General features: G+C 36.4%; 3 protein-coding genes across 6 annotated transcripts in view; 2 read left to right on the forward strand and 1 right to left on the reverse strand.

The window, feature by feature from the left end:
- Positions 1–8,558: 8,558 nt before the first annotated feature.
- On the forward strand, positions 8,559–93,193 carry LOC144363273 (uncharacterized). Of its 4 annotated transcripts, none has more exons than XM_085495979.1 (13): positions 8,559–8,707; positions 9,511–9,616; positions 48,925–49,464; positions 63,209–63,423; positions 76,595–76,738; positions 83,262–83,388; positions 85,045–85,129; positions 85,903–86,110; positions 86,242–86,370; positions 87,188–87,340; positions 88,381–88,536; positions 89,314–89,406; positions 90,197–93,193. In XM_085495979.1, exons 3-13 carry the CDS (start codon positions 48,936–48,938, stop codon positions 90,344–90,346), a joined length of 1,989 nt encoding a protein of 662 aa, XP_085352105.1. In that variant the 5' UTR covers positions 8,559–8,707; positions 9,511–9,616; positions 48,925–48,935; the 3' UTR covers positions 90,347–93,193. The 4 variants fall into 4 exon arrangements, with proteins under 4 accessions (XP_085352105.1, XP_085352106.1, XP_085352107.1 ...); XM_085495980.1 differs by lacking the exon at positions 8,559–8,707 and adding an exon at positions 8,812–8,855; XM_085495981.1 differs by lacking the exon at positions 8,559–8,707 and adding an exon at positions 8,820–8,910.
- On the reverse strand, positions 65,371–70,481 carry LOC146729076 (uncharacterized). Its single transcript, XM_085495977.1, has 10 exons — positions 69,743–70,481; positions 69,487–69,576; positions 69,203–69,311; positions 68,779–69,001; positions 68,098–68,620; positions 67,816–68,002; positions 67,207–67,464; positions 66,940–67,111; positions 66,188–66,336; positions 65,371–66,034 (listed from the first exon to the last, which is right to left on the reverse strand). Exons 1-10 carry the CDS (start codon positions 70,151–70,153, stop codon positions 65,856–65,858), a joined length of 2,301 nt encoding a protein of 766 aa, XP_085352103.1. The 5' UTR covers positions 70,154–70,481; the 3' UTR covers positions 65,371–65,855.
- A 49,916-nt stretch (positions 93,194–143,109) lies between the features above and the next one.
- Positions 143,110–144,179, forward strand: part of LOC146729077 (uncharacterized) — a 6,337-nt gene continuing 5,267 nt past the window's right edge. Inside the window, exons 1-2 of the mRNA XM_085495699.1 lie at positions 143,110–143,189; positions 143,963–144,170. Coding sequence (XP_085351825.1) covers positions 143,155–143,189; positions 143,963–144,170 — 243 coding nt within the window. The 5' untranslated portion in view covers positions 143,110–143,154. The remainder of the gene's footprint in view (positions 143,190–143,962; positions 144,171–144,179) is intronic.

Raw genomic sequence — 144,179 nt, forward strand, 5'->3', positions numbered from 1 at the left:
ACTTGTACATGTGATTTCATTAGAAAAGCGCATTGGATTTTGGGTAAATCAATGTTTATCAACACAAATGTCGCAAATGCGCGGCGCGGCGACTATATCGGTACAACACACGTTTTGTGTCACAAATCATAAAACTTGAATAAAATAACAGGAATTAGAATTTTTTTTTTGGACCAAGACATTAAAATATATTGTTGTTATTATGTAAACATTAAATTTAGGCAAAATTGTGTTGGGTGTCATGAGACTGAATTTGCAGGCCGGCTGAAATATGCTTATGAAACTAGTATATTGAAATTGTGAGGCATATATTGTGACACGCTCTATCGATGTTTGGTCACATGTTGTCAAGTATGTCTTCGGAAGTCTAAAACATGATAAAAATCAGTGTTTTCAATGTACAAAACGAGACTGTACAATTCTACTAAAGTGGCCAATCCACAAACGATTTCGAAAGGAGATGTAACCGAACGGGTGTTGAGCATTTACCTAAATCAAATCAAATCTTCTCTTTTTACAATTTGCACCATGATATTATAAAAAAAATAGATAAAGATGTTCAAGATGATACAATATCTTGGTTATAAATTATTAAAGTTTAAAGGGTTTAATTATTATTGATTTCACAGCTTAGTGTATTTGTTCTATAGAAGTCGGTGCATTCCAAATACATACGGCAATGAAAAGTGCATGATCACCTATTTCCAAATTTTCTTTAATGGCACATATCTTGTTTTTGCTAATGCACATCTTCTTGTGTATTATAAAAATACACATTATTACCCCTACGCCGAGAGACATTAAGATATGCGCAACGTTGAATTCAACGCATCACAGATTGTGGCGAATTGTATATATTAGCAACATCGTTCAGGGGTAGATTGCCAATAATCGTTTTATTCATTAATTCACGTAAAACTGTAATAAATCAGAACTACAACACAAAATAAACTCACTCTATTCCGGGGTCAGACTAAAATAACTTCGGAAAACTTGCATCGAATATACACAACGAAAACTACGTATACTTTCGCTTTGAAAGCCAGGATCCGGAGATATCGCCTCAAGAGGGCGCTATCACAACATCAATAAATTAGAACGTTCGATCGTTCTTCCTGGTTCTCAAGTAGTTGTTACACAGATAATCAAAAGAATTTGCGACTTCGTACTGGTACAGAGTCCTGAAACACAGCGACGAATCGACAGAGAACACAATGCCGCAAAAATCGCGCCAACCTCAAACCGTCACTGCATCAACGTAGTAATCAGTCCAACTTCCGAAAACTCATTCAGTTGAAATACGCTCAAGTGGGTGAGCTTTTGTGACACTTACAACGCATGCGCAGTTGACTTTCAACGACATATAGCAAGAACAAGAGGGGAATCTCAGAAAGGCTATGCTGACTGAAATACGCTTACTAACAAAAATATTTTCGAGCTGAACGAATCAGCCCGATTCCCGCATTCTACACTTGACTCACAGCAAACCACCCGCCCAATGTTTGTACTGTAAAGGCAGCTATTCACCAAATGATTGTACTGAACACAGTTTCGGGTGAAAAATCAAGACTCAAAATCACCAAACGAGAAGGCTATGTTTTTGAAAAATGTTGGCAAAGTCACGATACTTTGATCCTAAACATTGTTAATATACAATATTCACAATCAGATACTATTCTAAACAAATTTAAAATAAATAAATAGCGACACGCATCTACAACACGAGAATGGACACTTTGTCGCTGAACTATCGGTGAAAGAGTAACCATGACACCATTACCCACTAACTATGATTCTACGATAAAGACTTCCCGTTTTCGACATTGTGAAATTCTTTCGTTTTTTGGGAGAAAAAAAACCCTGAAAAAAATGATTTTGACAAGATAATTCAGAAATTTATATTGAGAATAATTCATAATGAAATGTATTTCCTAATTACCGATTAAACAAGAATATTACAGAAAAAAAAATAATTTGCTATTTTCTCTATATTTTTGGCTTTTATTTGTCTTGAATTATGACTGAAAAAAGCCGAATGAAATTACAAACTGTGCAGTATGTCCAACAACTCATGTATGAACAATAACTTTTAATAAATTTGATTTTACTTGGTAAATATACTGTACTTTTCTGCATAAAAACGAAAGAATTCCACATTATCGACAACGGAAAGTCGTTATCGCAGTGTTGAAAACTGGAGCGCGAGTTTTCATGAGATTAGTGCTAAGAATATGATGTATCAGGTCATGAAATAAAACACTGGATAATCACCATTACGAACAGTAATGCTGTTGGAAGAACAGAGTAATAGACATTGGATGCATACGGTGCATACGGGTGAAAGGGGAGACCCTGAGAAATATGGTTCTGTCCCGTGTAATCGTCCTAGGTGTAATACTTGTCCTTTTATTACAGACTCTAATCGTATATTTGGTCCCAAGGGAGATGTTGAGGTCAAATATCCGTTCAGTTGTATCACTATGAATGTTGTATATTGCATTTCATGTATTAAATGCGGGAAACTTTACATTGGTTCTACAGTTCGTCGACTGGGTGATCGGTTTGCTGAGCATCTACGGCAAACCAGACAGAAAAATCGTTATTATCCGGTTTCACTTCATTTTAATTCTAGTGGACATAATATTACAGATATGTCTATTTCTGGTGTATGTGTTGTCAATGGCAACGAAAATCAGCTCAGGCGTGTCGAGGAGGAAACTATATTCCGCCTTGGAACTAAAGAACCCCATGGTATTAACAAACAGTTCAACCCATTTGTTGAGCTCACTACCTAAGGCGCATTATTTGTTCTATTGTGGAATTTTTTGTGATTCTACTTATAGTTTATGCGCGTTCTTACGTTCCTATGTCCTACCTGTACGTTATTACACTTTCTTCTATGCTATCAATAAAGAGCCATTGCTCGAAACGTCTAGCTATTTTTAATAGTTATTTAGGACTACGATTACCAAATATTATCTTCTATATATCATATTTATCAGTCCGAGCAGCGTTTATTTATTTATAAACTACTATTAAGAGTAATAGACAACTACGCAATTGACAATAGAACAAAAATTAATCACGTTCCCAAATCTGCTACTCTTTCCGCTAACAACCTTTAGAAGAACAAGTGGACTTTTGGGCTGAATACTATAAATTTCCAAATATTAACCCTGGAAGATTTGGCATTTGGCTGTTTTACACATTTTTAAACCCGTTTTAAGCGTAAATTGAAATAATAATCAAATCATTTCACACACATTATTGTTCAATGGGTGTTTAAATGCAGTACTTGCATTTTTATGGATTAACGAATAGATTAACGAAATAATTTGTATTCCATGGTATACAATTTATTATATTTCATTATATTTGTAAACCCTTTAGTATGAAAATGACTATTTTCGTTAATTCTAATCCATAATTGTAATCCGTTCATTGAGTTTTGATCAACAACCTATAAGACTCGTTGCAATTAAGACATGCATACTAGATCATCACTTTAAATTATAATTTTCGCTCGAGATTCTAAAAAAACACAAAAAGAATATAACGCGGGAAATTACAACATCACTTCCGCATTTACGGTAGAAGACTAGTCATAATTTTTGACAAAATTTGCTCATAAATCACATGACAATGTTTATTAGTTTATTATATACAATCACGAAGCTAATTTCTCATTGTACAATGTAATAGCATTATTTTGTGTGTGACAGTTAAGCTTTTTAAGAAACGTTTCTTAATATTTCTTGAAAATTGCTCTTTTTAGAACAATTCCATAGAACACATAGAACCCAGAGTTTTTAAATAATTAAGAACAACAATAAGTATTCCATCATTAACATTATATGATTTTTTCAACCAAGTATGTCAGTAGGCTAGATTTGAGATATATTGCATAATATAGGAACCTATGTAAAAGTGTTATAATAGTGTCAAAATGGCGATTTCCCACTAAAATACAACCATTAATTTCTCCAAAAAAAAAAGGCTGGTGACCCCCAACTTTGTTGAGGTCAATATCCTTATATTGCCTTGGAGTACAGTTTATTGCAAAATGAATAAATTATGTGTATTTTAATTTACAAGTAGGCTTTAAATAAAAACATACCATCGCGCCGTTGGTGGCGATACTCGAATCGTGCCCAATAGCGGTTTACCCACAACTCTGTGCGAATCCCCCTTGATTCTGGCTGCTGGCCATTTTCGATCATGAAATTGTCGGATATCACCAGAAAACTCGCGATTTGTGCAGTTTTGAATAAAACCAAGTTAGCGATTATGAACAATGGTTATTAACATAACATCTGACCCCCTCTGCACTTTTTGTTTCGCATTTTAAGGTAAGAAATCGACATTTGAAAACGACAGGGTGTCGATTTACTAGGTGCCGTGTTTCACAACTTGTTTATTTATATACGTATAGCGGATGATTTTTTTTTGAAAATTAGTATTTATTGATTTTCAGCCCCCAAGTGACTGTGATTGTATGGTACCAAACAAAAAAATCACATATACAACCACCTTTCGCAATTACAAGCCAGCTTCTGGAAGAGGTCGCCAGCCGAATAATTAACCGCATTACGAGAACGCCAGCAACACATTTCAAACGGTAACATGTGGTTTTAGTTAACAGTGACCATGACATTCGAATGAAATGGCCAACGGCAAAGGTGATTATTGATACGGCAAAAGCGGTTTGGCGAGATCTGCAAATCGGGGAAGTCAAACCAACCAATCAACAAAATTTACCCCCTTGAGGTGAATGACATTTGTGGGTGGTAATCTTTCTCAAGGTAAGCCTACAACATATGCCGATACGGATTCCTTCCCTCGTGGGAGTGAAAACCACCTCAAACTAGTTGCTTGAATGAGTGCGAAACCTACAAGACAGAAGTCATAAAACCAACGCAATTGGACAAAGATCTAAAATTTAATAACTCTTGGGATACGGTGTTTTATTCGGGACAATCTGAAATACCTGTGAATATATTTATGATTTCACGATGGACTTGTTATCGATATTGTTCATGTTTGAACTGTACATGCACAATTTGAACAACACAAAAACGAATGCTTGCAACAAGATTGTCGCTTTATCACTAAAAATTGTCATGGAAACCAGAACCCGGAGGGGGGCCAGATACATAGCTGGGTAGGGAAGTGCCCCTGAGTGCTCAAAAGTGTGACCATTTTTATACCTGGATAGTGGCAAAATCTATACCAATAATTTATACCAAAGTACCTCTTCTGTCATCACTGTTCATTCCAAATAAAACAGTTACCTTATTTGCTCTATTGAAAGAGCATCTCCAATAGAAGCACATGTAAGCCAACAGTTGGATTGTATATTGATTTATTAAAATATGTATTTTGACCATGGAAACACCCTGTCACTTGCATAAGAACATATTATTAACACAATGTTGATGCTATTTAGGTTGTTAAATGGGAAACAACAATTCGCTTTCTATCTTGACCAGAAATAATATACCAAATCGGAAAAATATTACCGATATTTATACCTATTTTGACAACAAATATGACCGATACTTATACCTAAAATCCAAAAACGAGGCCCATTTCAGGGGCACGTCCCATTTAGGCAAGTTTTATGTATTGCCCCCCCCCCCGGAACAAAACATGATCCACTCACCATGAACTATAATGTTTATAATAATAGAACAAGACACATGGTTCGCCGTCTTCCCAGTAACATTGTTACGGTTCAACTAAATAATGGTTTTATCGAACGCGTTAATAACTTATCGCACCATCCTGTCAAACGTGGCAGTAAGACAACACCCATTCGTGTCGTTTACGACTGTAGTTGCAGCCCAGCTCTCAATGACTGCCTCGATACCGGACCCCCTTGCTTAAAAGGCAGTGGTCGTCGCGCTGCGTCCTGTTCGATGTGGGACTCATAGCGACATACACAACGCGTGTAATATACATTGTTTGTCTGCATGAAATTCGAACACTCGCTGCGTGACGACCACCGTCCATTAGTCACTTTACCGAAATACTACTGAGATTTAGCGCCAATCATGTTGCATTAACGGACGACATAGAGAAAGCCTTTCTCCAAATCCGCCTCAAGCATAAAGATCGCAAATACACGAACTTTTGTGGCTATCCAATATAAATGATCTTGAAAGTGTCGAGCCCGTTTATTCGCAATGCTACAATGAAAACACTGACACCCTGATATACCCGCAGCAAACAATCTCAAAGACAAAATTTACGTCGATGATGTCATCAATGGATGCGATAAGCCACCACAAGTTGAACTCAACTACAAAGACGCGAATCAGCTGATGGCTACACGTGGTTTCAAACTGCGGTCATGGAGTTCTCCACAAACAAGAAATACGCGACTTGGCTGCATCAGACAACAAAGTGAAATCTACCACACAAGTCGTGTAATGGGAATCTTGTGTGAGATTCCGAAAATGATGTTATTAAATACAGAGAAATTGGCGATCTGTCTACCGGATCATTACGAAGAGGGACATTGTGAGTTACACTTCGAGTTTATTCGACCCCTAATAGCAGGATTACTTTCACCGGTCCATGTGCACGCCAAAATCCTGATCTAAAATCTATAGAAATTAAATCAGCATTTGGACGAACCCATATATGGTACTCCCCAAGTAGATGAAAGACTCTTCAAGGTTCGTGCCATCCAGTATAACAGGGTTGACACTGGTTTTATTTATTCTCATGATCTTCGTTTTCACTTTGTGTCCTACTTGTAGAGAGGTAGTAGTCTATTTTCTTGCCTCTGACAGTGCGTATGGGAAAGCTACATGTTCAAGGTCGTCTAGATCAGTAATATGCTATAATTATTTTATTATTTGCCTTTAAGGAAACATTTGTTGAAATATAAACAGTGACTTTGTTACTATCAGAACTGTGTTCATTTGATATTCATATTATATCAAGGCGAGTTGACAGTGATATAAAGTGTAATCGATAATTTCACTAACTGCATTCCGTGTGTTTTGTCCGACATATTCTTGTACACAAATAGAATTTCGAATATGATCTCAGTTCTAAAGAAACTCCAAGCAAACGGCCATTATAGACGCGAGTCTGTTTAATGTAAATACAACTTACTTGGTTGTCATCGAGTGGATGCGAGAAAGCATGTGAGCAGTATCGTGATCTATACGGGCAGAGGCCAATCATTGAATGGAGTATGCATTTGAATTGTACAACCGCGAATAACCTGGTCTATGTAGTAGCTGCATCTTTATTGGCGTATATTTAGTAATGCAATGATATTTATTTTCATTTCATTTTATACCCTTCTGAACTTTCGACTTCCGAGCTTCTGAAAAGTAAACTCTGGCAAATGATGACCATTTTTGTCAGAAAAATATAAAATCACAAAAATTGAACATGTCATCGACTGTTTCTCAGAAATGCCCTTGCTGATGTTAAGCGTTATAAAATGACTTAAATTTGGTACAAAGTCGATACATGGTAGATTGAATGAGTTCGTCGGTGATTTTTGGATTTCGGTAAAACTTAGCTAACTGGCGGCCATTTGAAAATTAAAAACATGTCATTGACTGTTTCTGATTACCAACAGAAAACAATAAAACAAAAATTGAGGTGATTAACATTTTATTGTTATGCAAATCGTATTCAACACTGATATTTCCTTGAAGAAAAGTTTTAAACTAATGATTGAGGTCAAATATAGTTCAAACCAATTGCTAGCATATATATAACAAAGATATATTGGCCATGTGGCATTGACATCATTATAATATTACATTAAATGAACACATAGTATCAAAGCAGATAATATCTGAAATTACTTGCTTTTACTTTAGCACAATTTCAGAGTGCGCAATTAGATGTGAAACCGAATATTGACTGCGATATTGTTATTTATTAACAATGTGGCTGGATGATAATTTTGAATACCATGAATAGTTTTAGAACTACAGTGAGATAACATATGGTGAGTTTTTTCATAATTTTACAGGAAGACGCCAAATCGTGTAAGAGATCCTACATTCAAAATGACATTGATTTGTGATCAGCGTAACTTCAATATTAGTTGTCAACATTTTGACACTGTAGCATCATGGTGGGTCTGGGTAAAAATAAAATAAAAATCCATATTCAAAATATTTGTTTAGACGAAGCAGGTGAGAAGCAGTGAAGCTAAGCAGCAGAATATGATAGAAACAAGAATATAGTGTCTTATAATCACCATATCATACGTTATTATTGTTGTAACTACTTTAGAATTTTGTTTCTCGTTTTTTGCCCGGCTTTCTTTGTTTTAGGTTTCGGGATAGAAATGACTTCTCATAAGGCCAAAAAACAACAACTTATGTTGCCCTCAAGTCGGAAAATTGAAAATTTGGGTCAGTCGGTCGGATTTTTTTTGTAAACTCGTGAAAACTAAGGGTATCGTAAATAGCCGAGGTATATGAGATATTTCATATTTTTTGGTCGATCGCTGAGGGCGACAAAACAATTTGTTTTGGTCTAATCTCTAGAAGAGCACCTGAAACGCAAAGGCTCATGGTTAGACGCTTGTTTGTGAACAATGACACGCTATGGCCGTCTGACGCATGCGCAGGTGACGACTCCCCCGCTTGAGGATATTCTACAAAATACTGAAAACATAATATCTCGACATTTATCGACGAATTTAAATGTATAGAGATTTGAAAAGGTAAGAATAATGTGTAGGATCAGATTTTTCAATGTATTAATCTGACTTCTAAATTATGCTAATTGTAAACAGTCGAGCCAATTATATATTCCCATTTTTTTCTTAAAGCGTGGTCCGACTCGTAATGGTGGAAATTGCGCGTCTTTAGGTAACTTGAGCTAACTAATCGCAGACGTACGTTTCATACGGATTAAAACAGAGCTGTAAGCAGGAATTTTCATATGACGGTATTTTTGTCTAAATTCCTTCAGGAAATGTGTTTTTATTCCTGTTTTTTTCTGGGCGGTCGACGTGCAAGTAACAAGGGATGTTATTTTTGTTTATGATTGCGTTTTTCAATTTGTTGTTGATTTGTCAGTTATTTGCATTGGCCGAGTACCAGTGTTCGATTTTTGACAGCCCATGCCGGCGTTTTCAGGATGTAGAATCCAAATTGTTGTTTTTTTTTGGTTGTTTTTGTTGCTGTTGTTGTTGTTTAATTTTACTTTAACTTTTAAGCAGTAAAATTGTACACTTCGTGCAATGTAATGAGTCATTTTAGTCTGCTCTGCGTACGTGTCTTTGTAAATAAATGGTTCACCAGACCATATCCGACACGAACCTTACTTTATGTAAGGGTGTATTGTACTTTGTTCGAGTGGTGGCGAATATATAGTATCTGATGGCATTTCTTGCTTCTGTGCCGTTCCAAACAAGGCGTTCCCTCCTACCCTCATTTGAATTGGCATTTCGTACAGTGTGCAAGAACTGATTCATGTAAACAGAACAGCTACTCACTGATAAATTTCACTTTTCTTCATTAGTATACAAAGACGATCGTAAGACGATACTACTAGAAGGCAAAGGTACTGATAAACAAGCATCCCTGACACTGTTAATACAACTTGACAGTGACAAGTGAGTGTGCAGGTAAGAGCGTGAACGTCACTTGCACGCATTCGTGACTGGCGACGACTACTGGTATACAAGAGTATTGTCAATACAATTCTTACTGACACATTTTGCGGAATGTGGGCTCCTGGTCTGTGATTTTCACTATAAAGTGGTGCCTCGTATACCCATATATAAATAGTACAAGTGACTTCGTGGGAGGTGGGGGGGGATAAGCTTTGCATATTTTATTAGGTGTATATTTTCGATTGCCACCCTCAGTTCGGCGACAACAATTCATGTGAATCGATGTCGTAATCAACAGTCAAGCCAGCTTGAATTGAAATGCTTATCGGAATTGAAGTCCCGTAATATAAATATAAGGGGAGTGACAGTGCAATGAACAAGAAGGCATGTAGCTTCACCTGACTTCCATCATCTACAGGGGGGGCACAGGGGGAGGTAGCTGGTACAGGTTACAGGAAATAAAAAAAAGGCATTTTACGTTTTTACAGGAAATAAAATGAAAGTTCAGTTTACAGTAAAAAATAGATTTTTACACTTTACAGATAAAGCGAATTCCTAATTACATTTTACATTTTTATAATATTTGATAATTTGTATTTAAGAATCAAAATAGAAAATGCGTACGAATTACGACATTCAATGAGGAAAATGCTTTATACGCTTACAAATAATCTTTGTACAAATTTGGGACAAATATCTGATTACATTTTACACCTTGTCCATATCTACGAAAATAAAAATAATAGAGTACAGCTTACGAGAATACCCCTTGCCGACCCTCTGGACACCTACGTCCGTCCAAATCTGTACTAGACTGGCCCAGCCGTAGAAATTTTATAAGTCTTTCCTAAATCTTGGTCCGATGCCAAATTACCAAGCAACTGATTAGCATATTTATTACCTCAAAACATGGCGACATAGCAGGCGTGACAGAACAGACGAGTCGTGGAAATTTAAAGAGCTCCACCATAGTTAGTCGCGATTGATGAAATGCATTCTTTCGTAGTGAAATACACCTTTGGAACCAATGACACTGTAAACTGAATGAATTTAACAATTATTTGCCTAACAGGGCTTCATTCATTTGAAGACGCGGCACCACGCATGCGCGAGATTTGTGTCTCATATAAACAAAGATGGCGATTTCGACTCTTGAGCGCTCCAACGAGTACAAACTATAGGAGCTTTAATTAGATAGTTTTTTGATGATTGAAAGGTGTCGAAGGAGTCGCCGGCAGTAATTAGTGCAAGTGGAGCCCAGGGAAAAACTTGTATTGGATTGTAGAAAAATCAATGTTTTTTTTTTTTTTTTTTTTTTTTTAAAAATAAAATTTTATTTTCTAATAATGTTCACATAACAGTAAAAACGTCACAGACACGACATACAAAACATTACAAAAAAATTTAGTACAGGGGATGATCATTTCAACAACGATGCCAACGCACCCCATTTTAAAACGTACTTTGTTTCGTTCAAGACATTTTTTTCAATAGATTTCTTTTCTTTGACAATCTTTATAAAATAATCAAAAGAAGGCGTTACATTTGTAAAGCGGCAGATATATAAAACATATTTACCTATTAAAATAAGATGGTTTAATAGTATACATTTTTGGGGAAATCCAAAGAGAATACGTTCACAACTTAGAACTATATCATCACTTCCTGGTATAGCCCCCCCCCCCCCCAATAGTTTTGAAATAATTTCCAAAACGAAATTGTGGTTGTACATTCCCAGAAGAGATGTTCAATTGTTTCTTTTTGTTTACAATATTTACAACAATTGTCCAATCGGATTTTATTTTGGAAAAGATAATTGTTGGTTGCCAAAATTCGATGCAATATTTTGAACTGAAAAATGCGCAGTTTTTCTTCCATTGTGGTAACGTACGCCAATTTCCAGATACATCTCCAATCAATTGTATCACTCACATATACAGTTGCTTCATATTTAGACATGGATGTAGGCGTTTCAAAACGTTTTTTCAACTATTAACTTATAAAAATCTCTTGTTTTACCACCAACAACTGTATCATTTATTTTTTTAGTTAAATTCGCATTGATATTTCCAGCAACTAATTTGGACTTCCAATAAACTGGAATTGCGTGCAGAATACCATTAAAAGTTACAAAATCTGTCTTAATTGTGTTTTTCTCTATAAATTGTTCATATGACATAAAAGTACCATCTGTATTTAATAAATGTTGTATGCACTTTACCCCATTATTTAGCCAGTGTAAATAACACACTGTTTTTCCACCAATTAAAATGTATCTATTATTCCACAGTATTTCTGATTTGACCTCATTTGAATTAATGGGTGGGCCATGACAGAATAGTTCATACCAAAAACTTAAAATGTCAGAATAAAAAGCTGGTAAAGAAAAATGCATTTTGTCAGGATCATAATTACAGTTCAATAACAATTTCAAGCCCCCATATCTACTAAAATAGCTCCTTGGAATAACTCCCCATGATGCATTTGTTTCCATTATCCTTATAGCCCAAGCTAATTTGAATGCTTTGTTTAACAACTCCAAATCAGTCATGCGCAAACCACCATAATCAATATCCCCAATTAAAGTGTTGTTTTTATATGGTGTCTTTTCCCGTTCCACAGAAAATCAAATAACCTAGCCCGGGCTTCGGACACATATTTTGGCGGAATAGAAATGGAGTTCATTACAAAGAGCAGATTAGTAGCCCCAAAAACCTTTGCAAGTGTAACTCTCCCACCAATAGTCAAGTCACGTGACTTCCATATGCCAAGTTTTATATTTATTTTTTCAATTTTTTGGTGGAAGTTAAGCTCTAAATTTTTCTTAACATCGTGACCTATATAAATTCCCAAGTAACGGATTGGTTTTTGGGTGGGGGCTATTACATCTATCTTTTGCCAATTATGTTTAAGTTTACCCAACACAAGTAGTTCTGTTTTACCCATATTGATTTCTAGACCAGAAAAATTATGAAACTGTTTTAGAATGGATAGAGCAGTACGAACATAATTTTGGTTTCTCATGCAAAGGGTTGTATCATCTGCAAAGCCAGATATTTTTTGTTCATGCTCATATGGCAACATAATACCATCTATTTGGTCACATGATCGAATGACAATAACCAACAACTCTATGGCAATTACAAAGAGAGCTGTGGACAACGGACAGCCCTGTCGGATGCCCCGATATAACTTGAACCAACCTGATGAATGCCCATTATTAAGTACACAGCTTTCAATGTTGTTATAAAATACAGAAACTCATTTCTTAAAAGAATCACCCAAATTGAACAAGTCAAGAGCTTTATGTAAGAAATCCCATTCTAGGGTATCAAAAGCTTTTGTAAAGTCAACAAACAAAAGTGCTCCCGGTTGACCACTATTTTCACAGTAATCAATAATATCTGTAATAAGTCTGATATTGTCAACAATTTTTTCTACCTGGTATAAAAGCAGACTGGTTTTCATGAATAATGGATGGTAAAATATTTTCAAGCCGTTTAGCCATGCATCTACTTGCAATTTTGTAATCTGCAATGAGCAGCGATACTGGTCTCCAATTATGCAAATCAGTCAATGCTTTATCAGGTTTTGGCAATAAAGTTATAACTGCTTGTTTTTGTGTGGTAGATATGACACCATGATTGAAACTGTAATTTAGTGAGGCCACCAATGCATCCCCAATTTTTTCCCAGAAAAATAAATAAAATTCAGGGGGTAGCCCGTCACTGCCAGGTGATTTATTTTTTGGGGATTTGTTTAAGGCAGAAAATACTTCCTCTTTAGTCAGAATACCTTCACATTTGTTTATTTTTTGTGGGTCAACATGTGGGATATTATTATTATTAAAGAACCCATATTTATCATTTGAATTCAAATTTACAGAGGTCGATGCATACAACGCAGTATAATAATTTCTGATTTGCATAAGAATGTCCCGTTCACCAGTAATTTCGTTATGATCGACCATCAATTTGGTTATAGTTTTCTTTTTAAAATTACGTTTTTCTAAGTTCAAAAAATATTTGGTAGATTTTTCACCCTCCTGATACCATTGTATGCGTGAACGGATAGCAGAGCCCTGAATCTTGTAATCAATAATGCTATCAAGTTCTTTTTTTAAAGCTTCATACTGCATCAAAACATCCTTATCCAAATTGTCATCGATTTCTTCTTCTAAATTATACAACTCTTTTTCCAATTCAATTTCTCTATCCCTTCTTTTTTTTGCTTGTCGCTTTGAGAATTCAACAGTAGCCTGACGAATCTTGTACTTCGAGAATTCAAAACGAGTTTGGTGGTCAAGGTATAAAGTATCACGCAGAATATCGTCAATGGTTTTATTAATACTTTCCGTATAAGTATTGTCCTCTAACAGGCTACAGTTGAATTTCCAAAAACCAGGGCCTCTACGGGAACCACCTCCAACAGAAATCGAAATCACAATTGCATCATGGTCTGATTTTGTACAAGGACGAATATCACAAAGTTTTACCTGATTATTCAGATGTTTAGAAATCAAAAAGTAACCCAAACGCGTTGCAGCATTTCCCCTTCTCCATGTAAACCTATATGTATTAGGATTGAGTTCTCTATAAATATCAATAAGATTATAACATTTCATAAAAGATAACATTTCCTTTCTGAAAGTTGATCTTGGATCAATATTTTCACCTCGTTTATCCATTACTGGATTTATTGGTATATTAAAATCACCTCCCATAATCAATATACTGTAAGGAAAATTACAATTAATTGATGTCTTAACAACTTTTAAAAAACGAATCTGTTCTTCTTCTCTATTCGGGACATATATATTTGCAATCACTGCCTTAAAGCTATCAATATCTATTTCCAGAAAAATAAATCTACCAGATGCATCTTTGACAATTTTAGAGTGTTTTATATTTGTATTTTTGTGTAATAAAATTGCTGTCCCACAGCTTGCCCGAGTTCCATGCGAAAAGAAAATGTCCCCTCCCCAGTCAACCTTCCATTTGTGTTCATCCTCTGAACTACTGTGGATTTCTTGCAGTAAAATTATATCAGCTTTCTGCCTCCTACAAAAATGAAAAATAGCCTTACGCTTCTGTGCATCTCTTAATCCCCTTACATTTAAACTAATAACATTTAATGAATACATGTACTACAAACACAAAACGTATAAAACACGCAAAATCAATGTTTATCAACACAAATGTCGCATGTGCGCGGCGCGACGACAACCGCCCTTTAAGTTATAAAAGCGCTCCGTCAAAATAGGGCGCACAGAGATAAGTGCATTGGTTTATTTATAACGAGTAAAAAGTACATTGGCATGTGAGACATGCGTATTTCGCTTGGTGTGCAGTGACCTAAAGAACGTGCCAGTCAGTGTGCCCTCGAAGCCGTGCCACTGACACACCAAGATAGACCGACTTTTCCGGAAGTCGAAGATACGGCGTTTTGCATGCGCGCGCATGCCGTTTCAGGGTGCAACCAATCGTCACAAAAATAAAATTCCATTCTATTGACTATCAACTAACTAACGTGTTAGTATTCTCCGCTATGACAAGGCAGTACCATTTTTGCACCCCACTCTCGCTACTTCCGGAAAATTCTATTTACTGTGCCGCAAATAGACGTGCTTATTCATTTCGAATCATTGTGTGAAAAAAAAACAAGAAAATCAGGAGCAACAACATTTTGTTTGTGCTCCAAGTCACTTATACAGTCACAAACAATTATATATTTTTCTTGAAGACCGACCTGTCTATCTGTCGACAAGCTGACACAACTTAATTTTGGGGATTCTATTTTGACTTCGGATTGCTACAGTTCTGAAAGATGGCACACTGTCAATAACTAACATAACTAATCTGGATGGAGTGCAATGTTTAGACTGAATGGTATCTGGGAATCATGATATCTGGCACCGGCTAAATCCTTTTAAAATCGTTACACAGGATTACAGATTTTGCATAAAAGTAATTTCAGGGGTATGCTGTCTCGTGTATTTTATTCTTTAAATCAAACAAAAATACTGATATTACCAAAGTTTTAGAAATTCGGCCCTTTTTTATTTGGTTTAAAACATGGCCGGAACCTACTGCGAATGTTTAATAGCACAGAATTTAGTTATAGGCAAACGTAAGCTTTATCGTGTGGGGGATAGGACTCATAGACCATCTTCAGTTTGAACTCAGAGACACCTAGAGAGGACATTAATGGGAGATTTTTTTTTTTTTTTTTTTTTTTTTAATGTTATCACTGTTGTCTCTCCTGACTTTTTTCGTAAGTGCAAGTGCTGACACATAGTGCATTTTGCCACAGAAGTCATATTCATGTTTGGTACTACATGACAGGGCTGTGTGGCCATCTCTTTATCAAATGGCAATTTGAATGCGCTATCCTGGCGTCAACCGGGCTCGGTCGAACACAAACACCTGCGGACCCCAAAATCGCATTCGTTAGTGAATGACTCTTGGCCAGTGGAATTTATTGGCCTTCTCATTGAGTCTGTGGCACACTCATCCAGGGTAGGGGTCGACCCTTTTGATGTTCAGCCTAAGGTAGAATTTGAAATTGGTTCTACCGATCATGAGTCTGATGCGACAACCACTATGCTACAAGTGACCGGTCTTGTGAGACTGTTTGTACGACTTCATATCATGTGGAGGTAAAAACGGATGATCGCCCAGTTTCGAGTGGGTTTGGGAAAATAAACCAAAGTGTCAATTTACGTAATTTCGCCGCCCAAATAATATATGATTGAACCCTAACCTATCATGTATTGTAGAATACTTTATTTTAGCTATAATTAATTTTCGCTTAAAGGACTTTTTGGGTGTTTTGTATGGAATTTATTTTCACTGATTTTTGATGAGTTGAATGTAAAATATAGGGAAAAAGGGATATTCACTGGATTTTATTTTCACTGAATCATTCCGAAAATTAATTCCAAGCGAACATAAAGTATTCTACAGGGTATTACATCAAATGAAAGATATTTTGCAGTGGAATTCAAATTTTGTTAGTACTCAAAATAGAAATTATGTCATTTATTTACGGTGTGCCCAACCTTGTAGTGTTATATAGCGAACACAAATCTGATTATATTATCAAAATATGAATAGTAACAGTCTGCAGTCCTCGCACTGCATCCTGATCGACGTGGAACACATAGCGACGTATGCGACGTGTAATATACATTGTTTGTTCACGTAAAAGGTGCGCCGCGTGACGACTTTGTAGCGTTTTAATATATGCCAACATCATATGTACATATCGTGTTACTGGGCGCCACAATTTTCAATACTATTAACCCAATAGTGTATAAATTTAGGATATGTATTTGCGGTCCTATGGGCAATGCTTTTTGACAGTTGACAGTATTGGTGTTATTGTTCGTTATCAAAATATGCATATTGAAAAACTAAATGTTGACTTTTTTTTTCTTTGACCTTTGGCCCCATGAAATCCGAGAATACACCTAAAATATTTGTATAACACATGCATACTTATATATCTGCCCAAACACTTAATTACAATTTTTAAATGTGTTTTATTAAGATCACAGATTTTATAAATTTACAAATCAGAATGAATACAAAACACGATAATTGGCTTAAACATTCGATCTCATCAAATGTTTTAGAATTTGACAATGAGGTCACCAATGATGAAACGCTGAAAAAGTTTTACATGGTTTTAAAAAACAAAAGTTGGGTTCGAGGCAGATTTTGAGAATAGGGTCATGGGTCCCCTTTGACATCACGATTATTGTGCAGAATAGTTGGCAACATTCCCTGAATGCCTTTAAAAGTTAGATGGTTTAGGGAGATGGTTTTAAGTCGGATAAAGTCCTCCCTTTTAGTTAGGACCTTATATTCTAGTACTTGGGTTTCATCTTATATCCAAATTTTCGAAGACACACCTAAATCAATTTGTGCAGAACAGATTCAATAAAACTCTAATTTTCGGTATTTTACGGGGTATATGCATTCTGTCATATAAGGAAATGCGAATTCCAAATATGGAATGATGATGATTTGTAGAAAACATGTCACTGACCTTTGTAAGCATTCCCACTTTATATGATCTGTAAAAAACCTATCACTGACCTTTGTAAGCATTCCCACTTTGTATGATCTGTAGAAAAATGTCACTGACCTTTGTAAGCATTCCCACTTTGTATGATCTGTAGAAAACATGTCACTGACCTTTGTAAGCATTCCCACTTTGTATGATCTGTAGAAAACCTATCACTGACCTTTGTAAGCATTCCCACTTTGTATGATCTGTAGAAAAATGTCACTGACCTTTGTAAGCATTCACACTTTGTATGATCTGTAGAAAACCTATCACTGACCTTTGTAAGCATTCCCACTTTGTATGATCTGTAGAAAAATGTCACTGACCTTTGTAAGCATTCCCAATTAGTATGATTTGTAGAAAACATGTCACTGACCTTTGTAAGCATTCCCTATTAGTATGTTCTGTAGAAAACCTATCACTGACCTTTGTAAGCATTCCCAATTTGTATGATCTGTAGAAAACATGTCACTGGACCCTGTAAGCATTCCCACTTAGTATGATCTGTAGAAAACATGTCACTGGACCCTGTGAACATTCCCACTTTGTATGATCTGTAGAAAACATGTCACTGACCTCTGTAAGCATTCCCGCTTTGTATGATCTGTAGAAAACCTATTCCTGACCTTTTCAAGCATTTCCACTTTGTATGATCTGTAGAAAACATGTCACTGGACCCTGTGAACATTCCTACTTTGTATGATCTGTAGAAAACATATCCCTGACCTTTGTAAGCATTCCCAATTTGTATGATCTGTAGAAAACATGTCACTGACCTTTGTAAGCATTACCAATTAGTATGATCTGTAGAAAACCTATCCCTGACCTTTGTAAGCATTCCCAATTTGTATGATCTGTAGAAAACCTATCCCTGACCTTTGTAAGCATTCCCAATTTGTATGATCTGTAGAAAACCTATCACTGACCTTTGTAAGCATTCCCAATTAGTATGTTCTGTAGAAAACCTATCCCTGACCTTTGTAAGCATTCCCAATTTGTATGATCTGTAGAAAACATGTCACTGGACCCTGTAAGCATTCCCACTTAGTATGATCTGTAGAAAACATGTCACTGGACCCTGTGAACATTCCCACTTTGTATGATCTGTGGAAAACATATCCCTGACCTTTGTAAGCATTCCCAATTTGTATGATCTGTAGAAAACGTGTCACTGACCTTTGTAAGCATTACCAATTAGTATGATCTGTAGAAAACCTATCCCTGACCTCTGTAAGCATTCCCGCTTTGTATGATCTGTAGAAAACCTATTCCTGACCTTTTCAAGCATTTCCACTTTGTATGATCTGTAGAAAACATGTCACTGGACCCTGTGAACATTCCCACTTTGTATGATCTGTAGAAAACATATCCCTGACCTTTGTAAGCATTCCCAATTTGTATGATCTGTAGAAAACGTGTCACTGACCTTTGTAAGCATTACCAATTAGTATGATCTGTAGAAAACCTATCCCTGACCTTTGTAAGCATTCCCAATTTGTATGATCTGTAGAAAACCTATCCCTGACCTTTGTAAGCATTCCCAATTTGTATGATCTGTAGAAAACCTATCACTGACCTTTGTAAGCATTCCCAATTAGTATGTTCTGTAGAAAGCCTATCCCTGACCTTTGTAAGCATTCCCAATTTGTATGATCTGTAGAAAACATGTCACTGGACCCTGTAAGCATTCCCACTTAGTATGATCTGTAGAAAACATGTCACTGGACCCTGTGAACATTCCCACTTTGTATGATCTGTAGAAAACCTATCCCTGACCTTTGTAAGCATTCCCACTTTGTATGATCTGTAGAAAACCTATCCCTGACCTTTGTAAGCATTCCCACTTTGTATAATCTGTAGAAAACCTATCACTGACCTTTGTAAGCATTTCCACTTTGTATGATCTGTAGAAAACATGTCACTGGACCCTGTAAACATTCCCACTTAGTATGATCTGTAGAAAACATGTCACTGACCTCTGTAAGCATTCCCGCTTTGTATGATCTGTAGAAAACCTATTCCTGACCTTTTCAAGCATTTCCACTTTGTATGATCTGTAGAAAACATGTCACTGGACCCTGTAAACATTCCCACTTTGTATGATCTGTAGAAAACATATCCCTGACCTTTGTAAGCATTCCCAATTTGTATGATCTGTAGAAAACATGTCACTGACCTTTGTAAGCATTACCAATTAGTATGATCTGTAGAAAACCTATCCCTGACCTTTGTAAGCATTCCCAATTTGTATGATCTGTAGAAAACCTATCCCTGACCTTTGTAAGCATTCCCAATTTGTATGATCTGTAGAAAACCTATCCCTGACCTTTGTAAGCATTCCCAATTTGTATGATCTGTAGAAAACCTATCACTGACCTTTGTAAGCATTCCCAATTAGTATGATCTGTAGAAAACATATCCCTGACCTTTGTAAGCATTCCCAATTTGTATGATCTGTAGAAAACATGTCACTGGACCCTGTGAACATTCCCACTTTGTATGATCTGTAGAAAACCTATCCCTGACCTTTGTAAGCATTCCCACTTTGTATGATCTGTAGAAAACCTATCCCTGACCTTTGTAAGCATTCACACTTTGTATGATCTGTATTTAACCTATCACTGACCTTTGTAAGCATTCACACTTTGTATAATCTGTAGAAAACATGTCACTGGACCCTGTAAACATTCCCACTTAGTATGATTTGTAGAAAACATGTCACTGGACCCTGTAAGCATTCGCACTTTGTATGATCTACAGGAAACATATCACTGATTCCTATAGGCTCCATAAGCCTTTGGATGTTGTGCAGTTCATGAGAAATCTTAGCTTAGAAATTTTATGGCCAAACGATGTGTCTTTATTTTATGGAACTCTTTAATCACGTGGTCAATTTTACTAATGAAGCACTTGCAAGGAACAAATTGTGAAAATATTTTTTTTTCTGTTTTGGAATAAACATTTGTATGACAATTCTTGGTTACAAATACCCCAGGAAAGTGTTCTAGGTTCTTTGTGAAATTAGGTGTTCGTATTTAAGGGATTTTACCACACAAAAATGCCGAATTCGGCCGAATTTTGTTATCGGTTGGCTTAATATTTTTGTGAAAGATTGGTATTTTTGTTCTGAGTTGTAGGGATCTGAAAAACACGTTTCACAACTTGTCTCTTATTTAGTTTTATGCCGCATTCATGATGGCGGCCCCCACATAGTAAATATCGCATTTATTTTATTATCACGTGTGCGCCAGCTGACTGTGCTTACATGCCATACCATCACAAACCCCGCATAAACCATATCTACCGACGTAGTTTTGACCGGTTTTCATCTTTCTCAGACGACAGCTTGTCTGCCCTCCTAGCGTCTGCTTCCCTCAAAGTTCGAAGGGCGTATTAGTCAACTTATTTTGCGGTTGTTGTAGTGAAGTCACACATCGTGGGAAGTTGCGGTGCTGGAAATTGGCTCTTCGTCTCTTTTGAAGAGATTCAGGTTTTTGTTCGGTGACCTGTTTTGGGTCAAGCGTCTAACTTAAGATAAGTGAGTATCGATCACGTATCAACTTTTGTGTTATCAAAGTATGACAACTGCCTTAGACCACTGTCCGGTTAACTTAATTCAAACACGCATTCTAATATATTGCTTATTCACGGCCCTCATCTCAACCACAGTCATGTGTCTCAACAAAAGATCTCGGCGGTGGTTATTAGTTGGGATTAATTAAACGAGTATTTCTTATACTCCAAAGATCAGTAACGTTTTTACGCCAATCGTCATAAACAAACTATTAAATTAGAATAAAAAGCCCAAATAATCTTACTTTAAAACAAAAGATCAATGATTACCAAAACAATAGATTTGTAGTGTCAAACAAAGTAAGAGTATTTTAACATTTTCCGATCTACTAAATTCAAGTACAAGTTTATGACATATGATAATATACGAATAAACACGAAACAAGGTTAAAGTTAAAACGATAAGAAGATTGCTGTATTGTCAATGACACTGCTTGTCTCAAACACGATGTCCCACTTGTTGATAACTCGTCTGGTTTTTGTTCCTTGAACACAAGCGTATTTATTTCGGTTCACTTCAAACACATTCCGAGTCGAATTTATACTGTAACAAAGACGGTTTGTGGGTCGCATTTCCGGATAGAGTGGTTTGGCTGATCTAAGTTGTTTTATTAACCCGATCTTTTTTTCCAGGCGCCACAACTGTGTTGTAATTTTACATTTGTTTATTGCAACAAATAATTGTGTTGACTTTTTGAAGCATTTATTTCGAGATTTGTATGAGAGAAAGCTCGACTGCACAGCTTGTAAAAGGAACACGCCTCTCAAAATATATATACATATATTTATATGCCTAAAAGTGTCGATCGGCAATTAGCATAAATCCAAGATGGCCGTCAATGCGCTACTGAGTATATCATTCTGGTCAACCCCCCACTAAATTAATAGAATTATTGATAGCATAAATTACTACTATAGTAAAGAACAGTAACAATTTCAACACAGCTTTTGTTATGGTTAGATAGCTTTTTCTTGCATTCATGGTTTCTTTTGAGAATTACTTTATTAGAATTAACTTATTCAAGCACGTGGACAGTAAAGTACAAGTAATTTGTATCTAATTTGTAATACGTCCCAGAGCGGAAATGCAGTAAGATAGGGGGTTATGCTCGGTGTGTACCATGTGATGCTGTAGTAAGCCAGCATAGTGAAATGACAGCAATGCTAGCAGACACTAAGCACCGAGTAGATATATATGTTAATAAATAAATGTTAGGTTATAATTAAATAATATATACAGGTCGCACAATGAATTTTAAAAAAAAGTGTTGCTTATAAATGGTTAAGATTTAGTGACTGGCTAATTTGAAAGTGTTACTTGAAAATTAGTTCAAATATTTGTTTCTAGTGAGTGCAAAATCCAATGGCTTATCGAATAATTTGGAATTAGGACAACTCCAAATTATTCAACTAAAATGATTGAGGGAAATTTTTGAAGACATGGAGACACTCTGAAATCATATTAATTTGTTATATTCACCAACAACTAATGGTGACATAAATGCAAATTATTGAACTAAAACTATTGAGGGACACTTATGAAAACATGGGAACACTTTTGAAGTCATATTAATTTGTTATATTCACAAACAAATAATGGTGACATAAATGCAAATTATTAAATTAAAACTATTAAGGGACACGTTTGAAGACATGGGGACACGTTTGAAGTCATGTTAATTTGTTATATTCATGAACAACTAATGGTGACATAAATGCAAATTATTAAATTAAAACTATTAAGGGACACTTTTGAAGACATGAGGACACTTTTGAAGTCATATTAATTTGTTATATTCATGAACAACTAATGGTGACATAAATGCAAATTATTAAATTAAAACTATTAAGGGACACTTTTGAAGACATGGGAACACTTTTGAAGTCATGTTAATGTTGTTCTATTTAAGAACAACTAATGGCGACATAGATGCAAATTACATATGTATTAAATTAAAACTATTAAGGGACACTTTTGAAGACATGACGACACTTTTGAAGTCATATTAATTTGTTATATTCACAAACAAATAATGGTGACATAAATGCAAATTATTGAACTAAAACTATTGAGGGACACTTATGAAAACATGGGAACACTTTTGAAGTCATATTAATTTGTTATATTCACAAACAAATAATGGTGACATAAATGCAAATTATTGAACTAAAACTATTGAGGGACACTTATGAAAACATGGGAACACTTTTGAAGTCATATTAATTTGTTATATTCACAAACAAATAATGGTGACATAAATGCAAATTATTAAATTAAAACTATTAAGGGACACGTTTGAAGACATGGGGACACGTTTGAAGTCATGTTAATTTGTTATATTCATGAACAACTAATGGTGACATAAATGCAAATTATTAAATTAAAACTATTAAGGGACACTTTTGAAGACATGGGGACACTTTTGAAGTCATGTTAATTTTGTTCTATTTAAGAACAACTAATGGCGACATAGATGCAAATTACATTTGTATTAAATTAAAACTATTAAGGGACACTTTTGAAGACATGGGAACACTTTTGAAGACATGTTAATTTGTTATATTCATGAACAACTAATGGTGACATAAATGCAAATTATTAAAATAAAACTATTAAGGGACACTTGATGACATGGGGACACTTTTGAAGTCATGTTAATTTTGTTCTATTTAAGAACAACTATTGGCGACATAGATGCAAATTATTAAATTAAAACTATTAAGGAACACTTTTGAAGACATGGGGACACTTTTGAAGTCATGCTAATTTTGTTCTATTTAAGAACAACTAATGGCGACATAGATGCAAATTATTAAATTAAAACTATTAAGGGACACTTTTGAAGACATGGGGACACTTTTGAAGTCATGTTAATTTTGTTCTATTTAAGAACAACTATTGGCGACATAGATGCAAATTATTAAATTAAAACTATTAAGGAACACTTTTGAAGACATGGGGACACTTTTGAAGTCATGCTAATTTTGTTCTATTTAAGAACAACTAATGGCGACATAGATGCAAATTATTAAATTAAAACTATTAAGGGACACTTTTGAAGACATGGGGACACTTTTGAAGTCATATTAATTTGTTATATTCATGAACAATTAATGGTGACATCAATGCAAATTATTAAATTAAAACAAATTATTAAATTATTAAATTAAAACTTTTGAAGACATGGGGACACTTTTGAAGACATGTTAATTTGTTATATTCATGAACAGCTAATGGTGACATAAATGCAAATTATTAAAATAAAACTATTAAGGGACACTTGATGACATGGGGACACTTTTGAAATCATGTTAATTTTGTTCTATTTAAGAACAACTAATGGCGACATAGATGCAAATTATTAAATTAAAACTATTAAGGGACACTTTTGATGACATGAGGACACTTTTGAAGTCATATTAATTTGTTATATTCATGAACAACTAATGGTGACATAAATGCAAATTATTAAATTAAAACTATTAAGGAACACGTTTGAAGACATGGGGACACGTTTGAAGTCATGTTAATTTTGTTCTATTTAAGAACAACTAATTGCGACATAGATGCAAATTATTAAATTAAAACTATTAAGGGACACTTTTGAAGACATGAGGACACTTTTGAAGTCATGTTAATTTGTTATATTCATGAACAACTAATGGTGACATAAATGCAAATTATTAAATTAAAACTATTAAGGGACACTTTTGAAGACACAAGGACACTTTTGAAGTCATATTAATTTGTTCTATTTAAGAACAACTAATGGCGACATAGATGCAAATTACATTTGTATTAAATTAAAACTATTAAGGGACACTTTTGAAGACATGGGGACACTTTTGAAGTCATATTAATTTGTTATATTCATGAACAACTAATGGTGACATAAATGCAAATTATTAAAATAAAACTATTAAGGGACACTTGATGACATGGGGACACTTTTGAAGTCATGTTAATTTTGTTCTATTTAAGAACAACTAATGGCGACATAGATGTAAATTATTAAATTAAAACTATTAAGGGACACTTTTGAAGACATGGGGCCACTTTTGAAGTCATTAATTTGTTCATTAATAACTCATGGTGACACAAATGCAAATTATTAAATTAAAACTATTAAGGGACACTTTTGAAGACATGATGACCCTTTTGAAGTCATATTAATGTGTCATATTCATGAACAACTAATGGTGACATCAACGCAAATTAATAAATTAAAACTATTAAGGAACACTTTAAATGACATGAGGACACTTTTGAAGTCATATTAATTTGTTCATTAATAATTAATGGTGACAAAAATGCAAATTATTAAATTAAAACTATTAAGGGACACTTTTGAAGACGCAGAGACACTTTTGAAGTCATATTAATTTTGTTCTATTTAAGAACAACTAATGGTGACATAAATGCAAATTATTAAATTAAAACTATTAAGGGACACTTTTGAAGACATGAGGACACTTTTGCAGTCATATTAATTTGTTATATTCATGAACAACTAATGGTGACATAAAAGCAAATTATTAAATTAAAACTATTAAGGGACACTTTTGAAGACATGAGGACACTTTTGAAGTCATATTAATTTGTTATATTCATGAACAACTAATGGTGACATAAAAGCAAATTATTAAATTAAAACTATTAAGGGACACTTTTGAAGACATGGGGACACGTTGGAAGTCATGTTAATTTTGTTCTATTTAAGAACAACTAATTGCGACATAGATGCAAATTATTAAATTAAAACTATTAAGGGACACTTTTGAAGACATGGGGACACTTTTGAAGTCATATTAATTTGTTCATTAATAACTAATGGTGACACAAATGCAAATTATTAAATTAAAACTATTAAGGTTCACTTTTGAAGACATGATGACACTTTTGAAGTCATATTAATTTGTTATATTCATGAACAACTAATGGTGACATAAAAGCAAATTATTAAATTAAAACTATTAATGGACACTTTTGAAGACATGGGGACACTTTTGAAGTTATATTAATTTGTTATATTCATGAACAACTAATGGTGACATAAATGCAAATTATTAAATTAAAACTATTAAGGGACACGTTTGAAGACATGGGGACACTTTTGAAGTTATATTAATTTGTTATATTCATGAACAACTAATGGTGACATAAATGCAAATTATTAAATTAAAACTATTAAGGGACACTTTTGAAGACATGGGGACACTTTTGAAGTCATGTTAATTTGTTATATTCATGAACAACTAATGGTGACATAAATGCAAATTATTAAATTAAAACTATTAATGGACACTTTTGAAGACATGGGGACACTTTTGAAGTTATATTAATTTGTTATATTCATGAACAACTAATGGTGACATAAATGCAAATTATTAAATTAAAACTATTAAGGGACGCTTTTGAAGACACGAGGACACTTTTGAAGTCATATTAATTTGTTCATTAACAACTACTGGTGACACAAATGCAAATTATTAAATTAAAACTATTAAGGGACACTTTTGAAGATATGGAGACACTTTTGAAGTCATGTTAATTTTGTTCTATTTAAGAACAACTAATGGTGACATAAAAGCAAATTATTAAATTAAAACTATTAAGGGACACTTTTGAAGACATGGGGACACTTTTGAAGTCATATTAATTTGTTATATTCATGAACAACTAATGGTGACACAAATGCAAATTATTAAATCAAAACTATTAAGGGACACTTTTGAAGACATGGGGACACTTTTGAAGTCATGTTAATTTTGTTCTATTTTTGTTCTATGTAACAAACAGTAGCACAAATTGCAAATGAAATATTAAATACATTTCACCCCAAATGTGAACATTTACAAGAGTATGCAATGACAAAAACAATTTTACACTGGGAGACGTGATAAGAAATGTTCATTGACAAGTTTTCAATCAGCCTGCAAAATGATACATTGATGCTTGGATATATATATAATAAGTTAATAATCTAGCATTGGATAAATTACACATATTATACAAAATTACATACCCTTTCCTCATTCTCTTCAGCAAAATATTTTTTTTTCTCCAGTTGAGGAGTTGTTCTGAACCCTGAAACAAAAGAATAGCCTTTTCAAATGTATTTATACACATATTGGGAAGAAGGCATTGAAAAAAAGATCTCTTCTAGATCTTAATAGATCTTGCTGTCCTACATACAATTTTCTTCCCAAAGTTTTTTGTAATTTCCACACAAGACACTTTCCAATCATTCATGCATACATGCCCCATTGTAGTAACAGGCAGAATAATTTTACTACTCATATTTCATAACAATTGTCACATATTCTTACTGGTATTTGTATGCAGTCACTGCCATAACCATACAAAATTAAGGGTTTCCTTTTACAATATGTTGCAGTGTACTTTTTTTTATGAAGTCTTTGTGCCTCATTAGGTGGTTTTTGCAATTTGTATGTAATTTGTAGAAGGATTTAGCAAAGAAATTGTTTCCCATATTTGTTTTCAGTTTGTATGTATTCCTATGGAGAAAATGAAATTCCAAATAAGTGGAAACATGTGTTTTACCTAAAAGGCATTAATTCAAAATGAAATCGGTTTTCATTCAGTATGCAATGGAATGCTTCTGACCATATTCTGAATTACAAATATTTCAACCTTTTTAAATATATATACTGTACTTGTATCAAAAGTGCATCTTTAATAGTAGAGCATATTGAGCCTAAAACTGTACATTTTCTGTATGATATGTACTCATAACTTTCATTCAATCTTTCAGTTATTCATTATTCAACACAGCACTAATGTAAGGACAAACAACTTCAACAGAACACTTCATTGTCACTGATTTAGTCCCAATCCAGGCTTAATAGACTGACATGCCATTATAAATAATAGATTTTGAGTATTCAACATGGTGAAAATATGGCAACATGTGACCTCATTAATTATGAAACAGATGCCTGAAAGCTTGGGCCAACTGATACTACTTGTGGTTTTAATTATTCATATTAAGAGATTTGAAATTGATTTCAATGGAAATTTATGCTGAAATACTTACAACTGCTTTGCATGGTTGTGTTGTGCAATAGTGTTTCTTCATGGTGTTCTTTCTACAGCAAACTCTGTTCATTTGGTAAGAACACGTTTATTTACTTTCTTTAAACATGACTTTGAACACTGGCAAGAGAAACTAGAAAGCAAAAGAAGGAGATGGTAGTTTAGCAAAATTACGCCTTTTAAAGCAAAGACTATATGTTGAAAAAAATTCATAAATTGAATTTTGCAATGAATATCTACGTGATTGGAAGCAATCACTTTTACATGATTTAAATTCATTTCAAGAAACTTTAAAGGCATTGATAATTAGAACTGATGCAGGGCAATCTGATTAGGGGGGGGGGGTTATATGCTATCTTACTGGTTTACATTTTCGGTATGTATGTGTGCACAGTAACTGGTTGGCTATAACAAAGTATTCGCACTTGAAGATAAAAACATAGTTGAACTCTGGTGACCTTGCCCTTTATTGTATAATATTCCTTTATTATAGTTTGTTTCAATATGAATATGCAATGTCATAATTAGTTTTGAATTGAAACAAGCTTTAGGATTGAAACAGCAGTGGGAAAGCAGTCTACCGAATGTTTTTGATTGATGTAAATATCTTACAAAAACATTAGTGTTTAATTCTTTTAAGGGACATAATTTCCAGCTTTATTCAAAGAAATTCAGACATTTTAGTATAAAAACAAATGCCTCATCTCAGAAAAAAGTGCTTCATTTAGACATGAATAGATTCGTAAAACATGCAAGATAACAGAAAATCATAGCTGGCTTTTGCACAAGTATTTTGTACAGGTGTCAAAAATTAATGATTTACTGAGACAAATATGAACAGACTTATTATATTCATTGTGTGACTACTGTATTGTTTGAAAAGATCTTCAAACACTGCAATCTTTGTTTTTGAAGTACGTTTTCAAATTAGTATCATAAAAGCTCTACCATACAGTTCTAATAGCTGAAACAAGTTCCTGTGAATTTTGATTTTCAAAATTTATATATTTCAACAAAACATGTTTTGTCAAATGAACTTTAATTTTGAGTACAATTTTCCTTTCAAAATGTGGATGTAACGTTTTGCTTTTTAGGTATTTTTTTTTGATAACTTTGGACTAAACAGATTTTCTATTGGATTCAGATCTTGATCAAAAGTTTGGCACCCAATTCATAAGAGTGCTTATATTGATTATCTGACATCTTGTTTTCTGTTAAGATTTTATTGGTTGGTTTGCAAATGTGTATCAGACTGTGCAACAACTCTCCATGAGTTGGCATTGAAACCCAGTCTAGTATTCCCATGGGATTTTGGAGATACCGTACTTCCCCGAGTATAAGCCCCTCCCCGAGTATAAGCCCCTCCCCGAGTATAAGCCCACCCCGCTGTTTTTAGACATTTAACAAGTTGAGGGCATCCCCGAGTATAGGCCCAGGCGGGTTTTACCGGGAGTCGACGACATTTATTAAAATATGCAAGTAAAAAGTGCATTTCATTGCATAATAATCGTGATTGGTACGGTAGTTTGGTTCCTGCTTTTACGAGAAAACTCCATTAATTTCAGAGTGCATGGCTGGCGAACGTGAACAAGGTTCACACCTTTTCTATTCTGTTATTTACTCACGATGAATCCCGATGTTGCAATACTGAAGTAATTAATCCATATTCCTTTTGAGTAGTGGTTTTAGAAATGCCGAAAATGGTCATTGAACATCGTTTTACTTTTCCGAATAATCGTGTCCACCAGACCTTCGTGAATGTGATGTGAACGAGCAAACTATTCTTCCACATGACTTGTTGGCCACCGTGAAACGTTTAAATACTTCCTCCACCCTCAGTTTACTTTTCGAAAATTGCGAATCAACAGCTTAAGGGAAAAAAATCACCGTTTTTTTGTCGAAATCAGATCGCATTTTAACATCACGGTAATTCACTTCCGCATTGCGTTGAAAAAAATACTTCGTCAATAATCGGAAAGCATTTTGATTGGTTAATGAAAGACATGACCTTGACCTGTTAGGTCAAAGGAAGTTGTTCAGGTCAAATCATGTTGAAAAACACCATGGCGGAAATTGCTTTGTATAGAGAGTTTGTGAGCGATCAACAACATTCCACAATGAAGATAATGATAAAGATCTTGCCTTCGACAGTTTTCCCACAGACCCTACCCATTTTTGCACCATAAATTCAGACGGTATGTAAACCGTATTGTAATAAAATGGGTGTATTTTTATGAACATATTTGTTTCTTCATTGTAAAAAGTGTCGTGGAAATCAAAAAGACATAATATTTCTCTGAGACCGGCGCTGTGAACGAAAAATGTAATTTTGGTGATTTTTCGAGGTTGGGAAGAGGGTTACAATTTTAAACCCCCCCAAAAAATTTTCTTTTCTGAGGTGGTCCTCGAGTATAAGCCCACCCCCTAATTTTCCCGATTTTACATGTTCAGGCCACTGGGCTTATACTTGGGGAAGTACGGTACATTAATTACCAATAATATTATTACAAGATGAATGATTTACTTCATTTTACACATACAACAATGCATATTGCCACTGAGATCAGTGACCATTGAATGTGTATCACCAGTGATCAGTCAAGTAGAAACATCAGTCAAAACATGTTATCAGATTTTCTCAACTTTCCTTTCCATCTTTGATGATATGGGCAAGGTAATAATAGCATTACGACTGCTGTTATTAAATTTACATTTGTGTGTTTCTGGTAATAAGACAACTTACAATCAAAGTTTGTCACAGCATGTGTGAGATTAGTGAGTAACATTTGTTATCAGACAATTGCATGCTGGTTGGCAAAAATGTAAACAAGTGATGTCAAAGTGTGACAACCTATTCGCACATGAATGTGTGTAAAAATACAAAAAAATCAGTAATTTTGAGGGGAGTGGTCGCTGCAGCAATGAACAACTGCCTCTCTACTTATTAAAACAAAATTTTAAATTATATTCAAAGATCAAGTTAATACAAAATAACTTGCAAATAATGCTGGCCAGCACAATAAAATAGTGAATCATAGACAGCACACTTATCAATGAAATGATTTTGTCAAGTCTAGAATACAAGAAAGCTTAGAAAGAACTGTGTGCTGAGAGCATTGGAAACACATTAAAAATTACTTGTACTTGAGATATGGATGAAAAAGCTGAAAACTAATTATGCAAATCAGGTGATTAATATTTACTGATATTACTAAAAACTATCAGGTCTGTGCAGTGTTCTATGACATATCTAACAAGTTTCATTGAAATGCGATGATTAATATTTGAGATATCAGTGGAAAAGCCGAAAATTTACTAATCATTATGCAAATCTACAACAAAATATTATAGAATCATACAAAAATATTAAAGCGGCAATATCTGTTACTATCAACCTTTTTTTTAATGATTTTTATTATTAATAAGGCCAGATTTTTTTTATTTCTTGTTTCTCGAGTTTTTATAAGTCAATTTTTTTGAGGAGGGCGAAAAAAAAATTAAAAAAAAAAAAAAAAAAAATTACATTAGATTTGTGTGATTCTCAAAGAATTGTAAGTGAGATCATTGATCGAAGAGAAGAAATGAAATAAAATTTTATTCTATGTATAACCTGGTTGGCAATGTCGCCAATTGTGGCACAATTTTTGACTCCCATGTGCGAAGCACAAAATGGGAGTCCTTGCAGTTAGTGTGTCTGTATGTGTGTGTGTGTGTGTGTGTGTGTGTGTGTGTGTGTATGTGTGTATGTGTGTGTGTGTGTGTGTATGTGTGTCCGACTGTTCCACTGCTATCTCAAGAACCATACATCGGTTTTTGATGAAACTTGGTGCATAGATGCTCTGGGCCAATGCGCAGATTTGATTAGGTTTTGGTAAAAATCCATGCTCGTTAATTATCTAATTTGCATGATAATTAGCTAATTTTTAGCTGTTCTATGACTGTTCCACTGATATCTAAAGAACCAGTCCTTGGATTTTGATGAAACTTGGTACATAGATGCTCTGAACACATGCGCAGATTTGATTAATTTTTGGTAAAAATCCGTGCATATTAATTACCTAATTTGCATGATAATTAGCTATTTTTTAGTGGTTCCATGACTGTTCCACTGATATCTAAACAACCACTCATTGGATTTTGATGAAACTTGGTACATAGATGCTCTGAACTAATGCTAGGTTTTGATTAGTTTTTGGTAATAATCCGTGGATACTAATTACCTAATTTGCATAATGATTAGTCATTTTTCGGTTTTTCCACTGATATCTCAAGTACTAATCATCACATTTCAATGAAACTTGGTACATAGATGTCATACGACACTGCACAGACCTGATAGTTTTTATGGTAATATCAGTACATATTAATTACCTAATTTGCATAATTAATTAATTTTCAGCATTTGATATAAGTAGTTAGCATTACATTTCAATGAAACTTGGTACTTACATACTCAAGGACTATGCAGAGATTGATTGTTTTTGATAAATATTTGTGCATATTAATCACCTAATTTGCATAATTAGTTAATTTTCAGCTTTTCCACGGGTATCTCAAGTACTAATCATCGCATTTCAATGAAACTTGGTACATAGATCCTTTAGGACTATGCAGAGACCTGATTAGTTTTAGGGTAAATAATTGTGCATATTAATTACCTAATTTGCATAATTAATTTTCAGCTTTTCTACTGATATCTAAAGTACTAATCATCACATTTCAATGAATCTAGAATTATGCAGACCCAATTAGTTTCCCGTAAATATTTGTGCATATTAATCACCTAATTTGCATAATTAACTAACTTTCACACTGATATCTCAGGTACTATACATCACATATCAATGAATGTACATGGATGCTGTAGGACAATAGACAGACCTGAATAATTGTGGGTTAAAATCTGTACATATTAATTACCTAATTTGCATAATTAACCAATTTTAAGCTTTCACACTGATATCTAAAGTACCGTAAAAACTCCAAAATTTCGACCGGTTTTAAATAATTGGTGTTAGATATGTGACGTGTTTTTAGAGTCAAAATTAAGGTGCATTTTCGGATGGTCGAATTTTTCGGAATAGAAATCGGCAAATGAAAAAATGGGGATGATAGACAGTGTGCTTCATTAGTTTTTAAAAAATGCAATGTCCGTCAATTGACGTAAACCTCCTCATGTTTCACGGTAAAAGCAAAGGTCGTGGCCGAGTTGTAACTCAAAATCTAAACAAAGTCATCAATCAGTGAGTATTATGACAAGCAAAACAAAACATCAAGACGCGGAGAAGAGGTCAGCACAAAACTAATAGGTCAAAAGACAAAGCTGTCTCGCACTACCTAGAAAAACTTGCGAATGTTCGAAGTACAGGTACCCATTGGACAAAAGATGCATGGAAGTTTAGCAAACTATCTCCCCGACCCAGTGCAATGTATCCGGTTAGAATCAAAGCTCACGTGTCCCTTATTTGAAGGACCAAATTCTGCCGTAAATTCGCCCTTGGATTAAAAAATAAAATGGGATTTAAGAAAATAAAATGGGACTTTTAAGGTGTATTTTGGCGTCATTTTTCGGACATTTCAATCAATCCTGCCGGCTAAAATAGAGTCTAAGTTTTACCGTAGTCATTGACGTTTGTCTATTCAAGAGTACACGTGTATGATTTTTATCGTGACTAGCGTGAGCGGGTAAGCTTCCTTTCGAGAATGAGCCGTTATCACTGTGAACAATGTTAAATTATTCTTCAGATGACCAGTTTATTTTTTAAAAACAACTAATTTTTTTATTTAAAAAAAATCATGCCGTTTTCGCATCAAAATCCAAGCCAAAATATCGTACTACAACATCAATCTCTTCCGCATTGCGTTCAATAACATTAACATATTTAAATAAGCTATGGTAATTTGAACACGTTGGCATCATCCAGCTTTTTGATTGGTTAATTAGCGATTTGACCTATTTGACCTAAGAGAACATGGCGGATATCCTACAGCATCAAACGTTTATACGAGACCGGAATCATTCGCTTACGATGAAACTAAGTTGACTTTTATTTGTATTTCATAACCATTCAACAAATTTATTTTGTGTACATTATTATAATCACTACTGAGTACAGTAATAATCAACAATTCAGAAACGCAGCATGCCGAGATTTTTGTGTTCGTTTTTATTTGAAACTTCGTTTATTTAGAATATATTTTCGTTACCAATAAAATAAAAATCTCTCAGTCAATCAGAAACCCGGATTCATGCCTTCGAGGAAGGTCCCGTTTGAACGCTCACATCGTTTTTTTTTTCGTTTGGGGGAAAACTAAAACTGGTCGCAATTTTCGAATAAGAATGAGTCGGCAATTTTTAGTGGAGTCGAAAATTCGGAGGTAAACAAAACACCGAAACCCGGCAAATAAATAGGCGGCCGAATTTTTAGAGGGGTCGAAGTTTTGGAGTTTTCACGGTACTAATTATTCCATTTCAATGAAACTTAGTACAAAGATGCTCTAGGACAATGTACAAACCTAATTAGTTTGGGGTAAAAATCTGTTCATATTAATTCCCTAATAAGCATAATAATTCATAATTTGTTGGTTCTAATCACATTTCAATTAAACTTGGAGACATAGATTTTCTGTTACATTGCGCAGACCTCATTAGTTTTACACTCAAATCTGGTCATATTAATTTTCTGATTTGCATAATTAGTTTTCAGCTAAGTAATTTCGAATTATATTTAATGTGTCTCCAATACTCTCAGCACATGGGAGTTCTTTCTAAGCTTTCTTTGTTCAGCATTAATGAGGGATTTCTCGTTTTTTGACGACAGGGTTTCACGACGCGTCTCCACAAACCACGTCGCCGCCTTGTTCGCCTAGTAGTCTCAAGCAGCACGCAGAGAGGTCAATACCCGAGATTCACTGTCAACCAACGCACATAAAGTATAGATCTGCGCGAGACTTCGGTACTTTGATCATGATACTCCCATGAAAATGCAACTTGGATTTGTTAGGCGGCGGGCGGAAAAAAAATTAAGATAAAATAATTCTTTTAGCAATTTTTTGCACTCACAAGTCGGCGGGCGCGAGAAATTACACTGAAATAAACTTTATTTTTATTTCATTTTCGGCTCCTGTTCATTCGGTGGGTTCGCGAAACAAGGGATAATAAAAGTCTGGCCTAACGCATCTCCTGTGTCATTGGTGCCAACTGTCAAAATGGGGACACTGATAGCATAGTCTATACGCTATATACATGTACCAATATTCTACAGCAAATGAAAAAAGATTGCTGTCGTAGGGCTGTGTCCAGATTCCCAGAGGGCATCTTCTTGAAATCCAGTTTTGTCAAGTAAACTGCAAGGACTATGGTACAAGAAGACAACCAAAATATGTCGTAATCTTGAGAGGCATAGTCTGTCTCTGACAGCCTCTTATTGATGATGATGATGATATAGTGTGTGTCATAAGTCATTATTTTCTACAGTTTTTATCACATGGCCAAAATCGATGAAATGGTGACTACTCGACCCTTAGTTTTAACATCACATTTCATATTGGCCTTGTGTAGGTAGTGTTACTTTGCCTATGCAATTTGTCTAAAACAATATTTCATTAAGATTTGTTCATTTTTAAAAAAAAAAATTGTTCAAAATCATAGTTATTGCCACTTTTTATATTTTAAAACAATTGGTTTAATTTTATCATGCAAAACTCAACGCATTGTTAGAAGACACTGATGCGGTATATGTTTATATGTAATTTGGTACTTTAGTGAAAAATAAAGTTTAGACTATAACTGATACATGGTACAAGTTGAATAAAAGCTGATTTATATTACCGGTAATGTCTTGTTTCTTGTTTCAGGCCACAATATTTTTTTCTAATTCAAATTGTTGTTTTAAAGGTAGAACCCTATCAGTGTCTGCTATGAAATATATTAAAATGTTTAATATTATAACACTTAATCTTCAATGTTTTATTGCCTGTACGCTATTAACTCATTATACTTACAAGAATTAATTAATCTATTTTGAGACTACCTACTGATCTTTAGCACGAGTGGTGCTAGTTAGGTCAGATAGAGAGAACCGCTGACATATTTTCTTCTTTTTATTAGCATTCCCACTTTAAACATGTTACTGTCATCATTGTAATCATTAACTATCCCTTCAGCTAACATAGAATTATTTTTTCATATATGGCTGCGGAAACTACGCGGACTGACTACAGTTTCTGAGCTGTGTGAAACGAATTATACTAGTGCTTTCGTAATTAAGCTGAATGTTTTCGACGATAAATTTATAACATTTAGAACTAACCTGAGGGGTCTTATGAAAATTTCGTACGGCACTGATCATCTCCCGGGCAGCAGCAGTTCAATTTCACATGCAAATCAGCCTCCCTGCAAAGCTGCCCAAGGTCATCTAAATCTAATGTGATCCATGTCAACTGCGCACAGATAACCAAGTTAATTAAGTTACTCTACAATTAAAATTGATACCTATGTTTGTGATTCTGTTTTTATCTAATTTCACATCTTTGAGATATTATTTGTAATCCAATCCAAGTTAATGTAACAGTCTGTGGGGGTTTTCATTGCCTTTTTAGGGTAAAACAAAATCCAGAAATATTATTATTATTAATATTTCTAATCAATCATTACGCACGCGCTCAGAGCGTAAACAAGTGCGACGGCCTAATCAAGGAGTACTATATGTATTGGAACATAAAATGAAGTCGTAGTTCAGTACATTCCTGCTTATTCCTGGTACTACCGCTGAGACTTCAGTGACCCATGATGATCACTTCTCTATCTTCGTCTCATAAACCCAGCAACCATGTGTTGCTGTGTGTGACGTCAAACACTCCTGTTATGACATTCCTATTTTTCACTATGTGTGCCCCCAAGATAGGACGATACCTTCTGACCTTAAGAATCGATGATTAATGGTTCACAGACCGCCTATTTTATGGGATTTTGACCAGTTGTCTCTATGCAAATTAATTTAGTAAACCTTTTTTTTATATAGATCATGTGAACAGCAGCATAAAACAAAACCATATTGTAACAGTTAATATATTATTAGATATGTTGCATGGCTACAATGTTATATGTATTACACAATGAGAAGACCTTACTATACAGACTATATATGATGTATTGCATTGTCCACAACGACGCCCTTAAGTTACGATTGTATACATGTTGCCACAGTGTCAGAGGTGATGAAGTCCATCAGAGAAATAACAACACTTGTCAACAATGAATCAGTTATTTATTACACATTCACGAAAATATCTTTTACAGAAACAAACTCACACTTCAGTGGTCTTACATAATCGTGTTTCAAGTCTCCTTAACAACGATGTGTTTTGAAAAAGGACTATTAACTGTACACATAAAACCAGCGACAGGCATTTTAAACTGTTCAATATGTCTTGTCATTTTCAATTGTTAAGTTCCGTTTTAAGAAAAGTTGTATTAGGAAGTTAACATTATATATATCCAAAATAAATTACAAATACCACAATTCTGACTTGTCATACACATCTCTACCGCAGCATCACTCGAAATACTACTAGACGAAGAATATCATTGATAATCGTAAGATTTCACGGGTTCAGTAATATCCCACGCCCCCAAATCCATGATTCAATGCACCATAGACTGAGGACGAAATTCGAAAAATAACCTAGAATTAACTTAAGGGAGGATGGAATGACACCCATAAGCTTTGACCTATACTGAAGCCATTAAAGCCCCCCCCCCCCGTTGAAAAATGTATTTAATCTGTTTTTGTATAATATAAAAAAATCATTAACTTAGTCTGGCGATTTTAAAGTTTTGGAAACCCCCCCCCCCCTATAAAAAAAAATCGCCCCTGCAAGTAAATAAGCGATAGCCCGCGGCCGGATAGTTTGAGGGTTGAAGATCTGGAATACATATTTCAAAGACATTTTATGATGATCCGTGCTTATTTAGGTAGTGTTTTCAGGCTAAATATGGTTGTTCTATTGAAATACATATTTATAGCATCATATTTGGGCATAATTTGTCATTTTTGACCAAAAATGAATGTGAAAATGATGTTCCCTTCGACTTTTGAAAATTTTGTTAAAACCATGTACAAAGGCAATTTAAACAAAAATACATATTCTACTGTCATTTTATGGCTTACGTTAGTATTATTTAGCAGGCCGTGGTACTGTAATAGATAACACTTTAAGAATAAATGTTCAAATCCTACCTTAGGCTGAACTCCAAAAGGGTCGACCCCTACCCTTGAGTGTGCCACAGACTCAATGGGAAGGCCAATTCCACTGGCTGAGATTCATTCACTAACGAATGCGACTTTGGGGCAACCTTGGTTAAGGTCCGCAGGTGCTTGTCTTCGACCAAGCCTGGTTGACACCAGGATAGCGCATTACAATTGCCATTTGACAGAGAGATGGCCACACAGTTCTGTCATGTAGTCCCAAACATGAAAATGACTTCTGTGGCAAAATGCACTATGCACTAGCAATTTGCACATACAAAAAAGTCAGGAGAGACAACAGCGACACTCAATGTTCAGAACTGTCGCCTGGCACAGAAAAATTAATTAAAAATAAAAAAATGAAAAAAGAATAAATGTTACATCATCATCGATCATGATTTAAATACTGATCTCAGTGATCATAATGAAAAATTATCTTTAAGCGGTACGGCCAAATATCACAAAATCGATACATAATCGGTTGAAAGAATTATACAATATCGATAATTTTTAATGTATGTCGGTTTTATTTATTTTCTGTCTCTAACTGTTATTTTCTAATGTAATATTGTATCCCCTTGCTCCAAATTGGCAACTCTGTTTTGCGTAAATATTTCTTGACTTTTCAAAATCTGACTGTTTTTCCTCCATCTTCCTCCTTCTGAGACTCTAGAACGTCGTCGTTCTTCTATTTTTTATTGCCATCCAAAAGCTAGACGGACATAGAGTTGACAATCTTTTTCGGAGCTACACATAAAAACATTGGCATAGTTTGAGTGTACGTATTTATTGATATGATTGTATTGGTTTGTATTTCAGTGAGTTTTTATGGCAAATGACAAATTATCACGCAAGTGCTCTTGTCATTGTGCTTTTGTGTTACGTCGTCTTTAAATCTTTAAATGGTTAGACTGCCAATCATGAATTTTACGTGACATGCATAAGACAACCACATATTCATTGATTTGTTACTACCACTGTGATTACTCCGTACTTTATCCTCAAATCACATATGGATTTCTATGAGTTAAGCTCATTGGTTATTAGATAACCAAAGGGATGACGTGGTGGAAGCTCATTGGATATTGGATAACCAAAGGGATGACGTGGTGGAAGCTCATTGGTTATTAGATAACCAAAGGGATGACGTGGTGGAAGCTCATTGGATATTAGATAACCAAAGGGATGACGTGGTGGAAGCTCATTGGTTATTAGATAACCAAAGGGATGACGTGGTGGAAGCTCATTGGATATTAGATAACCAAAGGGATGACGTGGTGGAAGCTCATTGGATATTAGATAACCAAAGGGATGACGTGGTGTAAGCTCATTGGATATTAGATAACCAAAGGGATGACGTGGTGGAAGCTCATTGGATATTGGATAACCAAAGGGATGACGTGGTGGAAGCTCATTGGTTATTTGATAACCAAAGGGATGACGTGGTGGAAGCTCATTGGATATTAGATAACCAAAGGGATGACGTGGTGGAAGCTCATTGGTTATTAGATAACCAAAGGGATGACGTGGTGGAAGCTCATTGGATATTAGATAACCAAAGGGATGACGTGGTGGAAGCTCATTGGTTATTAGATAACCAAAGGGATGACGTGGTGGAAGCTCATTGGATATTAGATAACCAAAGGGATGACGTGGCGGTAGGCCAGTCGTCATTACCAACCAAAACATGGGGTTTTATGAGCAGTTTATTACGGCGCCTGCATGCTATACAAACTGTTTAGTACATTGTTGTAAAATTGACATTAATCACATGGTTTATTAGCCGTCCTTAAAAATAACAGGTAAATACCGCCTAAAATTTGTTTTCTTGAGAACCAAGACAATGTTGACGTGGAATTGTGGCATATATGTACCAACTACATTACAATCAAACTTGATCATAATAATTAGTCACATGGTTTATCGCATCTATCAGCCAAGTTCATTATTAATATCTGACAAGTTCATCATGATAGGACACGTCTTGATTTTTAATTTAATGCGAATGAAAGTCTCTAAGATTTTAGAAACTATTATCATAAATCAAAGTCGCAGTTCCCTGGACACAAATGAAGCTGAATTTGCGTGTAAACCCTAGGCACTCCGCGGGCATGTGTTTTTATGATATGATAGAAATCAAACTATTATTACTTGTATAATAGTTCCGTATATGCATGTTTATGGATCCTACCAACTTGAAGGCTGATCCTGTCAACTATTGGTCCCTGTTCAAAAAGTTGCTCGACAAGGGACTATTAAAATTCTACTCCATGTTCTGTTGGAATCTGCGTTCGTCGAGCATTATTTCACCTTTGCTTTTTCAATGATGACCTTAGTATTCATTTAAGGTCATCTAAAGAAAGTCATTACGTGACTAGGGTGTTTTATCAACCATCTTATATGATGCTGCTGATGTGTTTGATCACGCCCATCCGCCGAATTTAAATTTTGCTATTGTACACATGTACAATGCACTATTGGAGAGAACTTTCGATTGAATGTAAAGAAAAACTAATTATCATGTCATTTTTTAAAACAATGTTACGATTTATATAAATAATAATATTATAAATATTCACCCCATATCACCGAGCAAAATTGTGTACATTTGAGGATAGTGTGATAGCGCACTCAAATGGACTAATTATCAGTCACTTTGTTTATTGGTCCCGGGTGCAAATCTGTCAAATCAGTTCAGCCATACTATTCGTAGCAGAACTAAAATGCATCACCAATAAAAATACCACCAATGATTACTGTATTTTGCCTTTCTGACAACCATTCATGTGATACTTGTGTATTTTAAAATTGTTTATGTTGATGACTGTTCTTGTTCAATTTGAACTGTTATTGGTCTGTTGTCAATATCGCCATTTTCGCAGGTCACCAATCAATAAAAGAGGTGTTCCTGTCTCAGACTGCCAGTCCCTGTCTGTGTGTTTTTGTCGTGGTAATTGCGAGGTATGAGGAAATAAACTTTAAAACAAGTACAAAAACACAAACGCTGATCATTTCCATTACAATACCGACTCGAAAAATCGTTTGTTGAATCGTTTCCAAAAAAAAAAAAAAAAAAAAAAAAAAATGGTAGTATCCTCATGACACGAACCTATAATAACGAGAGTATGACGACGTGACAATTAACTCTATCTCTTACAAGTATATTGCGGGTATACAACCTAATACATTGAGAAGAACATTTCATCGCGATTTCTTTTTTTAGAAGCACCTCATAATTATAGATTTTGACACTTGGCATCATCTGTTTATGTTTTTCTCAGTGCAAAATATTTTTTAGGCAAAAACAATACAAAAATGGATACTTTTAGAATAATTTCTATGGGAAGCTATGTTAAAAGAGTTGTTTCATAAAATAATAATAATATTCATCAGAATTTCCCATTAATTCGTTACAACCATAAGTACCCATCTAATAACTACACATTTATAACCATGTGTAACAAAACAAAAAAATTAGATATGGTGAAAATTTGTTACCATAGAAACCAATAATAAACGGCCAAAAAATCACCATGTTTTTTGACCTGTGTTCTGTGGGCAATACATGCACTTGTTGCTATATCTAAATTACTAGTAATTTGCCAGGTGAAACGTCTACATAGCGTGTAAACCAGGGTGACCGTGACGTTTTGTTGTTTTTATGTAAATGTCACTGTCGTATAGTGTAGTACCAGTGGGGAAATCGACAGAGAAATTCACATGAAAACAACAAAACGTCGCCCTGGAATACGCGCGACTATGTTACCTGAAGATTGTTACACACTCGCCGCTAGAGGGCGGAATGGCTTGCCTCGATTTCAATCTCGTTCATTTGCTCCGGCGAGTAATATGCACCATAATTATTGAGGATGCCGGGTCTCTGACAAGGTGGTTCTATATTGTAGTTGTGCACGCTGAATGGGCAAGGTAAGCATGCTAAGTGAAACTCTTGCCCCTTGTGTTGGGCTAGAAATGCCTTCCATTGAGAGAATTTTGGCAAATATTACGCGTATCGCTGCACGGTACCGCGCTTATAGCTTGCTCCATCCATTGGACTCTGCCGTCTGCTGGTTAGTTAAAACGCTACTCTAAACAGATTGCCCGTTACTCGTCGCATTCCCGACGATGTTAAGCGGAATTCCGCGGCGTTGTTCAAAGATAAAACACCAAAAAGCCTTAAAGGAGGTGAAACCCCAACACATAAAAAACGGGTGGAATTTTAAAACTCCGAGTTTCAGTCACGTTTTGACGATATTTTACAAATACAACCGCAACTTTTATAACGTCTCGTGTCGGCGGGCCTTCTCACAGATTTCTTCGGAAATTTCTTTGAGTATTATTACGTAACGTGTCTGAATTGGTTTGGTGTAGTTAATTTTTCTAACTTCGCAAGGTGAACCTCACAAACGCTGACGATATCTTGAGTTCATCAGGTGTGGTTCGTTTAATTATTAACTTCTTTGTAAACATAGAAGCAAACTAGACCTAGTACATGTAATCAAAAAAAAAAAACACGTTAAAGCATGTGTAACGTATTATTTGTTTTCGGCTTAGAACTATTAATTTTTTGGTAAATGAATCTAGTTTTGCATATCTTTTCCATCAGTTACCACTGCACACAATTCGGGAAATGTAAGTAACTCTCCACACAAATAGGAGAGTGGTTTGAGTCTAAATATTATTGAAATGTATGCACCTGCAAGTAAGGTCACCAAGTTTGTTACAATATTTTCACCTCAAAATTCCAGCTTGGTATTAGCCCAGAAAATATTGCATGCAAGTAAAATTTAATAACAATTGTCGTAATTCAAGATACCACTCACTCGAACAGGGTGGTTGGTGGGAGATTTTAAAAATTGTTCAAGTTATAGTTACGTGAAATGCTAGTGTACCAGATCTGACAGACGTTTTTGGATAGTTTTATATGCCCGGCTTTGCTCCTCGCATAATTCAAACTATGAAAGCACAAGGCCTTAGTGAAAACATTTTAAAAAGTCGCTTCTGTTTTTTTTTTAACCTTATTTAGGAGCTTCATGAAGGATGCTAAATTCAGTTTGGCTTTTGCAATATGCACATAGTCCCTGCTACCGTAGTTAGTGTATAAGCTTCTTTATTTATTCAGTAACTCCATGAATCTAATATTCAAAATGATAGAAAATCTTAGTTTTTTCGGAAAGCTTATATTAACTGTTTATCCAGTAAGCTGTATTAACTTTTATCCAGTATGGTGTGGATGTTGATGCTGATTTATACTATTTTGACATTGATTTCTCTAAAACTTTTTAATTGGCATACTATTTTGAACTCTATTAGAGAATTATAAATTTGTTTTTTAAAAGTGCGTTATGAAATAATTTCATTGTGGGAATTATAAACTTTATTCTATATATATCCAATAAACTAGCAACATCTTGAATCAAATAAATTAGCTAAAATAATGTGCTCGCTACTGATGAGTTTTCAAGTATCCAGGTAGCTGCATCTTGGTGACATTTACCAAACTTTTACCCAATCTACAAATCCCTAAGGATTGTGGGTAATCACTGGCAACGTGGATTGTTTCACATTAGAAAATGTTTTATGACAATTTATTGGTGTGTATATTTTAACTATTAAATTTTGAAAATCATTTTAAAATGGCAAGTTACTTATTTCTTTTTATTGAAATTGTTTTTCCTCTACAACTCCCATCAGTGAGTTTCCAAAATATCAGAATGTTTTTATATTTGAAAGTCATCTTTTACTTTTTCCTTGTGGAACTAAACTTTTTTCTCTCAAAAACAAGGTTGTGTACTTTTTGACTCCCGTGTGCGAAGCACAAAAGGGAGTCTTTGCAGTTACCCTGTCTGTATGTCTGTCTGTATGTCTGTATGTATGTATGTCACTTTTTTTGTTCCACCGTTATCTCAAGAACCACTAATCATATTTTTGTGAAACTTGGTACATAGATGCTCTGGGATAATGCGCAGAGCTGATTAGGTTTTGGTAAAATCTATGAATATTAATTACCTAATTTGCATGATAATTAGCTGATTTTAGCTGTTCCATGACTGTTCCACTGATATCTGAAGAACCACTCATTGGATTTTGATGAAACTTGGCACATGGATGCTCTGAACTAGTGCGCAGATTTGATTAGTTTTGGGTAAAAATCTATGAATATTAATTACCTAATTTGCATGATAATTAACTGATTTTAAGCTGTTCTATGACTGTTCCACTGATTTTTGAAGAACCACTCATTGGATTTCAATGAAACTTGGCACATGGATGCTCTGAACTAATGCGCAGATTTGATTAGTTTTGGGTAAAAATCTGTTAATATTATTAATTACCTAATTTACATAATGATTAATCAATTTTCGGCTTTTCCACTGATATCTCAAGTACTAATCATAACATTTCTGAATCAATAAAACTTGGTACATAGATGTCATATGACACTGCACAGACCTGATAGTTTTTAGGGTAATATCAGTACATATTAATTACCTAATTTGCATAATTAATTAATTTTCAGGTTTTGATATTTCGAGTAATAATGATCACGTTTCAATGCAACTTTGTACATAGTTACTTGAGGACTGTGCAGAGACCTAATTAGTTTTGGGTAAATATTTGTGCATATTAATCACCTTATTAGCATAATTATTTAATTTTCAGCTTTTCACCTGATATCTCAAGTACTAATCATCACATTTCAATGAGACTTGCGACATAGATATTCTAGGACTATGCAGAGATCTGATTAATTTTGCGATAAATAATTGTGCCTATTAATTACCTAATTTGCATAATTAGTTAATTTTTTGCTGTTCTATGGCTGTTGCACTGATGTCTAAAAACCACTCATTGGATTTCAACGAAACTTTTCAAGAGTACATTGTACCTGTCACATTTCAATGAACCTAGGACTATACACCATATTAGTTTTTGGTAAATATTTATGCTTCTTAATCACCTAATTAACATAATTAATACTGTATATCTCAAGTATTGATCATCACATTTGAATAAATCTTGGTACATAAATGGTCTAGGACAATAGACAGCCTGATTAATTTTGGGTTAAAATCTGTTCATATTAATTCTCTAATTAGCATAATAATTAATATTTTTTTGGTTCTAATCACATTTCAATGAAACTTGGTACATTGTGCAGACCTTGTGCGTTTCCATCAACATCTCAAATTCAAGTAATTTTGAATTAATTTTTAATGTGTCTCCAATACTCTCAGCACACGGGAGTTCTTTCTAAGCTTTCTTTGATTTTTTATTATTATGAAATAGGATAATCTCAAAGTGAACGTGATTAAAAGCACCTTGAAGACAGCCAGTACTGAGTTCTTCAGGATCAATTCCCAAAATTTGTTTGACAATTTTGCTCCAAGAGAGCCAGGAAGCTATAACTGTCATATAATAGTTGTCAGGTATTTCAGTTTGAACAATTTGGTGAGAACTGTGATCCAAACTGAAGTTTGGATCTTTGCATTTCGGTACTATTACTGTCTTATTTTCAAGCAGCAGTCTTGTTAAGTTGGCCTTGTGGCTGCATGTTCAATATTTGCTTTCAAGTCTGTTTAGTCTCCATTTAGAGATGAGTTGAAACAGACCATTTCGCCAGATTAGTGGCTGTGCAGTAAAAAAAATGCGATGTCATTATTTTTTTTCTCTCATGGTGACAAACCTAATAAGGAAGTCAAAGAAAAATCTAGCTGATTTATTGATTCGCTACGTTTTCGCAGTCTGACAGTTCAATGCAGTAAATTTAAATTTCGCTAAATAAACATGTAGGCGGACCGGAAATTCCACTTCTGAACGCAAGTCAGGCTCAAACTGTACATATTTTCTCCAATGGTGCCATATCTCGTTCTTGTGTTGGCAGGCTGACTTCTTTATTTTCCAATGTCATTACATAAAGTTTCTGATTTGCTTTGGCATATTCTAATGTAAATGTAAATGGGTGTATCAGCTGTTTTTTTTTTTTTAATTATTAACTTTTTTTGGTTGGTAAATAAACATTGATATATAAAATAATTAAACCAGACAATATTTTCACAAAGGGCTTATTTTTTTATTTTGTGAAGACTTTAACGTGTGGCTTCACCCTAAGAAGGGGATTTTTATAAAAAAAATGCAAATTAATTTGTTCTTTGTTTTCACCTAGATCTTTATTTCTAGAATGATAATACTATAATTTATTTTTCCTGTTTTTGAAATGAAATTGGGATAATGTCATGGCTATGTCCATTCACATTCACTATTCCACTATGCAAGTGCTAGCCAATCCTGGGCAAACAATCAAAGGTAGCCAGTGAACACTTTAAAAAAATCGTCATAACTTTCTTTATTTAGCTGTGATTACAATAATATTAAGAGCAAAATGTTTGAAATAAGATTATTAAAACAATAAAAATAAACTTCCACCAAAATGTTTTAATGTTTAGAACTATTAAATATTTCTTGTATCAGATGAGTGTGAATATTTTCTTACATGAATTTGAGCTTAATGTCATAGCTATGAGAGTACACTTTTGATACTATGCTAGAATAAATCAAGACCATTTTCCTTTGGCTGTGAGGTCCCGCCTTATGGAATCAAACGAAAAAACAGGACAAGGTCATACCGCCGTAGTGGCTTGCGAACATCGCATGGGGTTTGTCAAACGTGAAAATATTTTTGGGTATTCCCCTGCTTAATAATGTACTATACACATGTGATGATGATCAATCTCTATGAAGTTAGGGGATCTCAACACGATATTTCCCTCTCAAGGATCGCTATTCGACATTGAGCTATAAAAAAGAAACATAAATTCAAAAATCGCACGATCTTTGTGGCAGACAATTCGGTCCGCGCCTTTCACGCAATATGTGAGATCCCGAACTGAACGAAAAATCATCAATTGATCAGTTCTATTTATTAATTTTTCTTGATTTTTCATCACTACATGCATATTTCTCTTTAAAAAAAATGCTCTACATTTGTGAAAATAGAAATGACATGTCATTCGTCTTGGTAATATTCATTGCGGTCACTGCATGATTACACACTATATGTAACTACATTATGAGAAAAAAAGAGCATGTACTATATAAAGGAAAGAAATAAAAAAAATAGCAGATTACATGTAAACAAAACATAAATCCTAGCCAAAATTTTAAAATACAATTGATTACATTTTGACCCCAGCCCTGAGCAGATTAACTGGTAGCCTACCTTGAGGGGAGGCAAGGGGGGTAGCTGGTACAGTTTTACGGGAAATAAAAAGGGCTTTTCACAATTTACGAAGAAAAAAGACGTTTTTACAGTTTACAGTGTTAACAAATGGAACATTGAATGGTCCGAAAAGCTCTCAGACTCAAATTCTCCGCCATTGCTGCGCCATGTGAAGAGATGCATGCGCATATTACCCTCGTAATGCTCCTCATTCGGTTAGAGGGCCTTTTACGTCTTGACATTCAATTTTGTAGTGAATTGTGTCATCTAGTCGTTTTACAGTTTCTAAAATGTAAATTTCCCTGGATTATTCTTTACGATTTTTTTATTTGGATGTGAATTTTTGTACGTACGAGAAAAATGACACATTTTTACAGTGTACGAAAAAAATATTTGATTACGTTGTACGTCCAGCCTGTGATTACAGAATGACGGAATTTATTTTTTCTATTTACGTTGTACGAACAAAAAAATATTGCAATTACGTTGAACGAAAATAAACCTTGCCCCCCCCCCCCCCCCCTCTACCTTATTCACAGGCTGTCGGCAGTTCAAAGTTGCATAGTCCTGGTGTCACAGTATTTTTTGTTTTTGTACCTGCTAAAATAAAACCAATGCATACATTATTAGATTCCTTTTTCATATTTAAAAAAATTATATTTAGTGAACATTTCTCAAATGGAAACGGCTGTGAATAAATGATTTGGTATACAGTTTATGTCATGAAACATTCTTGATTTTGCAGATTGCAGATTTTGTATACCATGGACTTTTTGATTGTCAAGATTATTTTTATTTTCGTGTCTTGCCAGTTTTTTGATACTTTCACTGATGTTTATACAATATGAACTTTTTCTTTGATTGTGTTGGGGTTTTTGTGAAATTCATTGTAAGTCTATTTCTTAGCAAATCTTGTCATAAAATTTAAACCAATTTAATGTCGTAAATCAACTGGCCAGTTTTGGTAAATTGTACAACTACAAAAAAAATCTCCCACTACGACTGAACAATACCTGGCCATATTTTAACATGACGAATACTTCCCCCAGCCTTTAATTATAATCTGTCTATATTTCTCATTGTTATAATTGACAGTGACTTTGTTGAATCGCGGTGTTGTATCATTTGTTTAATTTTTCATTGTTAGGTTCTTTGAAGATGGCAGACCAAGTTGTGTGGCTGGTTGGTGCTGGAGTTCACGCTGCAGAGTATGCTAAAGTTTTGAAGAATCTAAATGTGAAGTTTGAAGTCATCGGCAGAGGAGCAGAGAGTGCTGCTAAGTTTGAAACTAATACAGGCCACCCGGTGCATCTCGGAGGACTTGATAACTTTCTCAGTGCTAATCTACTGCCAGTGGATAACCAGAGTGTTGTTGCTATAGTAACTGTAACAATTCCTAACCTTGCAACGTGTACTCTTCAGTTGATAAAGCATGGAGTAAATACAATACTTCTAGAGAAACCAGGAGGTCGTGATAGTGGAGAACTTGTGGAAATTGTGAGAGCAGTGGAGGAGGCCGAAAAAACGGGAAGACGAATGAGAGTGCGTTTGGCATACAACCGTAGATTTTATGCATCTGTTCGTAAAGCACAAGAGTTAGCAAATGAAGATGGTGGAATTACATCGTTCATCTTTGAATTTACGGAATGGTCACACATTATAGCAAATCTACCACATCCTGAATCAGGTAAGACTTGGCTATATAGACTCAAAATATCACAAAGTATGAACAACTGCAGTATGATGATTGTATTGACAGACGTGTATTGGAGGTCAATGCAACCCATATTTCCTGAATGCATACTTTGCGGTATCCTCATGATAACATTATTTTACATCTTTTACATCTGCTTGTAGTATTAATTTGAGATTATAGACAGGAATGACAATAAAAAATGTTTGGTGCTGTGGAGACATTTGTGTGAGTGACAAGATTTGATTACAATCGGGCGATATAGCGACCAATGAGAACAAAGGAAAGTGTTTGAATATGGTGTCAATAGGGCTCAAACCACTAATTACAACTCTGTAGTGTTTTGGTGAATTTCTACCAAAAAGTTACAAAAATTAAAATAGAATTCTGGCCAGTAAAACTCTCCTACAAAATAAAGGCAGATTTGTCAGGCTTTGTACCTTCAATATTCTCAGAAACACGGCCTGTTTGGAAGTGTCTAATCAATCAAGAGTTACCAGATTCACAGATCACAGGTATTTGTCAATAAACAAAACTACACATGAACACTCACAAGTCTAACATGCGGCGTCATTGAAGTACGCCCTCATACATCAAGTTTCACAAACAAAAAAAGCCCATTGGCTAACAACAACCATAAGATTTGAGGGCTACGAACGCAGTCTTATTAGTGGCATGAGACCAATAGCATAAAACACATCAATGTTGGTTTAAGGGAAAATTTGTTTTAATGTTCTAACAAGTGCTGATGCAGCTTTTTACAGCCACAAATTCTATTTTTTTCTGTGCTCGATGTATATTAATTTGATGTACATCATTTGCTTATATTGTTAGACCAAATACAAAAATTTGTGGTTCCTATAATCCAAACTAAAATTGATTTACTACCCTAGACCTTTTTTCGGCAAAAATGATAGGTTACTTAATCACCCATGTCAGTGAGACTGTCAGTGAAACATAATTTATTATCCAGAATTTCACAAGAATAATGCATAAAATGTTTTTGAAAATATAAAAAGTGCATTGATCTTCGAAAATGAATTAAAAATCGGTTAGCCTCTATCTTAGATTTAAAAAAACATAAATTTAGCATTGCTCAACGATTTTGGTAAAATAATTAATTTATGGGGGAAATGAAATAAAATGCATATCAATTCTCCTACGAACCATTATATGGTTGCTGACTTTTGAAATTGTTTACATTCAAGCGATACCAGACCGATTCAAAGATCAATGTAATCAAAGATTAAAATGGAATACATTGGAATGACCAATTGAACAATAGGTATTGTCATGACCTGTTTTTACTCCCTCAAGTGGGGTGACTCGTTCCCCACAATGTGTAATTAGAGCTTAGTAATACAAGATATATCACCTATTAGTGAATGTAGAGGGGAATGATTATGCACATAAAATATGGCAAATAATTCAAACTGATTGTCACGGGGTAGGTCGGATACCACAAAGTGATAAGAGGCACGCCTTCACCTCGTGTTGTGGGTTCTTTGACACCCTACTGATTGAAATATCGAAAATAAGCCAGCTAATGCCTGGATTGTTCCCTATACAACTTATTGTAGTACCAGACCCACTCGCACACAATTAAATGCACAGTAATATCGTAAAGGATGGTTTAATTGTACAACCGGTTATGATACACAGAATTCGCTGATATGAATCAACGTAACAAAGATATAGGTCGCTGTACAATAGGAAAAATTAACACGCGCATGTCAGGGCAGGATAAAGCAGTGGCGTCCCATGAATAACCAGTTTACTCAACCCGAAACCGGGATGATTCACAATAGGCAATGCACCTTTTACGTATGGAACGACGCCGCTACTTAACTGCGCCGGCGTGCGTGCGAAACGTTGAAGCAGGAAACGGGCTGTCACAAAATACAATTAAACTAATACTGTAACAATTTCAAATAAGAATACAATAATTTAACCACTAAATTAGCCAAATAGTTACCCAAAATACATTCAAAACACAGCCAATGGTCCCTAGCCTAATGTGCGTGTAATGAGCGTGATAATTACCGGCTTCTGTCGGGTTATAGTAGAAACGTTGCTACATGTAGATTCAGTTCGATACTCAGGCCTGGTTTCTCGTAGGATACCTTGTAGGATTCGTGTCGAACACAAAAGTTCCGTGGAACAGCACGTAGAAAAGGAGCCCAGTCTTCCACTGTATCTACACAACGTCCGTCGACTAAGCGAGTAGCTTGCACACCACGTGGGGATGAACTAACTCTCCCCGTTCACTCGCAACACAAGGCTGGCTCCGGTTGCTGTCGCTGCCTCAGTTCTTAATGTTCTCTCCCCCGGCTGCGTCTACCTTGACCTTTTATAACGTCCCCCACCTGGAATCATTGTCATGGCAACTGAACATAGTTGGAATCTGCTTACACAATACACTGGTGCTATCATTCTTGGTAGTCACTTAACCGGTGTTTGTAATCAATAGCCGGCACACGTATGGCACGCGTCTCTTTATGAATGGAGTTTTGGGGTGTGTAAGTGTTTCAAAGTCTACTAGCTCGGCTGTGAAATAATCCTACCTCTGGCTGTATTTTAATATACCTTTTCTCCAAACCCTAAATTTAACCCGGCATGTATACCATCACGAACCTTGTGACATACCCCCATACAAAGTCGTAATCATAGACCATGATTATGCCAACACCCACAAGTTTTATTCTAAAGCAATTGATATTTAATTTAACCCAACATACCTTTGTCTGAACTCCTACTAAGGTAATCCGCCCCTATATTGTGACTACCTTTAATTGCTATAATTCGATATGAAAATGATTGCATATACAACGCCCATCTCATAATCCTGCTATTAGTAAAGTTTGTGATCGGTTTCAATCCAGAAACTAGCAGTATGAAGGTACTGTTGAAATTTTCGCAGGCCCCATATTAACGCAAGACATTCCTTCTCTATTACCGCATAATTTACCTCTGCTTTAGTTAGTTTTCGGCTTGCAAATGCCACAGGAAAGGCTACTTCATCGTAATATTGAAGCAGAACCGCCCCTAGCCCCACTTCGGCAGCATCAGTTCTCAGAACAAATGTACGATTAAAGTCTGGCAATTTAAGGATTGGGGGATTGCTAAGAGCATGTTTTAGTTGTTCAAAGGCGAGCTGATGAACCTTCTCCCAAATTACTTTTTTCGGCAGACCTTTTCGGGTTAGATCGTACAAAGGAGCAGCGATAGCTGTGAAATTGGGTACAAATTTGCGATAATATCCCGCATATCCTAGCAGGGCCCTTACTTGGGTAACTGTTTCTGGTCTTCGCGCATTTTGCATGGCATTGATTTTACTGGGCATGGTCCGCAACTCACCATGCCCTACGACGTGGCCGACAAATTCAAGTTGGGAAAAACCAATATAACATTTTGATGGTTTAACTGTTAAACCAGCCTCTTGAAGACGCTGTAGAACCTCAACAAGGGTGCACACATGATCTTCCCATAGTTTATTGTATATCAATATATCGTCTACCAGATTGACGACCTTTCCATGCATACCCCCGAGAATAACCCTCATCATTCTCGAGAACGTACTGGGACTATTGACCAAGCCAAAGGGCATAACCCTATACTGGAACAACCCAAGTGGAGTGAGAAAAGCAGTTTTAGGTTTTGACCCAGGGGTCAAGGGTATTTGCCAAAAACCCTTGGTCAAGTCAAGTTTTGTCAAGTATCGACCCTCAGCAAGATTGGAGAATAACTCCTCAGGGTTAGGCATTGGTTCGGCATCGAAGACGGTTATTTGATTAAGACGACGGAAGTCTGTACAAAAACGAATCTTTCCGTCTTTTTTCTTAATCAAGACAATAGGAGCAGCATAGGGTGAATCTGACCGTTCTATGATGCCCATCTTTAACATATCTTCCACTTCCTTAATGACCAACTTCTGGGTTGCGAAGGGGTTTGCATATGCCTTGCACTTGATTGGTTGATCTGTCGTCAACTTTATATCATGGCACCCAACCTTCGACTGTCCAGGCAAGTCTGTTAAAGTTTTTGTAAACTTTCTCAAAATTAATTTGATTTCCATTACCTGACTCTCCAAGAGATCTGGGCCTAAATGCACATCTTCAATTGTCTCCTCCCCTAAAAGGGGCACAAATTCTATTATGTCAGGAGACCGACATTCAGGACCATCCTCTCTCTGATCATCTGGTGGAGTTACAACCATGCCAGTAGATACGCATGTTAATAGCCCTGCAGTACCCACTTGTGAATGTGTGATAGAATCTTTCTCACAGTTGTCAAAACTCTTTCTTTCCTCATACTTTTTTAACATGTTGATATGATACAACTTCAATTTACCATTTTTGTCTATGCGATAGTCCACCTGCCCTACCCGCTCTTTAATTTTATATGGTCCTTGCCATTGCATACGCAGTTTGTCTGCAGAGGTGGGTAGCAAAAGCAAAACCTGGTCACCAACTTCGAACTTCCGAGGTTTAGTTTTTTTGTCGAAATGCGATCTATACCTCTCACTTGACTTTGTTAGTTCCTGCTGTGCTATCTGACAAGTAGTTTCTAATCGATTTCTCAGATTAAGCACATACTCATAGGTATTGAGGACTTCAGGACTGGTAGCCTCCCCTGTCCACAATTCTCTAAGTATGGTCATAGGGCCTCTTACGGTCCTGCCATACAATAGTTCGAAGGGGGAAAAGCCTAAACTAGCCTGAGGAGCCTCGCGGTACGCAAACAACAAAGGTGCTATATACCGATCCCAATCTTTCGGGCGTTCACTACACATGCGCTTGAGCATGCCCTTTAAAGTGGCGTTAAAACGCTCTACAAGGCCATTGCATTGAGGGTGGTATGGAGTAGTGGTTAGCTGCTTGATTGACAACAGCCTACTGACCTCCCTCATCACATCACTCACAAACTGTGTACCCTGGTCTGTAAGTACTTGTTCTGGAAATCCTACTCTACAATATATAGTGAATAATGCCTCAGCTACAACTTCTGTTGAAATCCGTTTCAGAGGTGTAGCCTCTGGGTAACGAGTTGCGTAATCGACCACAGTTAAGATATATTGATGACCCTTTGTAGTGGCTGGTTTGATGGGCCCTACAAGATCCATCGCCACCCTTTTAAATGGTACATCTATTAATGGCATTGTACCAAGAGGGACCTTCCCTATTTTCCCTTTTGGGATGGTACGTTGACAAATGTCGCATGATCGACAATATCTTTTAATTTGTTCATGCATTGCTGGCCAATAAAACTGGGTAAAAATCTTATTGATAGTTTTCTGGGTACCCAAATGGCCTGCAAGGATTGAGTCATGTCCCAGCTTCATAACTTCCAGACGAAAAGCTGATGGCACCACCAGTTGTTTAAAAGTCCTCCCAAATTCTAATGACGGAGAGTGGAAATGACGATACAACAATCCTTTTTTAAAAAGGAAACGACAGATATTTGAAGTGCCTGTATTGATTTCCACTCCCTTCGTAGCCAATTCCCGGGCTCGCTTCAAAGTTGGATCACGTTTTTGTGCTGCTTTTAACTCTTCTGTCTTGACCAATGTATTATTTGGGCATGTTAGGACCTTAAGAGGTGCCTTGAGTTTGTCCCCACCCCAAAACTGGGACCTTGTCACAACGCCCTGCACCGCATCAATCGAGTTACTCTTTTCTGGGGTTTGGGTAGAATATTCAGTTCTTATCTCCCCACAAGTTAGGATTTCCCCGCGATTAACACCATGATCAGTAAGGGCATGTAACCTTATTTCCATCTCGCTCTGGCTCTGAGCGTTGTCGGGGCTCTGGCTCTGACCGTTGTCGGGGCTCTGGCTCTGAGCGTTGTCGGGGCTCTGGCTCTGACCGTTGTCGGGGCTCTGGCTCTGACCGTTGTCGGGGCTCTGGCTCTGACCGTTGTCGGGGCTCTGGCTCTGACCGTTGTCGGGGCTCTGGCTCTGACCGTTGTCGGGGCTCTGGCTCTGACCGTTGTCGGGGCTCTGGCTCTGACCGTTGTCGGGGCTCTGGCTCTGACCGTTGTCGGGGCTCTGGCTCTGACCGTTGTCGGGGCTCTGGCTCTGACCGTTGTCGGAGCTCTGGCTCTGACCGTTGTCGGGGCTCTGGCTCTGACCGTTGCATGCCTTACCTTGGACACCCGGCCTTATGGGGGCATGAAACTGCCTCCCTGCCTTATTGTGTCTCTGTAACTCTGACACTGTTTCATTACATGGGGTTCCTCTATACAAATAACGATTGTTCACCATGTTCGACCTCCCTCCATCTTGACCTAGGTCGGGGTTAAAGGGTTCCCTAGCGCCCTCTATGTTACCGATAACCAGGTCCCATATTGGAGATTTGAAACAGAGTGCTCTCACAGGTCCAGTGTAGTAAGGCGTTTGGACTTCCAACTCTGCTATACCTGTTCTAATTCTAGAACCGTCAATTAGTATGCAAGTGCCCTCCTCGTCACTCATTTGCGATGGGTGCACCAAACTAGTTCGTACTGTTACCCCACTACAACCAGTGTCACGGAGAACACTCACCTTATGACCATTCACTGTGCCCACTGCAATAGGCATGGATGTAGTCTCACCCACCTCACTGATACCAATCCCCATCGTAGCAGGCACAGGCAGAACCTTATCTCCAATTTTAGTCATTTGCATCTGTTTGCCCTCGGTGATCAGCACCGAGGTACTTGCCCTATTAGCCACAGTAGATTTGTCAGATGAGGCATTAAGGACTCCACGAGTATTCATGCATGCCCCAACTATCAATAAGTTGCCTTTAGCATTACGTGTTGACCAGCATTTAGTCTTCATGTGCCCCAGCTTACCACACCGATGGCATACTGGTTTACATTTTGACTGTTGACCCCCTGTCGCTTCTAAGCCCTGTGCACGACTGGGTAACTGACTAGTATTTTTGGATGGTTTTTCTACACGCGGTGTTTTATGGTTCATACCAGTGTAGTGTCGACTTTCATCACGACGATCAACACAGGTAGCCATCTCACCCACAGTATTGCACGCATGCTCTCTGACATGCATCACAACTTCATAACTGCAAGTGGACAGGTATTGCTCCTGTGCAATTAAATCTTATTAATGCCTCCACTGTATTTTCAATGCCAGACAGTTCACCCCATCGTGCCAAATAATGTTTTAGCCTAACGACAAATTGGGTAGCCGTTTCAAACTTAGCAGGTCTAGATTGTCTAAATTTCTCCCTATACCCTTCCTCAGTAAGATTGTATGCTTTTAGCATAGCGCATTTCACACTCGCCCAATCCTTAGTCTGCTCAACATCCAATGCATTATATATAGCCAATGCCTTCCCCGACAACTGCCCACTAAATGCGACCCCCCATACATCTTGGCTCCATTGGCAATTATTAGCAAATATTTCAAAACGCCTTATATACACATCCATGTCATCTCCTTGCACAAAATCAGGAGGGGCTTTAATTTTAATTGAAAAGGGAGAGGTTTTGGATTCAGATGTAGATTGTCCCGTTTTGAACATTTCCATTTTTAGCCTTGTCAGTTCCAGTTCTTTTTCGACCAAACGCGCTTGGCTTTCTCTTTCAGCCAAACGTTCCTTGTGGTCCCTTTCTCTTTGAGCCAAACGTTCAGTTCGTTCTTGGTCTTGCATTTGTTTAAATGTAGAACGAACATATTTATCTAAATCTGCCCCCTGATAACCCAATTCCTCGCCCTGTTGTCTAATTTCGCCGACAGTACTAGGAGCAATGTCCCGAAATGAAGGCGATAGTATTCTACCCCGTCCCGTTGGCGTTGTGATAACGTTTGTTGCCATAATGTACACTTATTATTAAATCGCTATTCACAATGTGCCCGTGTGAGACTGGTCGGGGAATCAATCGCGTAAGCTGGCAGGTTTTAAGTTAAAATGATTTTCCTCGCACCGATAATTATCTGCTTAACAATATTTGTTTTGTTTTATCATAAAGCAGATCCCACTTCTGACACCATTTGTCACGGGGTAGGCTAGCATCCGACCACAAAGTGATAAGAGGCACGCCTTCACCTCGTGTTGTGGGTTCTTTGACACCCTACTGATTGAAATATCGAAAATAAGCCAGCTAATGCCTGGATTGTTCCCTATACAACTTATTGTAGTACCAGACCCACTCGCACACAATTAAATGCACAGTAATATCGTAAAGGATGGTTTAATTGTACAACCGGTTATGATACACAGAATTCGCTGATATGAATCAACGTAACAAAGATATAGGTCGCTGTACAATAGGAAAAATTAACACGCATGTCAGGGCAGGATAAAGCAGTGGCGTCCCATGAATAACCAGTTTACTCAACCCGAAACCGGGATGATTCACAATAGGCAATGCACCTTTTACGTATGGAACGACGCCGCTACTTAACTGCGCCGACGTGCGTGCGAAACGTTGAAGCAGGAAACGGGCTGTCACAAAATACAATTAAACTAATACTGTTACAATTTCAAATAAGAATACAATAATTTAACCACTAAATTAGCCAAATAGTTACCCAAAATACATTCAAAACACAGCCAATGGTCCCTAGCCTAATGTGCGTGTAATGAGCGTGATAATTACCGGCTTCTGTCGGGTTATAGTAGAAACGTTGCTACATGTAGATTCAGTTCGATACTCAGGCCTGGTTTCTCGTAGGATACCTTGTAGGATTCGTGTCGAACACAAAAGTTCCGTGGAACAGCACGTAGAAAAGGAGCCCAGTCTTCTACTGTATCTACACAACGTCCGTCGACTAAGCGAGTAGCTTGCACACCACGTGGGGATGAACTAACTCTCCCCGTTCACTCGCAACACAAGGCTGGCTCCGGTTGCTGTCGCTGCCTCAGTTCTTAATGTTCTCTCCCCCGGCTGCGTCTACCTTGACCTTTTATAACGTCCCCCACCTGGAATCATTGTCATGGCAACTGAACATAGTTGGAATCTGCTTACACAATACACTGGTGCTATCATTCTTGGTAGTCACTTAACCGGTGTTTGTAATCAATAGCCGGCACACGTATGGCACGCGTCTTTATGAATGGAGTTTTGGGGTGTGTAAGTGTTTCAAAGTCTACTAGCTCGGCTGTGAAATAATCCTACCTCTGGCTGTATTTTAATATACCTTTTCTCCAAACCCTAAATTTAACCCGGCATGTATACCATCACGAACCTTGTGACACTGATTCTAGTTGCAATTTTGAACAAAATTCCAAGTTAATTTGGAGAAAAGTCCTGCTGTACATAGGTATGTCTTAGCTCAAAAAAACTTGGTTAATTTCATCCAAATGTTTAAACTGTTGAAATTTTGTTGCTCTTTAACACGGTACACAAAAATGAGATTAGTCATTTCAATTTTTAGGCTTTCAAAAAAATGTTTAATTTCACTACGACTATTTTTTAGTGAAAACCAAACTGTTTGAATTCTGCTTGAGATGTGTAAAACAGTGTAGACAAAATAACATTTATATTTATCAATGTTATGTTATGAGATTATTGTACTGTTTTATTTCTGTAATTCTCCTTGGGTTCAAATTTCAAGTGCAAGCCAAGAAAATGTTACCCCCTCTATGTTGGAAAAAAGCATAACTTTGAATTTTAAAGATGTCATTTGTCCAAAGCTAATTTGTAGGGTTGTTTACAATGTCTTAAAATAGTGTAAACATGGACTGCAGGTGATAATTGTATAATACACCAAGTGGTTATGATATGGGAAGATTACTTAGGCTGTTGGCTTGGTAAGGGGATGTTATTGGTATAGTAAGCATAATTCACTGGGACAACATGGTTTGAAAGCAAGATATAATGTAAATTTATGTAAACACAGGAGATTCTTTTATCTTGCGCACGGCAACAGGTGTCTCATTGGACAGGTCTCTGTGAAGTACATTTGAATTTGAATTTTCAGAAAAATTTATAATGAAGAATGCATCTTCTGTAAACATTTCATTTTCTACACTACAACATTTCATGATTGGATGACTTAATGCAGTTGCTACAACCCAGCATCTTTGGGACTACCGTTAAAATCCTATTATATAAAAAAAAAATTAAAACCGCATACCTAATAGTAACCGCACCCCCGATTTCGGCTTCAGTGTTAAAGAGTTCTCAACAAAACATGAAAAGTACCTATTACTAACCGCACCCCCAATTCAACAAGACCGTGACTGACTTTGTTTCAACCAGCTGGTACATTGTTCCTAATCCTATTCATTTGTTTCGACAACATGCCTAAAAATATTCACACCTCTTTAATGTTCAGTAGTGTTAGGATGTCAAACACGCAGTGAAACTGCTTTTGTTCTTGCGACAACTTTTGTCAATACTCCTTATGAATACGTCCATGTGTCGCAAGTTTTCGACAATGTGCTGTTATCACCGAAAAACTGTTAAATTCTTTTTCAATGCTCAGTTTATCTTTCGAAAACAACTAATTTCTTGATTTAAAAAAAAAAATCATGTCGTTTTCCCATGGAAATCAAATCGCACTACATTATCGGTAAATCACTTCCGTGTTTCGTTCACCATGAAGTCTGTGACTGTCATTAACATATTTAAATGACTCAAGTAATTTGAACACGTGGGCACCATCCAACATTTTTATTGGTTAATTAGCGACCTGACCTATCCGGTCAAGTAACGTCTCGTGTGCATTCAAACTACATGGCGGATGTCGTAGCATATCGATTGTTTACATGTGTTCGAAATGATTTGCTTACAGTGAACTAAGTTGAATTTTACTTGCATTTGATAAAAATTCAACGAATTTATTTTTCGTGCGTTGTAATAATCATCAATTTCAACACTTCGAAAACAAGTAAGTTATTCACTTGTGAACCGAAGCATGGCCGGATTGCGTTACCGTACCCACGGTACCGTACTTTTTTAGTGCCGTACCATGATCATTTTCTACCACAGTCACTTGGGGGCTGAAAATCAATAAATACTAATTTAAACAAGTAACCTGTAGAATACTGTGTGGGTAATATTTTTTATATTGATTTTTGTTGCATTTGCAGCAAATAGTTACCAAACAATGAGAAATCTATAGGATTGAATATACCCCACAGCTAGCTTCACATGCAGTTTATGGTTCATATGGTGCTTACACCAGGATTTAATTACAGCACCTAGGCGGTATGTGGTTACAGCTTAATGTTCAGAGTAATCGCAAGAAATTAACATGACAATAGAAATTCATTAAAGACTGGCACTCCCATGCAATTAACAGCGAGTGAAATTCCTAGGATTGAAACATACATTTTGAAGTCACTGATGTAAGCAATGAATTGACATAAAGGCAACATAAAGACGAGGTAGTTTATTTAATCAACTAGAGGCTGAAATTATAATTAATTTGTTTATTTCAATACACTGGTGAAACACGGTAGTAACTGTGGGTGAAAGGATGTTTTGGGGTGTAGTTTACATTGTACATGTATATGTAGTGATAGGTTCGGGTGTAATGTGTTAATTTCCAACTATTATGAAGTCGCGTAGAATTTCACTTAATTTATTTTTGCTGACATGTTTTCAAGCATTACATGTGAATCCAATTTTCACTGCGCTGTGTCTCAATAGAGTATGAGGGAAATGACATTTTCACTTGAATTTATTTCAGGGGAAAAATGCTTTCACTGATAATGAAGTATTATGACAGATACCCTCCCCATGGCTTTCATTGCGTATGGAAGTTATTTTCACGAGTGACGCGGTGTATCCTGCTGCCGTACTTTCACGAGCAAATCCACGGGGAGGGTGTGGGGTTCTGTTATTATACATGTCCCATATTTGATTATTTCATATTAAAAAAAGAACGTGCAACAAACCGGCATAGAAATTTAGGTCGGGGAACCCAATTGCCCATTAATATGCTCCAAGAGAGTGCTGCGACCTAGCAACGCTTGTCAGTGTAGAACGCGTGTCGCTGTACGTGTGAAAATAAAATAATCAGACGTCTAATTTGAGTCATTGTCCGAATAAATAACTGGTGGATGTTTAAGCACGCTGGTCGTAGCGTAGCGTAGCGTAGCGTAGCGTAGCGCAGCGCAGCGCAGCGCGTGTTCGTCGAATTTCATGTAAATAAACAATGTATTTTACATGCGCTGTATACGCCGCTATGAGTCCCATATCAAACAGGATGCGACTCGTGATTTACCCAGAACTCTGTGCGAATCCCCTTTGATTCTGGCTGCTGGCCATTTTCGTTCATGAAATCGTCAGATATCATCAGAAAACGCGGTATTTGTGCAGTTTTGAATAAAACTACGTTAGCGATTATGAACAATGGTTATTAACGTAACACCTGATCCCCTCTAAAATTTTGGTTTCGCATTTTAAGGTAAGAAATCGAAATTTGAAACCGACAGGGTGTCGATTTCCTAGGTGCCATGTTTCACAACTTGTTTATTTATATACGGATGATTTTTTTTTAAAAATTTGTATTTATTGATATTCAGCCCCCAAGTGACTGTGTTTTCTACTAAGCAATGCATTAAAGTTTGTTTTTATTTGAAGCTCCTGTCAGAATATACTTTCTGTTATGAAGAAAATTAAAAAAATAAATGCATATTTTTTTTCATGTGAACAGTTTTTGTGCGACGTGACGCTTATCGCTCTTCCCTGACATCTAAATTGGAGTTACGCTTATATTCAAAAGATTGTACGGTGTATTGTTTGTTTTGTGCAAGTGATGTAGGAAAAAAATGACCACGCCCATTTAGTGATTGCAATATTTACATAATAGAAACCGCACCCCGAACTTTAGCTGTTGATCCAAATTTTTTCTTTGATACATTGTAATATAAGCCGCGGTTTATAATAGGATTTTAACGGTAGTGAAATTTTCATTGCTACAAAATTTTCATGATTTTTTTTTACACATACCGAAATTAATTTCTCATGAAATTAGACGTTTACCAATTTTTATAACATAATTCAATACTTAAATATGTCTGTACTAATACAATTTGTGCAAAGATCACAAATTCAAGGTTTATTGTCAATGCTGGCTTATAAGTTTTCTTTCTAAGGTTTTTTTAAATGGTTAAAAACTGGTAAAATTTCCCAAACATTTACTTCATAGTTCTGTGACTGCCATTGTCTGATTTTGCCTCCCCTGTCAACAAAGTCGACACAGCGGAGCTGTTCATATTACTGATTGTCCGTTGTCGTTAACTTTACAATTTCAACCTTTTCTTTGAAACCGCAAGTCAGAATGTTTTCAAATTTAATATGCAAGTACCTTGGTTGGTTCTTTCTCAGATTTGTTCATTTCATGTCAAAATCTCAAATTCTTTTTTAGGTGAATATTTTTGTCATTTTTGGTAAAAAATTATAAAATCACAAGTCCGATTACTTTGATATTACTTATATAAGTATTATATGTGGACCTCGCTCAGATTTGTCTTTATCTTTATCTTTAATTCTCCAATTTTGATGAATATTTTTTGTCATTTTTGGTAAAAAGTGACATTTTCGACTTGTTAAAACTTGATACTATTCATACTGTTTATTTTCTAATGATATTTTCTAATGATATCTTCTGTTCTTTAATTGAAATGTGCATTGCTAACAGCGGAGCTATCTCAGCCAACAGGTTGCTTGTTTTCATGTTCAAAAGCTCTGTGAATTATTCATCAGTTCATATCACCATGCAGCTGGTATGAGACAAAATAAATTCTATGCTTGATAACCTTTCTTTCTATATTTATTTCAGTTAAGCACAGCTGGTTTCTTGGTAACAGTCACGTTTTAGATTTAGCTTTTTTCCTCGGCGGTCAACCTACCAAACTGAAATGCTTCAATGCAGGTAAAGGGGAAGTAGCTTGGCATCCCCAGTCATCGGTGTGGGTTGGTTCTGGAATTACAGAGAAGAATGCACTTTTTTCATATCATGCCAACTGGGCTGCACCTGGCAGATGGTGGCTGGAGGTGAGTTCTATACTCTTTTTAATTCAACTTTTTACATGATATGTAATTGTTTTGTGCAAAAGACTAGGGTTCCTTGAAGTTGTGTTGTCGAGAAATTTTTTGTGGCTTTTTACATGTTAATATATTATATTGTTTTTGAAGCGTTTTTCCAATACAGCTGAACATCACCAAATTAGGTTACCATACCAAATTGATGAATCCCACCTGGGATTTATCTTTGTTTGATTAAGATATTATCACAAAATCAATATTTGCCGTGAAAATTTTGTAGCTTGAGTTGTCGTCTGTCGACATTGATGTCCATATGAAAATTCATATGAAAATTGGTGCTTACAAGTCTTAGTAGGGGATTTGGATTATAACACGATCTAAATCCAACGTTAAAGTGTACACTGAACGATAAATTCGTCAAAGATATTATATTTCAATAAATAAATTGGTGACAATACCAACAATTTCATCAAAATTCACGCACCATGAGCTTTGTTATGGGCGATCAATGTTAGCATTTTTACCGGTGTGTCGATGCTCATTTGTCTGTCAGGAACTCCGCGTCATTTATGGGCGTCAAATCTGTGACGTCACAAGTGTGACCCAAACATAACCCTAAGGAATAATGGCGTCGCCAACTCATAGTGCTGAAAGTTCGTCAACTCCAAGTGATGCGTCGTCGCAAAGCCGTGATTGCGAGCTTGAGTTGAATTACGAGTCTTCTGACTTCGATGTCGAGGGTTCATCGGTTGACGGAGGTATACGGCCCTACCAATTTGAGCCCGAATTTAACGACGACAGTCACAGTGATTCTGCTGAAGAAAACGATGTCGGTGATGCTTTGGGCGATCGCCTGAATACTACCGAGTGGTAAGTGGTCGAATCAGCTGGTTTTGATAACATTAACTTCCGGAGTTCCGCATATTTTGAATAATTATTAACCTGTATTTCGGAGTAGTTTAAGTCCCAGAACGAAATGTTCTGATTACGTTCAATCACGGAACTCAGACATGCATAGCCCACTAAGTTTAATTTCATTTTCTGTATCTGTTGACATTATATTTGCAAGTCAGTACAATACGATCGGTGAAACAACAGCTACCATTTAAGCTTCATATTATTGCCTTAGTAGTTAATTACAATTTATGATTAAATTGTATGCATAGGAGCTTATATTTGTGATGCATGTAATCACAGTCCCTCTATCCCCAACTGTGATGTAATTATAAATTATAAAGTCGAATTTAAGCAAGACATTTACTAATTAGCCAAATTGAAATTATCTTGTATATTGGACATCCAGCATTATATTATTAGACAGATCATGACAACCACAACACATACAATTAAATTGTAAGGGGCCAGAATGTTAGCATTTGGGAGGAGGCTTAAAAAACTTATTCCCAATAAGTTGCTGTGATGTTTTTGTTTTTTTATTTGAGACTTGGGGTGGGGTGGTGCTATATCGTAGAGGTAATGCCTAATGAATATTAAGGTGAAGACCGTATTTTCAAGTGTCAGGAATAAATGATTTTGAAAATATGCAAAATAAATCAATTTTAAGATTTTGACAACTTACCTTTGATAGTTCTGATATGGTAATAATTTGTTCTCACAAATAATTATACTGTATTTAGGAGGTAAATAACAAGATAGTAAATTTCATTTTTGCTGAGATACCTGCTTCAAGTATATGTTGTTTATATAATTTAGGTGTCAGTGTAACAGATGTCATGTCATGCCCTCTGCTGAGGAATGTAGATGCTGTTATGAAATAATGCAGGTGAAAGCTGTCTGTGATGAAGTTCCAAATACAGCATGCATCACAGAACATCCTGGATTTAAGCCAGTGTGTCTGGACAAGTATGTATTGCTAACAGCTTATCATGTATATAGACAGTACCATGGAACTATTCCAGAATCCTCTGAGTAAGTATTAAAAGTCGCACATACTGGTCTGGTATGAACACAATTTTATTAGGACAAAATATATCATGGTTTTTGTTACACTGAAAATGTATTATGGTAGATGTGCATAAATGTTAATGAATGTCAGACCAATTACAATTATGTTTTGCTAGAAATTTCTGAACTTTGTGAACTGAAAATGGTTGACACATAAATATGTACAACCAGAACCTCAGTAATATTGTTGAGGGCCATACCAACTACATTACATTTGTAATTGTGTACTAACAGTATTCTCTCATGTCCAATAGAAGTATAGGCATTTTATTAGGTTGGAATAAACTGTGTGCAGTAGACAGAATTTGTACATTCAATTTATTTTCCTTGCAGGAGATACAGGTATGTTGCCTACAGGCAACTTGTCCGATGGTGCTGGGGATATTTAGGCAAAGATGTCAGAGTTCCACTCCCATCATGTGCAGTTCATCTTATCAGAGAAACATATCCTTCACAGAATGGAGTTTATCAGGGATTTAATTATGTTGATTAAAAAACCTCGACTGAAAGTCAGAAACTGCCACTTCTTTATTCGGTCTTTTGAACTCACTGCAGAGTGCAGGAGGTACTTTGTTCAACACATCACCTTTTGCCTGTGACATGGTACATTTTACCACTCTTGCAGTGACATTAGTTGTCACATTTTGTACATAATCTGTAATAAAGAATATTTTATTTTTTTAATTATTGTTATTGTTTTATTTGTTGAAAAACTGAGCTGTGGTTGTGATTTTAAGTGGCTTCAGTCATGCAAATATATAAAGCTGCTAGTATACATGCATGTAGAACATTTTATACCGGTACTTACTGTAGGTAGGTTCTGTCTTTACTTGACGCACTGTGTAACTGCCTTTTTTAAATTTTGGATAAGTTATTTTATAGCAAGGATTTCCCTGCTTAGTAACAGCAGCATGTCGCCCACCATTTTCATTATAATGCATTGCTGCCAAGACAAGCCTATAAATAAAACAACCATGCATTATGATATACTGTATTTTACCACTAAGGACTTAATAGAATTACAAATTCTGAGTGTTAGAATACTTGTTACATACTACATCAATTGTGATTGCTAACTTTTGAAGTTAGAAGGCTCTATCACAGGGATAAGACCTGTCAGTAAATAATTAAAGTCAAAGACAGTAATGAGAACTTGTGTATTACACACGTCTCCAAACCTGTTGATTTGTAAACAATATGTTGTTCTCTGTTTGATTGTAGAATTTAATGTGATAAAACTTATATTTGTACTAATTTAATCTACTAATTTGTTAGCCAGAACTACCAGGGCCAATGTTTTTTCAAAAATGTTGAATTTCAGGTCGTCATTTCAATGTTAATATATTTTGCTGCTATTATTCAACTGTACCAGTTGGAAGGTAGTTTTTTGGGGGGTACACATTGTGAAATAATACAATGACAAGTTTCTTTTATGGTGCCAATCTTTATCAACATCACTCCAGCCTACGTTTCCAACTCACAGTATATTACAACTAAGCTCTTTTGACCGCAAAGTTACTTGTTTATTTTCAATGTTGATTAATACAAGTACGCAGTTACCTGCACATCATTCCATTGTATGAGAACCCATGCATCTTTGGGGCAAACTGATTCACCACAGAATGGTATCCTTCCAGTTCTGAAGTCTGTTGTATTGTTGACAACTTAGGTATATCTTTCTTCATTTGTCGAGAATTGAGGAGCGTTATCAATTTCTCTAAGGGTTTAGTTCCTGGAAATATATATATAATATTTAGGCATTATAATAACAGCATACATATACCATCCTAGTCAAAGTGTGTTAAAATGTGAATAAGAGAGAAATACCTGGTTTTAACCATCGCTTTCTTCTCTCTTGTCTTGTTAAATCCTCATGTTCACATCTAGGAAAGAAAGTTCCATGCCCCTCATGAATATTTTGGATGTGGTTTCCAACAGATGTCCATTTGTCCATCATCAAATCACCATTTCCATCAGGTGTTGAGGCAGCAGTCCAATAAAGATGATTGGTGACACTTTTGATCCAGTCTTGTAATATACCACACTCTTTCTCTTTAGAAAGAGCTAGCATTTTTTTCTGTAGACCTTAAGGAATAAATCCTATCATCAGTATTCTGTGTTTTCAGTCATGATTATAGTTGAACTGTTGCAAGGTAATTTGCTGGTCATGTTATAAAATTGCACTTAAATTGCTCTGAATATTGAATATTATCAATATCACTGATGCTGTATTTGACTAAAATAAATTGAAAATATCCTACAAGGATTAACAATTTCATCTAAAATAATCTGTTCTACCCTAGTACCCATCAATTTTTGATATCAATAGACCACGGATAACAGTGGATCATTTGCATACCAATAGAACAATGGAAAAATGTTTAAGCATGATAAAACAGCTGCTCTCAAAGATTGTGGGGGGAGAAAACTGCTTACCTTTAGCAACATGCCACACATCCACACAGTGTTGAGTATCTGTCATGTTCTCTCTGACCCATTTAATTATTTGAACATGACGGTCTGTGACTATTTTGTAGATATTAATACCTTGACCCTGTAAATATGCCACACTCCTTGCCAAACCTTCCTTCTCCATGTGGCAGCTACTTTTCACCTCGTTACTCTGAATATAAACAATAGATTCAATTTAATTATAAATTGTTACTAGATTGGTGTTTACATAAAACGAGGTACTTGGTAAGTAAAATGTATAAATACCTGCACAAGCTGTATGTCAATCATAGTACCATTATCAAGGTCCATGACTGAATATGAGCCAAATTTAGCACTATGGCCAGGGGTGTCACACCTCCCATCTCCACCTATGCAAAGTGACCTTCCATTTTGAAGTGCATCATCAATGTACTTTCCACGCATGTTTCCCCATACTTCCATTACTGCTGGTTGGAGGTAGTACCTTTGATGTTTCATGAAAGTATCCGTTGAAATACTTGGCATATTCATAAACTGTAGGACACGTAAAGTTTTTGATGCTAATGCCCCAGCTAACAAAATTCCACAAGAAAGTCTAAGATTTCCACTTGGAATGGAACCTATCATGGATTGGCTGTTCCATTTTGTGCTTAGTCCACAAAAAACACAATTCTGCTCCACTCTTACCATTGTGCCACATATGTGTGTGATTTCACCTAATGTAGGTGAAGAGCATCTGGTACATGTGTGGAATAGATTCATGAGTTGAGCTTCCCCAACAACAAAGAATCTATTTTTCTGCATACACCTATAATTAAGAGAAATAAACTAAACTATATTTATTGTATAACACATTTTATTTTTACCATAAACCGTGTGATGTGAAGCTACTCAATGCTCACCATGTTTACCTACTTTCATTCACAAATTTTCCCATTTATATTTTATAATTTTATTAAAACTTACCAATCATCAGCACTCGAACATGAAGCTTGTGATTCACATTCTGACTGTTCATATGTCTCATCAGAATCAGTTGTTGCATTGGACTCTAAACTTGACCAAGTTGTGTCAAGTTCATTGTCTGGGGGTGGTTCTTGTACTTGTATTGTTTGGTTTGGTTTCAGGAGATCACATTGTACTTGAACGCTTCTTCTTTCTGGAGGATGCAACATCTCTGTCTGGCAAACTGTAATGCAAATAACACAGTCAAGTTCAAATACAATACCAAATGTAATTGTCCCATCTGAAAACCTGGCAGTGTGATGGAGAACCTTTTAAAAAAAAAATCTGAGGGTAAGAGAAAAAAAAAATATTCATTGTCAAGATACGAGAAAAAAATATTTTCAACATAAAATATTCTCCTAGCCTCCCCACATACAATACATACCTTTATTTGATCCAAAGGGCCTTACTTGTACACGCACACTTCTCTTATTAGGCTGCTTGTAAGATATTTGAGTACCATATGTTCTAACAGTCTTAGCCTTGGTTAAAGTCTTAAATGTGAAACAAAATTTAGGAAGTGATTATTTATTTATTTATTTATTTATTTATTTATTTATTTATTTATTTATTTATTTATTTATAAACACACTAATATAAACACACCAAGACGCTGTTTATAGAATACATACATGTTTTTCATGCAAGTTTCTCGCAAATGTTCAGTACCTGAATAGAGCTGTCGGTAAGAGAATCAGTGTCCTGTACTTGGTGGCTTGTGTCCTCGTCATGGGTGTCCTCCGAATACTGCAGAGTTACCTGTATCAAACAATGATTACAAATAATAATGTATGAAAAAAACAGACAATTGAACGTACGTAATAGCATTACCGCCATAGCCAGTCGTTATGTGTAAACGTAAACATACTCGCGGTAAATTCAGTGCGCGGCACATAGTCGAACATGAACGAATACAAATACCTACCCTAGCATTTTCTCTTTTAAGAAAAGCAATCCTTGGCCTTTTAGGTGTTGAGACAGCCGGATACGCTGGACTTGTATCAGTCTTGTTACTAATACTCTCCGCCAGGACGCCGGTATGAATTGTTGGCACGGCATCTTTGTGCAAAGTTTTTCTTCCGGGAACTTGTCCCATCGCACGCATAAACTTGTATTTTGCCGGGTAGCACTCGTCTGTGAAATGCACTGAGCAAAGCACAGAATGCTTCGTAGGACCATGCCATTTAGCTCTCTTCACCCGAACAAACTTCGTCCAAAGTTTGCTCAAAGACGGTCTGTCGAGGGGGAATGCGTGAAGCGAAACACCGTCAAGGTTCGTGTTCCAGCACCCGAAAGCAACGCAGCGTTTACCTCGTCTGTCACAACCACTTGACATTACTAGTTTAAATACGAAGCTCAAATGAATAAAAAAAATTCCCAAACGCAACAGTTCGCGTCTTTGGTTGCAATATCACTAAAATAAAACCGTAGAACATACACGAAAATCAACAATAACACAGCTGATCACGAACGACATTTACATACGGTTTACATATCAATGGCGGCAAACTGAACAGGGCGGTCACACTTATGACGTCACATCCAAGAGGTCATGTAAACGAGGTCAAACGGGGGGAGCTTACGTGCGATTTTAACAGAATCCGCTATATTTCGTAAATGAGTCATCGGATTTTAAAACAGATTTCTGGTGTTTGATATTTAAATACAAGATAGCAGAAAATGAAATAAAATCTAGCGTTCAGTGTACACTTTAAGCCTATAAACGTTCCATTGTTTTTAGTGCCAAACCCCTTTGTTAAGTACAACAACAAATATTTCGTTGGTGTTTGTGAGCTCTTGTGTGATTGGTCAATGCATGGACAGCTCTTCCACTTCCGTGTTTTACTCCCTATCAATTTGGGCCCTGTTTAACCATAGACAGTATAGTAGTATAGTAACACCAATGTCAAACGCCGTATGCCCAACGTAAGCAGGGCTGGAATATTATGAGCAAGTAAACCATGACTTCATATTTACTTCCATGCGATGTCACAATAAAATTAAAAGTTAGTTTCAGACGGCAGTAATGTTTCTGTACATGTTATATTCAGTCTGTACCCCATTTTCGACAAAATATTTGGATATTTTGTTTTCATGGTGCATGAATCTTATTATGTTATTGTTTACCGACTATGCTCGTTTTTTATTTTTCTCTGCCACGCATTTTTTTTTTCAAACAGACTTTGAATTCGTATGTTCTCTCATCTGTCACCATCTTGACAATAGCTCACACTCTTTCAACCGGATGTCATGTCTAAGGTTGTACCCCGTTTTCGACAAAATACTCGAATAGTTTTCATGATGCATGAATCTTCTTATTATGTTATTTTCCACGGACTGTGCTCGGTTTTTGTTGTTCTGTCTTGCACTTATTTTGAAATTAACTTTCAATCCGTCCGTTTGCATGTCTGTCGTCATCTTGACTACTTATTCACACTCTTTCAAACGGAATGCATGTGTAAGTTTGTACCCCGTATTCGACAAAATACACGAATATTATTGTTTTCATGATGCATGAATCGTCAAATTTTGTTATTTTCACTGACTACACTTGTTTTTTGTTGTTGTCTGTCTCGCATTTTTTTAATAGACTTTCATTCCGTTTTCCGTTTTCACGTCTGTCGCCATCTTGACTACACGTCCAGTCTTTCAGCCTGAATGCACGTCTACCTACGTTATACCCTGTTTTTATTAATAATTTCAACAAAATAACTCGAATGCTTGTGAATAAATGAGGCATGATTGTCTTTATTATTTTATTTTCACTATTTTCGGTTTTTTGTTAGCGTTTCAAAGGGTTTCTTTTACGTGACGATCAAGAAAACGCAAATCTTCGCTATTTTCGATGTTGATGCCCGGGCTCTGAATCACACACACAGAGTTGTTAACATGAATTGCTGTGTCTACTGCGTTTGGATCTTCTTCACTATCATTTCCACCGTCATCAAAATCCGAAAAAAAAACATCGAGTAAATCATCTACACACGGGAACTCGTGATCAGCAACGGCCATTTAGAATACCGATGGAATACCGTAGGCGACTCTCATCAACGAAATTACACAGTCCGCTTCATTGATTGTTTAGTTTGATAATTTATAAACATATATTCAGTGTGAGACTGTTGCTTTCAAGTTGTGTTAATACAAAGATGATTTAAACTTGTCCCTTCCGTTGCGATCGTATTCAATATACGGAAATAGCATGTGTGTGCGTTTGCGTGAGTGAAAGATGCAGGCGAAATTTCTCGTCAGTTCTATATATTTCGAACGCGCGTGGTTGGCGCCTTTGATTGCGTTTATTTTGTTCTTTTATTCGCGAAATCTATCACTGGCACCGTTTATTTTGTCATGTCTCACAACTGAATGTCCAAGCTGACTTTGTTTTGGTTGTATATAGTTTTGTGGACAAGGGAGGTCATCTTGGTTGCCTAATTAACTAATTAAAATACCTGTCAGGCATCTCTACCTTAACGAGAAATGGAAATACAGTAAAACCTGTCAAAACCGACCCCTGGATAAACCGACCTACTGTCAGAACCGACCGATTTATGTAGCCCCGAAATTTCTCCATAGACGCCTATGTTAAAACAACCTGTGAAATCCGACCACTGTTTACTCCGAACACCGACCGCATTGATCGGTCCCAAGTCCAATATTCACACTGAATACATCGACCATCCGACCATTTGCACCACATCCGCTGTCTAGTAATTCGGTCTGCCCGACCTAAAAAGTGTGCATTGTGTCCAAATTCCGCGAACGTCACAGAAACAATACCAAATCTCACACTACAAGTAACGTCCCGTGTAAAACAATGGCAACTGATTACATTTTTCACACCACACGCCCACGCATCGCGTGGTGTCTGGACAGTATAATGACCCCGGATATAAACAAATGATCGGGGTCATCACCTTCAATTGCGGTGAAGCACACTGCATTATCACTTCTTCAACGCTCAAAAGACATTGAGTTTTCTTCTTTCCATAACGATTCTGATCGACAATTTTGTGCTTTCGAATGTTTCCGTAAAGGGGGCTTCAAGATTGAAATTTATGATGACGAAGAAGCAGACGACAACAAAGAATTCGGAAACCTTATTTAGCAAGTTGCAGACCCGCAAACACAGTGTAGCGTTGTAGAATACCTCCACTTTGATGAACGTATACCGACTGAAGCAATGTATGACGGCGAGTGAGAGCAACAGATTGTTGAGAATTTTATTGCAGACAAAGAAAACCATGAATCTATAGACAACAATGACATAAATTGCAACGACAGTCAAATTATTGACCCCCACAACGACAGTGACTTGACGCATGGCGATGTGCTAGACATGTTGACAAGATTACAGAACAAAGACTCCAGTTACTTGACAGATATCCAAAATTTCATAATTCGAACGGAAAACAAAATCGTTGAAAAAAAAGGTGTTCTTTAAAGTAGTCAAAACTTGATGATTTTTTACATCGTAATTTGATTCATTGACTCACAAGTCCCTGTTGAGGGACTGTGATTGACTTAACAGCAAAATCGACTGTCTGCATAAATTATGATAATTACATGTAGCTCACGTGAACATACGTTGTGATGTCATCCAAAATGGACGCCTTCAGTTACGATACGCAATACTTACCCGGTCTGTTCGAATAGTTATTTTAATGTTAATTGATGTCATGTACATACCATAATATTTTTGTCTTGTTTGGTAAATTATTTTATTGAAACAATACAATAAATGCACATTGTAAATACATGTAGAATCACCGGAGGCAAACTCCGATGCCTTTCATTTGTCCCGTGTTTACAGCACATGTAATTGTTGTTTCAATCAAAGTCACGCCCACCCTGAATAAACCGACTCCCTCTGAAAACCGACCATAGATCCCAGTCCCAGTCATGGTCGGTTTTGACAGGTTTTACTGTAGATATTTAGTTTATGTTAACGGTTAGTTTAAATCAGCTTAACTTTTTTCCAGCCTACCCTGCTACAATAGAATCGCTGGAGTTGCTTGTCCTTCCTACTATATTGTCTATGGTTTAACTCCGGGGTTACGTCCAAACGCCACCCTCTTGACTGGAGATCTGTGTTAGAAAATAAACCTTTGTTGTTGCAGTGTACGCAAGAAGATGAACTACTTATGTTTTTAACATCACTTCACCTATTAACAATTCACCCCTAGACGTGATAATTTCATTTCAATAGTAAAAATCCGTTCTCAAAAATCCAAATAATCACAACCTCACCGAAATTCATTTTCTATTCTTACCCACAAGCCACACCCCGACCCACGTGACCCAGACCATTCATCAAAACGAGTGGTCTGGGGTATACTAGTACTCTGACCCATGCCGAGGACTTCCTGTTTGTAATGCTATATGATAAATCAGATTAACTATCACGTGAAACCAAAGACAATTGTCTTTGGTGAAACCAAATGAAAATCATTCTAAAATAACGTACTTATACCCAATTGATTCTGGGAAAAAATGACATTTGCAATAATAATCGACGAGCAGGTACGGGTAGTAACGTTCGGTTGACGAAATAGGCGATACAACAGTACTGATTGAACCTACATGAATGCTACTCTATTTCACATAACCAAATGTTGTTGTTTTTTGCTGTTGTACATTATCTTCGGTAATAACTCCGAAAGTGAAGTCTTATATCTTCAGCAGAACGTAGCCGTTAAAACTTGCAAAACGAGTCTGTTTCGATCCATCATCGCTTAAGCAGCATACAATTTATTTATTTTTTGACTCATTTAAAAAATCAGTGTTTAGTGTCAGTGTTTAAAACTGCATTTTGTCTGTCTCTAGTGTGCCTCAGAATTATATAGATCTTGGCCGATCGTATTTTTACAAAGGACCTGAATGTACAGCACTAATTTCACTTTCACCCAACCTCCTGCTCGCTTCTGCTTTTCGATTATCATTTTTAATCGCTTTTGCAACCGCCTGTTGAATAATTTTCGCTTATTTTTTCGAGCGCGCGAACCCAGAAATATCGCCCGTCTGCATGCTCGCATTTTAAATACATGGCCGTGGCATCAATATGTTCCTGATGTATCTGCTCTCTGCCCTAAGGAGTTAGCATTGCCTGTATCACGTAATTGTCTCGATAATCATGTTGTTGAAACGATATAGCAGCCCTGGATTCAAACGGAACACAGTCCCGCTGTACGTTCGCGAACGAAACAAAGTATGATGGTTTGGAAGTGTCGTTCGAAATTAAATAATAACTTTAGCACTAAAACAACCATTTCGACAACTCATGTGCCAGTGTTCAGTGTTTGAACAAGCGGTCAGTGTTTTTAATAAGCGAGTGAGAAAAAAAAAGGGATAAAAACATGGTCGTGTTTCCGGTCGGAAATGAAGTGATATGTTATAAAATGTTATAAAAGCGAAATATTGGGCGAAATGAGTATTGATGCCCATTTATAGTTGACATGCGTCACCAAATGGGGACATGGTTAGAGTTGGTAGTACCACGGAAGGTACTAATCCATGGTAGTACCAGTACTTGTATACGCGGGGAGGGAGTCCAGAGAGGGAACAGCCAGCATCCCTTTTACGGGAAAACGTGAAATCTCGACGGATTTGTTTCGTTCTCACATGTAATATCAGGTTTTGCGGGCTTCTGAGTTCAAAAATGATGACTAAATCAGCTAAAAAGCAAGCGTTTAGAAACATACCTATGCAGAAGTTGGTTTGCCAGTACTTAATCCATTTTTAACACCTAGGCTACTCTATTGACATTGACATTGGTTGTTTATTTCATGGATTTGGCACTTGAGGTGGCTGATAAGCAGTGTCGAAAATGTGCACACAACGACCATTCGGTGCACGTTTTCGACACGGATTAAAAACCAGTTGTAAGCACAAATTTTCATATGTCGTCGTCAACTTTACAATTTCAACTTCTTCAAAACCATAGTTCAGAATGTTTTCAAATTTGATATGCAAGTACCTTGGATGGTTCTTTCTCAGATTTGTTCATTTCATGTCATAATCTCAAATTCTCTAATTTTGATGAATATTTTTGGTAAAAAGTGATATTTTCGACTTCTTGTAAAAAACGGCAAGTCCGATTGCTTTGATATTATACATATAGGTAGGTACTACACGTGGATCTCTCTCAGATTTGTTCATTTTGTGATTTCGCTTGTTGAAAACAGCAATTCCGATTGCTTTGATACAATACATACAAAAAATGTATTATTCATTTTCTAATGATATCTTCAGTTCTTTGAAATGTGCATTGCTAACAGCGGAACTATCACAGCCGACAGGCTGCTTGTTACTTTTTTCAACTTAGACCTTAGACTTTTTCAGCAAGTAAAATTCACATTTATAAAATTAATTTAGTTCTGCTTTTGTCTTCGTCGAGCAGAGCTAATCACATTGTTGGTTGTTATCATCTGCATCAACTTTTTACATTTTCATCTTCTTAAAAACAGGTCTGGTTGCTTTGATACTCTTTCTTGTGTAGACCTTAGATTTGTTCATTTCGTGTTTATCTTTAATTCTCTAATTTTGATAAATATTTTTGTTATTTTTGGTAAAAATTTTTTATTTTCAACTGATTGCCTTTATATTATACATACATATAGGTACCTCAGGTGGACCTATCTCAGATTTGTTAATTTTGGTATATCTTCAATTCTCTAATGTGCATTGCTAATGTACTTCATGTAATAATTAATTTATACATAAGAAATGAACTTAATCATAGTATAATGGAATCTAAAATCAATTTTATATCTTATCACAGGTTCTAACTCGTAAGAATCGTTATATTTTTCGTCCTCTTGAGAAATTGCATGTTACACGCTTAGGATCCGTCAAAGTCGAACAGATTGACATTGATGATTCTTTGGATCAGAGTTTCAAGCCTGGATTGTGGCTACAAACAAAGGTAAGTTAGGCCCTGACAGAGACAACAATTTTAATGTTTTTGTCATAATATTCTAATTTATATTTTATTTTTATTTTGTGCTATTGATCACAAATCCCAGATAAAAATATATGTTCACCAAACTAATTTTTTCATAAAACGCAGGTCAACCTCAATGAAAATTGTAATTTTTTTTTTTAGCCATTTTACCATTGGTAAAAAGTTTTCGTATCTCAAAATTGAGTTCTGAGAAATAATCTATAAGATGAATACTCATGGTTGACATGGATTGTCAAAAAATTCTTTTACTATGACTAATACTATACATTTTTTATAAACGTTTTTTTTCAATAATAATAATTGGTAAATACGATTCATCAATGAATTCAATTCCTGTTAAAGTCCTAATATAAACCGCATATGTAATAGTAACCGCACCCCCAGTTCCGGCTTTAGGGTTATAGTTAACCATAATTGAAAACTTGAAAAGTACTTATTACTAACCGCATCCCCAATTCAACAAGACCATGATTGACTTCATTGTTTCAACTAGCTGGTTCAAGACAGCATTGTTCCTAATCCTATTCATTTGTTTGAAAACGTGCCTAAAAATATTCACACCCATTTATTGTTCAGCGGTGATAACATGTCAGACATGCAATGAAACTGCTTACTTAGAAACTAAGTTGAATTTTACTTTCATAGCAATTCAACGGATTTATTCTTTGTGCGTTATAATCACTACTGAATAATAATCACCAATTTCAACACTTTGAAAACTAGTTATTCACTTGTGAACCGCAGCATGGCCGGATTGTGCTACCGTACCATGATCATTTGCCACTAAGCACTGCATTCGTGTTTTCATTTTTCAACATTTGGTAACACATATTGAGCTTTTGATCCCAATTTTTAAATTGATACATTATTTAAATAATAACACATGCTTGTGAGGGCAATATCACGATTTGTTGCCTGCCCAAGGGATGGTGGTCATGACTATAATATTGATGATGCCAGATTATTCTATGTCATGTGATAACAAATCACAGCAAACATAACAGTACTATCCAATATTATCCAACTCAAATTTTGCCTCATAAATTGTTTTTTTCACTTTGAGCAATGACAACTGCTTGCATTTTTGTTGGATATTCTTCTTGAGAGTGAATTTGTACCAGAATGTGTAACCTTTTAAATGTCATGCACAAAGAATATTGGCATTGTTTGTGGTCACTTGGTTTTGATACCAAAAAATGTATATACAGGGCATCAATTTCTAAGCAATTTGTCCTGGCTCGAAATGTATATAAAGCAACAAATAAACAGAGTAAAAACACAATTTCCTGTATTATAAACTATCGTAATATAAGGTATTTATGACATAGCTTTACATTATCCAAATTATGTAAACCTTTATTTGCAAGTAAATTAAAAAAACAACAAATGTAACAAAATTAGTTCTGTTAGCAGTATAATAAATCCCTAGAAATGGCATATTGGATTGAGAGGAGGGTGGAAACACAATTGTGTGTTAAAATAAATGGAAGAACAATATGAACACGAGTGTAGAATCAGAACAACAAAAACTAACACACACTAACAGTAATTGCTAGCTGCATTAAACAGCAGTGTGCCACCATCAAAATAAGTATATGAATGCTATTGAAATGCACGTTTAGATTGCGTTTATGTTGTTTTCTTAAATCAGTCTCTCAACACCTTAAATACATACTGTTTGTGTGCTTATGACGATTACATTGTTTAGAATGTAAACTCAGATCAGTAGTTTATGTTCCTCATTCTTACAATATTGACAATTGTTTGTTCCTGAAATACATACAGTTTGTGTGCTTATGACGATTACATTGTTTAGAATGTAAACACAGATCAGTAGTTTATGTTCCTCATTCTTACAATATTGACAATTGTTTGTTCCTGAAATACATACAGTTTGTGTGCTTATGACGATTACATTGTTTAGAATGTAAACTCAGATCAGTAGTTTATGTTCCTCATTCTTACAATATTGTTGACATTTCGAGAATTGCTCAAGTAAAAACATAAATGCATTTAAATTTTTTATATATGCATTTAAATATTTTATATTATGCAGTTCCATTCATTTTGACAAGAACACAATAAAATTACCTACAATGTACACAAGCATCAAAAGTTTGAAGAAAATTATGTATTTATTTGAATTAAATAGTAATGTCTAAATAGTTGTTCGATTTCAATTATGGAAGAAGTCATAAGGGGCAGAACGCTTTCTTTGTATATGGAAATGATTGTGATGTCTTTGTTACTCTGGCTAATATAGACTAGCAACAGATTTATCACACTCCCTTCATTGTTGTTGTCTGATCAGTGACGTCATTGGTTATGTAATTGAAAATCTTTGGTGTGGTTGCAGATTATTCAACCTTATCATTTTCGAACTACTCGAGAGACCATAATGTCACCTGGGACAGCTTGCTATTCAGAGAGTTCGTTTGTCCAAGGGTCTTAAATTACAAAGGAATCCCATTTCTTGTTTAATTTTGAATGCATCTTCCAAACTCAGTGTATTTTTTTTTTTACTATCCAAATTTGTATTAATCATTTTTAAGTTTAATACTACTGTTTGGTTGCACAGCTGCCGATTCTGTTTTTCGAACAGATAGAGGTTTGTTTCCTTGTAAGTCTTGGTCTTGCAGGTTGGTTCCCAGGGTTGGCGTAGTGATATATATAGATATAGCTAGGTAATGAGGTGCCCCTGAGCCCTAAATAGTGTGACCATATTTATACCAGTGTATCTCCACCAATATTTATACCAAAAAAAGAAACTGAATGTCAGCCTGCAGACAGAGCTCTACAGTTCGTGGAATCTTATTAAAAAAATCTTACTTTTTAATTTTTTTTATGTAATTTTTAACGCCTTTGTGCGAAGCACACAATGGGAGTCTTTGCAGTTAGTTTGTCTGTATGTATGTGTGTGTGTCCGTCTGTTCCACTGATATTTCAAGAACCATACATCGGTTTTTGATGAATCTTTGTGCATAGATGCTCTGGTCCAATGTGCAGATTTGATTAGGTTTTGGTAGAAATCCATGCATATTAATTATCTAATTTGCATGATAATTAGCTCACTTTTAGCTGTTACATGACTGTTCCACTGATATCAAAAGAACCAAGTATTGGATTTTGATGAAACTTGGTTCATAGATGCTCTGAACTAATGCCAGGTTTTGATTAGTTTGGGGTGAAAATCTGTGCATATTAATTACCTAGTTTGCATAATGATTAATCAATTTTTGGCTTTTCCACTGATACTCAACTACTAATCGTCACATTTCAATGAAACTTTGTACATAGGTCCTCCAGAACTATACAGAGACCTGATTAGTTTTGGGGTAAATAATTTTGCATATTAATTACCTAATTTTCAGCTTTTTCACTGATATCTCAAGTACTTATTATCACCTTTAAATGAATCTTAAACTATGCAGAGAGCCAATTAGTTGCTGGTATATATTTATGCATATTAATCACAATTTTCAACTTTCACACTGATATCTCAAGTACTAATCATCACATTTCATTGAAACTTTGTACAAAGATGTTCTAGGACAATGTACAAATATGATCAGTTTTGGGTTAAAATCTGTTCACATAATTCTTTAATTAGCATAATAATTCCTAATGATCACAGTTCAATAAAACTTGGTTACATAGATGGTCTGTTGCATTGTGCAGACCTTATTAGTTTTACACTAAAATCTTTTTAATTTTCTGATTTGCATAATTAGTTTTCAGCTTTTCCATCAATCTCAAGTACAAGTAATTTTGAATTAATTTTTACTGTGTCTCTAATACTCTCAGCACACGAGAGTTCTTTGTAAGCTTTCTAATCTAAGATTTTTTTAAGATTAAGTTTTTCGCAAGTAGTTATAATCATTTTATTAATCTGATTGCCCCAGGCTTTGGTGATCTAATAATGCAAGTAAAATTGAAAGAAAAAGGAAAATAATTATGATAAATTTAAAAAAGCCCAATATACATTAAGCGTTAAATACACTTAAAATTGTAATGAAATAAAGTGCATTTCATCTGCCTTTTTTTGCTATATATAGTATTCACTAGATATAGAGCAAGACCAGCCCTCAGAAACCAGGATATTTCAGAATTTTGTTTAAATGTCAACCCCTATGAATTTTCGGTGTAAGATAAACTTTGTTAGTATTTTACCCGAAAGTTCATACTATTAAAACTATTGGTGGTTTAATTCTTTACCTAGCTGCATATGTTTGGTATTAAATTCTTAGGACAATACAGATGTTGGTCATTAATCTTAAAGTATAGTATGAATAAATAAACGTTATCATATAAAGACTGCAATTAACAGAGATAAACATTGTGTTCTATTCCCATCTGTTAAATCTGACTCGCATTTATTTCAACAATATCTTTAACAATGTTGCTGTATTTCATTTTTTCATTATCTGATAGTCAACATTCCATTTTATCTTACATGGTTATTCATAAAAACAAGCAAACAAACTTTGATCAATATAGATTACTGTGGAATACTTTATTTTTGCTGGAATTAATTTTCGCTGAAAAGGCTTTTTGGGCGTTTTGCTTGGAATTTATTTTCACTGATTTTTGATGAGTTTAATATGAAATATAGGAAAAAAAGTATATTCGCTGGATTTTATTTTCACGGAATCATCCCTTCAGCGAGAATAGCGAAAATAAATTCCAAGCGAAAATAAAGTATTCTACAGTAGTTATATCGATAGTCCAATACGACTACAATTAGGTCCCCCGTTTAGTGAGACGGTGATTCTCCTGTATTATCGGAGAATTTCAATAATTCTGTCTTAAAATCGTATTTGAATCAATATTAGAGATTGTTAGTTTTGAAGATTCTGAGATGCAGAATCTAAATATCGAAAATTATCAGAAGTTGGAATAATTTAACTCCTCTAGTAGTCGAGACAAAATGATCATTGTCAGATATTAATAATATTAATATCAGATATTAATATTGATAATTTTTTGATAAAACGTGCAATGTGGTTGCGCCTTCTGTGATAAAGTTCACTTGTGTTACGAGATGATTTTATTCTTTCTTTTTTAACTATTCTTCTTTGTAAACAGTCAAAGAAAGAATTCAACATGATAAATATAATATGGTCTTTCTTGTATTTTCACTGCATACTTTTTCTACAATATCTGCATATTCTGTTTTACATTTACAATATGTCTATCGATATTGCTTACAATAAATCAACAGATTTGTTTAGGTTTTTATTAACATACTGCAAAGTAAACAGTATTAAAGCTTCTCAGTAACACCTTTCCCACTAAAAGTAGTAACAATGCACTGCGAATACAAGTCGGATACTGTGTGTAGACTATGTTTGGTTACTAAACTGTTGTGTTTTAGCGTGTACGCCAACTGATGATACACGGGGGTGGGGGGGGGGGACATGTTCACTCTATAGAGAAACATAGCCACATGGTACACACCAGAAGCGCCTTTCAGAACTTTTTAAATTGTAGAGAATTCATAAAATTTCAATGGCAGTTAGAAATAACATTTTTTTTGGTGGTTTTTCTTTGCTTTTTGTTTAGTTTGTTCGTCGTTTAGGAAATTAATTAACAACACATACTAGATTGATTCCGCTGACTAATGATCCCTCGGAATATCGGCATGTAACAGAAGTTACTGTCGTCGGCCTTCTTTCGGCATTGCGTTTAGCAAAATAGTGATAATAAAATAGCTAGGGACTGTTTTCTTCTGAAAACAATCCTCAGATAACAATGGTTATTAAACACTCATAGTTTGCGACGAAAAACTCGTAACTCATTATGATGGAATCATTACAGCGAGCGCAAGATATTTACATACACCTAACTCGCGCACCCGGTAGGTAATTACCGAGAGACTTTGCAACATCCCCAGACACTTTGCTAGATGCCCCAACCACAGTCAGCTGGCGCACATGTGATAATAAAATAAATACGATATTTACTATATGGGGGCCGCCATCTTGAATGACGCATAAAACTAAATAAGAGACAAGTTGTGAAACGCGTTTTTCAGATTCCTACAAATCAGGACAAAAATACCAATCTTTCACAAAAATACGGTCCGTTGGGGTCATATTAAGCCAACCGATAACAAAATTCGGCCGAATTCGGCGTTTTTGTGTGGAAAAATCCCTTGCATACGAACACCTAATTACGCGAAGAACATAGAACACTAAGCTGGAGTATTATATTTCTACCTCCATGGTGTATGTAAATATCTTGCGCTCGCTGTAACAAGATTATGCAGATAACTTTTTTTATCTTTATTATAGCCATTCCAAAGATCAAACATTATGCAATCATCCGCCAAACATTAGTTGCAGGTACTTGCGTTTCTGTTGAAAACACTAATTTGAGCAGCGTCTTTCTGAAATTTTGATCTTTTGAAAAGCTGCGATGACATATCAAGTTCTATAGGCAAGTCTAGGATTACAACAGTGTTCATTATTTTGTATCTCTGCAGACGTTCCTTGAAAATCCAGACCATCCAGATCTACTGCCAGTTGATAAACAGTTAGGACGTGTTCAGAAGTTTTATGAGCCAATGCGTGGTATGGAGTTGCCGAAACTAGCATCAATATTGATCATTGGTAAGAATCAGTCTCAGTTGATGATAAATTAGGATTTGAAATTCATCTGTCCACAGGGACAGGCAATTTCCTCATTTACCTATCCCACTAAAATCTGCTTGTAATGAGACAGGTTGATTGGCCATAATTTTAATTTTAAATACAATGGTCCATTTCTGAAACTCTGATCAGTGCACAACGCTCTAAAATGCTAATGTATGGGCAAAGTGAGATGTTCATGGATATGTAACAGCAGAAAAAAATTATGTGAATCATAGATGTACTCCAAAAACAGCAAATTGTGAATTTAAGTTAAGCTTAAGGTAGCGGGACTATTATTTGCATACTTTTTTTCATCTTCTAATTGGGACCAAACGACTACAAATAGACCCAGGAAAGTATATATTTTTGGAATCGCCAGACTATAAGCTTTTCAAAGGTGTTTGTCATGCCTGTATCTGCATTCTACGGTGCGTTACTTAATCAAAAGTGAAAAATTACTTTTTTTGTAAAAAAAATAATTACGCATTTATGCTGGCGATAATAAGTTTTGTTTACACTTTTCCTAGTTGTTCAATAGTCTGGTAAATTGAATGTGTCTGATCAGTTTTATTCAAGCAACGCGTTTTGAAAAATAGTGTCCTGAATTTTAATTTGTTTTAGTCGCATTGACCCCAACTCAAACCACAACACATTGGTAAATAATCGATGAAATAGTTTGTCTGGACACATTCAAGTTCCTCTCATTGTCGCCTTAAAGCTGTGAAAATTTGGTGTTAATCCAACGACAATAAGTATACGTTAATTTTTGTTAAAGACCTTGTATTTTGAAAAACAAACTCCTAGAAAACGTCGATGAAGTCACAGCAAAGATTTTCTACCTTGTTTATCTGCACAAGCGATTTGTTTTCCCATCCAGGTCTGTTTTAACATGTGTAGGGGCATCCAAATGTGTAAGGCTATTGGAAACCCCAAAAAAATAAAGGAATGGGATAGCTATAGTTCGATAAAACAGCAGATGAAAACACCAAAATCAATGATTTTTTTTCAGTGGCTGTGTGACCTTGTGTCTGACACATTCATATGCAAATGACTAATCTGTGAAATAAACAGGGGCAGAGACAAACCACTCAAATGTTTGGAAACACTCATTGTGTGTCAGATAGCTACTGATAACACATCCTAACATTGCTTTGTCTTGAGTTAATCTTTGTGAAACTTATAGGCACACAAATTAAACCTGTGTTGTTGATTTTAGAAAACACTACTGAAGCTGCCTTGCCTCCCTTCAGAAAATTTACATTTTAACCAACTTACACGACATTCTAGGTTACGTTGAATTTGTCAGATGAAGGTTTATAGTGCATTTCATCAATTAATAAATAAATGTGAAAATCGGAATTTTCAACACAAATAATAGTCTCGCTACCTTGAACATTAACAAAATGCCACTTTTACTAGTCACTGTCGCAAATAACTGAAATTCAGTTTTCAATTACACCCAAACTATAACATTTTGCATTGAAATACTTGATTTGTCAATGAAATTATTTATTTTGCATTGAGTGTTGTAAAAGTTTATGTTGTAGGATGAAGCTCCATGTGTTTTAGCTCGCTGTCTTGACAGTGAATACTCAGTTTGTTCATAACTTCTTATTTGATCGCTAAACATTGCAGGTGTAGGTAATGTTGGTTCCCGTCATTTGCAAGCTCTTGCAGCCTTGGATATGGCTGTCAACATTGTAGTTGTGGAATCATTCAAGTAAGTACTATTTTACGCAAGTAATTTAATACTATATTTGCTAGTTTTCTTGTAAAAATAACAGCTGTCTGTGGTCATACTGTATACAGTTAAGGGCTGGTGGTCACACCTCGCAAGTACAAGCTCTGTTGGTTAAAAGTAATTTTCTCTATAATTCAACTCACTCTCTCAAAGGAATGCATAAATCAGTTTTGACTTTGGTACGATGTGCACTGATTAAATCACTGACATCCTATAATTTTTGAAGCATTTCAACCAACATAGAAATTATCTTGTTAAATATTGTTTGTACTCGCTGGTGTGTACAACACTCAAAGGCATCATCTTTGTTCATATGGTTACTTTCTTCTTGCATGCGTGGTACAACGACCAAAAGCTGAATGGATCTATTATTGGAAATTCCTCTAACAACTGCCATTAATTTCAAATTTAATCAAAAAGATGTTAACTTTTATCACAATATTGTTTTGTATCACATCACATCATAACCTAACTGACAAAGACATGTGACTTTGTTTGATTTCCTTTAGAAATGCATCACATGTTTCTTCATGTTCCTTTCACTATGGAAATGTACCAGCCGTATTTGATTTCGTCAACAGTGAACGAAGGTTGATAGTTGGTATTTTGCCGAGGTATAATGGTCAGGCAATGGATGAATAAATGAAACTTGGTTGGCAAAGATGGGTTTAAATGAATTAAAAGAAATGTGAATGTTTATGGGAGTCAAATCATGATTTTTGTCTAATACTGTTATCATTGTGTAATTGTAGGCAGAGTCTTGACCGTGCAAAGTCTATCTATGATAATGAACCGAAAGCTAATGCTAGTTCACGTGTAACATATCTTCAGTTAATTGATGACATCACCATTGGCTCAGCATTTGACGTTTGCATAATAGCTACAGCATCACCTCCACGACGCAAAGTGATTGAAAGTCTACTTGAACGATGTAAAATCAAGCATCTTATCATTGAAAAAGTGAGCTTATGTTTATTACATGTCTTGCAACATAAAAATGATTTTCACTGAAATGGAAGAAATGTAATTTTTCTCCAATGGGAGAAAAAAAAAATCTTCTAATCATTCATTTTTGTCTTTATATTTTTCAGGTTCTTTTCCAAACTGCCAAAGACCATGAGGATGTACAGGCCATGTTTATACAGTCAGGGGTGAATGCGTACGTGCACTTACAGTGGTGTGCGATACCCATGTACAAATATATGAAGGACCATATAAAGGTATGGAACACCTACATTTGTATTAAGGGGTAGCCATTATTTTGGCGGGGAGGGCCCTCAGAAGATAGTGAAACAAATTTGCCTTGTATTTTTTTTTCAACAGATTCACTCATAATAAACCTGTCCCTAGTACTTATGTCGGCGATTACATTACACAAAAATTCACAGCATTTTTATCACCTCTTTAATCTGTCTTTAACCAGATTGAGGTAAAATTGACATTGTGATCACACTTTTTAAAATGTATTTTAATGTATGTATTTAGGGATTTGATTGTAAGCCAATCAAGTTTTAGAGAAATCAACATCCAACGATAAATATCAGATTTCTGCATAATTTATAGTGCTATGTGTTATTAAAATGAGAAATTTACCTTAGAAACATGATAGTCAGTTATTAAATGGCCACTAACTTGAATAACTCTTAAATCTCTTGAACTACTTTTAACTTTTGCTTATTTCGCTGACTGGAAAATGCGCTAAATTAAAAACACAGTGAATATGTAAAATTTAGCATTGAACACATTATCTAAATGATAAAACCGTGAATTTAAAACCCACTGAATATGCCTGAAATGGTAAATAAGCGAAATTAAAACCCAATGAAAATTAGTCATTTTAAAGTATCAGCTTTTTGCGCCTTTCACAAGTCTTTTATTCTTTAGTTTGACAAATTTCAAATCAAATGGACAAATTTTATTTTATTTAATTACATTGCTTTAATACAGGATTTAAAAAATAAATTTATTTTTTGTGAATGATGACAGAAGTTGACTTTAGCATTTCAAAGATTAAATTGAGTAATTATCAACCCACAGGGACCAGTTAATTTACATATACATGGCCAAGGATGGGGATTGTGTTGTAACAGTATTCACTTAGTGGCATTGGCTTCCTATCTGAATGATAGTCAAGATGTCCGCATAGATGGAAGTGGTTTGAAACCTGGATATCAAGAATCCAAAAGAAAAGTAAGTTTAAAATCTACTAATAGTTTCCTAGAGAATAAAATTATTTGAATTTTTTTGGTTAATCCTATGCTAATTTACTAGATCTACTGAAAAAAAGCAATAAGGTTTGTGAACATCAAAAGTGAAAAATGAAGTACCAGTACATGCTTTAAGATTAAAAAAAATATTTCACATCTTGTACAGCAGTTCCAGTTGAATTCAAACTGTGCAATGCATTGTGTTTTTAAAAATTGTCCACTGACCCAATATACTTTTTCATTCTATAATAATGATGTTAACCATCATAAAATTTGTTACGTTGAAAATGTACATGTGTGTATATTACTATCCGGGTTCAAACTGAGCACACACATGACTGCTACATGTACATTGACATCCGGAAGTGCAACTACTACACAGATACTAGTTTACATACCTTGAGAAACAGAAGATATCTCTATTGGCATGAATTAATTTGATATATCGGTATAAATAAATACATTTTTGTTGAAACAACTTGACTAATCAAAGAGTGGTAATGAATACATAAAAAAATTTCGTGCCAGGATTTGAGGAAAGGACTTGTGGGCTTTGGCATTACCAAATGGCATCCATAGCCAATAACAGCTTAATTTTGTGATTTGAAGCTTGGGGGGGGGGGGGGGGGTGTCTTCAAGATTTTAATTTTGATAAGGTATGAAAATCATTAATACCGTAATGAAATTCATTATATACAGCAAGAAAATTGTTTACAAAACATTTAAATGACTGCACGTGCAATGTTTGATGGCACATTGATCAACATCGGCATACAATGGTAGACCACTAGTACCCGTTTCCAACAACTGTTTTAAATGCAAGAAAAATACAAACAATAAAAGGCATATTATAAAAAGACATGAAGCAATTTGTGGGTTTGAAAAAATTGTACCGGATTCTACCGTAAATTTGCCCTAATTACCTTCAGGTACCTTGTGACGCATTTATTAAATATGTGAGAAGGCAGTATGGTCACTAATGTCATGTTTTACACTTTTCCTAAATTACTGTTATACTTGCAGGGTTTTGTTGAAGTATTTGGTACATTAAAGGGAGAGGTAAAATCAAAACATGGTAAAGCAGATTTCACTCTGGTCTGCACAGATGGGCCACTGACTGAAGGCAGAACTTTACATATATGGAATGACACTGTTAAAATGTACTGGACTGAGCAAACAGTAAGTGCAGAGTCGATTCAAATCATGTGTACCAATAGTTTCATGCACATGTCCACTCCACGATGATATTGCAAACATTATCAATGTAGTGAAACGCAATCGATTAATGTCCACAAGTAATTCATTCATTCATTCATGTAGATATATTTAAAGTCACAGTGCTGCCACTTCTTCACTCAGTGTAGCTATCTATTGAACATATTAATATGGTATTTTGCAAAATGATGTCGCTGTCAGGTTGAAAATAACTTCTTGGTAGTCTGCACTCATCTCATAGGATCTTCAAGTACAATTATAATTGCTGTGCCATGGTTTCCGCTCACACTCGACCGGAGTCCCGTATAAAAATGCTGCAATGTACTGCATTTCATCATAATATATTACAAAAATCCCATTTAAATTCCATTGGAACTAGCCCACCTCATTAAGCAAATTTCAAAGCATTGATTTCACAACTAATAAGTAATCAGGAGAAACTATGCTTTATCAATCATGCATGTCTGTGCAGCAACATTGCAAGTATTGTTGATGAAATTAAAGTAAATTGCACTTCAAAGAATAGCAGTTTCAAAACTGACCTTTCAGTGGGCATATGAACACCACCATAGAGCCCTAATTTTATACTTCAGGATAGTAGCGGCTAACAAACTTTTAGGACACGAATCTTTAGAAAACAAAAATGGTGAAGATTAATTTTTTACCTGTTAACCACATCCTTCCTTAACTTGTTTTATCTTCTTGGTTATTAAAGCATAGTATTTATGGTTTTCTTTTCAGGGTTCTCTGTTTAGCAGCTTTGCTGCCAGTGATTGGAAATGGGAACGAAGAGAATTTCCCTTCCCGTTTGTAAGCCAATGGACTAACAAACTGGTAAGAACTTCTCTAATTTTAATATTGACCTTTCCTGAATATTGAATTAGTGAAGTGTAATCATGACAGGTTGTTAATTTTGAACCCTATTTGATTACAGCTAACTTTTATAAAAAATAAAAATAAAATTCTAACCTCTATTGAATATGCATTGCAATACTAAGTTGACACATTATTAACGTACTCCATTTTTACTTGAATAAGGTTAATGATAGTCAAACCTGTGTATTGCGAACTTCATCAAAATGGTCTTTATATACGGGTGGTTTTTATATATTGCGGTTGAATGGATTTAAATGAATTTCAATGTTGGGAAGAAAAAATCAACAAGTGCTTTAAGCTTGACAATTCAGTCTAATTTTTCAGCAAGAATTGCTCTAATCAGTGTTTGAGTGAGTGTCTGTACATAATTTAAAAATCGAAACCGGAAGACACTCTCAACTCTTGCTAGAACTGTAATACGTTGTCCATTTTGTCTGAATAACTTCATTGGGAGCAAATATCATTTTTGTCTCATTTGTCCAACCTTTCTTGAATTACATGTTATTGAACCAGTTATCTTTCAATTATACCAAAATTTTCACTGTACGTATTATTGCTAAATTTGTGGTTAAGAAACAAGACACGCTTCTCGGAGTGTAATAATTGTCTTGTATATAGACTTGTATATGCCCCCCTCCAGTAGTCTTTTTAATGATACTGCTATTGTAGCGATAGTGTCCTTTAGTATAGTTTAGTATAACCTGCTTCATGTCTCTTATGCCTTTTTATTGTTTGTTTTTTCTCGCAGGTAAAACAGCTGTTGGAAACTGGTACTAGTGATCTACCATTGTATGCTGATGTTTATCAAATGTCGATATTATTGAATAATTTATACATATCACATCTTGCAGATGCTGGTAATGCCGATGCTCAAGAAGGTGTTTGCCCCATCACTTAAATAACATGTCTTGCCTTGTGTATAGTGCTGGTCACATAAAATTGTGAGCTCTAGCAATTGCCAATGAGAACAAAGTTTGTTGAAAATATCACAATTAGGTTTAAATCTTTTACTTCTTGATCCTTGAGTTGAAAATGTTAAGGCCAAACAAAAGAAATGTTTCTAGTCAGTATGTGCACTCACAAAAAGTGTGACCCCCCCCCCTCACACACTTACTTTGACACTGCATAGTGGCCTATGTTAACAAATTGATTAATCTTGCATACGTTGTCACCGAGTATTTGAGGGAGGAAGAATCAATTCATGTTTGAAAAATGACCTGAAATGTATTTTTCTTTGTGAGGCCTAGTCGTTCATTTAAATTTGATTTTAAGTTTATGAGCTATGTGTGTGTGTACCTCCTGCTTCATTTGATCAATTATCAAAACTCAATCTGTTCTATGATGAGATGTTATGGTCCATCCTTTACTAGTACCTCAATTAGATACAGCCAAGGTTATACCATGAAAATAGAAAGTGCCTGCCTAAAATATTTACAAAAATGAAAGATGGCAGTCCTAAGTCAATAAAAAGACTTTTTTTTGTAAATTACATGTAATTTTCAATTTAAATTGGACAAGTTTATAAATATTTTGCCTGTAAAATGAAATGTTGTACGCATCTCAAATGTTGAGTGCCTGTTTAAAATTACTAGACCAGTGGCTGGCTAAAAGCCTGGATACAGCCAGGTGACATTTAAAATATTTTGCAGTCCACACTAACAGTGGTTTATTGTGCTGTCATTTCTGCCTGCTGGTTCAGTAAATATTACTGGTTTGAAGGATTGTCGCATATTGGTGTCATAACAGATTCGTCTTAAGTATAAGCATTTTTTGCATTGACCAATCAGAACAGGTATTGCAATGCGTGATGTTAAATGTAATTTCACAGTACCGTTAATACAAAATGATTCCCCACTGTTCACTGATACAAAGCGTAAAAAAAAAATTATTCATCTGACAGATGAAATTCAGAGGTTACAGAATAAATGATGCAGGAATGAAATGTAGTAACTTCTTGTTAATTAAGTTTATTATTCCAGTTGCAACAAATTGTTTCAATGTCTGATATCTACACAATTTGTTTTTTGTTTGTTTATTGGGATGATCATATTTTTACTTGTGTTTTGAATTTGCAACAGCTTATCATCTGTTGAATGGGTTTTAGTAATTACTTTTCTTTACTAAATTGTATTGTGTATTACTTTTGGATGGTCAGAAGTAATTTACCATTTGTAATAAATTAGTTACAAGAGGGAGGTATTCATTATATGGTCAGATTCCATGTAGGGTTTATTTCTATTAGCGCATTGTTGTACTATGTTTTTGTTTTTGATAGTTTAGCCAAACCTGTTTTCTGCTCTTTTTTTCCTTCATACATGTATAATTTTAAATTGGCATTTACTATTTAATTTGAATTACATCCTAACACCATCGCTATGGTTACATCTTTAACATGTCTTACCAAGTTGTTTACAGAGCCTCAGCAGTACTTAGTCTCTAAGGGCCAATTAGAACTAATGTTTTTTTCTTGACGCAGCAAAGGCATTCTTTCATCTTTATAAATATTTATAAATTTCAATCGCAGTTGTATCAATTTAGTCGATGAGAACAGTGCACAATGACATCAGTCTACAATATTTAAATGTTATTCAATCTGTCAATATAAAGCCCAGTTTGAATTGTAAAACATATTAACATGAAAGGAATGCTATTGTTGTGCTGAGAGTACAAAAAATGATCTGTGTTGCTACATGTCATAATAACCTGTATTTACTAAATTGTGACGGAAGGTTAATTTGGATCAGTATTACATAGATTAAAAAGTAGGAGCAATATACATGTATGCTCCTCTATAGTACATGTGCTTCATTATTTTCTGTTGTAAAAATTAACTTTATTTCAAAATGTTTTTGAGCTGTGTACTTAAATTCTCATAGCAGCAGTATTTTTTTCTGTAATCAAAGTTATATTTTGTGATCTTAAGAGACGCAATGTACATATTGAAATCAATTTGTGTGTATTCATGTCTCTTTTAGAAAGGTATTGTTTAAAGCTATATTTGTTGTGCGCGTTTGAGAACCATACTGATCTATGTGGTACCAACTGAATACACTCGCATGTGCAAAACAATTATAAAACAAAATAAATTGCACATTTACAAGTGTAAAATTCAATCCTAGTTTGCATTTGATATGATTAAAGACACCAGGTGCAGTTTTTGTGCATGTGCCATTTGACAGAAAAAATTTCCACTCGTTTGGTATTGCATAGGTTTTACTTTTTTTCTGTATTCCACGGTAAGTAGAGAAGTTCAAGATTTCAATATAATCAGGTGCTATTTGAAGTTTTTCTATCTAAAGCTCAATTTGTATATTTTTGAAATTTACACAATTTATAATAGAATGCATATCAGTCTTGAACCATTATGCTAATCAACTGCATGTATTCAAAATTTTGCCAATCTTAGAGTTGATTTGTTGACAATGTTGCTGCTTAGCTTCAGAATCTAGTTTATTTAGAACCTTGCTTAGCATTATTTGCTGCGTGTCTATTCTAGTCATTGGCATACTGATGTGAATGCTCAAGCAGTTAGGCTCAATTCAATTCGTAAACACAAGATGGTATATTGTGAAAATATTCTCAATTATTTATATTGATTGTATATTGTTACATTTGTAGCAATAATTGCTCTGAAAGTTTGTGTTGCACATATTTGCAATTAACTTCCTTGTATTCGTGTCCGATTTGTACATTTGGAGTTCTGATCAGTTCATTGCAATAAAATTGAGCTGCAGATTTATGCTAACTTGGTCATTGTTGACTTCTTTAATTAAACCAGCGTTTTTAGTCTTAAATCAAGGGTACTCGCATGTGGCGTTACTTGAATAAAAAAAAACGTGCATGTGATTGAATCGCATTTCTGGTGTAAAGTAGATCTGAATTGCATATATCCTAGTGTTATTGGTTTATCCGTATGGAAACTCTATTAAAAAAATCAACACTTCATTTTGAAAACTTGTATGCAAGAGGTGATTTTCTGTTCAGAGATGAGATTTTTTTATAGTTGTATGTTGAAATAACCATCTTTGAGAGGGGAATGTGCATCAAGATACTTTTATTCCAGCAAAATTTACCATCCAATGTGTACAGCACATCAAGCGTGGAAGTACCTAAAAATAGTATCCAGATTGTTGAATCCTTCGCTGTCAGATATTTGTGTTTTGCTTTTTAATCAAAGTATTAATGATCGGACTTGTTGAATTACTACTTTTTATCATAGAAGATTGTTCATTCCATTTCATATGTTAGTCAATATCAGAAACAAATAATATTGACAAAATATATACAAGAAGCATGTGCTGAAATGTCCAACAATGCTGATACTTTTAACAGTGGATGGTAGAATGCTCAGCTAACGTTAAAGGGCGGCAGTCATTGCGTCGAGTTCTGAACGATATGAAACACGTAGCATAGCGTTGTGTAAAACTCATGTGAAATGCATTGTTTATTTACATGAAATTCGAACACTCGCTGCGTGGCGACCATTGTCTTTAAATTGTGCAAAAATATTGATTTACACATTGTATCTTTTCAAGTGCAGCATACAAGACAAAATTGTGTAGATACCGAAGACAAAAAGTAAAATGTGATCAAAAATTTCGTAAGAAAACTGGTCTCCCCAACTGTTGTGTTCCGGTAATTGGTTAAACGTGATGCATTGTAAGTATCGTGATCAGGGCGCTGTTTATATGCTATTGGCGGACTTCTGTTTATAGTTGCCTAAAAAAGACAATGTCACAAATCCCACGCGATGGGGTGGTTTGAGTGCATGAATACATTGCCAGATATAACAATATACGTGTTTTTTTGGTTTTTATCTCAACCTTCTGCTTTTGCCAATTACAACCACTAAATAGTAATAATTCTTGATATCGGTTGTTAGGCAATGTCTGCATAATATTGTCCCCGATGCATGCCTTAGTATATAAATGGTTTTCGGTGTGAATTACTGAGACATACTTGTACTCTGCAGAAATACAAAAACATGATAAAGCTGTAACATTTTACCAAACACTCTAAAACTATTATTCAAAACGGATTTTGTTTATCGTGGTAAAAGTTCCATATGCGCTCACATAACTGACGTATAAAAAACATAATGAAACTATGAACTCTAAAAAACGTAATTTATTAACGAAATATGCGTTATATACAGTCTATTGTTAACTAATATTAGTTGTACACTAATTCCGTTATTTCCAAAGCCCACGCTTTTTCTTGTTTTGTTTTCCAATAAAATAAAATATTGTGTGTAATGATGGCTATTGATACTAGTGGAGCATTCCATTCTGTAAAAAGGTGGCGAAGGTAATTGGGAAGAAGAATATGAAGGGGTAGATAAAAGACAAACTAAATTTCTAATAGTATTTTTTGTTTAATAATTCATTGTCCTACTCCCTGTGCTCCCAGTCCCCGGGGTTCCAGTCTTTTCCCGCTGTACTACTGTGACTGCCTCGTGCGCATGACGAGTCGTTTGCATTGTGATAGTAAATATCGTTGAGGGCAGTATAACAAACATGAACGGCAACAACTGTGCGCGCAGGACGAAAACTGGAAATCGAGTTTAATAAGTATCATATAACTGACTTATCATGGACTGCCCACCAACCTATAATTATTTTTATATTTTTTTTGTTCCTGTTTTATTGAATCGATCAAAAAGTATTGACTTATCCAGCGCTCGAGTCAAGGATTATTCAATTCGTATATTAGTACAATGTAACTTGAATTTGCGTTGTTGAAAAATCTATTATTTTTGCTGCCGCGAATTAATTGATATATTACCGTACTATATGACGAAATATAGGGGTATCGGAACATAGAGATGTCCCCGGTGTGTTAGCTAAACAAGTGTGTGTGTGTGGGGGGGGGGGGGCTTAGCATATATATGTAGCACTAAATGTACTTGAATCGTAGAGTTATCATTACCAGCCAATTCCCCGCGTTTATAGATGAAGAGAAAACAAATGTGAAATGAAAAACTTTCGCTGCTACCGGCCATCACATCTGTGTTTCAGGCATCCTTTGTTTCTATACCATTTTTGGGACAACAACTTGTGCCACTGCAGAAATCACAATTGTGGAGCTCGTATCACTAGAAGGCGCGAGATATACCGACCTAGGATATATACTTATGTCATCTACTATGTCATGGCTAGACTGGCATACATTTGTTGGTGTTTTTTTTAATAAAATTTTATGAAAATGTATAAACGGCAAAAGCCGGGTTACCGCGAAATCATAAAAATACTTTATTTTAAGGTAAAGTGGCTCTTGTCATTTATGCACTCCCATATATTTTATTGAGAAAAATAAGCAAAAGTTTATAAAGAGACAGTTTTCTCTGTTGACAAACTCGCACGCGAATTGCCTGGCAGCTTGAATCGTATAAACAGTTTGCTTATTCTAGACTCGTCGAGTGGGCCAGTTGATTGCCAGGTGGTTTGAAAGAGGTTAAAAAATTGCAATTATCATCAAAATCAAATTGGGTGACCATTTTGACCAATCCAGTCCAATCTCATTATTATCGTTAAATTTCAAGAACATTTTTGTATTAAAATGATAACAATTAATTCAATTCAATATATTCTGCAATTATGTCAAATTGTTTATGTCTCCGACATACTAGTAGTTCGTCTCGGTCAGATCACTTGTCGCCGCGAACAACTTTGAAAAACCAACTGTTTAGTTAAACACAAGCTGTCGTGCAACTCTCAAGTTAGTTTGCCAACTTTCTGCCCCAGTACTTCTGACACTTGCTTAATTAATATGATCTAAGTACAAACCGACAAAATATTACAATAGTCAAATCACGGTATTACTGCGGAAGTGTTTGTTCCCTTCCAGGTTGCCAGGCACCCATTCTATTAATTTGCATATACTGGTATAGGACGTAATATTAAGTCATATTTTCATATATTTAATTTTTCCTTCACAGCCACGTAACAAGTTCTTTCTCACCCAGAATGTTAATTTCATTTTGTCATTGTAACATTTTTGACGGTTATACAATTTCGAGAAAATTAAAACATGTAAAACAAAAAGATTTTGTTTAAATTCAATACGTTTATATTTAACCTAGCATTCAACGGTAACTATGATAACCAATGATGGTGAAGATGAAGTACACTTTAAACGTTTGCGCAATTAGAAAAGCGCTATAAGCCACGGGACTCTTTCCATTTATTGTTCACATTTTATGGATATAAGAAGGAAAAAAACGGCGTATATTAAATATATATTTCAAATACATAAAAATCGATGGAAGACGGGATTTCGACCAGTAATAAAAAACATATATGATAAAAATTATATGAAATTAAATTGAAACCCATCTTAAGATGAGCATGAATGTTCGAACAAAATTATTACAAATCGATTAGCATTTAATTGTGTTAACATGTGACGACTGAATATAAATACAAAATAATTCGCGCCGTTGTTTAACAACGAGATTTATCAGAGTTAAACCACACGGCGCATTCCCCGTCTAGACTACAATATTTCTGAATTATTTTTGCCACATCAATTCAGTAGTCAGCATCTGGTATCATCTGAAAAAAATAAAACAAGTGTTAGCGTACTTTGATTTCATGTGGTGCATCAACAAATTAAATTGTGTCAGTGATTGATGTTGATGCTTGGCCATTATTAGGGTGTCCCAATTCCAACCAGTGTTATGTCGATGATATGGTTAATATGCATGGAAAATTGAATTCTTTTTACTATTTTCAGTATTTATTTTGGCGATATGATAGTCTTTTGATTTTTATGTGTTGTCGCAATTGTTTACGTTTTGCCCACATGTACGTGCGCAGTGACTGGCTGACAAGAAGCGGTCGTTCGCACCAAAAGATAAATGACACAAAATAAAATAACGACGTTGTTCGCTGATGTTGACTAAATATTCACGCATGCATTCCTGTTAAAAAAAACAAAAGGGCAACGTGGTCAACGTATATGGCGCGCTAGTGTTAATCAGTGAGTGGCGATCAGACATTCATATGATTCTGGTTGGCAAAAAATATAAACAGATGACGTCACAGTGCGACGGTCTATGCAGGTTGATTAAATCAAATTGAAGTTCAAAAAAGAGTTTTATTTGTATACCACCCTCTAATTCTGAATCTAAGCCCCACTCTTAATTGTAGAGGCCCCTCTAGATAACTATAGGTGTTATTAGGAAAGGCATATACAATTAAATAGGTGAGGTTAGTGTTAGGGGTGGCGTACAAAAGAAACTTGTTCCGAAGTTGTGAGCATGCGCACTGAATTAAACGTACGTACAGTACTTCATAACACATGTGCTCTTGGTGTTGCACATAGTCTATCAATTCTTCAAATGTGTTTTCGTGTCTGACTGAACGCGTTTAGTTTTGTAAAATAATATACTGGTATATAAGCGCATAGAATTGTGATTATAATGAATGAGTGAATCTATTTATCACCACGTGCTGTAATCGTGGTAAATAATGTGGTACATTCCACTCAATATATACCTACCATTTTAAAGTTGTTTACGTTATAATCGTCGATGTCGCTATAGTGACCAGACCACCTAGCATTCTGGTAAAATAAAACGAAAGTATTTGTAAGTGCATAATTTTCGCATAATGATATTGAGATTTAAAATGACAAAACTATGAAATCACCAATATATTTACCAAATGTCACCAACTTTTGACACCTTGAAAAACAAATTATATGCATATTATTTTGTTGACAAAAATTAAATATTGTTACATATCTTGTAAATAAATTACGAATATAACCGTATGTTTTGAAATAATTTACAGTTATTTCAAACGCAGTTGTGATTAGCTCGTGGTTAAAGCGGGGGAGTCGTCACCTACGCATGCGTCAGATGGCCATAGCGTGTCATTGTTGACAAACAAGCGTCTACCCATGAGCCGTTGCGTTTTTAGCGTGTTATCGTCGCTTGCTCATATAGTCCAACTAAATTTTTTTTTGAATACAGACATCATATTAGGAGTATTCAAGAGAACCAATGTGTACAAACACAAAACAATAACACGAGACAATATAACAACACTCACCAGTTCTTTGAGAAGAGGTTAAAAGACAACTTATGAATTCGTCTGGTCCCCTGCTCCAATTTCAACGCTGAGGGCGGTTAAGAAAATATTGTTTAACCGCCCTCAGCGTTGAAATTGGGCAGGGGACCAAACTAAAAAGACAATGACCTCAAAATGGCGCTGCGTTGAATACGCTGATGTCGCAATGCACACTGGGTAGGCTACGTGAACGACGTGCGTCGCTTGGGAATCAATTCCCGCGCGTGCGCAGGTAACGCCCCTCCCGCTTTAAAACCGTCACGAGAGCAACGCCACTTACCTTATCATTTTGTAAAGCGCTAAGTCTTTTAAAGTTTCTTGCGTCAACCATGTTTTTTGCTTCGTATGCCAACACGGGCATGGTTGGTGAATACAGTGGACTTTGTGGGTCTTCCTCCAATTGGTTTAATTCCGAATTCATCATCAGGGCACTCGGATTTGTGATTACGTCATTTCCGTTATAACGCGGTTCATTTCGGTCGTAAGTAGGGATATCCGTAGTGAATCGTATTTCCGAAGCGTCCGTTTTGTGATTTTCAGCCACGTCCGTTGATTCATCGTCAGTCTTCACGTGATTGCTATCGTATCGTGGATTTATTATCACCATATCGAGCGCGTTATTCTCGTCAGATCTACAAAATATTGATTGTGAATATTTAGTAAGCGGAACATCTGATGTAAAGTCATTATATTCTCCCCCCGTGATTTTCCCACCTGAATATCATCCGATTGTTATTCCACATGTTCACTAGTTATCCCTACAACAAATACCTTCTGTCACTTCTCAAACGTAACACTCAGTGAACAACAAGCTCGGCTCCGCCCACAGAATTAGAAAGACGGGCTAAATCACGATTTAAAAGGATAACGAAAAACTGTTGCGACAATCATTGTAGTATTTAATAGATGTACACCTACGTTTCCCGCCGATTTTTAGAGTTCTTGGCCTTTTCTGCGTCTTTTCGGAAACTGCTTTTCGCTACCTTGGTTACGCACGGGATCATAACAATAAAACAGATCAAAATGAAGGCGAGTACGAGCCAGAATATCAGAATGAGACTGGAGTGACTCATCGAATATTGACAACGTTCACCACGATACCACATGTCAGACTCGGGGTCTGCAGGACACCTGTTGGCAATCACAAACATAAATTATAGACGGAGAGAATTATAACAAATGTCCGCTTTTCTCATGTTGTTGTTATAGGTTCTTCACTGAACTTGTACTAATTTTCGTGATTTATGAAGTTTTTTTTTTTCGAGATTTGAGACTCTTTTTCACATTTTCACGATTGTGCTAGCACAACTCAGCCGTTACACACTAAGTAGAAGGTATAAGTAGAGCTATGAACTCAGCCACATTATGGACGGCTTATCCTAGTTCAACTGCCGAAAGATTGAATAAAGTTTCGGATTTTTGGCAGCAGCCAGATATCATTGGCGGATTTAGATGGGGGCCGAGGAGGCCGTGTTCCCTCTATTTTTAACAACCAATAGGGCTTTGCGCCATCGGCGCTCGCGAACTTGGCCTTAGGCTAACTTATCGCCCCCCCCTATTCCAGAATCCTAGATCCGCCCCTGGATATTATGCGGATTTTGTGAGCTAGATAGCACGCTGGAATACTAAAATTCGAAAAGCTCTCAACAAACTGAAGTTAGCGTAAAACATGCGAATTCAATAGCGCCCCATATCTCATTGTATTGTCATGAATTAGTTTTCGCGTATCTGTTGACCGACTTAATTAGTTGATTATTAGCTGAATTGCTGTGTTATGTCTGTCATCGTTTAGGCCTATTTGAAGTTTTGGATGGAACTCGACTCAGTGATTTGGAACTAATTACGAGATAACCGTAGCTATTCTGACTATTGATTCTGACAGTTGGTATTCGTAGTTATTAATGTAGTGAACGATTAATCAAAAGATATGACGTATTCAGTACTTAGTGTGATTGGCTTTATGATTGAAGGTTACGCCCTAGATTCTTTTTACTGTATTGTAATTGGTTAGTGTTTTGAAAATGAATAAAGAGAGTTTGAGTTGGTTTTGGGGAGCACAGCACGATAGACGCAGTTGAGTGCAGTCCTGGAGAGCCTTGGGGCGAGTGTTGACGCAGTCTAAGAGAGTCTTGGGCCAGCCTTGCCATAGTCTTGGGGATTTTTCCCCAGGGCGCTGTGTCTTATAGAGTGCTCGATTGATCAACTAAGACGAGAGTTGAACTGTATTTCGTTGTGTGCGTCTTATTTGACTGTAAAGTATAAGTGACTTTCCCGATCCCGTACCTCAAGGGGACGAGATATAGAGACGAGACGAGATTCCCCCCTGGCAAGTGTGGAGAACCCCGAGAGAAAGAATTTTACCCCATGATACGTGGTGGAGAATCCGGGCAGGTATTTAACACACATTGACATCCTGTGAAGAAAAGTGAAATGGCGAAGGTGTGTCTTTCTTGCGAACCGAACTAACAGCTCCATGGCGAGACGACTCGGAAACCGCGCTTGACGACTAACACCGTTAACAGTATGGCACCGATGTACAACGCTGAAGACATGAAGACTTCAGAACCCTTTCAGAAGGACCAGTATCGTATAGGACTGAATAATCAAGAATTGAGCGACATTAAAGACAGGAAGAAGAAAAAGAACGACCCGGACTAACGCGATGACAAGAGGAGACGCTTATAGACTTTGATTAGAACTTTAGCTATCTGTGTATTGCTTAGAGAACCGCTCGTTGGACACTGTAACTGACATTGTATAACTCAGGACGTTGAACTCTTTTCCAGAACCCTAACACTGTTGCTCAGTAATGTAATGTATTGCTTGCTTTTCCTATCGTTTTTACCGTTTTTTTTGTGATGTCGAATTGTATGTTATGTAAGCGCCCAGATCTGGAGAGTCTTGGGGCGAGTGTTGACACAGTCTAAGAGAGTCTTGGGCCAGCCTTGCGATAGTCTTGGGGATTTTTCCCCAGGGCGCTGTGTCTTATAGAGTGCTCGATTGATCGACTAAGACGAGAGTTGAACTGTATTTCGTTGTGTGCGTCTTATTTGACTGTAAAGTATAAGTGACTTTCCCGATCCCGTACCTCAAGGGGACGAGATATAGAGACGAGACGAGATCCCCCCCCTGGCAAGTGTGGAGAACCCCGAGAGAAAGAATTCATGTCCAAACTAAGTTCGAAAATTACATGGATTTTAAAAAATGTGTAAATTTTACCATAATATCTAATTCTCTAATCTAATTCTCACCGGGTACATGAAAGTATTTGCATTATTTTGGCGAAAAACAAAAACAAAATAACTTTTCGAAATCAAACATTTACCTCTTGACATGTCTCGTGTGATGCAACGTGACACTGAAAACTGCATAATCTATTGTTGGAAAAATTGCATTTTTCGCGTTATAAAAGCGATATATTTGCATACTTACCAGCACGTGATATCTTCTTCATGTACACAGTAACCATCACCACAATAACCATATGTACACTTTGAAGAGCAGATAACGTCCCCCGTTTCATTAGTACATTTAAAGTTTTCATCACATGTTATCGGTATTTCTACGCAAATGTTATGCGATCCTCTGTATTCCTCTGAAAGAGACACGTTTAATCATACAATTTAAAACTGGATACATGTATATTAGTGAATAAAGAGTGCCACTAGACAAAGTTCTCGGAAAATCTATTAAACGGCTCATTTCAATTCCTACTGTGTTTAGCATTCAAAAATCAGTCGAAATTAAAATCAGTTTTCCAGAAAAGAACAGAACAAAACAGAACAGTTCAGGGATCATGGTTTGTGGAGTAGATGTGGTTGGTGTATTTCACGTACGCGAAAGATACAAAACAAACGCGCGTAACGTACCACCGTACACTGTGTAGTTCTCGTCAAGCGCATAGAGTGTAGTGTTGCTTTCATAATATATGGCTAAACTGTTGTTATGTACATATTCTGCATCAATTTTCACGCCGGTATCATTTCCGTGAGTTTGTAATTCATGTTCGTAATAGATGGCTATATAGTCAACTTCTATAGAACCGTTCCTGGAGACAGAAAATAATAAGAGTGTATAATAAGTCTACAACCTAGTAATGAGGCGTTTCTGTGACGTTAAATGATCGGTGTAAGCACTATGGTCACCAAAGGCATCCGTGCAGTCGTTCGATGGGACTCAATACACCATTCTATATATCGCGCCCTCTAGTGACGGGCTGATTCTATGGTGCCAAAATGACGTATCCTCGGGGGCGAAGCTACGTCACAAGACGTTCCACGTTGCTACAACGCGCACCACTGTACTTGCATCAATCTCCTTCCCAGAGGAATAAGTACTGAGAAATAATTTTTAAACTCATAGTTGCTGTCGACATAGGAAGTAAAGTAAGCAAATAACACCGAATAAACGGCAAGGTAAAGACTATGTCTAATTATAGTAAATACGTACTGCGTGCGTGACTCGAACCAGCGCTCGCGTACGGCACCTAATCGCCTAGCTTCACGCCACTACACGTCTTCCCCTCGGCCACCCCCAAAAAAGGATGCCCAATAACCGAGCTTATTACGTGCAGAGAACGTGAAACCCGTCCACGCGATACGCGCCACACAGATCTGAAGGCCTTTGCCGCATTCTGGCCATGCTGTGTGGCGCGTATCGCGTGGACGGGTTTCACGTTCTCTGCACGTAATAAGCTCGGTTATTGGGCATCCTTTTTTGGGGATGCCCGGTGGCCGAGGGGAAGACGTGTAGTGGCGTGAAGCTAGGCGATTAGGTGCCGTACGCGAGCGCTGGTTCGAGTCACGCACGCAGTACGTATTTACTATAATTAGACATAGTCTTTACCTTGCCGTTTATTCGGTGTTATTTGCTTCCTTCCCAGAGGCCTTTGCGCTTCACGCAATAGTGCCTCTGCCACAGGCAGCCTTCAATTTTGTGGTCAATCACCTCACTACCCACGGCCATTTTCCTGTAGCTGTTACATCTGAAAACGTACTACAAAAAGTGCAAAAAAACGTATGTGACATCCGAACTATTTATTAATGTCAGACTTCAGTAAAAACGTAAATACGAACCATTTTATCACGGACTATGTTTTGCAAGGTAATGTTATTGTAGTGAAATGGCGCACGTGATAAACTAAAACTAGGGAAAACAGCGTTCTGTTTATGTACACAAGATGGGGAAAGAAACATTAAACACTAATTTTACTCGAAGGGATTTCCTAACAACCTCGTTCATCTTGTTTTCTGGTGAATAGATATTCTCAATACTATTTCTAGCTTGAACGGATTCGATTCTCCGCGTGTAACAGTTATAGAACACACAGGTTCTAATAAGGTTATAAAGTTAGTAATTTATTGTATAATCTAATGTCTTGATAACTTTGAAAGGACTGCACTTTCCAAGCGTAAAACATGTATGTTTTAATTTAATTAACCGAACAGTTCTTTCAGATTTAGGACGTAAAACGTTTTATTAAAGTGATTGAAGTAACACGGTGGCTTAAGCGTAACTTTGTTAACCGACGGGGTCTTGTAGTTCGAACTTATTCGAATATGCAAATGAGTTCTATGCAAATCTGCTTTGTGCAGCGACTTAATTTTATGGATGACATCCGCGCGCGCATTTGTTTTCGCCTGTTCTCAAAAAAAAAAAAAAAAAAATCTTTGACAAGTCTCCACACAACGGTTTTCTGTCCGGAACTTGCCGACTCATATTGTCGCAAAGCGCCGACTTGTCGTAAAACTCGTTTTGGACTACCTCAAAACCAAACTCCGCACAGGTAGATGCGCGTTACGTAAAGCGCAAAGACCTGTGGGAAGGAGATTGTCACAAAACATGCCAATTTTGTCATAAATGATCCAACATGGCGACCACACCACCAAAATATGTGAGCATAAAAAGTTAAGGGGTAAAACGGAGGGAATGTTGTAGACTGGTACGCAATAGGTGATTTTCCGTACAATTGCGAGATCTCGCGAGATGCATGAAAGACGCGCGTCGAACGTCTGCCGCAAAAATCGAACGATTTGATTTTGAACTCGAAGTTCCTTATTTCGTAGCTTACATTGACCGGCCGATCTTCGACAGAGGAATATTGCTTCCGAATACCCTTATTTTTACTTAATCAAATTGCCCATCATCAAATGTGGACAGCACATTATTAACCATGGAAATGTCCCCAAAATACTTTCGCGTTTGTCGAATCCCACGCGATGTTTGACGCCACTACGACGCTATGACCTTTGTTTGTCCTGTTTTTACGTTCGATTTCACGCATAACGCGTGATTCTCGCAGTGTACGGAAAATGGTCTATTGACGTTGGCCAGGGAGATGTGACGTTTACACAGCTATACGAGAGATCGGTAGCGGCAAGCGAGTTTCGCCCAGACAACTTTAAGGACATACTCAGGCCCGTAGCCAGCACCTTTGAATAGGGGGTTCGAAAATAACAATAATATATTTTTTGTGAATTTTAGAATATTCAAAAAGTGTCATTGAACTTGAATTTTTATATTCTCGGTTTTAAATTCAATTGGTTTACTTTGTGTTACGTTGGTAAGTTATTTCACATAACATCTTTGAACTATTTTACCATTTTAGAGAAAAGAGCCATTCCCCACCCACAGACAAACACACCCACACCCTAGATCCACTACGGCAAAATGTTGTACACAAGAAAGACAAGACAAGACTGTACGTATCTTAGCATTATTGTCTAAGCATTTTAAGGTAGAATGCTACTCACAAGTTTTTTCGCTCTTCGCAGATGTTAGCGCACATAAAAGTGACACGATTTCATGTCGAAATCTGTCTACAATTATTCATTTTAGTATTAGTCAATTTTGTATTATGTAATTTTATTTCTGTAAAGGGCTTCAGCCCATCGTACAAAATGTAATGGGCAGAAACGTGCATAGCATGTTTTAAAAACAATACAACATCCATGTAAACACATGGAACTAAGTTAAGCTGGATTCATATTCATCTCGTCCCCTGAAAACTTTTAAAAGATACAGAGCTAGTTGATATATAGTGTGGCAGTTTGTGTAGCAACGAAGTAAGCCCAGACTGTCAGTATTTGCATAACTGCATAGGGTTATTGACAAAAGATCAGCCCTTAGATCATTATAAAATGGACATATAAAAACAAAGTGAATTTCATTTTCTACCATGCTAAATTCGAACGTATCACTGCAAAAACTAAAAATTATTGATCTAACTGTATCTTTGTGTGTCTGCCGAATTCAACATTATGTTTATAGCCAAAACAGCAAAAACTCGTCAGTATATATTTAGTCTATAATTGCTTGCCAATAAATCTCCCAGGTTATAATACTACATTGATTTTTCCGAAAAACACAGCTTGGATGATTGTGAAATTGAGGCATGCCATTCCTGCTGACATCATTTTTTTATTCTTTAAGTAAATATCTCTAAGAAATTTGCAGTATCTCCAACTTTTTTTTCAAACCAGACAATGCCGAAACCAGATTTGAACAGGAGATTTTTATGCGGATTTCCCAAGTAAGTCTGCCGGTCTTGTCTAATCGTTTAAGCATGATATAACATGTTTTGGCGTTCCAGCTATTTTATACTTCAAGTAATTTTAACCAATATGAGATACAACGCTTGAAATAACCACAGCATAATGGAAGCCTTCCACATTCGTTCAACATCGCTACATTGTTTGTACAACTATTAACGCTAAGTAGATATCTGCAAAATGTTGTCTGTACCCTCTCGATTTCCGAATTTTCGTACCCCCATATCGCTACCATAAGAACTGGCTGACACAATGATTGCATCAAACAAATTAAATGCACCAACCAATGGCATACCACCAAGTTTCTTACATTATGTAAATTTTTTGGTTCACTGTAAATCTGTTTTTAGAGGGCGGTAAAATAATATGCATATAGTGACAGTTTAGCAGCAGTCTCGATAGACTTCAATGACTACATCTCCCTTTTATGAACCCACTAAAAATATAGAAAATGTTTTAAGACATAAAAAAAACGTATAAAAAAATATGTTTCAGTACTGAAGCAACACTGTGGGGTAAATTGTTGGCTGCAATAAGCTCTTCGACCTATACAACTCGTGATGATAAATCTTAGCTGTACACTGTTGTCCAATAACACAGGCTATACGTACTAATACAATGAGTTGACTACATTTGGCTGATACACTTGGAATAAAACAGTATATATGCCATCATTAACTTGAAGAATACAAAAGTAATGAACCAAACTAGGAAAGTACAGTATGGTGTTGTCGTGTCAATCCCGTTCGATCCCCACACTTTACTAACTAAGTGAACATTAGCACAAGACTAACTGCCCTATTCAGGACCACCACATCCTTCAAAGAGTGAATACCATTACATTATTGTTTCAATGTTGTTTTAATATTTAACATCAGGGGCTTGAACGCGATCTTTATTACACCATCGCGGAATCACTGAATAACAACTTTTTTTTTTATTTGCTGTTGAGACGGCGTAACTTCACGATTGACATTTAAAGCTCATTGCCACCAAAATGCTCATTACTATGCAATTTTAGCTGAGCCTGATAGTTACCTCACTGAGTCAAGTGATGATAATTATTTTAATTAATACTGTATGTTTTATTATGTTCTAATGTACGATCATAAATCTATTCACAAAATTTAGGGGGTTCAACCGAACCCCCCGAACCCCCCCCCAAACTACGGGCCTGATACTGTGCAGAGTGGCTGTCCCGCGTTTCTTCTGCAACGATGAGAGAAATGGGAGAAAAGTGGAGGTGTATGGTGGCCTAAAAGTTGGTCAGGCGACAAGTCAGTTCGGTTGCTTTGTCCGCATTGAAGTCGACAAAACTGCAACGAAAGCAGCGGAAACTCCTCGGCCGAAGCCCCCTTTCGGGATAAAGAAAAGTTTCTTATTAATTTTTGTTTTCATTTTCTGATTCGGATAATTTGCTTACACACACAGTCAGTAATATTTTGATCATATGACAAATTTTCATCAAGATACATGTACATAATTTTCTGCATCCAAATTTTTTTTTACTCTCTGTTGGTTTTTTGTTTTTTTGTTTTTTTCAATATCGAGCCTCTTGTTACATAGTTGAAGTAGTTCTAGAGCATTTGTGTCTACACTTAGTCTATCTGAAGTGTCACTTTAAAATCTGTAGTTTGAATGTAAAAGAAGTTAATTTCCAGGTTGCTGTTGACAAACATATTGTTCATTTTTAATTATTTTTTTTTTTTCAATACAACACAGTAAGTTTTTCTTTATTATTGAGTTGATGTGTATGCCTTTGGCAAAGCTAACACCTGCCTTATCCTCTAGCCTTTTCAAAATCAAAGGTGATGATACCTGTGACAGTAATATAGTACGAGATGTGTACATCAACATGTGCTTCCTACAAATAAAGACTTGTTGTTGTTGTTTTTTTGATACACTGTGGTTCAATTCGTAATAACAGCTCCGTAGTCCTGTGGTTTTAGCAGCATTTTTTTGGGGGGGGGGGGGCAAGATTTTTTTTTTTCGCCCTCTCGCATTAGTTTTGGAATCTTCAGAGGATGTCATCCATAAAATTAAATCAGTGTGGCCTAAGTAACGCGTATCGAACTGTGCGGAGTTCGCCTTGTGCAGTGATGATAAGTAACGCGTATCGAACTGTGCACGCTGCTGTGGAACGCCGGTCGAGCCGGTGAAAATTCGAGAAAACAACACAAACTCAACTTTGAAGTAATCCCGAACAGCCAAATTTCTATATGTTACACACGTAAGGCTAATCTTGTTACACTGTTCAGGGGACTCTCAACAACCATCGCAAAGTACCGTTTTCTGCGGGTTTTGGGTCTTTGTTTTCACCGAGAGGGTTGCCAGTGAGGCGGTAGAAAATGCCCGGATGTCCGCCCCCCGAGGATAGGCGAAGGCAAGGTCGCTGAAATCGTCAACTGTGTTTGGATGTGTAGTCGTTTGTTATATAGATATGGAATATAGTAAAACTCCTCAAAAACATAATTTCCACTGACAGACGATTGCAGATCGAAACGACATCGACGCATCGACACATTTACGCTAGAGAAGTATTTTATTGCTAGAAGGCGCTATTTATTATAAAATGTATTGCGGTTATTTCAGCAAAACGTGTATTTGTAAAAATGTGTTATATAAATCTGTTCAACAGGAGAAACAAACGTTTTTCTCGAAAATGATCACATAATTTCATATATACGGTTCGTAAGTTTGAACGAACAAAGCAGAAGGGCATTAGTTAGAATCCTTCAAATTAAATGGAAGGGCAAGCTATATACTTGGGTGTCCAAACGCGGAAAAAATCATGGAAAACAGAAACAAAGAAACAAAGTCACACCAAAAAGGTGTACACTCGACAACTCTAAGTTACCTTAAATCAGTGATATTTATTTCTTTGAATCCCGGAAGTTCTTCTGTATCATAATATGGCGTCATCTGCAATATTTAAAACAAATGCAGTAAGCCTATGATGAAAAGTCAGCTGATGAAGCACACTCCAAATACTATATAAATGATGAAAACTAATTATAGTTAGGCCTTTGGCACCAATGTAGTATTTTGTCGCATACATGGCAATTGGAAACAACGAAGTATCAAGAAAACACAAATCTCTTGTGACATTTTTTTTTTTATTTTCTTTCCAGTGACGTAGACAATTACGTTTTGTTTCCAATGATAATTAGTTTTCGTTTGTTGACGTTATGAGTAATTTTCTTCATTGATCAAAATACAGCTGTGCAATGGATCCAGTGTACACGGAGTATAATGATATCAATTAACCAAATTGGCTGAATTACGAAGTAGTCATAGTGTTCGCAAAAATGAGGAGTGATCGCGAAATATTTATTTATTTATTTATTTATTTATATTTATTTATTATTTGCGTTTTTCGCAGGGAATTTGTATTAATTTCCGCATTAAAACTACGTGATTCTGTATTGCTTTGATATGCCGTCTAGTCACTTCGACCACGGACTGATGTAACTGAATAACTTTACACTAGTTTCTCACCTCGTTTATAAATTCTTCTCCGAATTGATACGAGTCATTATAACAGCTCAGATTTCTATTTTCAATTTTAATTTGAACAGGAAAAATCCATTTCAGATCTGACAAAAAGTAAACGACAGTAATGACGTAAACAAGTATATGAGACGAAAGAGGGCGCTCACATTTCTGGAAAAACGACTTAGATTGTCTGTGGTTCAAAGCGGAATGGTCGTCTCCTGCGCACGCGCGGGAATTGAGTCCCGAGCGATGATAACAACACACGCTAAAACGCAAAGGTTCGTAAGTAGACGCCATTGACGCTGCAGGTCGGCGTCTTCCACACCGTCTGTGCTGGGGCAGCGCTTCATGTGACGACACAACGTGTCGACGCTTGTTTTTAAACAATGGCATTCTATGGCCATCTGACGCATGCGCAGGTGATGACTCCCCCGCTTTAAACTAAACATTCTACTACGTTGGCAAAATATCGAATGGTAGACCTAAATTTTATTTGATCGTACCATCTCTCACATTGCAACTCATACCTTTCAAATCGTCTGTTATATCTTGATCTGCCGGGTAATCTCCTTCCGGCCCAGGCAGTGGAGTAGAGTGCGCTATGGTCGCATCAGTTCCCACACTGGAAAGTCAATTGCTCGGAGGGGCTTGAATACACTCTTATTGTTGTAGAACTGTCTGTTGTAATCGCTGACATTTATATGCATTTGAAGAAAAAATGAATAATGAAAAGAGTCCAAACTAATAATAAAAAATCATTTATTATATCTCATTATATTTTGCGGGGACATGACTACACAGTTACTATTGAAGAATTAAAAAAATAAACTTATAAATAGGCATCATTTTGGTCATAAAAAACAACAAAATTTTGCGCCTGCCAAACTACGTGTCTCTACTTTCATGTAGACATTAATTGCGTATAATGTGTGTTATCACATTGTCACGATTTCTAATCAGTTAGGGATTGGACGGAAAGTACAGGAGGGGTAGGTTGGTGTTTTGGGGGTGGGTCACTGATTTTCGTGCAAGTGTTGAGGGGAGGGTTACAGTAATCTGTGCAGGCATAAAGGGAAGGGTCATATTTTCACATTTCAACAAACACCTATTCTTATTACTCATTTAGCAGTTGTATTTACATTGAATGACATGTTAATAAATCTAAGTTATATACAGAGCTATGATGAGGACCCACTGTCAGATGTTTTAGTACAGTGGAAATGGAAGTTTCCAGCCGATACTATACACCAGATCTGGGAGAAATAAAAAACAAGTTGATGGAACGGAAATTTCTTTGACGACTAGCAATTCACCCAGGCAAAAAATAATATTTATGTACGAGTACTGCTGGATTAAAACACACAGATTTATTGTAGTGTAATATTATAATATATTATAAATTTACAATATCAATAGTTGTTAGTTCCCGTTCGAAACGGGGACTTATGTTTTGACCTCTGTGCGTGCGTGCGTGGACTAATAAAGCTGGCAGTCCCTGTTTGCGTAAACTTATATCTTGGTATTGTATGCATTTGTATAGGTTTATTGTTTAAGTTAGTTTTGAATCATATATCATTCCACATTACACTGATTCAAGACAGAAATTCACTAAAGATGATTTGGTGAATATGATTCTTTTTCTCATTAACATATTTATACTGTGTGGCGGGAAAATCTTCCAACAAGCTTTGGATAAAAGGCTTCTTGATATTTTTGCAATTATTACTAAAATTCGTTAGACCAGTAAAATTCAGCTGAATCTCAGTGTTACGAGAAAAAGTATATATCTAGAGTATATAATAAGAATAAAGAATGGTGGTATAGAACATTTGTATCTCGTGTTTTGAAGATTGCACACGATTCAACACTCAATACTCATAAAGGTACCAGTAAAATTGTGTATGTATCACCCTAATGTGGTACATACACACTATCATACATTGTTCTCTTCTCAATGAGAGCTGGGCTAACTGATTGAAGTAGAAAAGTTCTAAGCTGTGTAGTAGAACATCGATTAGTATGCATATAGTTTTAATACATGTACTATCCTTACACTTAGAAAAAGGGTGGGTCACAATTTTCCTTGCAGCATTCAAGGGGGAGGTCAGCAAATTTCATGCAAATGTTTGCGAAGGGTCATATATTTTTATGTATGCGACTTACAAAAAACACCAGCCTACCCCTTTGTAATTTTTGTCCAGTCCCTTATCCCCCGCATAAATAATGATTCACACCCAGGACTTTCAGACCACATTTCATTTCATTTGTAAACACTTATCCAGAGCGCATGCATATGTCCGTCGTGAACGCTAAAGGGCAGTGGTCGTCGCGCAGCGCATGTTTGAATTTCAATGTACTTTACACGCGCTGTGTACGTTGCTATGGAACCCATATCAAACAGGATGCGGCACGACGACCACCGCTCTTTAGATGAGAGTACGGCATATAAACTAACTCGGCGAATTGGAATTCATGTAGCTCAGTAGTTCAGTCAATTTGTCGCACATTCGGAATTATCCGTATTTTGTTCTCATATATTATAGCTTTTTACGGCATACACCGTGACCACTGGAATTCTAGAACGCCCATTGGTCAATTCAAGACAGTCGTAGTGCAATTCACACAAATGCAACTTACCAGTCGTGACTTCTGCGGTCATACCTGTCTTCGCGGTGTAAGTTGTGACTTCTGCGGTCATACCTGTCTTCGTGGTGTCAGTTGTGACTCCTGCGGTCGTCCCAGTCTCTGTGGCGTCAGTTGTGACTTCTGCGGTCGTACCAGTGTCCGTGGTGTCAGTTGTGACTTCTGCGGTCGTACCAGTGTCCGTGGTGTCAGTTGTGAATTCTGCGGTCGTCCCAGTTTCCGTGATATCAGTTGTGACTTCTGCGGTCGTCCCAGTCTCTGTGGCGTCAGTTGTGACTTCTGCGGTCGTACCAGTGTCCGTGGTGTCAGTTGGGACTTCTGCGGTCGTCCCAGTTTCCGTGATATCAGTTGTGACTTCTGCGGTCGTCCCAGTCTCTGTGGCGTCAGTTGTGACTTCTGCGGTCGTACCAGTGTCCGTGGTGTCAGTTGGGACTTCTGCGGTCGTCCCAGTCTCTGTGGCGTCAGTTGTGACTTCGGCGGTCGTACCAGTGTCCGTGGTGTCAGTTGTGACTTCGGCGGTCGTACCAGTGTCCGTGGTCACTGCATCCGTAGTCTGAAAATCTGCTTGAATAAAGTGTCCGTGATTTATATGAAAGAGAAAGTCTAATGTTGACCCAAGGCAGAAGCTTACTCATAAATAACAAAATATGCGAAATTGGCACTCGATTCAATATCAAATTGGGGTCAACAAACTATTTTTCAAAAAAAAAATTACAGATACTTTGTCAATGTTAGACTTTTGTTATCTTGTTGCTTATAGTAAGAGATCTTTGCGCCCTGAAAAGATGAGAAACTTTGGTGAGAATTAAGGTGACAGCCAGATCCTCTAGACAACAAAATGTTGCTTTGAATTTACCACTGGCAGTTTTATTACTTACGTTTTTCTAAGTCCCGAATCAAAGCCCTTTCAAATATCATTGATATTGGTTTAATTCTAAGCAAGCGGTCATTTACTTTAATTATGTACTTGACAACTCCACATGCAAGTTTGATGATCGATCGTAGAAGACACCTACTGAACTTAAAGTCCGCAGCTGATCACATTTTATCATTAGCGGACATCACATCAATGGCGGCAGTGTCTCTTATCCGCGATTGTCATGTTTCCGATATGAAAATTGAGCCATTATCAATTAATTATCGAAATTAGACCAGTTTATCAATTTGCATGATCAAAAAGATGATTATCATTTAAATGTGGTAGACCTCTTACCAGAGTCTATTAATGTACATGTAAATGATCATGATCATCAGAGTCGCACAATCGCGTCGCAGAGTTAGTTTTTAGACCCCCTTACATACATATGTTTAGATAGTGTTACTCCAACCCAGTGTGTTAGCGTAAATGCACGAATCATATACCGATTAATTCTCAATTAGTGTATTATTTTGCAATGAGTTATTGTAATGTTTATTTACCGTGAATGCTGATAACTACATACATCCCACCACCATGCTTGGTACAGTGACATTCCACATTTTACTACAGGCGCATTACGCGAAAAACCCGTCCAAACAAAGCTCTGCCTCTGGTTACAATGGTAATAGTAAGATTTCTTTGCAACAGTCCAACAGACGATCCATTTGTAATTTTAATTAGAGAGCATGTAAAGTATATATATGCAAATGTTTGCGTAGAATCTGTGTGTTGCCTTCCCATCCAATAGCTACATGTAAGCATCCAAATATCTGCAGGTCATAAACTATTGGACAAAACAATTCCCATTCCTCCGGCTAAAAAAATGCTGCTTTAAAATATAAGGTGCAGAAAAAAAAAACTTAGATCCAGATAAATAGTTTCTCTCAAAGGGCATTAAGGAAGTGTTCTGTATCACAACAAAAATATTTCATACACAGATGTGCATATGAAAAACTACAAGTTCGCTACTACAATCAATAGGGATGAGATGGAGGAAGCAAATACATTCAGAAATTGTAGAGGATAATTACGTGTCATCTTCAACTAGAGCCATTATTTTGAGTGCACTAGGTCCAGTTCCCAAACCAAACGCTGATTATGTCACATCATCTGTGATTGCAGACACCCTATTGGTAACGCAGTTAATGCTTATGCTACAAAAGAATATGTTATTACCAAACGCTTCAGCGTGGTATTAAGAATTTGTTTTCAGGGTTGGGTGATACCAAGGTTGAAAATGGGTGCACATATGGGTGTAATTCCTGGAATTGCAATAGAGAGGGTTCAGGCCGAAATACAATATATAGTGTTTCCATGTTTCGTCTGATATTTCTGTGGTATTCTGCTGCTGTAAATAATGCAAGATTTGTTCCGAAATTCAGTGTGTTGTGTGCACTCCAGGGTTATTCGTTTTTTTCTCAAAACACCCCTATTTTTTAATGGCAGAGTCCAATAGTTTCACCCCAACTGGGAAATCTGCATTGTTGCTTGAATGAGAGCTAATTAAACACATTTTCCAGACCGGCGAAAGTGTATGCAACAGCCAATTTTAACAGCCTGTCACGTGATTTTACTCTGAATGTCAACAAGAAAGAGGCTAGTCCATTTTACGCAGGAATAATTGGGGGTAGAATATGTGAGGGATAGTATCAACAGAGATGTGTATACTGAAAAGTAACATCTATCCTTCTTTTACATTACTTAGCATTTCTGTTTTAGTATACTGGTTTGAAAATGTTGAATTTGCATGATTTGCGATGTTTTTTTTAACTGAAAGTCCCCTACTGATTGAATGTCGGGTTTGAAGAAGAACGGCACACCACGTGATTCGTTTGAATACAATGGTGAAGGGTTGACACAAATTTATGTTGAAGTTAAAAGTTTCTCCACAGAATTTTGCATTGGCAAACACGCCATGCTACTGCGGTACTCCACTGACGGGATGACTTTCCTCGACAGCGGTCGTCGCTGAGCCGTACGCTACAACTTCGCTTGTGATGTAACTTGTTAGCCGTGGATTGAATGAATCTTCATTACCGGTTAAAATGTTGTTCATTTGGCGTTGGTAATCTTTATTTGTAACTGGGTAACGTCGCAACGTCGCCAGCAGAAACATCCTAACTAAAACCGGGCACCGTATATGAAGTTCACAAAAAACATTCAGTCTTTAGAAGTCACTTAATTGTATTGCTAGGACGTATTCTGCCGTTAAATGTATTATTTCCATCCGTTTTGCGATAGTATTTTCTAGATTGGAGGCCGGAGGCAGTATTTACATTTCATTCAAAGTTCAAAGTTGCGTTGAGATTACGTTGATACAGTGTAACAATGTCCGTCGGCGCCGGTGTGCAACGTAGCCAAAATAAAAGACATAATCATTTAAACACTGCTATCACAAGACTGGTAGGAGGTAATAAAGTTGGCGCGAAAGTATTCAAAAAAACAGTTTCTGACTGTTGCCATGGTAGCTGTGGGCCAGGATTGTTTTTTCCAATTAGTGACGATACAACCTGCCTGTCATGTATGAACAAAATTAGCTAAGAGAGGAGTTGGAAACTGTTGCTGGTGAAAAGTTACCCCAACGTTGGGGTCCATTTTCTCGGTAATGAAAATAGACATAAAAAACAGTATATTGTTGCCTACACTCAAGCTGAGTAGAATGAGCTATGTCCGTGCTTTTTAATTAAAGAAATGTAAGGTGTAATACATTTGGCGTGAAGGTATTAAAAGAATCAGTTTTTGGATGTTGCCATGGAAACGGTGGTCAGAATTTGTTTTCGAATTTTACAAAAAGTAACTTTGTGCCCACACTCAAGCTAAGTAAAATAAGCTATGTCTGGGGTGTTGTATCCTAAATTTGTAGCAGGAGATACGTTTAGTGAGAAGTTATCAACAAAGCTTGGACGTTCAGTTGTGAGACATGACAAAATAAACGGTGCCAGTGATAGATTTCGAGTAATAATAATAATAACTTTATTGCATCCTTTTGAATTACAAATGTTCTATTGGTTTACAGCAATAAATATATAAGTGATTAAAAAAAATCAAATATATATAAGTGATTAAAAAGTATGAAAAAGTATGAAAAAACAAAATAAACGTATGAAAAAACAAAATAAACGTATGAAAAAGTATGAAAAAACAAAATAAACGCAATCAAAGGCGCCGACCACGCGCGTTGGAAATAAAGAGAACGCGTTGCGACGAGTAATCTCGCCTGCATCTTTCACTCACGCAAACGCACATACATGCTATTTCCGTATATTGAATACGTTGGCAACGGAAGGGACAAGTTTAAATCATCTTTGAAAGCAACAGTTTCACACTGAATATATGTTTATAAATTATCAAACTAAACATTCAATGAAGCGGACTGCGACGGTTAAGACGAAAAGACAAGGCTAAGACGAAAAACATGTGACAGTACGATTATGTTCGTCTACTACATGCCCCGGGACTACACGTTCAAGTATCCAACTTCCCAATACAATTTTTTTTTAGTATCAGCAATAATTTCTAGTACTGCCTGGATAATTGCGTATTATTAGTTTACATCAGACATAACCCTGTACAGGATTTTTTTAACAATGTCTCAAATTTCCGAAAGAATATTCAAATAAGTTGGGATGAATATGAATTGAATGTCCATCTTTTACAAATCAGCTATTAAAACAGTTCACCACCACGATTATGGTGAATTGGCGAGTTATCAACGAAGACGACGGACGTCTCCAATCATGAGCTGGCTGGTTCGAATTTATCCACTTTTACAGTGATGAATATTGCATTCGAGTTGAGTTACTTGTAATTACAAGCTTGATTTACATTTTTCTTGGGGTGTTTTTTGTCAATGTATTAAATATAAGTGCGTTGGGAAATAGCATAATTATATTGCGTCAGTGAAAGAGGCTGGTGAGACTGTGTCACAACGCGTTCTATTTATTGCCAACGCGCGTGGTCGGCGCCTCTGATTGCGTTTATTTTGTATTTTTATTTTCAAAATGTATCACTGGCTGCGTTTTTTTTGTTACGTCTCGCAACTGAACGTCCAAGCTGACTTTGTATTGGCTGTAAGAGCAATCCCAGTGGAGCGGATCGCCAATACCATGTTCATTTGCATATCGACCGTGAAAATACCGAAAACATTATTGCATGGGTTATATGCAAATTTAATAGTTTTAGTCAAAATAAGTGACTGCCTAGAAGTACCATTATTCTTGTTCAAATTTCATTTCACTCGGCAAGTATATCCATGTACCCAAGCGTAAAATATCGTACTTCTAAATATTGTTTATTTCTGCTATGTTTCGAAAAACGCTACTCTTGAAAGGACTAATTTGTTTGCTCCAAGACCTCATTTGCATATGTGGTGTGGAAATACCGATTTTGATTTCAGGGACGAATCAAAATAAACTGCAGTACATATGTAATAATGTGAAATACTTCATTTTCACTGTAAACATTTTTCCGCTAAAATAAATTCCAGTGAAAATGCCATTTCCTACATACCCCATTGAGACTTGACACACCACAGTGAAAATTGGATTCACACGTGATGCTTGAAAACGAAAATAATTAAGTGAAATTCTATGTGACTTCATGAGAGTTGGAAATGAACAAATTATATGGCACCCAACCCTACCATTCCATACACAGTGTAAACTACACCCCCAAAACATCCATTCACCGATGTATTCTATTTGACTTCTCAGGAGAAATTGAAATAAACAAATTATATGACAACGAACTTAATTATAATTTCAGCTTCTAGTTCAGCACTGGTTAAATAAACTATGTCGTCTCTAAGCCAACTTGAAGTTATTCATTGCTTACACCATTGACTTCAAAGTCTACGTTTCAATCCGAGGATTAATTGCATTGGAGTGCCAGTCTTTTATTTTTCTATTGTAATGTCAATTTCTTGCGATTACTCGGAACATGAAGCTGTAACCACAGACTGTCCATGTTCTGTAGCTAAATCCTGATATAAGTACCGGTTAGGCAGGCTTGAACTATGTATTTGAAGCCAGCTAAGAGGTAAATCCAATCCAATAGATTTCTCATTGTTTGGTAACTATTTGCTGCAAATGCAACAAAAATCAATATAAAAATATTACCCATACAGCCTTCTACAGGTTACTTGTAATACCAATTGATTGATGATGCGACAGGATAAAACACCATGGTATTTTTTGGGATGATTTATTTAATTATTGCCAATGATTTTCTTAACTTGCCCAACAGATCCGGTTTCCCTATTGCATATAATGAACTCATGGGACTTACCCAAAAGCTAAAACTGAATTTGCCGCTGTCCAAACTGAATGAATTTCATCAGTTGCAAGCAATTGGTAGTGACTGAATTATCTCACTTCAATAGAACACACATGTTTGTAGATCCGCGACAAATAACAGATGTTCAATGTGATGCATATATGAAAGCATCAGAGATTTACCGTAGTTTGGCAGTATACACAGTGCCCAATTGATTGACTTGAAGCAGAATCTTTCCATATTAATCACAACGAAGTGTTCTCTGTCATTGTAGATGCTAGAAAATGGGGTTATACTTGGCAAAATTCCACTATTCACTTTTACACTGACAGTCAGGTTGCTACGGTAAACCTCAGCTAAATGGTAATGGATGTTGTCTTATACAGAAGCCATGCTTTTGCCACATCCTCCAAGATAAGCTATGCAGTTATCAATTTGGCTACTAGCTAGCACCAGTCACACCGAAAATAGCATGCTGATGCACAGCCCACATCCCATCTGCTAGACGCCTGTCAGTGTCACGTATAAGCCTTGCCACAATCCTAAAGCCTGTGATGGCCAACATTCAACATTACTCAACCCACAGCTTTCGAAGAACTGACTAGACTGCTCGGGGACTGGGTGCCTTCAGAACTTATTTACACCCTTTGCTGCCACTAAGGTTACAGTGCTTTACATCTAAACTACCTAAAATGTAACTAATGTTTTACCTAAAAGTGTCCAGGTATCTTGGAAATTCTGTTCTTTCGTTAGTGATATTTGTAGGACATAAAGTTTAATATTCTCCATTGATTTTGAGAGTATCATTGGTGTGTAGTTAGTAGTAGTACACTTCCTCCACCTGACCTAAGACACTTGTTTCGTTGTGTGATTTGTTTGCATTATCCCCACATACAGGGCCCCATCAGTTCTACATGATTCTAGACTCTACGCCGGCAGTCTACGCGCTTCAACCAACGTTTTATGGTTACATCATAGTCCTTCAATCACATAGAAAGACTGTAGTTATTCTATTTTTTTAGTAACTCGATGATATGCTTGGTTGCGCCCACTCGCTAAGCATTGCCTGCTACAATATCCGTGATAAAGCTCGAGGTTTGACTGAATATTTACTGGCGCCTGGCAACAGAAATAAGTTGCTTGTCGGAGTTTTTAGAAAAGCCACCCTATTGGTCAGAATGACACGCGCGGAATTCCATGGATAGGTGAGCGTGGGCGGGCTATTGATTGCAGAGGACACAATACCCCAAGGCAAATAAATAAATACCAAGGTCCAGGTTGTACAAGTCGTTGACCCATTGTTTTTATCTTTATCTATCTAACTCAGGGTGTGGCGCTGTTGACCTGACTGTCATCATACTTCATTTTATGTTGACGGTTTGAAGTGTTGAACATGCCCGAACACTGACAGTGCGTGATTGTAATTATATGCAACATTTGTTAGTTTGCTCGTTACGCATGTCACGCTCACCTCCATATTAGCAAAGTCTGCAATTACGATTTGTTATTTTATTTGATTCTGTAATTTGTAATGATTCTGGGCTAGCTGTTTCCATGATCATTATTCTTAGTGTAGCAACAGTGCAGACGCATGATTTTCAGCCTGGCCCGGGGCTCACCATCAACACAGTGATTTAGTGCATGGGGGTGGGCATTTGCACGGGGAGGGGAGGTCATTTGGCTACCAATAATTTGAAAACAGGTGGTTAGATGTTTATGAATTTTATAACATGGCTTTTTTGCGTGTCGCCGGCTATTCACACACATAAATAAATCAAACTGTCATGAAAATATTACAACTATTTAACATTTAATCTTTTAACATTGTATTTTGTTTACGAATATAGCAATAGTAAATAGTTTTAAACATGTTTTCAGACATTTTTTCTCGAACAAAATTAGTTAGTACTTGTTGAAAAACAAAAGTTAATTTCTCCATATATTCATTCACTAAACCCATGTAAAGGTCCACTAAATTACAGATGGTTATTTAATGAAATCTAGGTACTCATCCACTAAATCCGGGTAGTTATTATCTAAATTCAGGAAGTTATTGACAAAATCAATGTAATTCTTGACTAAATCAGTTAGTTATTCACTACATTCAGGTGAATTGTTCACTAAATAAGGTATTTATTCACTAAATCTACGTAGTTTTTCATAAATTCACGTAGCTATTCTCCAAGTCAAGCGACTTGTTCACTAAATCAAGGTACATATTCACTAACTCAGGCAGTCAATAACTAAATCAAAACACAAGACAATTTTCCTTGCAATCATTTCCTATCCACAACGTTACGTCCACTATGCTACATTTTCTAATCACAGCTTCATTCTAGACTCGTCAAGACTGGTTAGACCGACCTTGTACTTACATAGTATGGGAGTAGTATTGTTTATTTAAAACTAAATAATGTATTTACGTGACGTTGAATTTTGGTCTTGATAAAACTAGTCCAGTGTTATTTACTGCATAGATAAAGAAGACAGAGATAACTAGCGCATGAGTACTGTTATATGCTTCGGAACTACTGTCACGTGCAGAGAATAACTAGACGTGAAATTGTCGTGTAATGCGCGCATCTGAACTTGTTTCCCCGATAGTTTGAATTAGAGTATATCTCGATTTACCCATCACAGGTACGAACGATGTCAACAAGACAACCACGCATCGAATCGCCCTAGTGATCAGAATATTACTGTACCAATACTGCAAGATAGTCTAGGTATTAAAGAGGGTCGGTTATAAAAAGTAGACCAAACAACAAAATGGCTACCATTGTGTGGCATAATGCTCCAATTTGTAATGCCATATTCTCAATGCGAACACTCTACAGGAAAAGGTTATTTTGTACATAGAGTCAATGAGGAGAGGGCCCTATATTTTAAATTATTTAAAAGAATGTTTGTTTTTGTTGTTGTTACATTTTTTGTCCTTTTTTTCTTACACAAAATCGAATAGCAATCACTATCATCATATGAGTTAAAAGTAAAAGATGACGTCGATACAACACTAGCATTGGCAGTATTCGAAATTTGAGCCAATCAAATACCTTCTCTAAATATATGTCAGTCATTTCAAAACCAGTTGAAATTTTCGCCAAAATTTCTCTTGAAAGTGTATGAAGGATTTACTCTGGTATCATATTCAATAATACCGTCACGCATACCATCCCTTGAAAACAATATTCTAATTAGTGTTAACTTTTAACGGAAAATGAACCAGTAAGTTATGCTTACTACACCCATCCTCCGGGTGAATGGATTGGTGATTGCGATATTTTGGCATTAATATTTGAACTGTTATACAAATCTTGTTTTGGTCCGTGCGGAATATCGTAAATGATATTATTAGATTATGTGCTACACGGCGATGTAGCAAAGCGATTCTGGATTATCAGTACATGCCGATGTTTACACTATGATATGAACCCCCAACCACTGACACGAATGTGCCTTAATTGTTAACCAGCCAGTCCCGTCCAATTATCTGTGTATACTACCGGTATATCAGCCATGGGATATTTCGGGTACTGCGATCGATTCAGCAATGGCGCTCTCCGGCTTGAATTACAATCTTGCCCATTCATTTCGCAGTTCTCGCGTCTGTTATGTGTAAAGTATCTCGTTACTGAAAATATGAGAAGTAGATCTAGTACGTGAACCATTTAACCGTACATGCTCTAACAGCGTGCTGCCTTACCTGTCGATGGATTCAATGTTGAAGTCTGTCCGCCTCCAAAAGTGCATGCAAATTGTTTGCGGCGTTGAATGTCGCGATGTTTGCCTGCTCGATCGTCCCTGTCCCAGTGGGTCGTCCCACGCCCCGCGAAGTTACATCAGGGTGATTTGCTATGGATGTTTCCATTTTGGCGTCACGGTGATATACTAGAGAGTCAATTTGTCCCGTACCAGTAATTTGCGGGGTGTTTTGACTCTGTCTCGTACCAGTACCGGTGATTTGTAGGGTGCTTTGCATCTGCCCTTTGTCAGTAAACTGACCCTGTCCCATGCCAATAAGCCGTTCATGTTGACCCATAGTTGGCGTGATTTGAGAAGACCAACTACATAAATTCATTGATTCGGGTGTAGGTGGTAAACTTGAATATTGAGATAGTAAGGGTCGAGGAGCTGTTGCTGGTGTAATTGGGGCTAGGTGACGATATTCTACTGTTCCATAATACTCTGGGAACCCACGGAACCCCGTATTAGTGGCATTAAACCATGGATAAGGCCAGGGTGGATAATAAGGTATACGCTCTCTTTGGCGACAACGTTCACGTGTGTTATTTTCTGACTCATCGAAGTCGGTATTTTCGGTAATTTTTCTCCTCTTTGGTTGCCCCGACAACTCTTCGTCACTGTCATGGGAGGACTTTATTGGAGATTCTGCAACAAAAAAATACACATTTAATTATACTGTATATTCGACGCTAGTCTCACAGCCTATAACATTAAAATATTGACGAATGTGTTACAGGGTGTAAAAAAGAATGAGTATACTCATAAATATAATTATTAAAATATCGGGTGGGCTCGCCTTTTAGCAGTCCATATACAACTTCGCAACTATCAGGTGCGTTCTGCACTCCGGAAAATTCCGCTGACTGTTTCTTTAAAGCTCAGACGAGTAATAGGGATGCCGAAACATGAGAGAGCTAGTGCCATGTACCATGGAACGGTTTATAGTTCCATGGTTCCATGCATGTACATATCTCTCTCAGCGTATCAGCGTGATCCAGTAACGGTAAAAACTGGAGGTGCGTTATTGTTGTCGCGTTCGACTTCATAGTACGCGATCTACGCGTTGTTCAGTGACTGTTTCAATTTTCTATTGTGTGTCAGTATTGTTGCTATTTCGAGTTTCACTGATTTTGTTTGACTTCCGTCATAGTTTTGTATAAAAATAGCCCAGTATATTTCTTTTTATTCCTAATTTCAGGAAATGAAAAACACGAGATCGATCAGGGGTTGCAAATTTCTACAGAGAAATTGTCATTATCTTCGTCAAAATGTTCTCCTAAAATAGCTTCCCACTCGTAATTATCGTCTTCAGATTCGCCAAATTTTTCCGTAAATGCCATTTTCGAAGTTCACTGACAGCTCCTGCCGTCTATGTCACTTCCTGTCTTTATGTCTCGCGATGCATCGCGATAGTTGATTGTAATATGAATAGATCTCGCGTTATTTTGTGAAATATAATGAAAATGTTGTTGCCCAGCAACGTTTACTCAGTACGATAAGAACTGATAAACTAAACAAACGTGGCACGCATTACTTCAATAGAAAACGCCGCGTTGCTAGTCTGTTGTATTACTAGTCTGAGTTTAAAGCAAGTAGAAATTCTGTTCTGTTCTGTTCTGTCTGTTTGTGGGCTGTCCTGGGTTGGTAAACTATGGACATTGCTATTGTATGCTTTACGCAATATGCTGATATCTCTCAGTAGTTCCAATCTACCCGCCTTGGATCGTGCACTGTACTTCTCCGGGAAAGCTGCTTGTAATCTGGGTGTGATTGTTGTGGTGAAAACGGACATTGCACGGCTATGAAAGTCGCGTAGCTGTTTAAGGATGTAGTAGACATAACAGTCACTATTTTATACATTTTTTGTTTATTGTCTATTTTGGTGGCATTTGTCTATCTGCATGCAATGGATGTGTTTTCCACTCAAAATAGTAACCAGTACACCCAAAAAAAGCATTTTTAACAAAAAAGTTAGGATATGTGTTTATAACAGCAGACCGCTCACTTTGATTTCAGGATTATCGGCTTTGAGCGTAAACAATAAATATTGACCTAATTTGCATAAGTTGGCCTACTTAGCAACGGAAACAACGCACGCACGCCCTGTGATTGTTCTATATTAGTCCACCGTGTGTGACACATAAAAAAATTAGCGCTCCTTAAAATTGCTATCAGAAATATTATTAGAGAAGGAAGGGACAAAAAAGGAAGAATATGACGCCAATGTCTGAAGAAGCAAAACTTCGTCTCAGAAAAAATAACATCGATCGCGGTTCGGAAAGTTCGGACTCCAACGACGGTGCAACATTTATCTACATGTAGCTCAGAATTGAAGAACTAGAAAAAGTGTCAAGAAGTGCATAAGAAAGGAAATTATCGTCACATGGTGACGATGATGGGGTGGCTGACGCAGATGGATCGCTGAGACTGATCGATGTCTACATTTTAAATAGCGAACTTTTTCGGTGCTCAGGTTGCAACGAAAGGATTTGACATTGGAGGAAGACACACGGCACGGCGGGGACCCCACTTCCAAATTAAATGTTCAAATTCCGAATGTTATTTTACCTCAACCGAGAGAATTTTCACGTCTTTTGAAAAACAAGAAAAAGAGTTCCAAGCAAATAGGAAACTGGTGATCGCCGGAGGAGTGATCGGTAAAAGCCGACGTGTGATGGCAAAATTTGTCAAGTACATGGGTTTACCGGCACCGATCCACCGGGGACTATATAAAAAACACGTCGTTGAAGTGGAAAACGGGGCCGAGAACGAACTTGGGAAGGAATTCGTAGAAGCGGCGTCAGTAGAGCTCCGACAAATAAAATTCAAATCAAGAAACGTGTCAATCACCTCACTCCTTATACGGAGTGTCCCGCCCAATTATGACGTCAAATTTTCAGAGCTGAACAGTACTGCATGGAGCTCCATGATTCCAGTATACCAGGCAGGGTTATCTTTTTAAAAGCCGGCTTTGCGTATGGCAAGGTACTTTTTTTCACATGTTGTCCGTCCCAAACGACAAATTATTTATCACAACTAAATTTTAATATCCAGTAAGAAACTGAGATATAAATACAATTGAATAATCGTTACGCCAGTCCCGGTTGCCGCTCGACCGAACATTGAAACACATGCTCTGTTCGACCGAGCTGCTTCTATCGCTCGTCTCCAGCTAGCACGCCTGCATCTACATTAACAAGGCACATTTCATTTTATTTTATTATATATATATATTTTTTTTCTAAGGGGGGTGACCGATATGATCGTTGTCGGCAACTTGGACATTGTGTAGAAAACACGCGGCGATTCACACTGATCACAGCTGGCCTACATTAAAAATTGCAGTAGCTGCCACAATAACCCCAGTCGTGCGGTCCCCGGTTACTAAGGAAGTAACCATAATCTCTCACTTATGTCCGGTCAGTAAACAACCTTTGTATGCGCATAGGATTACGTAATTTATCTTTTGTAACTGTACAACGCTATCTCGATGAACGAGTCTCGCCAGTGCTTTGGAGCCTGTTTTACGTTGAATATTGACGATATGCTTGATCACTTTGTAACTTGAACCACACAATCTATAAAATAGAAGTACACCCTTTGCGCGAGTGTAACATTTTTTTCTCAAACGACGTCCCAAACTGAAAATATTGGCCAGTTTATTCAGTGGAAAGGTTATTTGCCGTTTCTGCCAAATGAAAACGGACTAATTAGTGAACTACATTATCGAGTACGCTGCGTTCCCTGGGTATCGCTTTGGCTTGAATTTTGCATGGGCTGTTCTACCGAAAGTGTCAAACATGCGGGTGAGAGCGTTTTATCCTAACGATAATCGTTGGCGAGAAATCTTGTTATAAACTAAAAGTAAATTGAGTGTAATTCAGTGACCGCGGTCCAACATTTCAAGCTGGTCTCGTGAAATAAACGCACCTCGCTGGGCAAAAATCTTGTCACCCGATTGTATGGGACACCCTGTGATTAACATTACGATGTTTGTTACTCATCTAACTAGTTCCAGTTTCACGCAGTACTCGTTTTTTAAAAATAACATTTTTGTTTGTTTACTAAGCAGTCACGTGATAACCATTAAATTCTATCCAAAATTACCCAGAATTTCAGAAAGTGTGAGATAAGAGGTTTCATAAAATATATGGTTTACTATAGTTCAGGACAATTCTTGTATGAAAATATCAAGCCTAACTATAACATACTTGTTATGTCTACTACATCCTTAAGTTCGTTTTCTTTGCCTGTTATCTCCTTTGTAAGCTTGGTTTCGCGGTCTTTCATTTTTTTTACAGTCGCTTCCACCAAACCTCGAACGTTGACTTTGTATAAAATGTTAAAACACTACTAAAGTTGTTTTGTAACATTGCGAGTAAATGTTTACAAGTTGCTCCAGATATTATCAAAGTTGCGGTAAAATCAAAGAGCTGTTTATATCGGAAACCAGACGTGAGTGAATGACATGCTGTCAACAAATATAACAATAACCAATCAACGCAAAGATCGCGATTTTACCCGGGATACTCTAAAACTGAATGCTGAGTTGTTTATATTGGAAACCAGACGTGAATGACGTCCTGTTAAAAATATAACAATAACCAATCAACGCAAAGATCGCGATTTTAGATCTACTCTCAAATTCAAATTTGCAGAGGATTAACAACTTGACCATGTTTCGAAGTCGACCCGGTATGGCAACGCCTCATGCAGTACGTGAAAAAATAGTGGACGTGTTTTTGCGTGGACGTTCTTACGGAGATATCTCAAGAATTGTTGGTGTTTCTAAATCCACAGCCTACTCCATATGTCAGAAATTTACATCCACCGCAAATTTTGATCGAGAAACTGGTGGTCCAACGGAATGTTCGAAACTCTCTCATAATGTATTACAGCACATCAAGTATTACAAAAAATCTCAGCCTAGTATTTATTTGAAAGAGATTCAAAACAAACTGGCGGCCGATCGAGTCTGCACAGGGGAGAATGTTCCCAGCATTACGACTATACATCGTGGTATAATGCAGCATTTAGGTATGACACGAAAAAAAATTACCAGTGTTGCTGCAGAGTCCACAACAGAGAGAAACCAGGAGTGGACGCTTGACTTTACGGAAGCTATTACAAATTACGATGTTAGACAACTGCACTGGTTTGACTAATCGTCAGTAATCCGTACAACTGGAAACCGTATCTACGGGCACACTGAAAGAGGGCAACCTGCAGTCCAAGTTCAAAGACATGCCAGTAATGCCAACTATACTATCAACTTGCTAACGAGTGCGTCGGGTATTGGCCATGCTGATATTATTACTGGGCTTCCAACGGTTTAGAATTGTTGGATTTTTTTGATGACGCAACAAGAATCGTCGATGTATTTGGAAACCCCATTTTATCAGATGGAGATTGCGTTGTTCTCGACAATTGTGGGTTTCACCACGGACATTTTGTAGAGCCAGCACTAAGATTTACTACGTAGACAGGGAGTTGAACTAATTTTTCAGCCTCCATACAGTCCACAGTTTAATGTTTGTGAACTCTGCTTCCGCTATATAAAAATTTGCCTGAGAGGAAATGAGGAGTATTCTTATCGATTTACTGAACTTGCCATTGCCGAGGCAATTAGGAAAATTGGTCCTGGTGCCTGTCGTCAATTTGCTGCAGAGTGTGGTTATATATAAATAAGACGTCAAACTGAAATGCATATAAAACGTAATTTGTTGATATTATTTAAGGTAGCGAGACTATTATTTGTGTTGAAAATTACGATTTTCACATTTATTTATTAATTGATGTAATGCACTATAAACTTTCATGTGATAAAGTCAACATAACATAGAATGTCATGTAAGTTGGTTAAAATGTAGATTTTCTGACGGGAAGCCAGGCAGCCTCAGTAGTGTTTTCCAAAATCAATAACACAGGTTTAATCTGTGTGCCTATAAGTTTCAAAGATAAACTCAAGACAAAGCAATGTTAGGATGTGTTATCAGTAGCTATCTGACACACAATGAGTGTTTCCAAACATTTGAGTGGTTTGTCTCCGCCCCTGTTTGTTTCACAGATTAGTCATTTGCATATAAATGTGTCAGACACAAGGTCACACAGCCACTGAAAAAAATCATTGATTTTGGTGTTTTCATATGCCGAATTTATCCAATTATAGCTATCCCATTCCTTTATTTTTTGGTTTCCAATAGCCTTATACATTTGGATGTCCCTACACATGTTAAAGCAGACCTTGATGGGAAAACAAATTGATTGTGCCAATAAACAAGCTTGAAAATCTTTGCTGTTACTTCATGGACGTTTTCTAGGAGTTTATGTTTTTCAAAATACAAGGTCTTTAACAAAAAATAACGTATACTTATTGTCCTCGGATTAACACCAAATTTTCACAGCTTTAAGGTGACAGTGAGAGGAACTCGAATGTGTCCAGACAAACTATTTCATCGATTATTTACCAACGAGTTGTGGTTTGAGTTGGGGGCAATGCGACTAAAACAGTAATTGAAATTCAGCACACTATTTTTTAAAACGCGTTGCTTGCATAAAACTGACCAGACACATTCAACTTACCAGACTATTGAACAACTAGGAAAAGTGAAAAAAATACTTCTTATCGCCAGCATAAATGCGTAATTATTTTTTTTACAGAAAAAGTAATTTTTCACCTTTGATTAAGTAACGGGTCATATAATGCAGATACGGGCATGACAAACACACCTTTGCAAAGCTTGAAGTCTGGCGATTCTAAAAATATATACTTTCCTGGGTCTATGTGTAGTCATTTGGTCACAATAAGAAGATGAAAACAAGTAAGCAAATAATAGTCCCGCTACCTTAATAACTCAAATAGAAATATAGAGGGTAAAAATGACATCCCGTTAACGCGTGAAGTATGATTTTGTATGGTTTCACTTTATAAATGATTATATAATGAACACATTATACACAATGTACTGTTTTTTTTTACATTTTATTTATTACCATGTATACTGATCACATTTAATGTATGTAAAACATGTAATTTTGCAACATGAATACTAGAAAGCTGTACATGAACACAAAAAAAATGCTATTATCACTTTTGTGAATACAATGTGTAAAAAGTGTTTTCGTCAAAAGCAGAACCCACTGGCAAGCGAACTTTAACGCTGCCAATAACATAAACTGGTAAATAAATTAACAAAGGCTATGTCTAATATATTTGACTACTGTAAACTGCTTGAAAAACAAATCACACCAACAATCTAATTTGTAAAAATAAAAGAACATATCTTTTTTACCCCACTTCCATCCCCCTTTTTTGTTTGTGCACACTTCCCCAATTTTCATTCAGACTAAATTAGTTTGGCCACTGACTTTGATATTAAATCAAAATTTGTAAAATAACTGATCATAAGTTTACTTTCCGCACTCAACATGTGTTTCCACTCTAAAATTTTGTGTATACTCACTTTTGTGAAAATGTGAAAACAAAACATCATAATTTTACTTTCACCACCCAACAATTTTTCCCCATTCTAAAGTTGTATGTACTTTTTTCAATTTTAATTCAAACCAAACCCAGACATGATGGTCTACTGATATTTCAGAAACAAAAATTGTTGTCAAATTTGAAAACAAAACAAAATTAAATATTGCCCTTTTGCTAATAATGATACATATATTTCTTGGGAAAATAGGCGGATTTTGTCCTGACCTGGACTACCGATTTGTGTTTTAAAATCAGTTATTTTGTTCTGGTTCGGCGGACAGAGCTGCCGCGGTTGCTGCAAGATTTAACAAACAAGCATTTGGATCAAAGTTAGTAATGTTTTCTGTTTGTTGTGTACTTGGAACTTGTGATACAGTTGTCTGTACTGGCTGTGGCGGGAATTCTGGTATGTCAGGCTGCGAAATGGTCGATTCTTGAGTGGGTAGAGTAGCAGTAGATGTTACTTGCACATTTCCGTTTGAAGGCAGATATTCATACCGTGATGCAAGTAATTCTGCGGGTTCGGTGCAGCTGGGATTTGTAGCGGATGGAATGGTACTGCCCACGGAGAATTTACATTAAATCCACCTGTGTACATCGACCATGGGTGAGGAGCCATCATCATGGGTTGAAAAGGTTGGGTCATGTATTGATTAACAGGAGCGGTGTTTATATTATCATGCGCGGTGTTAGGTTCAGCTGAACTTTGTGCTGGAGTTTCAGGTACGGGGGATGTTTTCCTAACTTTGCGAAAAACCTCCATTTCGTCACTGCTGGAAGAGTCGTCTTCATGAGTACTTCTATAAATGTTAGTTTTCAATTTTGCTGCCTGCATAAGTTTAGGAAACTGCACAGCATCATTCATATTTTGCTCGGGAATCTTACTATCCAAAGCAATTTTCAACAATCGAATATCCGTCAGTAATTTACCCTGTCCACGAGGGCCAATGTATTTCTCAGGATATAATTTTTTCAGTCTTGGCCTTACAACCCGTGCGAACTGTGTTTGATTTTTGTCGATGAATATTTTAATGTTATATAATTCAGCCTCTGTGTCTTTGATTTGGTCTTTCAGATATTTTATGTCCTTTACTTTCTGTTGTAAAAAAATAAATTATGAAACCGTCATGATCGCAAACTGGCCTTATAAAACAACATCAAAATACAACAAATTCGAACAATTAATATACTCAACAAATATTCAGACAGTTATGTTGGTACCAGTATGTAAAGCATACGCATAATTGAAGACCAGAAATGTGTCCGATGTCAATATATAACAAGTAACCTGTAGAATACTGTGTGGGTAATATTTTTTATATTGATTTTTGTTGCATTTGCAGCAAATAGTTACAAAACAATGAGAAATCTATAGGATCGAATATACCCCACAGCTGGCTTCACATGCATTGTTCATAGTTCATATGGTGCTTACACCAGGATTTAAATACAGCACCTAGGCGGTATGTGGTTACAGCTTAATGTTCCGAGTAATCGCAAGAAATTGACATGATAATAGAAATTTATTAAAGACTGGCATTCCCATGCAATTAACAGCGAGTGAAATTCCTGGGATTGAAACATATATTTTGAAGTCTCTGATGTAGGCAACGAATAACTGCAAGTTGACATAAAGACGAGGTAGTTTATTTAATCAGTGGTCAACTAGAGGCTGAAATTATAATTAATTTGTTTATTTCAATTTCTCCTGAAGTCAAATAGAATACACTGGTGAAACACGGTAGTAACTGGGTGAAAGGATGTTTTGGGGTGTAGTTTACATTGTAATATGGAGTGGTAGGGTCGGGTGTAATGTGTTTATTTCCAACTATTATGAAGTCACGTAGAATTTTACTTAATTTATTTTTGCTGACATGTTTTCAAGCATTACATGTGAATCCAATTTTCACTGCGCTGTGTCTCAATAGAGTATGAGGGAAATGGCATATTCACTGGAATTTATTTCAGGGGAAAAATGTTTTCAGTGATAATGAAGTATTATGACAGATACCCTCCCTGTGGCTTTCATTGCGTATGGAAGTTATTTTCACGAGTGATGCGGTGTATCCTGCTGCCGTTCTTTCACGAGCGAAGCCACGGGGAGGGTGTGGGGTTCTGTTATTATACATATGTCCCATATTTGATTATTTCATATTAAAAAAAGAACGTGCAACAAACCGGGATAGAACAGTGGACAAGACAGTGCTGCGACCTAGCAACGCTTGTCAGTGTAGAACGCGTGTCGATGTACGTGTGAAGATAAAATAATCAGACGTCTAATTTGAGTCATTGTCCGAATAAATAACTCGTGGATGTTTAAGCGCGGTGGTCGTAGCGCAGCGCGTGTTCGAATTTCATGTAAATAAAGAATGTATTTTACACGCGTTGTATGCGTCGCTATGAGTCCCAAATCGAACAGGACGCGACACGACGACTGTCGCCCTTTAGTTGGGACCACGACAGAACCAGAACTTAAACTGGGCGACTACGATACACGGTTGATGTTGAAGTTAAAAGTTCCTCCACAGATCTGTGCCTTGGCAAACATGCCGTGCAACTGCGGTACTCCACTGACGGAATGACTTTCGTTGAAATCGGTCGTCGCTGACTCGTGAGCTGCACACTACAACCTCGTTTGTGATGTTGCTTGCTGGTCGTGGATAGACTGAGTCTTGGTTACCGGTTAATTTTTGCTAATTTGGCGTTGGTAATCTTTATTTGGAACTGAGTAACGCCGCAACGTCGCCAGCAGAAACCTCATGGTATATCGATGTTGATGGTTGCGGCTCCATATTAATCGGAGATTTTACTGCGGGTCCAGGCAGCGGGTTTATAAAACTCAGTTTCCAGGTGGTCAACAAACATTAAGTTCTCCCAATCCTAGTATTCTATGTGATGTACATCTAACATGCCAAAAATGCTGGTGAACGATTTAAACCTGACAAAAATACTTGAAATAGATACCAGGAAGGGGAGGGGGGTAAAAGAAAAGTTATATAACATTTTATTATTCAATAATTTATTAAAATACATAAGTTTGTCCAACTCCCTGTGATAGAACACCTCAGACATAGCTCATTGTACTCGGCTCGAGTGTGGGCAAAAAGTTACTATTTGAATTTTTGATATCTTTTTTCATTAATGAGAAAGTTAACCCCGAAGTTAGAGTAACTGTTCAGCAGGAATGGCTTTTTAACTCCTCTGTGATTTTTTTTGGCTTGGCTGATTGTGTTCATACTTGACAGGCAGGTCGTACCATCACCGTGACTAATTGGAAAAACAATCCTGACCCACCGCTACCTTGGCAACAGCCAAAATCTGTTTTTTGAATACTTTCGCCCCAAATTTATTACCTCCTACCAGTCTTGTAATAGCAGTGCCCAAATGATCATGCCTTTTTATTTTGGCTACGTTGCCAGCACACCGGTAATAGATCATCGACGCCGACATTGTTACACTGTCAAAGTAATCCCAACGCAGCTTTGAACTTTGAATAAAATGTAAATGCCGCCTCCAATCTAGAAAATACTATCGCAAAACGGTTGGAAATAATACATTTAACGGCTGAATACGTCCTAACAATAAAATAATGTGACTTCCAATGACTGCCATGTTATTTTGCGAACCTCGTATAAGGTGCCCGGTTTTAGTTATAAACAGACGTTAGCTTCACGTTCATGTCCTTCCATGATAACAGCCGAAAACATATTGCTTGTTTTTTACCGGTTTTCATTGGCAACCGAAGTATTTTTATTTTGTAAACAAATTTTCGTCTGCTATTTTTATTCAGTTTAAATCGTTCAGCAACATTTTTGGCATATTAGGTGTACATCACATGGAATACTACGATTGAGAGAACTTGATGTATGTTGACTGATTTTTATCATAGTACGAAGTACCAGGAAGTTACTCAGTTCCAAATAAAGATTACCAACGTCAAATGAGCAACATTTGACTGGTAATCAAGATTCATGTAATCCATGGCTAACAAGCAACATCACAAGCGAAGTTGTAGCATGCGGTACTAGTAAGTCATTCCGTCAGTGGAGTACCGCAGTAACACGGCATGTTTGCCATCAGCATTGTATTCAAACGAATCACGTGGTGTGCCGATCTCGTTCAAACCCGGGATTCGATCAATAGGGGAGTCCCAGTAAAAAAACACATTGCAAATCATGCAAGTTCAACATTTTCAAACCAATATACTAAAACAGAAATGCTCAGAGATGCAAATGAAGGATAGATATTACTTTTCACTATACACATCTCTGTTGATACTATCCCTCACTCATTCTACTCCCAATCACTTCTGCGTAAAATGGACTAGCCTCTTTTCATGTTGACATTCAGAGCAAAATCATGTGACAGGCTGTTAACATTGGCTGTTGCATACTCTTTCGCCGGTCTGGAAAATGTGTTTAATTAGCTCACATTCAAGCAACAACGCAGATTTCCCAGTGGGAGTGAGACTATTCGACTCTGCCACTAAAAAATAGGGGTGTTTTCAGCAAAAAACGAATAACCCTGGAATACACACATTATACTGAATTTCGGAACAAATCGTGCATTACTTACAGCAGCAGAATACCACAGAAATATCAGACGAAACATGAAAACACTATATATTGTATTTCAGCCTGAACCCTCTATATTGCAATTCAAGGAATTAACCCCATATATGCATCCATTTCCCACCTTGGTATCACCCACCCCTGAAAACAAACTCTTAATACCACGCTGAAGCGTTTGGTAATAAAAAATCTGTCATGTTTAAACTGACCTCTTTCACAAGTTCTGCGTGTTCTCTGTGTCTATCCAGTTTACCACAATACATGTAACCGGGGCATTTCTCGTAGCAGCATTCACGTTTACCCTTATTTCCACTTTCTTTATGGCCGGGGTGGTGACATAATCTGCACGTAGCGGAGATCGGTCGCAGACGCGAGACGGGGAAGCCCCAAAACAGCTAATGGCGCGGGAATAGATTTCAGATCAGCTAACTCTCTGTCCATGACTGCTTTTGATGAAACGAGATGTTCTATTTTTTCCTGTAGAATGTCGCGTCGAGTTTCAATCGTTGGCGAATCTTCAGGTTTAATTTTAATACTGGTGTCAGCACTGGTCTTTTTTTCCTCCACAGAAACATCAGTGTAACTTAATTTGGTCCGGGTTCTAGTATCACCGCTCGTTGTCGATACAACCGTCTCAGCAGTGTTTTTTTTTATCAATCATAGGTGATGATCCATCGAGAATAAAAATCTTTGCTTTCACTGTAGAACCGGTTGTATTTAAACGCATGTTCTCTAGTACTAATTGTCTGAAGCGATCGTTTGGAGGCAAGTCCATGCGCTGACCGTCTTCGTCTACAATCTGTAATCTTAGTTCTGTCATTCGACGTAGAAAAGTCGTGTCACGGGTCAACCTGTTCGTAAAATCTTCGTAACTCATTTGATGGAAATCGTCTTCTCTAATAAATACAGGTACTCTTCTAGCTTCGGAGTAGTAAATAAACTCCACTTTAAACAGGTATTCTGCCATATTTTTAGATTGATACTGGCGAAACGAAATGCGTCTTTCAGCACTTACCAGCCACGTGTTCTAGTCGTCTCTTTTTTTATTTGGTGTGGCGACAGTGAAGACCGCTGTCTGGTTTATTATATAAACAACTCTTTGATTTTACCGCAACTTTGATAATATCTGGAGCAACTTGTAAACATTTACTCGCAATGTTACAAAACAACTTTAGTAGTGTTTTAACATTTTATACAAAGTCAACGTTCGAGGTTTGGTGGAAACTACTGTAATTCGGGCCACATAATCTTGTTTATGTTTGTCCTTTCTCCCACAGAATATGTAATCACGACACGGTTCACCGACTAAACAGCCATCTTTGTTACGGTTTCCAGGAGCTTTGTGGCCTTTGCGATGGCAAATTTGGCACGTACTTCTGATGCTAGTACCAACAGGCTCAGGCTCTTGAACGGGGCGATCCAATTCGGCCCTCTGTGACGCTATCGCCATTTTCTCGTCTTTTAAACATGAAATTTCTTTCACGAGGGCGTCTTCTTTCTGTTTCTTCCAATTCTTGGGGCGATTGCAATTTTCGGCAATATTTCCAAATTCCAACTGTTTAGGTCGGCTACCAGTTATAGATTCGGAATTACCTAACCGATTTGGTGCTGGTGAACAACCCTATGTGATTATAACTTTTATACGGAGGTAATCGGCATTGGGCACGGTCTTGGCACATCGAAACATGTCCTGCATGTCAAAGTCGCAGTCCGACAATGATACGGAGATCCCTTCATCATTTTCATATCTTATTTGAAAGACACTGTCTGCTAGCCTTGTTACGTTACTTCTAATGAACCGTTCAAACTCACTGTATGTTTTCATACATTCGGAATATCGTTGCAAAACACGAGATCTGAACGATATTTGAAACTGGTACATGGTGACGGTACATACTGATACTAGTATGTAAAACTATATAAGTAGAAGATTCCTGGGAAAGACTGACTGGGCGCTGTATGGCAAACTGGCAATGGGACATGCCATTATGCGCAAACGCGACACTCACAATGATAATATTTTTAATAGGACTGTGTATAAACCCATTGACAACATCTCAACAAACTAACAATCGAAGGAATTTACTTTTAACGTTTCTTGTTAATATTCATTTCCAGTTTTATGTTCGTATTATATTTCTTCCAAGTGTTACACAGCAATGATTGTTATACCTACAAAGCAATGGAATATTCAACTACCCCTGTTCCTCGTGCCCACACATCAAAGGCATACCGCGTCCGGTGTTTTGTTTTGTCACTGTCACGTGACAGTGTATGTAACTTTATTGCGTCTACAACGGTTGTTGGGGCTTATTTATCTTTATTATAGCCATTCCAAAGTTCAAACATTATGCAATCATCCGCCAAACATTAGTTGCAGGTACTTGCGTGTCTGTTGAAAACACTAATTTGAGCAGCGTCTTTCTGAAATTTTGATCTTTTGAAAAGCTGCGATGACGTATCAAGTTCTATAGGCAAGTCTAGGATTACAACAGTGTTCATTATTTTGTATCTCTGCAGACGTTCCTTGAAAATCCAGACCATCCAGATCTACTGCCAGTTGATAAACAGTTAGGACGTGTTCAGAAGTTTTATGAGCCAATGCGTGGTATGGAGTTGCCGAAACTAGCATCAATATTGGTCATTGGTAAGAATCAGTCTCAGTTGATGATAAATTAGGATTTGAAATTCATCTGTCCACAGGGACAGGCAATTTCCTCATTTACCTATCCCACTAAAATCTGCTTGTAATGAGACAGGTTGATTGGCCATAATTTTAATTTTAAATACAATGGTCCATTTCTGAAACTCTGATCAGTGCACAACGCTCTAAAATGCTCATCAACTGACTTTCCACCATAGAACACAAACATTAATGTATGGGCAAAGTGAGATGTTCATGGATATGTAACAGCAGAAAAAAAAATTATGTGAATCATAGATGTACTCCAAAAACAGCAAATTGTGAATTAAGTTAAGCTTAAGGTAGCGAGAAGGTTTTCGAATAAAACATTCTCTGTCTGTTGTCTCGTTCAGAACAGTAATTTAGCTTATATATTTCAAAAGACTAAGTATAGAGGTATAAGTTCGCACAAACTGGACAGTCATTGTTTACATAATTATCACGTGACATCAAAAATGGCGAACCTTGTAAAAATGCGAGAGCACACTGCGGAATTTACGTCATGCATTGTCCGTAATCAAGTCCATTGAAATGTGTCCCCGGTAATCAAGACCTATTATTCCGATTTCTATGCAGGTTTTTTTTTTTCCCCAAATTATTTCATACTTGGCACCTTTAACAGACTATTATTCTGTGACAAAGCATTTTCTTTAAAAACCCAGACATATTTCGCACCATCATTATCTTTTGAACGATAACTGCGAGTTTGAATGTCCTAGTCCGAACGCATTTCATTTGGCGGCGGTCCCAATGAGTCGTACTCAGTCAAAACCTCAACTCGAGAAAAACGCGAAAAACAGTTTTGGTTAATGAAACACACTAGATTTGCTACATTATTATAAATATACACTAAAAATGGCCAAAAATATTAACCTCTGATATCATAGAACTCATAAAGAGTGTCAGATAATGAATAATTTCATGCTCGAGCGTGAAAAATGAAGAAAACTGCTGGCATTTGAGTCCGTACTCCAGGAACGTTCGGGTTTCCATTGTTATGCAAACGCACAACGAGGGATAACCCTCTGACAAACAGTACTGTCCCACTGTACACGCTGGCAGTTTACAAACAGGCTAATCCTTCAAGTGTCTCTGATAAGAGATCTAATCAAACGGTTTTCATGGTGAAACAAAATGGCCGATGTTTGAAAAAAAATGCTGTTTCAGACTGCGACACTGAGTGGCAGATTTTCTTTGCCTCGTCTGTCAACGCTTTCTTTTCTTCGCCATTGCGTTATAAAAAATGGTATTAGTAAAATAGATAATTGACTTGGAAAATAATACGATTTAAAAGAAAGTTATACAGTACTTATTTCGCACATGGAGGTAAAAAGAGGAGTCACAGCCAAAATAATCCTTCTAAACTTCTTTTGTTTTAGACAAGTTTAATCCTATAATTCCCTTTGTCTTATCGTCCTTTCACCCCAGGATCGTCGCCGACGCGTCATTTAGTCTCAAGCGTTGCTGCGCACAGTACACATTCCAAGGTCTTGTTTTATGGTGTCGCAGTAAATCTTAAAGGACATAAATCATGCGCAGATCTTTTATACGTAGAGGAATCGTGTTTGTGAGAACGGGAACGTTGGAATTTTGAAAATTACAGAATTTCTTGTTAAGTTTATGTAATTTTTCGTTTTTCAGCACATTTTCCGTTGTATTTTTGAATCGGCAATATTGTAATGTTTCAAAACCTTGCTGTAACTGTTTTTAGTCCACAATAAAGCTCGTTTAATGATCATTGCAATGGTGCATGGCATGGACCGCACCGCGTTGTACCAGAGACTGAATTTTGAGGTTCGAAATGACGCTTTTTGAAGTTTATATCCCTTGTATGTTCTACTTCCTACGGCAGTGCGTCAACAAGAAATTCGCTGCATTTTTTTTGTTTTCGAGCAATCGTTTCGTTCACAGCATATGGAAAACAATTTTTCGTCTGTAATATGCTCTTCGATTTCGTTTACGTCTTCTGAATTGAAGGACATAGCAGTTTCAGCATCGTAGTCAAACTCGTGCGCGTTACCCATTATCGCCATATTTGTTCATAAGAATTTGACAGAATTGTCACGAAAATCACCGAGTGCTGCCGAAGGCGTCCGTAGTATGCTAATTCACGGTAATCCTCACTGCGCTAAGAGGAAACTGTTCTCCTTGATCCGTTCGGCAAATAAACTCCCTGATCTATGTACAAACAGCGGCGACCATCCTGGTACCTTTGATCTAAGCTTGGCTGTGACTCCTTCTCTTTTTACCTCCATGTTTCGCACAACCTCCCGCCCGCTTTCGCTTTCCAATCACCTTTTTCACTCGCTCTTGCGACCGATTGTTGAATTCGACCGGACAATTTCCGCTTTATTTTTGACCGCGCAAACCCCGAAATATCACCGCCCGCTCGCTTGCGCGCATTTGAAATTAGGATTAATAGAAAAATTTCCGAGGTTCACATTGTCTTATAATTGTCTTTCTGGTTGTTATGAATGTTCAACAGCTGACAAAAGTTCAAATACTTTTTGTTTTAACTATCTATAATTATATGCACGCAATCTGACCCTTTGACCTTGATTTGGCTTGGACTGAATATTTTATTTTGAACAATATTCTGACGTGAAATACAAAATGTATTTCAACACAAGTACGACATGTTGTCTGGGTTTTCTTTCCTGATTGTTGAGTCTTCGCAATGTGTTTTGTATAATTATTGTTGTTTTTCCCCCCGAGGCAAAGACAAGCTGAAGGACCATGAAGCTAAATGGCAGTTTCATGCAAGGGCTGAGTGAAAGGAAATATTTCTAAGCCTAAAATAAAACCTTATATTACACCTCTTTGTGTATTTGTTAATTTAACATATGTTTTTAATGAAAGTATGTCTGTAAATATCTAAAAAAAATCTCGTTTTCGTTGATAATTTCGATTGTTTGGAATGTCTGTTTACCATGTCCCAATAATTTGTTTGGAATGTCGATCCCAGTTGGTTTCTCCATACTGAGTTTAGGAAGGGCGTCGATCAACACAATCAGCCGAAACGGGACAAACATTTACCCTAATTCATGGGGATCATGTCCGTAATTTGTGGGCTGAGACCCCAAATAATTTAACAAGTACTATTATTATTATAATATATATTTTAATTACATGGCAAAACTACAACAGATCTGGAGTTGTTCGCGGTGAAACAACCGTCTTGAAGTCGATGCAACTTCAACTAGCCATTTCTTACCTTGAAATAAAAAAAAAACTAAAAATTCGAAGAGCATCGGGAAAAATATTAATAATCATTCTTATCAATCGCTTGCTTTATTTTATTCGAATCCACGAAATTCACGAGTTTTTTGACATTTGTTGGCAACTTCCGCTCTAAAAAGGATTGAAAATGTGGGTGTGGTTCTTTTGCGAGGTCCTGTTGATAATACCATGGAGGTATTTTACCTCCATGATAATACGGACAAATATGGTTCTGTGACCCAGGTTGTGCTCCGATCATGTGATTTTCAACCAATCAATGATGTTGTAACAAAGCATATTTAACGCTAATTGAAAGGTCGTCGTACCATCTAATTTCCGGCGTCGATTCACATAGTGTTTTTGTGCTGTGACCGGCTTCAAAATTCGCTGAAAAACATCGGTATATTTTGACAAACGGATGGAATTTGACCTCAGTTCAAAAAGAAAATACTAGGCTTAGATACATTAGAGTCCACGGCGAATCAGTTTTCTCTGCAAGTTGGGAAATAAAGTAAACCAGAGTAGGGTCGATGATTTTCAGCCCTGAAGGACTTCCGTGTGAATCCTGAGTTACGAATTGTTCATCGACTGGCCACCAATTATTTATGACTATAACTAAATTTGACACGTTTTTTTAAGTCCAATAAATTATTCATACATGTCAAGCTCTGCTCTATTTTTTCAGGGCATGTGGCCGTTTTTAGTCGAAAATATTTGTTGTGGGAACACTTTTACGGTACGGTATAGACTGAACTCATTCAATGATCGTGACTTATTTTTGATAATTGAATGTCAAATTTTACCAGACATGAACCGACGTGGATTCGGTATCGTTATTTTTGGAATTAATCATTAACATTTCCTCGTTTCTCTACTCTGTCAAAATGAGTTACCTATGCTTTTTTCACGTAACTGTCATTAAAATAATAAAAAATAGTACATCTAGAACAAGCACCCAAAACATGTAACAAGAGGTCACAGTTCAGTTGCTTTCATGATACAAGTGTCATACAACTACGTATTAGATTTGAGGTGTCGTTCAGAATTTAATAATAGTTAATACTAGTTGTATGTTCACACTTTACTATTAAAACCACCATTTCGACCACTCATGTGCCAGTGATCCGTGTTTGGGTAAGCGGTCGGTGTTTCAATGAGCGAGCTAGCGAAAAAAAATGCGATTAAAATGCGGTCGGTTTCCGGTCGGACAAGACCGCATGGTCGGAAATTAAGCGATAAGCGGTCGATGTAAAAGCGGAAAGTTGGGCGAAATGAGTACTGTATGCCCATGTTTCTCCGAAGTCTTGACTGACAATAATGCTGGCAATGGACGTTAGATAAACACGCATTGTTTGCGATGGAAAGCTTATCACCCGTTATATCAGAATCGTCGACAACAGAGTATACAGATAAGATGTTATCATTTAAACCCTTCCAAAAATAAACATTATGCAAATATGCATGAAACGGCAGTTGTAGTCTTTTCTTCTAGCGTTTTAAAACACTAATTTAAGCAACGTTATTTTGCAATTTCGATCTTTTGTAAACCTGGGATGATGTATCAAGGTCTGAAGTAACCGTTTTATCAATTTGTGAAAAATCAAGAAAAAAGTGAAAATTTCCCTTCTCGCTACCTTAAGGTAGCGGGACTATTATTTGCATACTTTTTTTCATCTTCTAATTGGGACCAAACGACTACAAATAGACCCAGGAAAGTATATATTTTTGGAATCGCCAGACTTCAAGCTTTTCAAAGGTGTGTTTGTCATGCCTGTATCTGCATTCTACGGTGCGTTACTTAATCAAAAGTGAAAAATTACTTTTTTTGTAAAAAAAATAATTACGCATTTATGCTGGCGATAATAAGTTTTGTTTTCACTTTTCCTAGTTGTTCAATAGTCTGGTAAATTGAATGTGTCTGATCAGTTTTATTCAAGCAACGCGTTTTGAAAAATAGTGTCCTGAATTTTAATTTCTGTTTTAGTCGCATTGACCCCAACTCAAATCACAACACATTGGTAAATAATCCATGAAATAGTTTGTCTGGACACATTCAAGTTCCTCTCATTGTCACCTTAAAGCTGTGAAAATTTGGTGTTAATCCAACGACAATAAGTATACGTTATTTTTTGTTAAAGACCTTGCATTTTGAAAAACAAACTCCTAGAAAACGTTGATGACGTCGATGAAGTCACAGCAAAGATTTTCTACCTTGTTTATCTGCACAAGCGATTTGTTTTCCCATCAAGGTCTGTTTTAACATGTGTAGGGGCATCCAATTGTGTAAGGCTATTGGAAACCCCCCAAAAAATAAAGGAATGGGATAGCTATAGTTCAATAAAACGGCAGATGAAAACACTAAAATCAATGATTTTTTTCAGTGGCTGTGTGACCTTGTCTGACACATTCATATGCAAATGACTAATCTGTGAAATAAACAGGAGCGGAGACAAACCACTCAAATGTTTGGAAACACTCATTGTGTGTCAGATAGCTACTGATAACACATCCTAACATTGCTTTGTCTTGAGTTTATCTTTGAAACTTATAAGCACACGGATTAAACCTGTGTTGTTGATTTTGGAAAACACTACTGAGGCTGCCTTGCTTCCCTTCAGAAAATCTACATTTTAACCAATTTACATGACATTCTATGTTATGTTGACTTTATCATATGAAAGTTTATAGTGCATTTCATCAATTAATAAATAAATGTGAAAATCGGAATTTTCAACACAAATAATAGTCTCGCTACCTTGAACATTAACAAAATGCCACTTTTACTAGTCACTGTCGCAAATAACTGAAATTCAGTTTTCAATTACACCCAAACTATAACATTTTGCATTGAAATACTTGATTTGTGAATGAAATTATTTATTTTGCATTGAGTGTTGTAAAAGTTTGTTGTAGGATGAAGCTCCATGTGTTTTAGCTCGCTGTCTTGACAGTGAATACTCAGTTTGTTCATAACTTCTTATTTGATCGCTAAACATTGCAGGTGTAGGTAATGTTGGTTCCCGTCATTTGCAAGCTCTTGCAGCCTTGGATATGGCTGTCAACATTGTAGTTGTGGAATCATTCAAGTAAGTACTATTTTACGCAAGTAATTTAATACTATATTTGCTAGTTTTCTTGTAAAAATAACAGCTGTCTGTGGTCATACTGTATACAGTTAAGGGCTGGTGGTCATACCTCGCAAGTACAAGCTCTGTTGGTTAGAAGTAATTTTCTCTATAATTCAACTCACTCTCTCAAAGGAATGCATAAATCAGTTTTGACTTTGGTACGATGTGCACTGATTAAATCACTGACATCCTATAATCTTTGAAGCATTTCAACCAACATAGAAATTATCTTGTTAAATATTGTTTGTACTCGCTGGTGTGTACAACACTCAAAGGCATCATCTTTGTTCATATGGTTACTTTCTTCTTGCATGCGTGGTACAACGACCAAACGCTGCATGGATCTATTATTGGAAATTCCTCTAACAACTGCCATTAATTTCAAATTTAATCAAAAAGATGTTAACTTTTATCACAATATTGTTTTGTATCACATCACATCATAACCTAACTGACAAAGACATGTGACTTTGTTTGATTTCCTTTAGAAATGCATCACATGTTTCTTCATGTTCCTTTCACTATGGAAATGTACCAGCCGTATTTGATTTCGTCAACAGTGAACGAAGGTTGATAGTTGGTATTTTGCCGAGGTATAATGGTCAGGCAATGGATGAATAAATGAAACTTGGTTGGCAAAGATGGGTTTAAATGAATTAAAAGAAATGTGAATGTTTATGGGAGTCAAATCATGATTTTTGTCTAATACTGTTATCATTGTGTAATTGTAGGCAGAGTCTTGACCGTGCAAAGTCTATCTATGATAATGAACCGAAAGCTAATGCTAGTTCACGTGTAACATATCTTCAGTTAATTGATGACATCACCATTGGCTCAGCATTTGACGTTTGCATAATAGCTACAGCATCACCTCCACGACGCAAAGTGATTGAAAGTCTACTTGAACGATGTAAAATCAAGCATCTTATCATTGAAAAAGTGAGCTTA

This window comes from Saccoglossus kowalevskii, chromosome 22 (genome assembly GCF_978046115.1).
Source record: "Saccoglossus kowalevskii chromosome 22, keSacKowa6.1, whole genome shotgun sequence".
Classification (NCBI taxonomy): domain Eukaryota; kingdom Metazoa; phylum Hemichordata; class Enteropneusta; family Harrimaniidae; genus Saccoglossus; species Saccoglossus kowalevskii.

What these genes read in the sequence shown, in the direction of transcription:
- LOC146729076 (XM_085495977.1), bottom strand. Translation starts at nt 70,153, where the DNA reads ATGTCAAGTGGTTGTGACAGACGAGGTAAACGCTGCGTTGCTTTCGGG. An exon ending in GCCCTTTGGATCAAATAAAG is followed by an intron (nt 69,002 to 69,202) that starts GTATGTATTGTA and finishes TTTGCATTACAG; the next exon opens with TTTGCCAGACAGAGATGTTG. An exon ending in TGTTCGAGTGCTGATGATTG is followed by an intron (nt 68,621 to 68,778) that starts GTAAGTTTTAAT and finishes TCTTAATTATAG; the next exon opens with GTGTATGCAGAAAAATAGAT.
- LOC144363273 (XM_085495979.1), top strand. Translation starts at nt 48,936, where the DNA reads ATGGCAGACCAAGTTGTGTGGCTGGTTGGTGCTGGAGTTCACGCTGCA. An exon ending in AGCATCAATATTGATCATTG is followed by an intron (nt 83,389 to 85,044) that starts GTAAGAATCAGT and finishes TAAACATTGCAG; the next exon opens with GTGTAGGTAATGTTGGTTCC. An exon ending in ATATGAAGGACCATATAAAG is followed by an intron (nt 86,371 to 87,187) that starts GTATGGAACACC and finishes ATCAACCCACAG; the next exon opens with GGACCAGTTAATTTACATAT.